Source organism: Myxocyprinus asiaticus, chromosome 4 (assembly GCF_019703515.2).
Source record: "Myxocyprinus asiaticus isolate MX2 ecotype Aquarium Trade chromosome 4, UBuf_Myxa_2, whole genome shotgun sequence".
In the NCBI taxonomy this organism is placed as follows: domain Eukaryota; kingdom Metazoa; phylum Chordata; class Actinopteri; order Cypriniformes; family Catostomidae; genus Myxocyprinus; species Myxocyprinus asiaticus.
Window position 1 is genome coordinate 59,345,127 of NC_059347.1, and position 144,179 is coordinate 59,489,305.

The 144,179-nt window shown below is 36.9% G+C and overlaps 2 protein-coding genes across 4 annotated transcripts; both read left to right on the top strand.

Annotated features, from left to right (window-relative positions):
• Window positions 1-7,659: 7,659 nt before the first annotated feature.
• Window positions 7,660-44,893, top strand: LOC127440040 (multivesicular body subunit 12B-like). 3 transcript variants are annotated; one of them, XR_007897057.1, is made up of 11 exons: window positions 7,902-8,090; window positions 18,839-18,961; window positions 27,971-28,078; window positions 28,587-28,683; window positions 28,958-29,087; window positions 30,924-31,085; window positions 33,549-33,640; window positions 34,141-34,196; window positions 36,466-36,525; window positions 40,563-41,580; window positions 42,918-44,893. XR_007897057.1 is itself a non-coding variant. In XM_051696419.1 (10 exons), the coding sequence occupies exons 2-10, from the start codon at window positions 18,848-18,850 to the stop codon at window positions 40,647-40,649; spliced, it is 906 nt and encodes a 301-aa protein (XP_051552379.1). In that variant the 5' UTR covers window positions 7,660-7,874; window positions 18,839-18,847; the 3' UTR covers window positions 40,650-44,893. The 3 variants fall into 3 exon arrangements, 2 of the variants coding, with proteins under 2 accessions (XP_051552379.1, XP_051552377.1); XM_051696419.1 differs by lacking the exon at window positions 7,902-8,090 and adding an exon at window positions 7,660-7,874 and having other exon boundaries at window positions 40,563-44,893; XM_051696417.1 differs by having other exon boundaries at window positions 40,563-44,893.
• A 14,159-nt stretch (window positions 44,894-59,052) lies between these two features.
• lmx1ba (LIM homeobox transcription factor 1, beta a) lies at window positions 59,053-119,668 on the top strand. Its single transcript, XM_051696411.1, has 8 exons — window positions 59,053-59,438; window positions 61,054-61,240; window positions 111,633-111,865; window positions 114,987-115,165; window positions 115,320-115,397; window positions 115,517-115,583; window positions 116,085-116,249; window positions 118,619-119,668. Exons 1-8 carry the CDS (start codon window positions 59,372-59,374, stop codon window positions 118,774-118,776), a joined length of 1,134 nt encoding a protein of 377 aa, XP_051552371.1. The 5' UTR covers window positions 59,053-59,371; the 3' UTR covers window positions 118,777-119,668.
• Window positions 119,669-144,179: the final 24,511 nt, after the last annotated feature.

Consider the following 144,179-nt stretch of genomic DNA (forward strand, 5'->3'; position numbering starts at 1 on the left):
CTCTTGAGCCGCTTAAATAATAATACATAAACATGTTTTGGCATACTTTTGACGTTCCGTGCTGAAAAAGAAATCATCAAAATAATTAATGACTACTCGCATCAACAACACAAAATTGGTGTCATTTTAAAGACTTTACAATGCAAACAGGCAATATAACCAACTCTTACCAGGTGCTTTTTAATTTGCTGACAAATTAGAAGTGTTCAGTTTCCATAACTTATGAAATTCGATTATTTACTCTACGCAAACTGTCAAACATACCATCAAACCATTGTGATCATCAGATATCTTCTGTCGTGTTTCGCTTGCAACTTCATGAAACACAAACAGAATAAAAAAACAGCTGATGCTCCGGGGCGAATTCAAAACAAAATTTTTGCTCCCTCAAAGGGCACTGCTGCGGGAGAGGACGCCACTCGAAAGCTCGTTCCAAAGGAAAGTGAGAAATTGAATGGGCCCTTCCACAAGATGAACGGCACATACAATAATTCCGTGTTCCTTTCAGAGGACCCACTTCAAGGGCTCTGCACCTCGGAGTGAGTAGGGCGTAGGGAGGATCAATTGCGATTAGAATCCGCCCCTGATCTGCTGTAGTGCACGCTGTTATATTTTTGGAATACCCCCATGATTAACAAAGAAACCTCATAATAACACATCATTACTCTTATTGTGAGATTATTATGAGATTTAATTGAATTATTAAAATGTCTACTTTTTTCTGGACCAGAAGGGCACCTTTAGATTTGTGAATGAAAGGAGCAGGGGCTCGTACCCCTTCTGCCCCCGTTCTGTGCATGTCACTGGCCCTACCAACCGTATAGCAATGCCCTTAGCATTATGGTGGAAAGTTTGGCACATGCATTGTTTTCATATAATGCAAAAATCTAGTTTTATTTAGGCTACAGCAGGATGCATATTTAAATGTTGTTATCTAGTGCAAAAGTGGTTGAAGTGAATGTGAATATGCTTACAATTACTTGATAAAACATGTTGAGCTGGCCTTTTGGGATAGTCAACTAAAACCAATGCCTCCCTCTTGTGGTCACATAGCAGTTGTACAACAGGCAAAGGAAGACAAAAATTGTAGGTCAAAAAAGCCAAGATTTAGGGTCAAGATTAATTTAATCCATGTTTACTGATGTCAGTTCATATCCCTATAAGTGGCTAAAAACTCAAACTGAAAACTAGAAATTATGCACAACCAAAGTGTTTCTAGAAATGCTTGCTCCTCAAAACACAGCATCTGTCTGCTGCTCCGATCAATCTCAATGAGATTACAACCTTCTAGCCAAAATAAGCATGCATTTGCAAGCATAATCAATTAATCAGAATTTCCCTAATCATTTTAATTTAAAAGTTCTGGAGAGACATGCACATCTGCCATGTGATTCAAAACAAAGATCTATAATTTGGGAGAACCATCCACTCCCTCAGTATCTGATGGCACTGCTAACATAAAAAACATGCACATGTAAATTCATATTTACACATGCTACCTATACAAACCCATGTGCTCAATATGCAAAATTACTATTTTTACATTTTATTTTTCATATTTCCATTTATACACAATTTCCTTTGCCCATGCCTACAGTATATATAACAACTCTACGCACATACTATTCATCTTATCCTATAATTCTGTCTAGCTCTTGTATTTCTGTATGTACTGGAAGCTTCTGTTCAGAGTCCAAATATCCTGTGTGTGCACACATGGCCATGGGCAATAATAACACTCCAAAATCTGATGGTATCAGAAGGTAAACCATAGTACATTGATATACAACTACATTTATGTACCATTTTGTATTTAGGTGGTTCTTTAAAGTACTTCAAAGAATACCATGGTACTTTGATATACAGTATGATTACCATTTCCATATACCATTGAACACTGGCAGCCAAAAGTCCTTTTTTTCACCAAAGTGGCATTCAACTGATCACAATGTATAGTCAGAACATTAAAAAACGTGAAAAACTACAATAAAAAAAAAAAACTTAAAAAAAACTCGTTAAACTACTTCAAAGAGTTCTCATCAAAAAATCCTCCATGTGCAGCAATGACAGCTTTGCAGATCCTTGTTATTCTAGCTGTCAGTTTGTCCAGATACTCAGGTGGCATTTCACCCCACACTTCCTGTAGCACTTGCCATAGATGTGGCTGTCTTGTCGGGCACTTCTCATGCACCTTACATTCTAGCTGATCCCACAAAAGCTCAATGGGGTTAAGATCCATAACACTCTTTTCCAATTATCTGTTGTCCAATGTCTGTTTCTTTGCCCACTCTAACCTTTTCTTTTTGTTTTTCTGTTTCAAAAGTGGCTTTTTCTTTGCAATTCTTCCCATAAGGCCTGCACCCCTGAGTCTTCTCTTTACTGTTGTTCATGAAACTGGTGTTGAGCGGGTAGAATTCAATGAAGCTGTCAGCTGAGGACATGTGAGGCGTCTATTTCTCAAACTAGAGACTCTGATGTACTTATCCTCTTGTTTAGTTGTACATCTGGCCTTCCACATCTCTTTCTGTCCTTGTTAGAGCCAGTTGTCCTTTGTCTTTGAAGACTGTAGTGTACACCTTTGTATGAAATCTTCAGCTTTTTGGCAATTTCAAGCATTGTATAGCCTTCATTCCTCAAAACAATGACTGACTGATGAGTTTCTAGAGAAAGCTGTTTCTTTTTTGCCATTTTTGACCTAATATTGACCTTAAGACATGCCAGTCTATTGCATACTGTGGCAACTCAAAAACAAACACAAAGACAATGTTAAGTTTCATTTAATGAACCAAATATCTTTCAGCTGTGTTTGATATAATGGCAAGTGATTTTCTAGTACCAAATTAGCAATTTAGCATGATTACTCAAGGATAAGGTGTTGGAGTGATGGCTGCTGTCTAGATTTGATCAAAAATGACTTTTTTCAAATAGTGATGGTGCTGTTTTTTACATCAGTAATGTCCTGACTATACTCTGTGATCAGTTGAATGCCACTTTGGTGAATTAAAGTACCAATGTCCTTCTGAAACAACAAAATCTGTACATTATTCCAAACTTTTGGGCACCAGTGTATGTGCTCCCAGGTACTGGCACATCCAAAAAAACATGGTAATGCCATGGCACTTTTTTATGTGTTGTAGTGTAGGCTACAAAGTGTTTATGATACTGTAACAGGTGAAGGTCGGGCAGGGAGGAGGCGAGAACTGGCTGAACAGTCAACATAAAATTTAATGAACAACATAAACTAACATAAAACTTAAGGACACACGCACACAACATGACCGCGTGCGTCTCTCTCTCTCTCTCAACCCGGCGCCTCCAGCTCTCCTTTATCTCGCTCTCCCGCTGATCAGCTGATTCAGCGGCGGTCGTGCTTCATCACTGCCCAGCCACGGCCTCCTAATCGTCACAGATACTCTTTTGGTTGGAAAACGTCTTTACCGGCAGAAGTCGTTCACAAGCTGCACAAGTGTTGGACTTGATAAAGATTTTATTTATCGATAGGACATATTTGCAGGTTTAGTTTCCATTTTCCATGTTTTAAAGTATTCCGCTGGCATGCTGATCACTGAGAAACCACTCTAAACGATTCAGCAGCGTGCACATGAGCATTCTGAGTCATTCAGATTGAATCGCGAACTGATTCAGACCACTTGACTTTCGTCAAGCCAACATAATAACAGTATACAGTATGTTTACAGAATATCACAATATATATCACAATAGGATGTGTATTACAATTTACACATAAAACGGAGTGCGACAAATGGACAAATGCAGGGTTCTCATGTCACATACTATGATACATTTGACCGTGCACACAAATAACACGACTACAATCTCTGAATATCAAATTAAACACCAGTATGTGATAAACTGGAATAGTTTGTACTGTGTTACACTTCTGCAACCAATAACAGTTATAACCAGCAACCCAGAAGAAAGTTGTATTACACAAAGATTGCTTTTGCATATCTCATCGGACTTATTTGAGCTCTATGTATCAATAAAGTATCAATTTTATATCAGATGTTTCTCCTGTATATATATATATATATATATTAGTAAGAGTATAGAGCTATAGAATGAACGTGGATTGCATAGCTCTGATAATTTGGTCTTGGAAGAATCTGATGAGAAATATTTGAGTTAATGGCTTTTGATTGCACACCTTCGTATCTTGACAAATCTGAGCACAGTTTAAGACATTTTGGAGATCTCTTCTGAAATTATAGAGGTGAAATGCGAGATTATTGGGGTCTTAGAAAACAATCTGAGAAGCAAAATACATAAGCAAAGGTCTTCTTTTGTTCTCATTGCTCTCAAGGATTGACAATTTAAATATTAAAGACATCTAGTTTCTGATTTTTCTTTCCTGAGAATTAAACTGATGCTTCAAATGTGACTGATTTTCCAGATACAAAGAGCCTAGATTTAATTTCAGATCCAGTGTCAAGGATACCTGTTTATAACTTTAATAACTATAATGAAAACTATACACTCTTATCGTTGAATTCCTATTATAACTGCTTCAAATAAATGCCATTATAAAAACATTAAACACACACAAATACAAGGAGACAGACATGGTTTGAAGGGTTCATTGATTAGTCATCACTTTCCAGTACAATGTAAAGCTTTGGGCTCAGTTCATCTGCCAATCCTGCTTAAGAATAAACTGTGGGCTTGAGTACACCAATCTCATTAGTTCAATATGAGATTTAAGGCATCAAGAGCTTTCAGTGCTTGGATTGAACTGAGGAAACCCATTCTGCAAATGAGATTGCATCCGACTATTCCTGTGTTGCCATGAAACACACACACACACACACACCATTAGCCAACATTCACTGCAACCCCTAAAGTTGTCTTAGCTTAACATTTTAAGTGTTAATAACTCAAACGATTGAGTACAAAATTGAGGCTATATGGGAAATATCCATAACAATCCCTTGCATTTTAAAATTATATAATTACTGTATGATTCCTTGGTCAGTGGAAAAATAGGACACTGTTTTGATCTGTGATACTGATATAAATTTGAGTCAATTAGACAAAGACTATTAAGTAGAATCAACGATATTTTAATAGAAAAGTCATATTTTTAATAGAGTTAAGTCTATTTGCATCTAGTTACCTTAACGTAAATAGTTAAGTTCATTCTATATGAACACCAGGTTAAGTGAACTTAATTACACAAGTTTTGGAGATGCCATTACTTTAATTGAGGGAACCAGTTTACTCAGTCAGTTGAGTTAAGTCAGCTTATTAGGGTTTTCAGTTCAGAACATCAATTAAAGAAACAGTACACTTCAAACTGAAAACTCTGTCATAATTTACTCACCTAAATGCCGTTCCAAAGCTGTATGACTAAAAAGTTCAAACGCTGAATTTTTTAAGAATATCCTGGCTACTCGCTTCCATATGAAAGTAAATAAAGACTGGGGCTGTTAAACTGCAAAAGGACAAAAAAATCACCACACTATATTTTAAACAATTGTCCATGTGACTCATGTATTATATTCCTAGAGCCATCTTTGTGAAAGAACAGAACAAAATTTGATAATACTACATGACACCATCACTGTACCATGATACTGTTTACATTACATTTTATGTTTCTCAAAGGAACAGTTTTAACTTTATTATTTCACATTGGTTGTTAATAAACCATGATTGCATCTAAGATGACGCCGCGGTTGGCCGCCTCAGTATGGAGCTCTCCAGTTCTTTTCTTGTTTTTGTTTGTTTGTCCTGTGTTTAGTCATTTATTTCCGACCAGTTTTACCAGAGATGAGCTGCTAAATATTCGGCAGCACATGTCAGACAATCTTTTACCGTTTTTTGATTATTCGGATGTTCTGTTGGACATTTTAGTCAGAGGAGCAGCGGTGCTGTACAAGCGCGTTAAAAGACGCAAAAGTGGGAATCAAGCCGGCGCGCTGGTCAAGCTCCAACAGCGCGGCATTCAAACCATGCTAACAAGCATCAGTCTAGCGAATCTCCGCTCTCTTCCTAAAAAAACGGACAAATTACTTTTCCTCTCTGGCAAAAATAAGGACTTTGCAAATTCTGCTGCATTGTGCTTTACGGAAACCTAGCTGAGTGAACCCATTCCGGACAGCGCGTTACATCTGCTGGGCTTCCAGCTGTTCAGAGCGGATCGCACCGGGGAGTTATTTGGGAAACCGAGAGGCGGTGGAACTGTTTTTACGTCAACGAATGTTGGTGTGCAAATGTAACAACGCTGAAGAAGATGTGCTGTCCTAATTTAGTGGTGCTCTTCATAAACTGTTAGCTTTTCTACTTGCCGTGGGAGTTTTCCTCCTGTATTCTTGTGAGTGTTTATATCCCTCCACACACGTATGTGAATGCAGCACTGCAACAGCTGACTGATCACATCACAGACACGGAGCAACAACACCCGGACTCACTTATTTTTCTTCTTGCCAATTTTAACAAGGCAAATCTCACACATGAACTGCCCAAATACAGACAGCACATTACATGTCCCACCAGAGACAGAATATACTGGATCACTGCTACACAACCATAAAGGATGCATATCACTCTGTCCAACGTGCAGCTTTAGGACTCTCTGATCACTGTCTGGTTCATCTTCTTCCAGCCTACAGACAGAAACTAAAATCAGCTAACCCTGTAGTAAAGACTGTAAATGGATTAGAGTTGCTAAAAGAAGCTATTCTGAAAAGCTAAATTCTGAAGTTTTCAGCTAAAGGACTTGCATCAGTGTGGAGAGGCCTGAAAGACTTTACCAACTAAAAGACACCATCCCCCATCTTCCTCTTCGAGTACTGAGCACCAGAACAGCCAGGCACAGGAACAGTTTTTTCCCTCAGGCCATCCACCTCATGAGCAGTTAAAACTGCCCCCAAATACATTCCTTTAGTCAATATCAACCATGTGCAATATTCAATCCATCCAATATCTATTTCATTTATATTCTTTAACATATCCTACCTTTTCTTCAATACATTACATCACCTGCACATCACTGTATATCTGTATATAAAATATTCTAACAACATTATTGCGCTATTGTATTTTTCTCTTTTTTTGTATCTGTTATATCGTATTTTTTTATGTCACTATATGTATATATGTTTAAATGTATATGTTTGTATGTATGTACATACGTTGCATTCCCTTGCACTGGATGCTTTTGTCACCATGACAAATTCCTTGTGTGTGTAAGCATACTTGGCAATAAAGCTGATTCTGATGACAGTAAATATGCAACATGAATGTTTTAATCCTTAAGATGTAATTTCTGCAGCAATTTGGGTATATCAGTTTGAAACTATACACAAACTTGTTTTTATATCATTGTGGGGACTCTCCATAGACTTCCATGCATTTTATGGATTTTATACATATCTAACGATAATTTCGATACCCTAACCCTCACAGAAACATTTTTGCATTTTCAAAAAAACATAATTTAGTATGTTTAATAAGCCATTTCCCTCGTTGGGACTGCTGGTTGGGCCCCACAATGTAAGTGGTTTTGCTATCCTTATGGGGACATTTGGTCCCCATACTGTAGTATAAACCTGTATAATATTAAATGGCAAAAACACTGAAACCACATCAACAACAAACCCACAGAACACACAGAACACGCACGCACGCACACACACACACACAGTCTCACAATAGCTTCTCAGGACACTCTCACAAATAAAGGAGAAAGGCGTCGATTAAAATGGATTAAATCGTTCACAGCTGAAGTGTAAGGGAGTAGTAACACTTCAGCTGTGAAATGTAATACAGACAGAAGAGGAACCATCGGCATTACATCTCTTCACAGCGTCAATCTGTGTGTGTTTTGAAGTGTGTTTGTTGACCGCACTGGGGTAAGACAGGCGTCCATTACCATATTCGCTTCTGCTGCTCTGCATTTCTTCCGCCACTGCCGAGCTTTCGCTCCCCCTCCCGCCGCATTCCCTCTCGCTCCGCTCCGCTCTGCTTACACGCACAGCCGAGGCTCCTGCGGCCTGCTGCTACCGCCTTGCGCTGCGGGCATGAAACGCTGCTTTTGTCCGAAAAGCAAGGACGCATTGCCGCATACAGTTAAGTCGACGCTCACTTTAATGTTTGACTTGTTTATTTGGAATTTTGGAAACTGTTTTAGCTTGTTAGCATGCTAGGCTAGGCTAAACACTGAATCTCTATGGAGTCTCCTAGCAACCAGGGAGCTAATGCTAATGTGCAAAACTGAATGTGTTATCGTGCGCTACAATGCGAATATTCAGGTTTTTAAATCGTATCATAATCGTAATGAAAAAAATAAATAATCGGAGATAAATATATATGTGTAAGTGGTTAAATGTTTTTAAAGGAGCTGTGAATTGTTTTGTATGGCAGTAAATGGGGTACCAGTCAGTGATGGGTAGATAATGTTATTGTAAAGGATTTTTGAAATATTATTTAAGTGCTTTGTTATCTCAAGCATATATTTGCCAATTTTTTTTAATGCAGAAACGTTTCAGTAGCACGGGGGGAATACTGACAGTTGTCTTATTTATTATGGAGAACAGTGCTCGTCTATATTGGGGAATATGACATCTGCTATGTTATAGTAGTTTTTTTGTGTTGATTCGGATTTTTTATATACATATGATTTATCAAAGAACCTGCACCATTGTACATGTACCATGGTAGAAGAGTGGTGTTCTTGGGGGTACCATGTATATTGGTACTAATCATTATGGGAATCTGCAGTCCAGTATTTATTTATTTATTTATTTGCACATTTACATTCCCTAATTTGCCTGTTGCATTAACTGTAAAATTATTAAACAGCCACTGTTGTCATTCGCAGAAAGAGGGTGGACCGTATAAACAGAGGTTATGCGTAGAGGTAGACCGATATTGGTTTTACCGATTAATCGGTGCCGATAGTTGCTTTTTGGTACTATCGGATATCGGCAAAAACTGTGTTGATAGTTGCAGATATTTCTTTTAGCATTTCAAAATAAGAGTCCCCAGTGTGTTTCAGACTTTATACTTTAAAGGTCCTGCATTATGCACCAAATCTTAATTTTTTTCTGGTTATAATTGGGATTTTGGTTGACCAAAAAACTGCATCTGGGATTTTAGTCAGTTTGTACTCTTATTCTTTGCCCGTCATAATAAAGAAATGTGTGTGTGTGTGTGTGTGTGTGTATATATATATATCTATCTCTCTCTCTCTCTCTCTCTCTATATATATATATAACTTCTTATAAATCATCTTTAAAAACTATCGGACGATTTATCGGTTATCTGCCTTTCCCACCACATTAGTTATCGATATTTGCAAATTCCACTATCGGTTGACCTCTAGTAATGCAGTAAGAATAATTAGATAATTAGAGTAGATGTGATTAAGGTGGCCCATGCAGTTCACAAAACTGTGCCAGTCTGCCAGTTAAAAGGCATGGTTTCATTTGTTTGTCTTGAGCATTTGCTTCTGCCACCTGTGCAAATAAACATGTTTTGTTAGAGAGGTGGAGTAAACTTGAACAAGCTACAAAACTAACAAATACAGTGCTCAATAATAAGGATTTTTAATGTTATTTTTTAGCAGTATGTTTTTAATTAATCCATGTTAAATTGAAATACGTGCAGCAGCTCTGATATGATGGCATAAATGAAGCAATGGCCTGATTGGGCTGGCATCCTTATTGTAGAAGACTGACATGTCTTTCTTTGTGGCTCCAGACTTTTCAGTTGGCAGTGAGTTGACAGTGCCAGCATCTGGGCCATCTGAGACGGTTCTGTCCTGTTGGCACATAAGTGATGTGATATGAGATCTGATGCTGATGTTTAAGCGGAAGCACAGAGTCTGTCCTGCTCAAGTTTCAGAAAGGGTGATGTGTCTGGTGTTTATAATTAATGCTTTGGTGTGCATTCATTTATTTACCTTAAAGATAATTTTATTTATTATGACAGAAGGCCGCGCATTAACAGTAATTTTACAGCAGGTTAAAATGTTTAGACTAGAGCCCGACCGATATGGTTTTTTTGAGACCGATACCTATTTTAGAGGGGGAAAATTCACTGATTACCGATATGGTGGCTGATATAGTTAATTTTTGAGCTGGAATGAAAACAGACCTTTTCTATGTGGATTGTGCACTGATTTTGCACTGATATGACTATGCAAAGGTACTCAAAAGGCTACTTTCTTAAATATTTTTATCAAAGAATATTTGACATTATTATTATTATACATTGTCAACAAATTCTAGAAATGAACACTGAGAAAATAAAGAATAAATAAAAATACAATAAATAGCTTAAAAAAACATCAATTCTGTATGTTCAATATCAGTCAGTTGCTGACCATTAAAATAAAGAATAAATAAAAATAAAATAAATAGCTAAATAAACATCAGTACTGTGTAATATCAGTCAAATGCTGACCATTAAAATAAAGATTAAATAAAAATAAAATATAGCTAAATACATCAGCCGTAGTACATAAATGCGACAGATAAACAGCGGCAGCGGTGTTGCACCATATTCTGCTATACAAGTTCAGGGGAAACTTTCAACGGTGGAAAACCAGACTTTTAAACATTACATTTTATATATGCAACGACTGGAATTGTTCGGTTGAAGGGGTACCAAACTGTGAATCCTGAACAAAACAGTTTGGTGAATACGTTTACAAATTAGCTTCCACTAAGCTGAAAAGCAATGAAATTAGCTACGTGGTTAGCTAGTTAGCTATAAGCTTGTTGTCACAGAGAGTAAAAGATAGACGTTGTTTATTTACTTTCCAGCATTGCGTCTCACCAACTAGGTAACAACATAGCTTGAAATCAACACTCAACAGACACAATCCACCACCGCACCGTTGTCTGCTGAGCTGCCAAAAAATGCTCTGATGTTTACCTTTCAATCTGCTACATTACTTTTATATAGGCTTTAATAAGGACGCGTCAGTGTACTTGCATCAGACGGACAGTTTTGGAGGGTCTCACTTTGGTTGCTTCGACTCATAAAAGCCGCATTTTTAGGTCGCTGTGCCAAGTTAAACATAGTTTGAAACTTTAAAAAAACATGTCTTGAGAACCCTGCATTCGGAATTGTGCTGTGTTTGAACTCGAGAACGCATACTCATCTTGTGCTGTCGCTAGTGTCAAGCAAGCCTGAGTTTTGTTTGTTCCCTGTACAGCTGCGTGTTGCCTATACAGCTGGAGATTCGCTTACTGCCCCCTGCTGAAAACATATGGTACTTCAAGCTTGAATTGTTCCAATGACAGGAATATTTCTTATTGCGATCCGGGAACATGATTAATCGTGTACATTTTTTTTTTTTACGCATTATTTTACAATCGGGCTGAATTAACGTGTTAAATCAACAACCCTAGTATGAATAGATTTTGGAAGTCTTCCACTCTGAAAACTCAGAATGTTTGTTCACCTAACTTGATTACATAAGATAAGAATAAAGTCTCGTTTACACCTGGTATTAAGTTGCATTTTGGCTGATTTTTTTTCTTTTTGTTTTCAAAAAGGATGGATGTAAATGGGGGCCAATTTTTTTTTAGATTTGTCCACTTCAACCACATTCAGAGGTGGTCAAATTGTGGTTTAAAACTTATAATCACTTTGGATTTGTAGTGTAAACACTAGGGCTGGGCAATATGTAGAATATTAACGATATAATCGTGATAATTTTGCTGACGATGTAAAATTGACCAATATTGTGAATATCGTGATGATTTTAATATGCTTTCATTTGGCCATTAAGTTTCATAAAGAGCGCATCAGTAGATTAATCTCATGATCCTTTAGGGCTGCGCAATTAATCGAAATAATATCAAAATGGCAGGTCAGTCATTTGTGATTATTAATCCACAAAAGGCTGCGATTTACAAACAGATAAACATGGTTTGTGAGCGCTTCAGAATACGTGCTGGTCTGTGTGCACGCACATGGTGGTGTTCTCAGATCAGTTCATGTGCATTGTGAAATCAAAGTAATGCAGGTTTAAGCATTTGACAATTCCAAACATTAGTAACCTCTACAAGTTATTATACAAATCTACAAACGTGGCACAGAATAACAGAAAAGGAGATTACAGCGTTTCAGGAAATGCGGAAGATTGTGAACTGTCAAATACACATTGCCTTTTCTATGTCAAAATAAAAGCTCATTGTGAAGAAATATATTGGACAGAAATATAGAAACTGGACAGAAATATATTACTTTTGTATAATGCGTATCTAATAATCAGAATAATAATGATAATTCAGCATTATATTATAATAATAAACCTGACGTGTCCCACAGTAATAATTTAGTATTATGCAATGTTCAACTGGGATGTCAAAAATAAGTCAGTGAAGATGCTTTGAACAGAAAAAACATTTGAAGGTAAATAATGCTTTTTATTAAGCTACTATGTATCATTGCGTATGAAATATAAAAGTAATTATAAATTATAAATTATTGAAATTCATTCTCCCTTGTGTTTATTTAGTCAAAAAGCATAATTTTAATGTCTTTAAAATATTGAATCTACTTGGCTACAATGGCTGTTTGGATGAAATGATGGCTCCTCTGATTATAAAAACAAACACTTTTGAGCCATTTTAGAGCAAATACATAATTATCGAGATATATATCGAATATTGTCAATAGGCTGAAAAAAAATTGAGATATAATTTAAGACATATCGCCCAGCCCTAGTAAACGCACATTCGTTTATAAGCATTTACAGCACCACCCACTGGCATATCGCACAATTTACGACAAGGTGTAAACAGTGATGTGTCTCGCCTGTTCACTTCTGATTGGATCTTCCAATACTAGGGCTGCTACGGTACATGTATCCGCGCCGACCCGAACGGATACAGGAATGGTACACGCAGTCACATGAATGATTACATCTTAACGAACAACACAAACGACTTGGAACTAAAATGAAAAAAAAATTGCGGAGCAACACGGGACCGCACGGAACCAAAACTTAACAGAAAAGAGCGCCACCCGGTACGCTAGAAACTGCGGATCAGATAAAAGCATGTGAAGTTTATACTAGCTAGCTCGCTATTTTTCCCAACTGTGATAGAACTAAACAAATTATAAATATGTTGGACTTAAATAAGCCAGAGATTGAAGACCCACCGTCATCTCTAAAATCTGTTGTTTGGGAGCATTATTGTTTCGCAGTAAACTACAGTAATACTGGGCAACGAGTTGTCAACAGGACGAAGGCTGTGTGTTGGCTCTGTTTCACCGAAGGCGGTATGTCTCTGGAAGCACATCTAACATGATAACTCATTTGTGTTGACATCATCACATGTGTCTCTTGAGCTTCGGGAGCAAATCATAAACAGACTGTGCAAGTTAGTCTCGCCACACCATTCAATCAGCCTCTCACTGCAACAGGACAGTTATTCCATCAACGTGAACATACACTACCCGGCGGCTTTCGCTGTTGTGCACTGTCTCCGTGTTTACAATCACATCTCCCGCTGACCGTTTTTCGATACGCTTTATTACCGAGGTACGTACCGAACCGTGAATTATGTGTACCGTTGCAGCCCTATCCAATACACATCTTAATACCAGGTGTAAACAGAGCCTGTGTGATTTCCCTTTAAGTAAGAACTGCATTCCTTCCCTGTTAACAAATGCAGTCTATTCATGTTTGGTTTTCGCACTGTTGACTCCATTGATGTCACACCATTTTTTAACACTCTCTTTGGGCTGTAGAGTTCTCACATGCTCTCAGTTTGGCCTCGCTCTCTCGCTCTGCCTCCCTTCACCCACTCTGTCTGTTTGTCTTGCTGCAAGCTGCTTCCTTGCGCTCAATGATTTGACAGCTTCTTTGTGGCTTGTTTTGGATAATACTGAGGGTCGGCCTGGTTGCCAAGGTTCCTCCAAAGCTTTTAACTCTATGCAAAGACTGTGTTTAATTTGTATGCGACTACATGACTCTTTAGACACCCAGGAACAATGAACCCTGACTCCAAATCAGTGCGGTATTGATTTGTGAGAAACTGATTTGTGATAAAGACAAACTCAACATGATGGAGACGATACCAAGATACCGCCACAAATGCAGCGTCAGTGTCATTTGTGGTTATCACAGCTGTGCCGAGCAGTTTTTCCCTTGAACTCTTTGCTTAATATGTTAATCTGTGGTAGTTTCCTGTTTTTACCACTCAAGACTTTTTACGTTTTTGCGGAACATGTATGCTCTTGTTCGGTATTGCCTCTCGGATGATTTGGAAGTGTGTTTACAGACTTCAAACAAGCAGACTTTGTTACCAGAATCCTGCTAAATGTAGCTTTTGGTCTGGGCATCAATATCTCCTACTCTTGATATTGTTAGTCCATTGTATTAATGGGATAGTTTACCCAATTATAAAAATTGTGTTTTTGTAACACTTGTTGTTCCAAACCTATATGAATTTCTTCTGTGCAACAAAGAGGAAAGCTGAGTTTGAAATCATGTTCTAGGGCTGTCAAATAAAAATGTGAAATTCGAATATTTGTCGAATGTAAAACAGAAATGCACATTCGAATGCTAAAATTGTGCATTCGAATTTTGGACGTGTGCCAAGCAGTGACGACAACGACACACAAACCATTGAACCAGTCGCATTCTAGGGCTAAAATCAGACTAAGCTCAGTGATTAAAACAGAATGCGTTGTCTTGAGATGAGCTTCAAAGGATGAATGTTCTTTTTACATGGACGCAGTGTCTAACAATGCAGCGCTCCTGCACGAGACGTCCATCTAGTGCATGCTTCCATGTAAAAACATGCATTCAGAGTGAACATCCCCTGAGGAGGAGGTCTTTCACTGTTGTGTCTTGCTCTCTTATCAGTGTCTCGCTGCATAAGCGTAAGGTATGCACATACAACTGTATTTAATGAGAAACAAAGTGGTATTATTGCCGGTTTTATGAAGCTCATATCTATGGTAATACTTAAGCACGAGTATGCGCTAAAGTGCAACACCATGGTAACACAGAAATGTCTATTGGATAGCGTTTCTTTTGTCAATTGACTTTTTAATTTAAGATTTCAGAAAGTAAACTGGCTAACCTTGTGTTCCAAATGGGATAAATCATCCTCCGAAGGGCACTTTAAGGGGAGAACATCATGATAGTCATGCTGTATGGTCGCTTCAAAGAGAATTTCCAAAAAATGTAACTTAAAAATTGAGTTCCGAATGACCATGGTTTTTGAACACCTTTTAGCTCTCCAAAGCTCTCATAGTGGAGGGTAAAGTCTTCAAAGGGATTAGACTGGAATTCGACCTAAATCTTTTGACTTCATAATTTTACACACTCTTGTTAACAGATTTGTTCTGAATTATTGCGCACTCTTGTAGATGTAGAAAAAAACAATTGTCTTGTAGCTTTTAACTCACCTTAAATAATGTCTTTCAAATTCAAATTTAATTTGAACTTTGGTAATATTTAAGTAACAAATTCGAATGTTCTTTCTTAGCTATATTGTCAGCCCTATCATGTACTGTCAGAGTATGTACTGTTTTTGATAGCGGTTGACCGATATATATATCCCAAGGCCGATAAATCGGCCGATGTTCAGAATTGTTTTAATTACCGGCATCAGCCGATAAATTTTCCCCTTTGCCCGATTTGTTTCTTGACAGCGCCGAGAATCGCCTGCTTGCACGTGAAGTGACAAAGACATGTAAACGACCAGTCATGGTTTGTTTTGTTGTTACGTGCCATCGTGTTACTAAATAATCGACCAGTGTGCAACACAGTGTCGTTTAAACTCTCCGCTTATCAGAGCCGTGGTAGACGCGTTCGAGCTCATAATAAAGTGCTCATCTGTTTCATTTTCCCTCTCTCTCCTCAACAGTTCCCTGTAACTTTTAACTGTCTTGTCTAATGATAAAAAGGCAAATATCAATAAAACTAATATCATACACCGATCAGCCACAACATTAAAACCACCTGCCTAATAATGTGTAGGTCCCCCTCGTGCCACCAAAACAGTGCCAACCCGCATCTCAGTATAGCATTCTGACATTATATTCTTCTCTCCACAATTGTACAGAGTGGTTATCTGAGTTACCATAGACTTTGTCAGTTCAAACCAGTCTGGCCATTCTCTGTTGACCTCTCTCATCAACAAGGTGTTTTCATCCACAGAACTGCCGCTCACTGGATGTTTTTTGTTTTTGGCACCATTCGGAGTAAATTCTAGAGACTGTTGTGCGTGAAAATCCCAGGAGATCAGCAGTTACAGAAATACTGTAACCAGCCCATCTGGCATCAACAATCATCCATGCGGTTATCTAATCAGTTAATCAAGTGGCAGCAGTTCAGTGCGTACAATCATGCAGATACGGGTCAGGAGCTTCAGTTAATGTTCACATCAAACATCAGAATGGGGAAAAAATGTGACGGGTTGGTTTGAGTATTTCTGTAACTGCTGATCAGTGAGCCGGATATAGTAAGTCATCCTGGTATTTCTCACCTGCTGTTTTATGAATACTGAGGATTCGGAAATACAACTCCAATTGGAATACTGTTTTTGCCATAATTTATAATAGGGAAGTATGGATATTCAGATGCAGAGGAAGTTTTGAAGAATGTTGATGCTGCTCTATTCCATTCAGTGAATTGTCATTAAGGAGCGTAACAGCCTGTGGTCACTGTTTGCTTTTTCATTGTATGAGAAAGGGCTTAATTTTAGCGTCAACATGAAATGGAATTCGCAATCGCAATATTTCCAAGTGAAACAGGATATTTATTGAGAAAAAGAATGTAGGCTGCGGCTTGATTTCATGAAGGAAAGTCAAATGGGTGTGGAATGACATTTTCATTTTTATGTGAACTATTCCTTATACTTATTCTTACTTAAAGGAAAAGTAACCATGAGAATGAGTTGCATGGAACCGTTGCTGGTATGGTTCAGTGCATCGTACCCACCCTCTAGACTATTGTTCTATTCTACAAACCAATAAATTCTGTTCAAACATGTCTCTTGCACTGTGACTTTGTTGCATTTGTCAGTTTGTCTTCATATTTTGGCAGTGTCATCATGGTTTATTCTGCTCTGTGTTGTCTCTCTCACTTGGAGATGTTTGGATATTGGCTTGCTTAAATGTGGGTATTGTAGTGAGTGTTGTGACATTCCAACGAACTACGGAGGCCATTTTAGCAGCACTTTACACTCAACCTTATAGATTTTAAGATGTCAGCAATGTTGTGAAACCTTACGAACCCATTGTAATTGAATGCTTTAGAAACTTCAGACTAAACAAACACTATTCAGGCAAATCTCCCAGCCTGAATGTTTGGTTGCATGTTCTGTCAAGAGTGTTTTGTAGGGATGCACTGATGTATCGACTGTCAAAATTTATTGGACAATTATTGACCAAATTAAAAGCATCGGCATATCAGTTATAAGCATGAAAATGCTGATATGAAAAACCGATGGTTTATTTATACAGTATTTCATTAGTAACACACTTTGTAAAAACTCTGTGAATTCAAATGCACAATCCAGAAATAAGAATCATAGCCACTATATATAGAAGGGTTGGCACTCCTAAGAACATTAATGCGGAAAAAATGCCATAGACTGACGTGACAGTTGTGAAAGCATCACTTACCAAAATGCATTAAAACCAGCAGACTTTGACTTCTGATACATCGGTATGATATCCATTAATGCTGCATGACTGATTGAATTAAGATTGAAATCACACGGGGGGCCTGGGTAGCTCAGCAAGTAAAGACGCTGACTATCACACATGGAGTCGCACGTTCGAATCCAGGGTGTGCTGAATGACTCCAGTCAGGCTTCCTAAGCAATCATTTGGCCCAGTTGCTAGGGTGGGTAGAGTCACGTTGGGTTTACCTCCTCGTGGTCGCTATAATGTGGTTCTCGCTCTCGGTGGGGCGCGTGGTGAGTTGTGCGTGGATGCCGCGGAGAATAGCATGAGCCTCCACGCGCCCTAGGTCTTCGCGGTAACGCGCTCAACAAGCCACGTGATAAGATGCGCGGATTGACGGTCTCAGATGCGGAGGCAACTGAGATTTGTCCACCGCCACCCAGATTGAGACGAGTCACTACGCCACCACGAGGACTTAGAGCGCATTGGGAATTGGGCATTCCAAATTGGGGAGAAAATCAAAAGAAAAAAGATTGAAATCACGCATGGCCTTGCACAATTGCTAAACCTTAAAAGGTGCCTTTTACAAGATATGCTGCATCCGAAAATGTATCCAGCTGCCTAATCAGTTAGCCTAACTGCTTAATTGACAGTGTTTTTGAATGAATGGAACTCTTAAGGAAATTGGTCTCTGAACAGTTTGAAAAGCACCTTATTTTCATCCTTCCTCTGTATACCTCCGAAGGCAGCATTTTTCAGTTTGGGATGCAGCCACAGTCTGCATTCAGTGATTCAGTCAGCGCTGTGTGAGCAAGCGGCGCCCTCTTGCGGTCTGGACGGCATTATCCATTATACCACTATAATACAGAATTTGAAAGGGATTTTGTTCCTTTGGTTAAAACTTTTCTTTTTCCATGATGTGGTTGACTTTCCATGGAATTACCCAACATATGCATAGTATGATTTCGTAATGTTCTATCATATACTGTACATACGTGTAAAATGTGAGTTCTGTTGTTTTGAACTGGAAAAACAGAAGTACAATATATTTTTTTTTACAATGTTTTGTTTTTTTTTCATATCATGTTATCTTTTTTTAATTTTTTTTTTATTTTTTAATCTTATTTTTCTTTTAATCTTCATATCGGTGCATGCGTAGTGTTTAATCTAAACTTTACTTGTAAATTTGACTATACTCTTGTTTCCTCAGAACTCCTCCATGATGCCTGAGGTACGGGACCTTTCAGATGCCCTGCCAGAGATGCCAATGGACCCAATCACTGGCGTAGGAGTTGTGGCCTCAAGAAACAGAGCTCCCACCGGCTATGATGTGGTAAGTGTCCTTTACTTTACTGTCAGTCAGATACAAGCAAGAAAAGCCTCCCAAAGTTCTTTCTTTGTAAAAAGTGCATATGGAATTAAAGCAGATTTCTCTTTATTCCTCTGAATCAAGAAATCATATCTGTAAGGGGCCATTCACACAAAACACGTTCTGTGTCCATATGCATTGCTTTTTTAGCGTCTCAGTTTTTAATAAGCCATGTCAAGTTGAAGCCATGTTGGGTGCGACATCGCATCTTAATACCAGGTGTAAACAGGTCTCTGAATAGCCCCTTAGAAAGTACCTCTAGTTCCTTTTTGGGTTAGGGTTAATTTTTAGAATGCATGAGACACTACGTGTGTGCTTTAAAACCTAGTGAGCTACCAACCTAGACATCTTTTCAAACACACACATGATGGCCAAAATGATAAACATTTAGAATTAATTGTAGCAAATAAGATGCACACCAAGATGCAAAAATGTACTCCTTTAGCACAATATTTACTCAACATGCACTCATTTATGGCTCTCAATCGATAATATTTTGTTTAAATCGAATTAAGTACATGATATGCTTATTAATTAATCGAATTAATAGCATATATAAATATTTGCTGAGTAAGGCTGTCACGAAACAATAATATTTATAAAAAGTATTGATGTGCATGGGTAACTGATTAATCGAGTATTTGACTAGTAAAAACACTACTTGAATATTGCAACTTGATTTTCCTTTGTGCCTTTGCCTGCCGTGGGTAACAATGAAACTGCTTCTCTCACTTAAATCTTGCCATTATAACTCAAAGCATTGGATTCACCCAAAAAAGTCAATTCTGTCATTATATAAAATGATTGTATTTCTCCGGAAGACTTGTAATGTATGTTTCTATGTGTGAGTGCAAATGTTTTTTGTCATTTTTGAGTCTAGATGTTTTTGTTATGCATATGGAGCTAATTTTTAAATAAGAAAAACCGGGTTGAAAGTTGAACATAAATTTCAATTAGTCAATTATTCGTTCTTTTTTTGTGTGTGTGTAAGAGCACTCGACTACAAAAATGATTTGTAATGCCCATCCCAAATAAATAGTTATTTTTAATATTAATTATTATTATATATAATATATCTATTATAAATATAATAATTCAGATAATTAAAATTCAGATAATTATGTAATTACTCAAATGTACAAAATATTATAATGCAGTTAATAAAGTGGTAGTTAATATAATTAATTATCAGTATTATTAATTAATTAAATAATTAATCAGCATAGGAAATTTTTTTGGTATCACTACCCTAAAAAAACCTTTACTTGGTTTTGTAACACATGCTTACTGTTTGTTTTTCACTTCATTAACTCGTGATCAATATGCAAAATAACCTGTTTCTATGTTTTCTTGTCACGTTTCAGTCTTATGAGGCACTTTGTCTAAATCGCTAGGTAAAACAGACTTGTTTGAGTGCTGAAACATGATGGGTCTTGTGTAATTGTTGATTATGTAATGGAAGAACAATGCTGGACGTACTCAGCTGTGGATTTACAGTTGATATTAACAAACACCACTGCAGATCTGAACACAAACTGTTCATCTCAGTTGCACCGTGGTAGCTGCAATTCAAAAGCATTCACAATTCAGGCTGAGGGAAATACGATCTGTGTGTGGTGGGGCTATTTTCCCAGCTCCTGACTTTTAAATGCACTCAGCTATGCGGGCAACATCTACGTAATAAAACCAGCAGGAGTTTCAAGGGGACCAAGGAGAGGTCTTTTAAAAAAAAAAAAGAGTTTGTTTACAATAATCAGTCTTGTGCTCTCATTTTACCTTCTATTTCAGTGCATGAGTTCTCCTTGAGAACCTTTTGGGAGAATGCCACATAGCTTATTATCATGAAAATTGATGTTTACATGATGCATCTTGTTAATTGCCTGACATTAATATCTCATTACGCCCAAGAAAGTACATTTCTGCTGCTCACTTGGTTGATCTTAAGCATTAACCTTCAGAAAAGAGTTCAGGCATAGGTTGCTGAAATTCTGTGGTTTTTAACATGTTTTTGCACCATTGTACAGTGGAGTTCAGAAGTCTGACACCACATTGAAAATCAACAATTTAAAATCTGTGTTTTGCACAAACTTGTGGAGTCCATGCCAGCGCGAGTGCATGCTGTGCATGTAAAGCAAAAGATGAAGCATGAATACTAAGAAATTCTTTAAATGTATTTTGTTTCAAGTAACTTTAACTTTTAACTCAAATTACATAATAACATTAAAATTACCTGATAATATTGATGACTTATGTTGATAATATAATTTCTAATGAGAAGATGTTTAAGAAATTAGAAGCCAGAAGAGAAGAATTTTCTCTAATGGTCTTAGATTTTTGGACCCCACTGTCTTCTTGGTAAGAGCCCACACATGATCTGGATCTACTTTGGCAATAAAACGTGCAGTGGGATTGTTGTGTTTCCTTTGGCTGTTCCAGTCGTTGTCGTCAACCAAGCACAGAGTTTTACAATGCTTTCTGTGTGGATTGCGACAGTTTGTGAAAGCAAGGTCTGTTGATAGCACGCATTCCCGCCCTTCATCTCCCACCCATCTCCATCTCAAAAGGCAGAATCACTGTACTCTACACGCAAACAGAGTAAATTTAACTGCCAGAGAGTGATCTGTTGTTTCAGGCTCTAACAGTGAACTACTTGGGTCGTTCTGTCTGTTCATCATCAAATTACAGAGGACCGAGGACTGACCCTTGGGGAACCCCTGAAGTCACAGCCCTATGCTATTTTTATACTTGGGTGTAGTTGACTCTTGTTGACTCGACAAACATGCTACCAAGGCAATTTAATGAGGTCATTGTCATTCATTTATTGTTCAGAGTGAAATACATTACCAGTAGATGAAGCAGTAGGGGTTTGAAAAAGTTCAAAGTAGTACAGTGTGACAGATCTAGGGCTGGATAAAAATATCAATTTTCTGATGCATCGCGATCTTTATTTGAACAATCTCTATATCAATTCTTAAATCCCAAGATCTCTGCCATGTGAGTAAATTACTCGCATATGCAACCAAAGTTTGTGTTGTGCGACTATAAATGTCTGTAATTAGCCACTGGCTGGTAAATGTTCAGATTTTACTCGCTAGTGTTTGAGTAGAGTAGTGGAGAAGTTCAGCACAGAGATCCTTTCACTGTTGAGAGTAAACGTTTGGTTTGACTCATTCCGCGTAATGTGTAGGTCCCCCCCGTGCCGCCAAAACGGCACCAACCTGCATTTCAAAATAGCATTCTGAGATGATATTCTTCTCATCACAATTGTACAGAGCGGTTATCTGAGTTACCGTAGACTTTGTCAGTTCAAACCAGTCTGGCCATTCTCCGTTGACCTCTCTCATCAACAAGGTGTTTCCATCCACAGAACTGACACTCACTGGATGTTTCTTGTTTTCGGCACTGTGGTCATGTGTCGGTCTGTGGGATAGAGAGAGCGGTAAGGCTCGTCACCTGTTTCATAATGATCTCTAACACTTGTCATTATAGTGATGGCGGAGGGAAACTTAAAAGGCACGCCAGACCATCAGAGAGGAGAGAGAGTAACCTAAAGCACCACAGCGTCTGAGAGTGTGCCACATTTATTAACATGTTTGTTTATTTATAAATTTATTAAACGTTTACCGTCATGTGTGTAGTCAAAGAAACTGCCAATTAAAGGGCTAACCTTGGACCTGCTTCGTTGTCTCCTGACTCCTCCATTGCCCCGAACTAAGAACGTTTGCACAGGCACCATTCGGAGTAAATTCTAGAAACTGTTGTGTGTGAAAATCCCAGGAGATCAGCAGTTACAGAAATACTCAAACCAGCCCATGAGCGGCAGTTCTGCGGATGGAAATGTCTTGTTGATGAGAGAGGTCAACAGAAAATGGCCAGGCGGGTTCGAACTGACAAAGTCTACGGTAACTCAGATAATCGCTCTGTATAATTGTGGTGAGAAGAATATCATCTCGGAATGCAAAACTGAGATGCGGGTCGGCGCTGTTTTGGCGGCACGAGGGGGACCTACATAATATTAGCCGGGTGGTTTTAATGTTGTGGCTGATTGGTGTATGTTTCCTCTTTCTTCATTAGTTTTGCATGATGTCGTGTGCTCTGACCTGAATAAAGTGGTCCAAAAGTTGTACCATAGAGCAGAGTGTATAGGGGACATGGGCAGGGAATAAACAGATCTTTAGTCTATTTGGAGACAGATGGGTAGTTGATGCAAAACTATTTTAAACAGCATTTTTTTTAATATTATTTATTTTATAATTACTATACATGCCACATTTATGACCTCATTTTAACTGAGAGACTGCATACAATATTTTTACTTTTAAAAATTCAGTCACACCAGAGGACCGTTTAAAATGAACCAGTTAAAGGAATGTTCCGGGTTCGGCAGCATTTGTGGCATAATATTGATTACTACAAACTTATTTCGACTCGTCTCTCCTTTTCTTTAAAAAAAGCAAAAATGGAGGTTACAGTGAGGCACTTAAAATGGAAGTGAATGGGGCCAAAAAAAAAATGTATGTTAAAATACTCACTGTTTCAAATGTATAGCCACAAGACATACACAATGTGTGTGTAAACATGATTTTAGTGTGATAAAATCACTCACTAACCTTTTCTGGGGAAAGTTGTAGCCAATTTTACATCTTCGTTGCCATGACGGTGTAATGTCAACAAAGCCTAAAATCCTAAAGTGACTAAAAATGACAATTTAAATAACTTTACAGCTCAAATAATAAATGAGATTTAACAGACCAATTAATGTAAGTGCTTTTATACAATTATAAGCTTCACATTTCTGTCTTTAAACCCTGCAAAACTGGCCCTCACTTCCATTGTAAGTGCCTCACTGGAACCTCGATTTTTGCTTTTTTTAAAGAAAAGGAGAGACAAGTCTAAATTAATTTTTGTGATGATCAACATTATGCCAAAAATGCTGTCGATTGAGCTTAACTTGTATTGAACCCGGAACTTTCCTTTAACTACAGCTGGGTATCGATACAGGTTTCCAGTTCGATTCGATGAACAAGCTCTTGATACGATTAGATTCTGATTTCGGTTCAGTTTGGGAATATTTCAGTTAAAATGACAATTTTGCTTACATATGAAAGCAATTTGATGATTCTCAATGCCAATTTACAATACTAACTAATCTGAGCAAACATAGTTATCAAGTAATTGTTTAAGACAAGTTAACAGTCAGTAATTAAGTAAAAACAAAGAACAAGTTAGAAGCAATAGACCAAATAAAAACAATAGAATAAAGATGTAATGAAGAAAACAGTGCTTTATGTTTTTTTTTTGCAGCAGTATCAAGCATTCAAAGTAACGTTCAGAAATGTAAAAAAGCTATGAGTTGTAACATATTACGACTTAAATGATTGTATTCACTGTTTTAAAGCTATTAAAGTTAAGAGTGGTTTTCAATCCTTCAAATTATGGATGCACCGATACCCCTTTTCTCTTCCGATACCGTGTGGTATCGCTGATACCGATACCAATCCTGATCCCGATCCGATAACAGTGTTTTTTTTCCTAATCAGTTTAGAATATCTATACTTCACTAAGTGATATTAATTGGGGGAAATTTTTATATGTAAAGAAACACAATCCTCTAACTACACATTATTTCAATATAAATGTATAGTCTATTAAGAAAAACATTATTGTTAACTAGTCTACTGGATAATGCAACAGCAAAATTAACAGTAATTCTAGTAAAAGTCTTCAGTAGAAAAGAAGCCAGTTTTCTTTGCGCATTTTTTTTTTAATTGTATCTGTACTTTAAATGATTCAGACCTCTATTTTGCTCACTTTAGTTGTAAGATATCAGTCCACTTTTCATCAAGTTATTTTTTCGAACCCAGCCAACTTAAATATTGTTGTAATTTTGTTTAATTTTTTTTTTTTTTTTTTATTAATATTGACTTTTAGAATTTTATCATACAAGAGCAATATATTTCAGTCGTGCACCTTGAATTTTTAAACCCTTGCGCTTTTATTTTGACGGTTGGAACACTCCAGGACGTCCTGTACGTGTCTGTATTTGGGCAAGTTCACAGTAATTTAATCTGTTTCTTATTCAATATTTGGTGAATTGCTCCTCCGGTGCTGTTCTAAATGCATGTTATAAGCGAACCGAACTATTGATTAATTAAATCGCTTTTTGTACTCAGCCCTTAAGCGAAGGTAAATTTTTGTTTAAAAAATTACGAAAGAGAATAGTGAAGTCACGCCACCTAAAATATACAATTGCTCTTATATTATGTTACATTTGATTAAAAAAATTAAAAAGACACATTAAGCATTAAGTACAAATTATATATTGCTTTTCGGATAAACCGCCGTTATGTTCCATAAGACCGAATGCTTTGTCTTTTCAGACAGCAGTCTTACCCAAACGCTCATGTGGAATTTAGCAGCTCAGTGTTTAGCTGTGTTTGCCAAATGGTTCACGGGAAGTGGGTTGCCATGGCGTGGCTGATGGACGGCTCTGTGTGTGGGCAGCTCAGGCTGTTAATGGAGCAATCATGCATGTTGGCTGCTCTTGAGATAGACATCAGGAACAGAGCTGCACTGTAAAGACTGCAGTGAGCTACACACAAATATCCGCTGGTGTGGTTCATCCGGCATTGTCTTAATCTGCAGGGCTAATAATGAGGGAGAATTTCCCACAGACCTCTTGAGAAGCTAATTAGAGTCTTATAAATGACTATTTGCAATCTGTTGAAAACTTTAAAATGTGGCCTCCAACTAAAAAAGGGCTGTTCTGGGGTGTAATTTCACTCATGCCATACTGCACATAAAGACATTTGTTAATTCTTTACAAGATTATTTCACTCAAAAACATTTTGACGTAATGTAACCTCATGTTGTTCCAGACTTTCGATCTTCTATGGAATACAAAAGGAGATGTTTAGCAGAATTTCAAGCTGCTTTTGTCTGTACAATAAAAGTGGATGGTGATCAAGCAGTGCCAGAAATTGTTATTTGAAATTATTTTTTCTAACAATTTAAAACAAACTGTCTCTCATCCATTGACTTCAGTTTAATCAATTCATTAATACACATTTTCAAGACTCAGAATTTATTACCTCTTAACCTAAAAATTTGATCAACATAAACTCAAGCCAAAATATTTATAAATAAGACTATAATAAAATATTAGGCATTATTATCAGATGTTACAAATAAGATAATTCATTACGAGAGTATTTTTTGCCCCTGCATTTTAAATTTGGGGGGTATTTTTTAGAGCCCGACTGATATGGTATTTTTGAGACCGATACCGATTTTAGAGAGGGAAAATTCACCGATTACCGATATGGTGGCTGATGTAGTTCATTTTTGAGCTGGAATGAAAACAGACCTTTTCTATGTGAATTGTTCACCGATTTTGCACCGATACGACTATGCAAAGGTACTCAGAAGGCTGCTTTCTTAAATATTTTTTATCAAAGAATATTTGACATTATTATTATATATTGTCAACAAATTCTGGAAATGAACACTGAGAAAATAAAGAATAAATAAAAATACAATAAAATAGCTAAATAAACATCAGTACTGTTTAGTATCAGTCACGTGCTAACTATTTTAATACTGCCAGTCTTTCAACGGTGGAAAACCAGACTTTTAAATATTACATTTTGTAAATGCAATGGCTGGAATTGTTCGCTTTAAGGGGTACCAAACTGTGAATCCTGAACAAAACAGTTTGGTGAATACGTTTACACATTAGCTTCCACTCAGCTGAAAAGCAATGAAAGTAGCTACGTGGTTAGCTAGTTAGCTATAAGCTCATTGTCACGGAGAGTAAAAGATGGACCAGCATTGCATCTCACCAACTAGGTAACAACGTAGCGTGAAATCAACAATCAACAGACACAATCCACCACCGCACCGTTGTATGCTGAGCTGCAAAAAGTTGCTCTGATATTTACCTTTCAATCTGTGACATTACTGACTGCACTGACAAACTATAACTGGCTAACAGCAAACAGACATGAGTGATGTGGTTGTCAGGGACAGGGTTAACATTATATTAGTTATATTGAAAAGGGAAAATGATGGGGTCATTTTTTCTTAACTTTCCAGTATGTATTTCACAAACTAGTTAGCAATTTATGGAGAACACACCGCTCAACTCCGCCCTGTCTGCAGAACCACCGTCAGCTCAGCTCTGTGAACAATGGAGTCGGAGCGCGCTCTGCTGGACAAACTACGTAATGACACCAATTTAAAGCATTGTTTTCTGCATTATATGTTCTGAAAAAAAAGTTTTCATATCTGAGCATATCGGTAAACATATACGCCGATACAGATATATCGGTGAAAGGCTATATCGGCCGATAATATCGGTCGGGCTCTAGTATTTTTATCATTTTGGCCGCATTTTTGCCCTGAGCCCCCCTTATTTTCTGACCCTGCCATCGAGCTCCAAAAGGACAAAAAATCAACATAAAATTAGTCCATATGGCTCGTGAGCCATTTCCAAGTCTTCTGAAGCCATACAACAGGGAACAGACAGAAATTTGTTATGCACTTAAAATCTTTCCCTCTGCTGTAGCTTTACAGTCTCATCTGAAATAACTTGGCATGTTGTGTCTGGCATTGTTAACATCAATTCTCGATTGAAGCATCTTGACTCGCCATATTTGAATATATGCAAACACGCATGAGATCTGAGAGCTACGGCGGAGGCAAAGATTTTCAGTGAATAACTATTAAAATGCCAGTCAGTTTCTCATATGAAGTTATTTTATGGCTTCAGAAGATTTGGAATACAGTCCATAAGTCTAATATTATGGAGCTTATTTTGACAACAGAATTCTCATTTTTGGATGAACTATTCCTGTAATCAATTCAGAGAAACAGAAAGCTGAAAACAAGTGACCTTCTCCAAATGGAAAAATAATCAAGCGATCAGTCACATAAACAGTCAAGTCAATTATCTTTGTTTCTCTGTTCTTTTAGGTTGCACAAACCACAGATGGGATTGATGCAGACTTGTGGAAAGACGGTCTGTTTAAATCCAAGGTGACCCGCTATCTGTGCTTCACCAGAGCGTTCTCCAAGGAGAATGTGAGTCATTCCTTCATTTCTTTATCAAGAACATCTATTAGGAGGCGACTTTTTGTTCTGTGTTCAGCCTGGAGTGCCTTTTTAATCTGAAAGCAGAAAAGGGGAAAACTTTTTAAATAACTAGAGCATGTTTAGATACTCCTTATACTGTATGGGCGGGGCCAAACACAAAGATAAGTTTACACTAAAGATGTAAAAGTCCCCGGATACATAGGACACTCATATTTTGGTACCATTTGAAAGCTTAGAATCTGAACTTTTCAGAGACTACCATCACTTTTTTATTTATGTTATGTTGCTCAACTGTGTTAGAGCGACACCTGCATTTCAGATCTGTATATTGTGATGGAAGGTGATAGAGGAAAAAAAAAATTTCCTAGTACTTGCTGCCACCTAGTGGAATCAAAATAAAAGTTTTTGCAGTTTGATAGAGCAAACAGAACCTGAATTACATGCTTACAACATTAGGACATCAAAGAGATGTCATGTACTGTATCTCTCTCCACAGAGTCATTTAGGAAACGTGCTTGTAGACATGAAGCTCATTGACATCAAGGACACGCTGCCTGTGGGATTCATTCCCATACAGGAAACAGTGGACACACGTAAGCACTCGTCTCATTCACTGTTTTTCACTTTACAGCTACATGTTCCTGCCAGATCACATACCGAAGCTTCTTATTCAGAGCTTTTAAACATGCAGCCTGATATCTTGCATTAATGAAATGGCCTCCCTTGTGGATTTAGTTCCTTTCTGGTCTTAAATAATTAATTTATTGTGTGAAATGATCTGCTTTCATTCTTTCAGTTCAAGCAGTGACCTCATTCTATTCTTTCCCTCCCTTTCACTTTCTTTAATGTGTTCCTCTCTCTTCGCAGAGGAACCAGCATTCAGGAAGAGGAGGTTATGTATTAAGTTCATCCCGCGAGACTCCACTGAAGCTGCCATATGTGATATCCGTATCTTAGGACGCTCCAAACAGGCGCCACCGCAGTATACATTCATAGGGTCAGTTATCTTGAACAAATGCAGTGTGTGTACTAGACTGTCTAGCTCATATTTAATGGACAGTAACTTGGTAATCAGTGGGACAATGAAAGAAATAGTTCACCCAAAAGTGAAAACTCTGTCATCATTTACTCACCCCCGTGTCATTCCAAACCAGTGTGACTTTCTTTCTTAAGGCCCCTGCACACCTCCTATGAAATCGAAAAATGAATGGATGTGACGTCATTTAGAATGAAATCGAGCCAAAAAAAAGGTGTTTTTGAGTTTGTTTTGGTGGTTCGTAACAGCTCGCCAGCACAAACTTTCAGGAGAACTTACCGGCTGCCAAACGCCTTTTTACTGCATTTGGTCCACGTCATCGTTAGGTGTGACCTGTAGCTCCACTTACTTTGAGGCGTCAGCTATTTCCTGTTCAGTCAGTTAAGATCAGTCATCATGAACACACCGCCGTGCAGAGTTATTAGCGAGCTGGTGCAAATTTACCTACATCTGTACGAGATTTTCCAAGAACGTCATGTGATTTTACTATCTACTCAGATACTCTTAAATTTGTAATGCTGCTTCACTCATGTGCAGCTGAAAGCCATTCACACATCTGCCCAAAGAAAGATATGCCTCTAATCATAATTGTTTTTGTCTGTATTCTACCCATTTACACTCTTTTATACACCCATCTTTGCAGTAGTATCAGTGTCATCATAAATTACAATAACAGACTGCAATCAGCGCATAAATACTGCGAATAGCGTGTTAGCGGATTAGTGCCGTAAATGCAAAAGGTAAACATTAAAAATGACACATTATCTATTGCATGTTTAATGAAGTAGAGTAGTTAAAACTGTTTCTTTTACTGATCTCGTGTGAATTCTACTCATAGAATGGTGCATGAAGTCATTGATAACACATTTTAATGTCAAACTAGTTGATATTTTACGTGTAGTCTTGAGCGTCCTCATATTTAAATGCTCCTCTAAACACCTCTCACAGCAGTGTGGCCGGTGTCTAAATGTGTGCAAACAACATGCCGTTGCTGAGCTGTTTTGAACACTTATGAAGAACTTCTCCGTAAATGTGCTGGGGCCTTTATTCGGATCAAGTCAAGTCATTATATCTGTTATGCAGATTACACATTGTTTTTTAAAGCAGCTTTACATAAAATCATGCCATAATGTCTTTAAGCAAAGGAGATGTTTTAATGAATATTTCTTTCTGTCTTTCTTAATAGTATGACAATGGATAGTGACTCACTTTAAAGCTTAAAAAGGACCCAAAATTATCATAATTTGTTATTCATGAGCGCTTTGAACGAAGCTCGTTTACAGAGGCATATTCTCATGTAAACAGGTGTGCTTGATTTTCAGTAAAAATGACTTAAAATTTGTGTTGTTTCTAACCAAAATGTATCATATGCCTTCAGAAGACTTGAAATATGACACAAGTTGCATGGACTGCTTTTATGATACTTTACTGGTCTTTTTTTTAACCATTCAAATGAGACACCATCTATCCACATTGTATTAGAAAAAACAGGCCGACATATTCATTAAAAGAACTCTGTTTGCATTCTGCATAAGAGAGTCATATGGTTTTGGATCGACACGAGGGTGAGTAAATTATGACAGAATTTTCACTTTAGGGTGTATATTTTCGTCAGAAAATGTAAAAATCGATCTTAATGTTGCTATTATTGGCTCAAAATTAATCATAAATCTATAAAGCTAGACTTACAATAAGCTTTCGTCTAAACTATTGTCTAAACTGTCTCTTTATGTTGGAATGGAGTCACATTATTGCTCTGGTTTCATGGACTAACTTTAATTCGGTTTGTCTTCACAGAGAGCTGAATAACATGGGCATCTGGTACCGTATGGGAAAAGTGCCACGGACCCAAGACTCTTCACCCGTACAGAACAACTCCACCACCACCACCACCAACACCAACAACATCCATACTGTCACCAACAACTCCAACTCCACTCCAGCGCCCGTCCTGCCTAAGTATGTATTTGTGTCTGAATGTCTGTGCTTTTTGCCAGAGGGGAAGTGTGAACTGTTTGTTGCCACAGCTGGAGAATAGAAAGAGAGAACCAGACATGCTTTTCTTGTGTAAAATGTGGGTTTCAGTGGCTACAGGTTTTTGGGTTTAGGACCGGGTGTACTGGCTTGCACGTCACTCAAGGGTGCCTGTGTCTTTCTCAGACAGAAATGGGAAGTTTATAGTTTTCCAGCTGTTTCCTCCTTATGGTTTCCTCTCTCTCTCTTTATGTCTCGATTCAGTCCTCTCCTGTAATGCAGTCTCTTTATATATAACAGAATACAAGTGTTCGTAACAGAAAATACTGGAGACCAAATCTCCAAACCGTTAAACGGTAAACTCATAGAAAACGGGATTGTTCTTGCTCTTTTAAAGAAGTGTTTGAATACTGTAACTTGCATAACTCAAAGTGTCGTCCCACACCAACTAAACGCAAAAACAATCAATTTTTTCTAAAACAATCACAGCAGAGGTCATTTATAAATAGATATCTTTAAGGTACAGTAGTAAAATTAGCCCGTTTCATTCTAACTCCATGTTGTAAACAGAAGTTTCCAGTGACTGGTAATTTATCTGTTTACACTGACAGCAATGCAACACAATCACAGCTAAACAGAACATATTAAACATGTAATATACAGTACTGTGGGGCATGATTTTGGACTAATGAGATTGCACAGTGACTGAAACCAAACAAGCAATGGTAAATGTCGCTTGCCACTTGAACACATTGCACCTGGTTGTGTCAGAGCATGGAAAATGGTAATGTAAAACTCAACCATTTTGGTGCAGGAAACCTTGACCAACATTTATAAGAGAACTTCAAGGAAAAACTACAATGTTACAAAGTGTAGAATGTAACCTTTTTAAACACTGATTCAGGCTAGCCATAGAAAGAGTAACAGCGTTGGAGTGTATAGGAGAACACAAAAAGTTACACACTTTAGCTTTAAGGTTGTCAGTCAGCTAAAGAAAGACAGTGACATTTGGTAACGTTTGAATTAAAGGTGCACTCAGTCAGTTTTTGCTAATTAAAAAAGTTTTACACATATAAACATGAATAGCATTTTTTGGAAATAATGAAAATTATGTACACTCAGATTAGATGAAGTCTCCAGGCATATCAGTAACCCAATAAAAGCTGTTTAAAGGGATAGTTCACCCTTTATACACTCCCCGGTGTATATGACTTTCTTTCATCAGCAGAACATAGCTGAAGACAAATAGAAAAAGATCTCAGCTCAGAAGGTCCTTAAAATGCAAGTGGATGGTGATCAGACCTATGAAGCTCCAAAAATCACAGACAGTCAACATAAACGTCATGCTTTATAGTTAAAAAGTACTCAAATATTGATCTTTTTCACACCAAAAGTGATCATATCGCTTTAGAAGACATTAATTTAACCGCTGGTGTCGTATGGATGACATCTGTGATTTTTGGAGCTGCAAAGGTCTGATCACCATCCGCTTGCATTTTAAGGACCTACTGAGCTGAGATCTTTTTCTGTTTTTCTTCTAATGTGTTCTGCTGACGAATGAAAGTCATACACACCTGGAATATTATGAGAGTGAGTACATGATGAGAAGTCTTTCATTTTTGGGTGAACTATCCCTTTAATTTTACATTGAGCGGGCCACCCCCTCATGGGAGCTGCAGTGTTTACAGCACATGACACTGTGTCATGCAATTGACCGAGTTACTGCGTCTAATAATGACAATAATGATAACGTGTACTTTATATAGTGCTTTCAGCCAAATGCTCAATCATAAAAGTACATGTAAACAAAACAGTATACTTACTACAGGCAACAACGAAGACCAAGTCAACGTTTAAGTCCAGAGTGATCGCATGGATCAGCAGGAGTGTGATCCACCAGACAGTCTGAACAGAATGAGTGAAAGTGGAAAGATATAATGTCCAAACAAGAGATCCACAGAGTGGATTACAGATAAATGGCACGACATCAAATGTCAAGCACGAGCACAAGGTGGTGTTCAGTCGCCAGAGAGCTCGCGAGTCGCGGCTGCGCGGTCAAAGTCCAGTGTGCAACAGTGCGCGAAAATCCGTTTGGATTGAATCCGAGAATGTCCTTTATTAGGATGTGTGTAGTATGAGACGGAAAAAACACAGACTAAAAGTAACAAAACGGAAAGATCTTCAATGTGAAGCGGCAGCATTTAGTAAACAAACTTCCAGTACACAGGACGATAGTTGTCAGTATAGAGTCCAAAACCACAAGTACTACTGGGTCCGACAGGACTAGAAAGAGCCAGCTAAAATCTTACTGAGTGCAGCTTTAAGCATTCTTGTTTTTTAGAGTTTACTGCTGAAACACGGCACTGAAAACACTTCATTATGTTCAGTCTGCTAATACTTCACCGTGTAAAGTGATAATAATTGAATAGTGTTTGTTTTTCTTCACAGGCACATATCCATGACCCTGCCGGCCTGTTTCAGGAAAAGCACCACCAGACCAGACTTTGAACACCAGAACTCCAACCTCTATGCCATCTCTGGTACATCACACAGGACACACCTGACCCAAACTGTTCATTTTTGCAACACCTTTAAATTCCCATGAATGTTATGTAAAATAATAATGTTGGCAAATACAGATATGATCACTGGTATATTGTGCATGACTAGATGCAGTAGAAACTTTTCAGACACACTGAAGTAGGACAGTGAGGAATGGCTCTGTTAGATTTGCATGTTATAATCGTCTCTCTGAAATCCCATCATCCCCTTCAGTGACGAGCAGAGCCTCAGTGAGGATTTATCACTCATGTCACTAGGGCTGTTATAATAAACCCACTTGAGAGTGGAATGTGTTTAATTGTTCCAGATGGTATTGACTCGAATATCTCTCTTTCTGTTCAGTTTTCATGACTTGCAGACTCGTGACAATCATTTCACATCACAATCAGCAATAGTTTCATTTAATTTTTGGTTATATGTTGACTTTTAGTAGCAAGTTCTCATTAACTGTAGTTCACTTTGCCTTTTGCCTGTGCAGCTATGGACGGAGTGCCTTTCATGATCTCTGAGAAGTTTGCATGTGCCTCCAGTGACGTGAGTACATAAATCATGTTTCCTTTGAGATTTTATTTTATTTTATCGCCTTTTCTCCCAAATTGGAATGCCCAATTCCCACTACTTAGTAGGTCCTCGTGGTGGCGCGGTTACTCACCTCAATCCGGGTGGCGGAGGACAAGTCTCAGTCGCCTCCGCTTCTGAGACCGTCAATCCGAGCATCTTATCACGTGGCTCGCTATGCATGACAACACGGAGACTCGCAGCATGTGGAGGCTCATGCTACTCTCCGCAATCCACGCACAACTTACCACGTGTCCCACTGAGAACGAGAACCCCTAATCGGGACCACGAGGAGGTCACCCCATGTGACTCTACCCTCCCTAGCAACCAGGCCAATTTGGTTGCTTAGGAGACCTGGCTGGAGTCACTCAGCACACCCTGGATTCGAACTCGTGACTCCAGGGGTGGTAGTCAGCGTCAATACTCGCTGAGCTACCCAGGCCCTCCTTTGAGCTTTTTAACAGTTTATAGATTCATAAAAAATCAACTTATTATTAGATATAGATCTGACCAATTAAATTTAAATCTAAGCCATTTTGCAGTCAAGATTAGTGTATTTCAGCTAGTTTTGTTTGTCCATGGTTTTCAGTGACATTTCTAGCACCAGAACTGTACTGCACATGTAGTAATTTGAACATTTTATATGTATAAATTAGAGATAGACCAATAGTGGATTTTGCCAACATGATTATTAAGGTGGTGGGAACGGCTGTTAACCGATTAATTGGCCGATAGTTTTTAAAATCAATTTATAGGAGGTCAAAGGGATAGTTCACCCAAAATTGAAAATGTTCTCATCATTTACTCTCTCATGCTATCCCGTGTGTTTGACTGACTTTCTTCTGCCGAACACAAATTAAGATTTTTAGAAGAATATCTCAACTCTGTAGTCCATACAATGCAAGTGAATGTCTACAGAAACCTTGAAGCTCCAAAAAGCACATAAAGGCAGCATAAAAATAATCTATATAACTCCAGTGGTTTAATCCATGTCTTCAGAAGTGATATGACAGGTGTGGGTGAAAAAAAGATCAATATTTAAGTCTTTTTTTACTGTAAATTCTCCTCCCTGCCTAGTAGGTGACAACATGCACAATGAATACGAATTGCCTAAAACAAACAAAAAAGAAAGTGAAAATGGAGATTTATAGTAAAAAGGACTTGTTTCTCACCCATACCCACACATCATATTGCTTGTGAGGACATGGATTTAACCACTGGAGTCTTATGAATTACTTTTATGCTCCCTTTATGTGCTTTTGGAGCTTCAAAGTTCTGGTCACCATTCACTTGCATTGTATGGACCTACAGAGCTGAAATATTCTTCTAAAAATCTTCATTTGTGTTATGCAGTAGAAAGAAAGTCATACACATCTGGTATGGCATGAGGGTGAGTAAATGATGAGTTAATTTATTATTTTTGGGTGAACTATCCCTTTAAAATATTTTGTTAGTCTTTCCTTACTATGACGGGCACAGACACAAAGGCTACAAAATCCCAGATGTAGTTTATTGTTCAACCAAAATACTAATAATAATCAGAAAAAAATGAAGATTTGGTGCATTTGACTTAACTATAAACAAGCCCAAAAAACACCGGGGACTCTTATTTTCAAGTGACTTGAGACTCTTATGCTCTATATTTACTATTAACCAAATTAAACTTTTTATAGCCTGTTTGCCTATATTCAGATGAAGGGTTTTGTGTGTATATTTTTTCTCCAGGTTTAATAAGGAATAAGATTTATTATTATTCACAAGATATGAAGTAGGAGACATGATGTATGTGCTGATGGGGGACGTTTCCACATAGTCGCATTTTTTTCTTTGCATTACCTCGCTTCAATTTTTTAAACACTTGATTGTCTAATCAAAATGACAGAATATGCATTGACAATATTCATCCATAATTTTATCCTCACTTCAGTGATGAAAAATGTAAATGCAGCAAATCCCCAGGAGGTGTCAGTGGTTGTTTTTATTTCAGCTCTAGAGGCCGCTGTTATACTGTAGAACTAAGCCGTTTTAACTGTTAACTTGTCCAGCGGCAACCACAGAGGGAACAAATCAGCAACTATTGGCATAGATTTTTGCCGATAACCGACAGTTCCAAAAAGCAACTATCGGCACCGATTAATCGGTAAAAACCGATATATCGGTCTACCTCTAGTATAAATTACATAGTCTGTTGAATTACAGTGTCGTGTTGTAAGTGGTGTAACAGTTATGTCGTTCTGTATTGCAGTTACAGCAGGTGGATCTAATGGGCATCAGAATCAAATCACTTGCAGAGATTGAGAAAGAGGTGAGGATCTTTTCAGTGTGAACCAAGACAGTGATGAATTTTGTTTTTTTCCTTTGTTGTTGCCAAACATATTTTTTTAGCCCTCTTAAATGCTAAAATATGTAAAAATGTGTTGGTGTTACTAAATATTTCTAGTTTAACTTTATAAAACCGGTCCAGCTTCTGTATAAAGTCTGAAATCTGAAATCTAAGCCATGTTCAAAATCGGTCAACAGATAACAGCTTAAAAAATAGCAAGATTTCATAAAATAGAATTCAGCTACGTTGAATTTTACAGTATACTGTATGTTAATGCACCAAGTCTCACCATATCTTTAAAATAGCCACAGTTTTGGCAAATGAACTATATTGGCGGAAGAACTGTTTATTGCGAATGTTATCAAAATACACACTGGCGGCCAAAAGTTTGGAATAATGTACAGATTTTGCTCTTATGGAAAGAAATTAGTACTTTTATTCACCAAAGTGGCATTCAACTGATCACAAAGTATAGTCAGGACATTAATAACATGAAAAATTACTATCACAATTTGAAAAAAATGTCAGAACTTCTTAAACTAGTTCAAAGAGTTCTCATCAAAAAAATCCTCCACGTGCAGCAATGACAGCTTTGCAGATCCTTGTTATTCTAGCTGTCAGTTTGTCCAGATACTCAGGTGACATTTCACCCCACACTTCCTGTAGCACTTGCCATAGATGTGGCTGTCTTGTCGGGCACTTCTCATGCACCATACAGTCTAGCTGATCCCACAAAAGCTCAATGGGGTTAAGATCCATAACACTCTTTTCCAATTATCTGTTGTCCAATGTCTGTGTTTCTTTGCCCACTCTAACCTTTTCTTTTTGTTTTTCTGTTTCAAAAGTGGCTTTTTCTTTGCAATTCTTCCCATAAGGCCTGCACCCCTGAGTCTTCTCTTTACTGTTGTACATGAAACTGGTGTTGAGCGGGTAGAATTCAATGAAGCTGTCAGCTGAGGACATGTGAGGCGTCTATTTCTCAAACTAGAGACTCTGATGTACTTATCCTCTTGTTTAGTTGTACATCTGGCCTTCCACATCTCTTTCTGTCCTTGTTAGAGCCAGTTGTCCTTTGTCTTTGAAGACTGTAGTGTACACCTTTGAATGAAATCTTCAGTTTTTTGGCAATTTCAAGCATTGTATAGCCTTCATTCCTCAAAACAATGATTGACTGACGAGTTTCTAGAGAAAGCTGTTTCTTTTTTGCCATTTTTGACCTAATATTGACCTTAAGACATGCCAGTCTATTGCACATTGTGGCAACTCAAAAACAAACACAATGTTAAACTTCATTTAACGAACCAAATAGCTTTCAGCAGTGTTTGATATAATGGCAAGTGATTTTCTAGTACCAAATGATCAATTTATCATGATTACTCAAGGATAAGGTGTTGGAGTGATGGCTGCTGTCTAGATTTGATCAAAAATGACTTTTTTCAAAATAATGATGGTGTTGTTTTTTACATCAGTAATGTCCTGACTATACTTTGTGATCAGCTGAATGTCACTTTGGTGAATTAAAGTACCAATGTCCTTCTGAAACAGCAAAATCTGTACATTATTCCAAACTTTTGGCCGCCAGTGTATATATATATATATATATATATATATTTATTATCAGGTGTCTTATATTGCTGTCAAAATCAATAAGCTACACAAGGCTATGTATTGCAGTATTTATATTTTTTTTACCACAGTTAAGGGGGTTTTAGATGTATTGCACACTTAATCACGGTAAAATCTAATCCTGTGTTGTTAATAGTTTCCTGAAATGTTGAATTAAGCCAATTTATTTTTGTACACTTCAGAGGCAAAATATGTGGCTTTTTCTGGAGTATTTTCTTAATTTTGGATTGAGCCACTAGATGTCAGTGTTTGCTAAGAAAAACACGTGTTTGTTTTCTATTATAGTGGGGACTTTTTGCACTGAACAAAATTTGGAGGGGGGTTTACTTAAAAAAAAAAATACAAATATGAAACAGTTTTCACATAAATTGCTAGTACATTTAACAGGCCATATTTTTAACTTAAGTAAAGGCTACGTACAGTTCTTGGGGGCTTTAATTAGAAACCCTTTGTTTAGATGTTTTACTCAAGCACTGAATTAAGCCATGCTTTTAAAAGTGTACAGTGGTGTCAGAAACTAACTATTACATTAAAGGGCAAAATTTGCCCCCTGGATTTGATTTTCAGGGGCATTATTTTAGCTTTATAATGTTTTATTTATTTATTTATTTTATCCATTTAAAACAAACTGTGTCTCATGCGTTTCTGTCATATACATCAATTTAATCAATTTAATCCATTTGTTAATACAAATTTTCAAGATTGAGAATTTATTACCTCTTACCCTAAGAATTTAATCATTATCACCTCTAAATTTACAGCATAATATGTATAGCAAGGACCAAAACAAAATATTTAGAACTATATGAGATGTTACAAAAAAAAAAAAAAAACACAATTCAGTGCAAATGCATTTTTTGCTCCCACATTTTGAATTTCAGGGACATTTTTGGAGGCATTTGACCCAAAAATATAAATTATCTCATCATTTACTCACCCTCATGCCATCCCAGATGTGAATGACTTTCTTTCTTCTGCAGAACACAAGTGAAGATTTTTAGTAGAATATCTCAGCTCTGCAGGTCCATACAATATAAGTGAATGGGTGCCAAAATTTTGAAGCTCCAAAAAGCACATAATGCAGCATAAAAGTAATCCATACGACTCCAGTGTTTTAATCCATGTGTTCAGACATGATGTGATAGGTGTGGGTGAGAAACAGATCAATATTTAAGTCATTTTTATTCATAATTTCTCCTCCCTGACCAGTAGGGGGCGATATGCATGAAGACTGTGAATCACAAAAATGAATAAGAATGTGAAAGTTAAAGTGGAGATTGACTGAGCAGGGAGGGGAATTTATATGAAAGAAAAAGGACTTAAATATTGATCTGTTTCTCATATTGCTACTGAAGATATATCCACCGGAGTCGTCTGGAGTACTTTTATGCTGCCTTTATGTGCTTTTTGGAGCTTCAAAGTTTTGGTCACCATTCACTTGCATTGTATGGACCTACAGAGCTGAGATATTCTTCTAAAAATCTTCATTTGTGTTCTGCAGAAGAAAGAAAGTCATACATATCTGGGTTGGCATGAGGGTGAGTAAATGATGAGAGAATTTTCATTTTTGGGTGAACTATCCCTTTAATGCATGCTGTTTATCCCTTGCTTTAATGGCGATAGAAACCAGATCCAGAGCTGTGCACACAGACCTCAACACTTGGTGCACAAAACACAATGACATGTACAATCAACAGATAATGTTTTTTTGATCATGAACGAGGAATTTTGAGTAGAAAATGAACTTAAGACTTCACAAAACAAGAAGTCACCAAACGAAGCCACAAAATCAACAATAAAAACTGTAAATCAACTTGTAAACAGTGAAACCATGCAAGCTCATTAATTATCATCATGCTGCGAACACCAGCTTCGAAAAGTTAAGTGTACTGATTTAATTTACCTGTGAAATTTACTCAAAAAAGCAAGTACATATGACAAGGTTTTCTACTTTAAGATCGATACATGATGACGCATTGTGAAGTTGACAAACAATCATAAATAATATTCACTTAAAAACTAGAACATTCATTTTTACATGTTTGAATTGAAGGACGAATGTAGAATGTACTTAATATTTTCAAGTTTACGCTTAAACCTACTTGTACAATTTAGAAAGTACTTAATCTTTTCTGCTATATTTACTTCACCACAAAATCAGTTTTTATTTCAAGCTAGTGATATTTTAATAAAATATAAACCTTACACTAACAGAAACATTTTTAGATTTTTATTAAGACATTATTTAATAGTTTTATCAAGCCGTTGTCCTCAACGGTCCCCACAGTGTAGGTTATTTCAGCTCTGCTTGTCACCACACTGATAACAAAACATGACCCAAGCACACGGTGTGTTCAACTCTCCGTGTCTGTCTTTGTTTGTCTTTATGCCAGTATGAATATAGTTTCCGGACGGAGCACAGCGCTGCGGCCCGCCTGCCGCCCAGTCCCACCAGAACTTCACTGGGCTCGGAAGCCTAAACGCTCACGTGGTGGAGGAAACGGAGAGAGAGTTGTTTTCTGAAGACATGACCTGAGCAGAGACTAGGGAGACTGCTGCTTTCCTTCTCATTCAACTCTCTGAATTGAAATCAGAGATCCACAAAACACAAAATAAGGAAAATTGTTCACTTTGTGTCCAAAAATACCAGAAATATCATTTCCTGTAGTCTAGTTTAGTTCTTCTCCAGTTAATGCTGCTTTTTCACAAAGATCATATGAGGCAGAGCGGATCTTCATCATTATTGCGATCAAATCAAAACCACTACAGTGTCGTAAAGGGATGTCCAGTGCTGAATGGAGTGGACTCGTCTTCTTTAATTGTTGCGTTCTGACTTATTCTGGGATGCTGTTACTATGGTGACTTCACGAGGGTCGAACTTTGATGCACTCTCAAGAATTCAAACTTGAGCCCTTTTTGGATTCCCAGAGCCTGCGTCAACAGGTCAAGTTCATGGAATTGGAACATTGTATTTTATTTTACTCCATTTGTCTCTCTTTTGCTTTGCTCTGAGGTTTTGTTTAGATCACAGCAACTGCATGACTTCTTTGTTTCTGGGATTTTAGTCGTTTGGAATTGGAGCCCAGTCCACTGCACTGTTACAGGAGACATTTGAATATTTTTGTGTGTTTGTCTAGAAAACAAAAAGAGATTTGAGCAAAAACTGTGACACTGCAACTGTGCACGAAACCTTGTGTATATATAGACAGGCGATGAATCAGGAATGCGATGTTTTAGAATTGTGTGCTATTTGTTTTACCTTTTTATCTTTGTAACTTCCTTCCTGAAATGAGCAATTATTCTGATCACCAGTGACATTTTACTCATTTTCTTCCTCTTGTCATGTTTGATGGTGCTCCAGCTCTTTGGATATCGCCTTTGCCAGTCCAGTTGTGGCTTCTACAGTCCATGGTGAATTGTTTTATTTTTTATGAATATGAATATTTGCTTATTCTTATTTCACCTCAAAATCAAAAGAAAAAAATTATATTTTGTATTTTGCATAAATAAAATGGAGTCTATTTTTAGGACCATTAAGATTTGTTTGCATTGTAACATTGTTTTAATGACGACTAAGCAAATTTCCCCACAATTTAATGTAATGCAAAATATTCTCATCATTATGTAACACTTTACAATAAGGTTCCATTTGTTACCATTAGTTAACAACATTAGTTAACATAAACTAACAATGAACAATACTTTTACAGCATTTATTAATCTTAGTTAATGTTAATTTCAACATATACATTTTTTAAATCAAAAGTTGTATTTGTTAACATCAGTTAATTCACTATGAACTAACAATGAACTAACAATGAACAACTGTATTTTATTAACCAACATTAACAAAGATGAATAAATGCTGTAAATTGTTAATTGTTTGTTCATGATATCTTACACATTAACTAATGTTATTGTAAACCTTATTAACCTTATTGTAAAGCGTTACCGAAACAATTTTAATCACAAAAAACTGTAGTGCAAAATAATAATAATAGTAATAATAATAATGTCATTATTTTTAACGTAATACAGAAAATCATACTGGACATATAACAGAAGCAGTATAACAAATATTTCCATGATATATAAAAATACTTTTACCAATTAAAGGGATAGTTCACCCAAAATTGAAAATTCTCTCATCATTTACTCGCCCTCATGCCATCCCAGATGTGAATGACTTTCTTTCTTCTGCAGAACACAAATGAAGATTTTTAGAAAACATATTTCAGCTCTGGAGGTCTATACAATGCAAGCGAATGGTGGCCAGAACATTGAAGCTCCAAAAAGCACATAAGGGCAGCATAAAATTAATCCATCTGACTCCAGTGGTATAATCCATGTCTTCAGAAGTTATATGATAGGTGTGGGTGAAAAACAGATCAATATTTAAGTATCTTTTTTTACTGTAAATCTTTACTTTCACTTTCAAAATGTAAAAGAATGTGCATTGTATGTACATTCACTTGCATTGTATGGACCTACAGAGCTGAGATATTCTTCTAAAAATCTTCATTTATGTTCTGCAGAAGAAAGAAAGTCATACACATCTGGGATGGCATGAGGGTGAGTAAATGGTGAGAGAATTTTAATTTTTGGGTGAATTATTCCTTTAATCATTTCTTTAGCATAACAGTAATGAGCAGTTGAGGGAAAATGAGCTTAACTGTCATGAAAATAATGTCACGAAAAGTATAATTTGCAATTTAAAAAAAATGATCACTTCTTATTTATTTCTTTAGATTTTTCGGTGTACTATGACCCAGACATTTCTTGAAAGTTTTCAAAGCTGTTCATTCTTCAGTTGTTATAAACCATACGCAGTCCAGAAGCAGCTCACACAGTGAAGTTTTGAGTCGCCGTTGCTCACGTTATTTGCGCCTTGTACCTGTGGCACCGCTCTTTATATATGATGGAAGTACAGTGTTATTTTTTCAGGCATTTCCTCAGAATGCCCCACGGAAATGGCCATCTCAGGGGAAAGTGTTCAGCTTGGAAACACCAAGTGACTTTATATGCCAGTCCTTTCAGATGGTTAGACACCTTCACTGTGAGACTTTATTCAAACCCTCAGATGGATTAAAGCTTTCTTAAGTCGCTGTTGGTTATGATATTCAAACAGCTACAGTTGTTATGCATTCTAACCACTAAATTGACACGGAGAAGATAGATAACATGCTCTCCATATGCGAAACTAACCTTAAATCTAACTCTTTATACATTTTACATGTCTGGCAGTAGATACGTTGAGACCTTTAAAAACAATTTCTCAGATATCAGTCAAGCCGGTTCTTGGATTACAATATGCAAGCAGGTTTTTCTTCCTATCGAATATCACGTTGATTTGAATAATAGTTTTAATCCATTTGGGAAAACCCATCCCAGGTTTATAGATCTAAATAAGCTGAAAACTTATTTCTGTTGAATTTAATGTCCAAATGATGTAATCCATTCACAAACTCCACTTTGCAAACAAATTTGAGAAAGCGAACAAGGAACTATCTAGATCACAGTCGGTTTTTATTTGTTACAGTAATCTTTCTATGTTAATATAGACTGATTTCTTCATGGCCATTTCAGTCCTTTTTATTATTATTATTATTATTATTAAATACTCAGTACTTCAAAGGCCCAATAAGAATGCATGCAGCGTTATGTGTTTTTGTTTTTTCAATATTACAATTTGAAGTGTTATTCCATAGTACTCTTTCATTTAATTATTTAATGATTTTATATAAAGACTAATTTAAATGTTTAGGAGTGTAGCTAGTTTGTTGCCCCCAGATTTTTTACATTTTACATTTTACATTTAACATTCGATACAGTTTTGAGTGTTTTCCATGTTGGTCACACAAACAATGTGGTTAAAGCTGTTTATTTACTGCACTATGTAAATGAATAAACTCCTTCGCAATTTTATAAACTGTAAATGTGTATCATCCAGTTAGGTGAACCTGCTGTGTGTTTGTCATTGCAATGTCAACTGAATTTCTTTCTTGTATAAATGTGAATGCCAGTGTTGACTGCTGGAGTTTTGTGCTCTGTTATTCTATACAATCACTATAAACTCTTCATGCATTTCCACTCAATAGAGAAACAAGGGAGGTTTGCTGTACACTGGCATATGTTAATATTTGCTGAAATTATCAAAAGATTCTCCAAAACAGATATACAACAAACAGTTTGACTTTGCTGTGAACAATAGGGTTGAGTAGGGTCAAATGTGCCTCTTTTTGCTTAATTGGTCATCTAGGCAACACAAATTGAGATAGATCTAATATGCCAAATTGTATTTTAGAATGTCTTATATCAACTACAATTGTAAGCAAGCATCTACAATTCAGGGCCATAGAAATATGGCTTTTTTTCAAATGTAGATGCCAATATTAAGCATATGATGGGCACTTCCAAAATATAGTGTTTCATGAGCACAAACGATGAACAAAAGAATGTTTCCTAAATTTAAGAGCTAGCAAAACTTGCCCACTGGCACATCTTACCCCCACTCTCCCCTGTAATGCATATTTACTGGATCTTTGCTTCTGTTTTGGGTTCATAAGCTCTTTGAGTTTCCTGTGGCCCTTTATTTAGATGCAGCATGCGCACAAAACCACAGAGACACTTTTAAGACATCAGGCATAAAACCCCCTCAGTGCTGCAGATGGTTCAGAACTTTTTAAAGGATTGAGAAATTGAACAATAAACACAGCAAAGCATGTTTATAGACAATGTTTGCATTTAAGAAACCACTCAAAGGTTATTTAATTTTCTCTTAAGCCTTGTGTGTCAATTTAAAAAGGTTACTCATAGGTCCTAAGCACAAAAATGCCTGTGTCAATAAACTGCCATAATATATATATATATATATATATATATATATATATATATATATATATGCCATTATATATTAATATTTTGAGTAAATGTTTTTAACCAGCATCAGTCCTGATCATAACTACCAAATATTCCTTCATTTTCAGGATTTTAACACTTTAAATGCCAGTTTGTTTACATAATGCCACTGTTGTTTTTTTACACACAAACACACACACACACTTCTCAATACACACATACAAACACACACACTCTGACATCCATACCAACACACACACACATTTTTAGCTGCATCATTTATTCAGTTGTCCTGCAGTGCTCTATAATACAGCAAACAGAAAATAGGGAAAAAGCATGTATTTGCTCCATAGGCTAAACATGAGCAAAATGGCGCCATCTGGTGGAAAATATTACAAATGTAAATTTTGAAGCCAGGGCTCCGGAATGAAAGCATAATATCATAGAATTCATGACTTTATGCTTTAATGGCACTGGGATCAAATATTGCAGTTTTAATGGGTTTCAATGGGAACATTTTTGTCCTGAAGGTCCTGAGTGTAACTATTTTGTGTACACAGTTTATTGTATCAAAATTCCCCCCAAAATACACACCTTTGGCAAAATTTATGCCATTGGCATTAACACAGCCAAAATGATCGAAAAGACAAAAATGTCCCGAAGGTTGCACAAGGGTTAATCATGACATCTTGGTCCTGGTTTTATACATTGTTTTTAGTAGCAAGATGCACTGAATTTACGAGGTACATAAATTTTATTTTGTGCAATCATTTCCAGGAAAACGTCTGGTATGACAGAACCGGTTTTTAGGCCTGCTTGTTTGTTGAGTGTCTTATCGCTGAACAATATCATGTACTATGTACAGTAAATATCTGACCAGCATGCTGGAAGAAACCGTAGTTAACAGAAAATACCTGACCAGCTAAGACTCCCAAAAAACCAAGACCAATAGCAGAAAGCCTGAGACCGGAACCAGGCCAGTAGCAGAGCCCCTAAGACCCAGACCAAGACTAGACCGCTTAAGACGCAGACCAGAGGCCTTTTGGTCTTTGTCTGGGTCTTGTTTTGGGTCTTAAAGGGGCCAGGACAGGATTATTTTATAATTTTAATATGTCCCTTGATGTTTAGTTATAATATAAGTAAAGGTTTTATTCATATATTTGTAAAACGTGATCATTTTCCACCCTCATTCTGAAAATGCACAATAAATATACAATAATAAATTAGAATGTCGTGGAAAAGTTCATTTATTTCAGTAATTCAACTCAAATTGTGAAACTCCTGTATTAAATAAATTCAATGCACACAGACTGAAGTAGTTTAAGTCTTTGGTTCTTTTAATTGTGATGATTTTGGCTCACATTTAACAAAAACCCACCAATTCACTATCTCAAAAAATTAAGGGAAGTTTTGAGTTCTGAAACTTACAGTATGTTTTTATAGTACAATGAACTCTTATATGTTAAAAGATCATGGAAAGTTTGATACCTCATGTCATGACCCCTTTAAGGGATCTGGTTTTTTTGGTTCTTGGAGTGTCTGGTTCTGGGTCTATGGGGTTCTGTTATTGATATGGTTTTGGGTCTTCATATGACTAGAAACCTCGAGGTCCAGATCAGGACACAGACCAAGACCTGGCGGTCCAAGGACTAACTGCAATAGAGGAAATTTTGAATTTATTGCGAAATTATTTCAAAATTTGAAGCATATTGTTTATAGCAGTGGTTACACAGTAACAGCCTGAAATGTTAAAATGTTATTCACTGATAATCTTACCCTCTGCTGCATCTCTCAAATTATGTATTTTTGAAATGCTGCGTCATGTTTGCTTACGACACATGTGGGAACAAATTTGACAATGACATTAAACCTAGGGCGCTATTTTAAAATCCAATTGTGACATTTTGGCGAAGGGGAATATTATCAGTGAATAAAAACTAAAATAGGGTTCGTGCGGTCATGGAAATCTTGGAAAAATTATGAAATGTATAAATTGTTTTTACCAGGCCAAGAGATGCCTTGGAAATTTTTTGTACACATAATTGGCCTTATTCGTGAAACATGAGCAGAACAAATGTATGTGTAAATGCATTCTTTTGTAAATTGTCCCATCGAATTGAATTGGACAATTTACGTAAGAATTGTTTTACTAATGATTGACACACACATTTGTTCTGCTCGTGTTTCATGAATAAGGCCTAATGTTTTGAAGAAGTCATTGAATTTTCTACTTAATTTTTGCAATACAAGTGCATCAGAATATAATCGTACCCCACCAAAATCAGGTGAATCATCAACAAATCCCTGTTGTCGACGCATGTATCATACTTAACATTGGTTACGATTGTAACTACTACTAGGTTATAGCTAGAAAATCTCATTAACTGAACATCGGGGTATGAAATTAACTGACAAATGGGAACATCGGGTATGAAAAAACTGACAGACTTTTCCACAGTGGCGGGTAACTTTATTCATCTGTCCGCCTCTGTGGTGGCCGGGCAACCTGTACGTCTCGGAGTGACATTTTAGATGCCGTTGCTTAGACACTTCGATGTGCGTTTGAATAAACACTTTATTATATTTTGAAGAACAGATGACAGAAAAGCTGCTTTTTCGATTCACATTGTACTGTACATATATTGAGAATGTAAAACTGCAGGTTCACTTAAAGGAATGTTCCAGGTTCAATACAAGTTAAGCTCAATTGACAGCATTTGTGGCATAATGCTGATTACCACAAAAATGTATTTCGACTCGGCCCTCCTTTTCTTTAAAAAAAGCAAAAATCGGGGTCCTGGGTAGCTTAGCGAGTACTGACGCTGACTACCACCTCTGGAGTCGCGAGTTCGAATCCAGGGTGTGCTGAGTGACTCCAGCCAGGTCTCCTAAGCAACCAAATTGGCCCGGTTGCAAGGGTGGGTAGAGTCTCGTTGGGTTAACCTCCTCGTGGTCGCTATAATGTGGTTCTTGCTCTCGGTGGGGCATGTGGTGAGTTGTGCGTTGATGCCGCGGAGAATAGCATGAAGCCTCCACACACGTTATGTCTCCGCGGTAACGCACTCAACAAGCCACGTGATAAGATGCACGGATTGACGTCTCAGACGCGGAGGCAACTGAGATTCATCCTCCGCCACCCGGATTGAGGAGAGTCACTATGCCACCATGAGGACTTAAGAGCACATTGGGAATTGGGCATTCCAAATTAGGGAGAAAAAAATAAAAGCAAAAATTGAGGTTCCAGTGAGGCACTTACAATGGAAGTGAATGGGACCAATTTTTGGAGGGTTTAAACACAGAAATGTGAAGCTTATAATTTTATAAAAGCAATTACAATTATTATTCTGTTAAAACTTGTGTGTTATTTGAGCTGTAATGTTGTTTAAATGGTCATTTTTACAGTCATTTTAGGTTTTGATGACATCGTCATGGCAACAAAGTTGTAAAATTGGCTGTAACTTTACACAGTAAAGGTTAGTAAGTGATTTTATCACACTAAAATGTAAGTACTTTAACATTCAAAAATGGGCTCCATTCACTTCCATTGTAAGTGCCTCACTGGAACCTTGATTTATGCTTTTTTAAAGAAAAGGAGGGACGAATCGAAATTAATTTTTGTGGTAATCAACATTATGCCACAAATGCTGTCGATTGAGCTTAACATGTATTGAACACGGAATATTTCTTTAATATTGACATTGCCAAAATATTTGTGACTGTATAAAGCTAGAACAATCACTAAAGTATTTGACTCCGAAATTTGAAATTCTAGACATGTGACTTAAAAAAACTGAATAATTTTGTGGCATGTTTTATACAAACATTGCAGATTTTTTGGTTTTTAATTTTTTAGAAGTAGAATGTGATGAAGAAAATTCAGATTATACAATTGCATGTCCAAATTTTCAGATAAAGAAGAAATTCAGAACTGCACATACACATTCCTCACATTCAGTTCACAGAAATTCAGATCGTAAACAAAAGTTGAAGGAGAGTTGGGTTATTTACTTGCAAATTTTAACACAAAATCAAAACAAAAAAATCTGCTTTTAAAAATACATGTATAAAATATGCTGCAAAATATTTCTGTCTAGAATTCAAATTAACAAATTTCAGATTCAAAAACTTTGGTCATTGTTCTAGCTCCATAATATATCGTTTTATATTTTTATATTTTTTTTTCACTATAAAAACAAAGTTATAAGGTATCTGTGTTGCTTATATGAAGGCTACTGCTTTGATCCCAGACATAGATGATACACGTTTAAGGAGATTGTCAGTTGTTTTGATTTCCAATAGTAGCTTGAGTTTAAGACAAAAGAAAGCAGACCATTGTACTATGATGTGACATATGACAATATATAAGCACTGTAGGTAACAATGTCTTAGACTCAATTAACTAATGGTTTGCCTCCAAAATCTTCTGATGTCTAGCTCTGTCGTCATGGAAAGAAAGTTGGGCTTCCTACCAGACATTTACAACGCACCCCAAAGACCTCCCAGTCAAAGTCACTCTCTGAAGCTTGTGTCATTTGAAGCCTGTGTTTTTCCATTAGCCTCAGAGGAACCTTTACCACAGTGTAATAAAAATAAGCAAGGATGTAAATGATGAAGAAACACATACTTTAAAAACAATTACAACAATACCACTCAGGCAATAGATGCAGGTCAGATTCATTATATTGCAGTTGTCTAATCAGAAGTGTTTAAGAATATCACAATTCTAAAACATATTAAAAATTACTAGGCTACATTTAGTTTAAAGGTAATTTTTTTTTTTTTTTTTTCCACAGTGAATTTTATGTGCACTCTAAGAATGACTAGTATGGAGGTAAAACAGTATCAAAACATCCCACAAATGCAATCGGCAAATCCACAAATATCCATATCTCCATATGCTTGTACCTAAAATGAATTATCATTATAAGACTACTATATTCATAACATTTTGAGTTCTATTTTTCTGATTTATCTGATAAATTGATCAATTAAATCTGCATCTCATTCATATGAACAATAACCAAATGTAGTCCCTGTGATAATTTAAGACAACGTTTAGGAATGGCGTACTGGCGTACTGCATACTACACATACTTAAAAAAAACAACAAAAAAAAAAAACAATGTGAAATGGTGTGCATCTTTAATTCTTGAAATGAATTAAAGTAAATCGGACAATATTTGGTATTTTTAAATTATCAGCATTGATTGATGCATTTTCCCATTTAGCCGATTAGTTTGCTTGCAAGTGAAGAAGCCGTCTGAGACATGTAAATGGCCAATCACAGTTTTGTTGTTAGCTGCCATTGGTCCCACAAATCAGAGCCGCAGTTAACTTTTTGGAGATAAAAACTGCTATTTTGCATTTTGTGTATAAATGTGTTAGCATTTAGCATTCTGATCAAATCATTACTGTTCGGAGTAGAATACTGTACAAACATACTATTCTTTCTATTTCTGCAGTATCTGTAAGCAACATCCACACTACTCTGTTTCTTTAGTTTTCTAACGTTGTTGTTTTACAAAGTGTGCGGTAATAGAGAGCATTTTCTAATTGCTCTGTTTTTGGTGACGGCAAACACCATTCTAGACAAAAACGAAAGCATACTAGTGTGGGCATGACCATAGTTTGTATACTGTGCACAGTTTGTCAATTTTCTGCATAGAATATTGGCAGTCCTACAAGATAAACCGGAAGTAATTACTGCCACAATTTTTTTGCATCTCTGTTTAACTCATTATTTGCTCAAACTACCAAGCGTAAAGACAAATTTACACAAAATTGAATTAAAACTGTTATTTCAAAGTTAAAAAACTGCATGCCACTCACATGCAACATGATGGGGTAATGTGACAACAATGTAGCATACTACTGAAATAACAGGTCACATTCACTTACTATTATTTAAAATTAGTAGGCAGTAGGATTGACAATTGTACTGATATTATGTCCTCCGCTTCATTCAGCACATGGGTTATTTTGCATACTATGCTTAGTATACTGTATTCAGAAGAAATAATAAGATTGTTCTGGACATAGCCAATTACTTTTAAATACCATTTGATATTTATAGCAAACATATTCATATAAATAAACAAGGGGAGTTTTGTTATTCTATTCTGTATCTTTCTGACAAACATCCAACACTAATTTGTTGTCGCTCTCAGTGTTGAAGGTTTACTGCAAAAATCAGGCTAATGTGAATTAGCTGCAGATCCTGTCGCCGTACGGGAAGCATTCTCAGAGCTTATTAAATCTAACCACAATAAACGGTTTAAGAGCCTGGTTTGTTTTTCCCCACTTGTTAAATGCATTTATATGCAATATTTTCCATTTGGAAGAAAACATGCGTCACATAAATGGAGATTACATGAATTAGCTTTAATAATGTAAAAGTCATTTGATCAGTGCTTTGATGACAAAAAAAGCTCTCTTTCAGTAAAGATTTTAATGGAACTCATTGTGGGAGGTATTCCTGAATTAACATTCATACCAAACATCCACAATTTAATATTGAGCTTCCACCAGTTTCCTCTCGTAACAGATCAGATAGAATAGATAAAGTCTCAAAAAAACGTGTTAGACATTAAACTGATAATCGCTGTAAGAACTCCACAAATGTGTTGTGATCTACTTGTTTGCTGTTTGTTGAAAAGCTCCTTCCTATATTGAACATTATTTTGATACTTATAAACTTGATACATTTACACTCTTGCATGTAAGATTTTGAATATAGTCCTTTGATACAGAACTTTGAATTCTCAGTTAGGTTGAATTTCAATGTGAATTTTGTTTCTCCTAATACCACTTAAATAAAAAGAAAAGCAACAATTAAATGTTTGCCTAGAGTAGAAAGATTAAAAATGAATGTAGATAGCAACATTTTGTATTTGAAGAATTTGTTGAGAAATGTCTCATTTGTGCTTTTCTTGAGAATTAAGTTATAATGTATATGACATATGTTATTATTTTTAAAGAAAGATTGCTCAAACACAGGGACAGTGATAATGGGAGAGTTTGCTTGTGAATTTACAGTTTAGCATTAGTCATTGTGCATGTTAATCAGACTATAATGACACTCTTCTAAAGAAAACGTAAAGAAAGATCTCCGGCTACTGGGGTAGTATTTTTTTTTTTCTAACAGCCATGTATCATATATTGACATATTTTGTGGTCACAGGGTGTTTACCTGTTCTTGTCCATATAAGTTTATTTTTGCTGCACATTTCAAGCTTTTTCCTGAACACGGAAGTGTTCCACGACACATAACGGAATTTCTGGTCTCTAGTGTTTTTAATCGCATCAACCTATGTTTTTAGCCAGCCTGGTCTCATGACAATTACGTGACCATGGCAACATTTTTGCAAAACAAAATTACATGCCTTATTACATGTTTGGCTGCAGTTTCCCAGTGAAATGTCCAGCGGGGGGCGCCAGAAGCGAGTGAAAGGATGTTGTAATCAGACAAGGTTTTAAGGTGAATATTAGATGGAGGTTTTAGTGAGTAAAATGTACCTCCCTAACCTAAAACTTTAACTTAAACCTAACCAATAATGATCTAAAAACAAAATGCGAAATGAAAAGCACATTTCTGAAGCAAGCGCGTCATCTTGTGTTGCTTCTATGACACTTTCGTCTCACATGTCAGCTTGCGTGCTTGAGCTCGAACCGCATGCTTCCGAGTTCTAAGTCCAACACTCTATCAGGTCAGCTATTGCACATAATCGTATTGGAATAATATACAAGTGTTAAAATGCATCGTTGCCCCCCTAGATTGTCTTCATGCCCCCCCCCCCAATATAAAAAAGGAGGGACTAGTCGAAAACAACTTGCCCACCCTAAAGACCAAAATGCCTCAAAGTGCCTCACCCGAATGACATGAAGCGATGGCCCGAGGTTAGTTATGTTGATTTTATTACCTACTTTGAATTGATTCTGAACTCATTTTTACTCCAACTAACACTTAAAATGCTTGTTGTTCTCCATCTGGATCACTTGTTTCGATAGTTTTAACATTTCAGTAGTTTTTACATAGCACAAGTGCTTCACAACACTAGAAGACAACACTAATATGGGAGTTGATAAGTCCTTATTACTATCAATCTCCAATTTTCACTCTCACATTCTTCTTTTGTTTTTGCCGATTCACATTCTTTGTGCATATCGACACCTACTGGGCAGGGAGGAGAATTTATAGTAAAAAAGATTCTTAAATATTGCTCTTTTTCTCACCCACACCTGTCATATTTCTTCAGAAGAAATGGATTAAACCACTAAAGTCACATGGATTATTTTTATGCTGCCTTTATGTGCTTTTTGGAGCTTCAAAGTTCCTGCCACCATTCACTTGCATTGTATGGGCCAACAGAGCTGAGAAATTCTTCTAAAAATCTTTGTTAGTGTTCAGCAGAAGTCGTCACACATCTGGGATGGCATGAAGGTGAGTCAATTATGAGAGAATTTTCATTTCAGGGTGAAATATTTTTAAGTTATAAAAAAGTGTGAATGTGTGTCCTTAGCATGTTTAGCATGTAGTTAACAATTTTAAAGTATTGTATTAAGACCTGGCAGTATATAGGGGGTTATATACACTGAACATCATGTCAGCAGCAACACTGCACTGCTCTTCTATAATTAGGTAACTCTTTAAAATAAGGTTACATCTGTTAATATTAGTTAACAACACTGGTTAACATTAATAACAATGAACAATACTTTTATTGCATTTATTAATCTTAATGTTAATTTCAACATATATGCATACGTTTAAATCAAATGTTGTATACTGTATGTTAACATTAGTTAATAGACTATGAACTTTGTATCATTGCTAGTTAATGATACCTAATGCATTTACTAATGTTAACAAATGTAACCTTATAAAGTGCTTTCAATAATTAAATATTAATAGTTATTTAATAGACAGAACGCTGGTCTTTTTCATTCTGTTATGGTCAGTTGTAGTGATAACTATTTAGACACTATATTTTATCGACAAAAAATGAAATCATATTCGATAATACGATAATTATGACTAATTGTTTCCTATATATAATAATAATATCTACAATATTATTTTGTTGCTGTGGGAGACATGCAGTTGCTTGATCAATGATCCAACCTGCAATTAATCGCATAAAGTGTAAGACATCTTGACATACAAATATAAAAGTATGACATTTTTGTATTTAGAATTTTTTTTTACATTATTTTATATAGTATATTTTATATGCACTCTTCTCGGCTGTTACTAACACTGCACATCATGTCAAGGCTACATCCTCTCCAATTATAAGTAGTTATTTAACACTAGACAAAATGCATTTTTTTTTCTTTCTGTCTCATATGGTCAGCTGTAGTTACACTGTAAAAAACAAATCCTGTTAAATTTACAGTAAAAAAACTGGCAGCTGTGGTTGCCAGAAATTCACCGTAAAAAATACGGTAAGCACGTTTCAGGCTTCACCGGATGTCATTTTGATGCCTGTATGTTTTACGGTGCATTACCGTCGTTTATATTATTAAATAATAAACTTGATATATTAACCTTCTGAAACTGTAAAAATCTGCTTTTCACTTTATAATGTATTTATTAATCTCCATAGTAAATACAGAAGGGTGCATGATGACATGAAGTTCATCAATAGTGGCCCTTCCAGGAGCAATGATCAATAAACATGTAAAGACAGTGCTTAGTGTTACACACAAACACTAAACACAATCAGGGTAACACATGTGAAATTAATATAATGCACTAAACATGAACTAAACTACATCAAATATAACACAGAACACCCAAAGTACATAACTGATATTAAAAATGAAGAAGCATAACTATTCCCATAAAATATAACGAAATGAACTGGGTCAGCAGGGAATTCTGGGAACACCCGATTATTGTTTTTTACCGTAACAGTAATTTACCGTAAAAAGTACACGTACTGTCTTGTTAAATATAATATAATTTTTTTTACTGTAACTATACAGAAAAGCATACTTTTTACATAAAATATGTATATGGTTATGTCCTACACTGTAAAAATGTTCGTAATTTTAACGGTAAAAGACTGTAAAAATGCTACAGTAAAAAACTTTAATTGGTTAACCGGTGGTTACCTTAAAATATACAGTAAAAAATGTTAATATATTTAAAAAGACAATACGTGTAGTTTTACAGTACATTTTTAAAATATTTACTGTAAAACTACACCTATTGTCTTTATATTAACATTTTTTACTGTATATTTTAAAGTAACCACCGGTTAAACAATTAAAGTTTTTTACTGTAGCATTTTTACAGTCTTTTACCGTTAAAATTACGAACATTTTTACAGTGTAGGACATAACCATGAAGGCACTCTATATTTTATTGACACTCAAAAATCTCTTGTAAAGTTCAATAGCAGGAACCTGGATGCTAGAGGGCGCAATAATCCAATATGACAGAGATCAACCCAACGCATGTGTGCTCTCAAAACTGCTGCGAAAGAGCTGAGAATCTTTCAAAACTCCCGCTGCATGGTTATGCACGGATTATTGATGATAAAACGATTAGATGATAATGCACTATTATTATTATTATTATTATTATTATTATTATTATTATGTTTTTGTCTTTTTCATGTTTTACTAAATGAGAAGCATTTGGTTTACATCTTATTTGTGTGCCTGTAGGAACGTAGGTATACAAAAGCTTCTTTCTTAAGCGGAATGCCAGAACAAATGGAATAATGCTGGGTTTCATTTTTTTAAATTTTTTTAAAAAATTTTTTTATTTTTTATTTTTTTATTTTTTTGGGGGGTTAATTAAATAAAAACCAATTCAAATACAGTTAATTTTGGTTTACGTTTTCAATATCATATGGCAATAATTTATTTATTTATTTTTACGATTTCCTCTTATGCATATAAGCTCAGAGTTGTTGATTCTAACTTTTGTGTACATTCTTTTGTACACTTTTATTAAGTTTAATTAAGCTTCAAAACCTAACTGGGACATAGACTGTCTAAACTTTATCATAACAGTAGTTTATCTCCACAGAAAATAACTATTTCTCGTTCAACATAGTGCTTAGAATTCATTTAGACTTGCGTATACTGCTAATTAATGATGTTAAAATTCAAATAATAGTGAATACATTATAAATAATTAATAAATAAGGCTACAATGCGATGCTCCTTGCTATGAAAATGAATATGATGTTAAAAAATTATTAGTGAATATTCCAGTATTCCATGTTCACGTCGAAATTAAGTTGTCGGGTTTAAAACATGTATAGGCATACATATATATTTCTAATCTTTATAGTGGCCATTCAACTGTCTATTTCTCAGCGTTTCAAATCTTCTATAGGCGATTCGCTCCGTTTTATGATAAAAAAATAAATAATTAAAAAAAAAAAAAAAAAAAAAAAGAAATAGGCTAATTTAAATGATAATAATAACAAACATAAATAAATAAATAAATCGTATTCGATCCCAAATCATTTTTACATGAAATATACAAACTGACAAGAAAAGCGCGGCATATATAATTTTTTTTTTTTTTAGATAGTAAAAATGATTCACATGAAAACGATTGCGTAAAACGTCATACAAAATATTTTAATAAATTATTATTCAATTAAATAATTTTGTAGCTATGCTCAAAGGTCGCGAGACATCCAAATGTTCAGGAGAAACGCACATTTCACATACAGCAGAGTGCGTAAATCAGTCTGTCATAATTAAAACAGAGAAGAATACTAATGAGGAAAGTAATAAAGATACAAACTCCCCCTTTTTTCCTTTCCTTTCCCCGCTCGGTATTATTACCCCGAGATATCTATCTGTGAAATGAATTTGCGCAGATCTGAAACACAAAAGAAAGAATCGTCTCCTTATGAATTTTACATGCACGCTGGATATTAGGCGCAGGGGGAGATTAGACTCCTCATTTGAAGGCCGGTCGTAAATCTGGTTTTATCTTAGTCTTTATTAATCATGCTGATAATGTCATTTCATAAAGATAAAAGCAGCGGGCAGTTATTATCGCAGGTGCGCATGAAAAATGAAATGATTCTTTGGTGACTGTGTGACTCGAGATTATAGCCCTTCTTTAAAAGTGAAGTTGAATGATTTGAAAAGAAGAAGAAGAAGAAGAAGAAGAAAAAAAACTACTCTTAATAGCCTAGATAGAGTACAATATAGATAGTAAGTTTCATAGTTATTAACTATTCATAGATATATCATTTATCAATTATTGTAAAAATAGAATAGATATGTTACATGCTGTTTACATGCAATTGTGTTACAATTTATAATTTAAAGGAAAATCCACAGCATTTTTGGCACACAGTAAAATTAACTTCGACTAGTCCCTCCTTTATATATATATATATATATATATATATATATATATATATATATATATATATATATATATATATATATATATATGTGTGTGTTTTATTTATTTTTTCAATGTTCAGTGTACAGTGAGGCACTTAATAGAAGTGAATGGGGGCAAATCCGTAAATGTTAAAATACAAACATGTGTTAACATGATTTAAGAGCGTTGAAATCACTTACCAACCTTTTCTGTGTAAAGTTAAAGCCAGTTTTACAACTTTGTTGCCATGACGAGGTAAATTAAATACGTAAACCCTAAAACGACTATTTAAACTTTACAGCTCAAATAATACATGAGTTTTAACAGAAGAATTAATGTAAGTGCTTTTATAAATTTATAAGCCTCAAATGTCTGCCTTTAAACCCTCCAAAAATTGGCTCCATGCACTTCCATTGTAATTCCATTGCCTCATAACTCGATTTTTTTTTTTTTTTTTTAAGAAAAGGAGGGAGGAGTAAAAATTATGTTAGTGGTAATCAACATTATGCCACTAATGCACTATTGAACTTAACTTGTATGAACCTGGAATATTCCTTTAAAAGATAAAATAGTAAGACGATTTTCTTTTTAATGTTATTTATTATTTATGATTTTATATATATATATATATATATATATATATATATATATATATATATATATATATATATAATTTATGATTTATATCATATTTATAAATCATAAATATTTATTATATATATATAATTTATGATTTATATCATATTTAAAAATAATAAATATTATATTATATATATATATATATATATATATATATATATATATATATATATATATATATATATATATACTGTATATGCATATAACATTTTTGTTTTTCAGTATAGACGTGAGTCATCCTAAAATCATTAGTATATTAAACCTTATTAAAATATTGTATACAAAAAATATTGTCAGTGTCATATTTTTAATCTTAAAAAATATATAAATGATCATTTATAATATAGCCTATTATTCTGTATAACAGAATATATTTTTATATATTCAGTTAGAAACCTATGTACTAATTGTAGAATAATTTTATAATCACTGACAGATCTATACAACAAAACAAAAATGAAATAATAATATTAATAATAATACTAATAATAATCACACTTGACATTTGAACATTTGACATATATTTATTATGTTTATTAGCATTAGCCTAATTATTTATTATGTATTGTTGTTGTTGATTTTCTTGTTGATGTTGGGATACTGAACTCTGGATAGCCCAAATAGGGTCTCACACTACCAAAGGTGAAAATGAGCCATTTAAACCTGACCTGACTCTTAAACTGTAACCTACAATATCCTCAAGCTGATTTAATATTTTGCATGGAATAAAACCAGTTCATTTAGATGATACCACATTGTAACAGTGCATGTCCTTCCAAATACTTTTTATACAAATAAATGCCAATATTTTTCCTTTGATGTATTTATGTTTGAATCGCTGTCCATTTGTCGCCATCAAATCTGGTGCACGGCAGGTGTGATGTTGTAGGCGGTTCTTCTCCTCTGATCCAGCACCAATAGCATCACATTGAGCTCTGGAGAGTGACGCGATCAGAGGGGGGAGTTCAGAGTCGATCACGGACTCCTCAAGAGGGGCACTGGACTCATGACACACTCACAGAGGAGTCACAGCTGACCCGCACCTCCCGTCGCTCTTGGATGTACTAGAGTTGTCTGTTCCGGACATTTCGTCATATTTGGTTTCGTGTTCTTTCTTTCCTAAGATTCAGTTCAAAGATTCAGAATCAAGCTTAAATATCCTTGCGATTTAAATACACGATGTTTTCGTCGCACAGACTCCTAGAATAGGCAAAGCAAAACAAGAAAGGTTATTTGTCTCGACACGGTGCATGTGAAGACTGAATCGGTGCATTCTCTTAAAATCTTAAAATCATTCTGGACATTGCGACAGGTCAGGAATCCACCTGAATCAAGATGCTGGACGGAATCAAAATAGAAGATCAGTTAAGAACAGGGTCAGACTCTCTGGGAGTGATGTTTGGTAAGTTTTATAACCTCACAGGGTGACACTGTCAAAATGTTTTGTCATTACCTAAAAATTTGTTTTTAATAAATTAAGGTTTTATGTAAAAATCAAGCCAAAATATCATTGGATACAGTATAACTGAATGGACCTGACAACGTTAAGGTTACACCAACAACAACAACAATACCAACAACAACAACAAAACATTTGAATGGGCATTTCAGATAAAAGTAGACTCTTTCTTAATGTTAGAATTTGTATATATTCTTATATAAAGTATAAGAGTATCAAAATCAAGTCAGAAATGTTATTTAATATGATTGAATCAACCTGACAGCATTAAGGTCACACACACACACATACACACACACACACACACACACACTCATGTTGGTTGCTATCCTTATGAGGACTCTCCATAGACATAATGATTTTTATATTGTATGAACTATAGATTCGATCCCCTAACCCTAACCCTAAACCTAACCCTCACAAAAAACTTTCTGCATTTTTACATTTTCAATAAAACATAGTTTAGTATGTTTATTAAGAGATTTAAAATATGGAGACACTAGAAATGTCCTCATAAACCACATTTATAGCAGAATACCCTTGTAATTACCAGTTTGTAATCTAAAATGTCCTCGTAAACCACTTAAACCTGCCCACACACACACACACACACACACACACACACACACACACACACACATATATAATAATAATAATAATAATAATAATAATAATAATAATGGTCAGTTAAGAAATAGATTGTTATAAGGAAACTATTATGCAGTATAAGGTAAAAAGGTATGACGTATAATATTCGTATATATTTTTTACAGTGTAGGTATGTTACACCTACTACATGCCACTATAATTATAGCAATTACAGTACAATAGTGCAAAATATTTACATATACATTACAAGATGGTAATACGAGTTTTTACTAATTTACGCATTTAACATGAACACTGTAGTGTAAAATGTGACCAAATTACATATAATATAATATCTGTGTACTGTCCTGGCAATTCTAAAGCAAATATTAAATGATATTGAATATTAAAATATTATATATATATATATATATATATATATATATATATATATATATATATATATATATATATATATATATATATATTATAACTGGTTGTGGTGCAAATATTTCATGGTGAACATTTTGAAAATGTGATTTTTCTTTATTATTATTATTATTATTATTATTATTATTATTATTATTAACTAATGTAATAATGTGTAGTCCTAACAGGTTTTATTACAAATAATGTATGTTAATGGACGTATTGCAATGGCAGAACAGGCAATATCATATATAGAAAGGAGGCCTGCATTGTTAGACATCAAGACTACACGTCATAGTTTGTTCTGATATGTCAAATTATGATACCTGTAAATAAACGCTATTGTCAGTCTAATTTTGAAATATAATTTGGAGTTTATTAAGTTGAATTTACTGCGTATAATCGATTAGAAAAGATTGTTATTCAATTTCGTTTATTATTATTATTATTATTATTCTAAACCCTATGATGTAAAAGTTGATCCACACCTTTTGTTTAAAAGTTGTACTCTAAATGACAATATATTGATTGTGTTCTTCAGGTTCAGAATGTGCTCATCAGAATGTGTGTGAAGGATGCCAGAGACCCATTTCTGATCGATTCCTCATGCGGGTGAACGAGTCTTCATGGCACGAGGAGTGTTTGCAGTGCGCGGTGTGTCAGCAGCCTCTCACTATGAGCTGTTACTCCAGAGATCGGAAACTTTACTGTAAACACGACTACCAACAGTAAGACTCGAGTTCTTCATCTTATGTGTGTCTCAGTCACTGCGACCTGTCGCTTCTTTCACGCGTAATTCCAGTCAGTTAAGACCTGGCGGGTCACAGTCACCTCTAAAGGCTAATATTTTGATACCCAATCAGATCTCGTGTGTGTGTGTGTGTGTGTGTGTGCGTGAATAATGTATTTCAAAGGGAATATTTATGGTTGTGTTTTTACCAAGCATCCCCTTTTTTTCTTTTCACGAAATCTTAAGGATATAATAGTCCTATTTGCCGCTTGTTATATTTGAAATTCACGATAACATTATTATTATTATTATTATTATTATTATTATTATTATTATTATTATTAGCCTATATATGTTTGGGAGTAGTGAGAAAGCAAATAAACTGCATAAAGCAAAAATAAAAAATAAATAAAATAAAAATAAAAATAAAAAATATAATAATAATAATAATAATAATAATAATAATAATACAAATAATTGAATGCGACTTTTACGTAGTTTATTTTAAAGCACAATGAACCTCGAAATCATATGTGATAAATATTATAATACGATAATTCTGACAAAATTAATTAACTTAATAATTAATAAATTTATTATTGATAATTAAATGCATGATCTATAAAGCTTAGTCTAAAAAAAGGGCAATTAATAAACAGTGAATATAACAATAAAATAGTGCTATTATATAATGATACAGCATAGTAGTAGTTGTAGTAATAATTTGTGAAACTGAAACTTTAATGGCCTAATATAGCCTATACGTCACGCTCGCGTATGTAAATTGTGTGATGATGAAAAGTGTGTGTAGAGTGTGTAATAGACTATTGCACATATACAGTTGTTTATTTGTTTATTTATTTTAATTGTAATTTTTGAATTTTTTTATTTTGGTCAGCTGCACTGTATGCACATTGAGGTGTTCACAAGCGGCTGCTCTTCATGCATGTCAACAGTTGTTTTTTGTTTTTTTTAATCTTTGTCCAGATCCTTTAATCTGCTTCACACAGTAGCATGTACTGCATATATAGAGATAAATATTGCCCGATTATGAAAATATATAATTTAAGATTTACGCATTACAATTTCATAACGAAATGTCATCACATAGAAATGAACCAAATACCAAAATGTCAAAAACGAAATATTTGTTTTTATTCATTTAATTAGTTAAAAATTACACAATTAAATCTGATGGTTTTTGTTTTATGAAACTGAAATGCTAGCTAAACCTTAAAAATAGGCATATATATATATATATATATATATATATATATATATATATATATATATATATATATATATATATATATATAAAGGTGTAGAATAGCCTATTGAAGCCTGCATTGGTTTATCCCATTCGTACATGATCTTGCGCACATTAAATTTGACACCACTGTAAAATTGAACCCTTTTAATAACTTTACACTCCACCTGAAGCTCGAGTCACTACACTACACATCCATTCACCCAACTGTAGCCTATAAGTGGCTTTAACGGCTTGTTATTTGTAAATCCCTTTTAAAGTAGCATTTATTTGCAATGATGAGGTACTTAGTGCGCTTAATTCACACCCGGCCTGCTTTTTATGACTCTCATTTAAGTGAGATTAACAAGCCCCCCAGAAAGCCGCAGGACGCGCGCACACACCGCGTTTAAATCGCGCGCGTCATCTGCTCACTTTATCATCATTAGACCTTGCATGCTCATAGTTGATGTGAAGAACTACAAATTGTCTGTGCTTGTGCTGTCTATTGTCTGAGAGGTTTTGTGTGTGTTGAACTGTTTACATCACGGCAGGCTCATTTTCCCTGTCTTGAGTGAACAGACAGTGATGTAATGATTTTCAAAACAGAAGAACAGAAACATCCTCCAGTCTTCTGAATATTGTTGTAGTAACCACAACACCATGCTTGGAATGTTATGAAAGTTGGAGAGAATGATTAGAAATAGCATTTGAGCTGCCTTGTGTTATTGTGAGAAAGAGATCACATAGGCCTGTACAACTACAATCATCGATTTGTATAATTCGTGGCTGATTATCTTTGATTTACTGAATGCCAGAAATCTTCTCAAGTGATTCCTTGAAAAAGTGTGCAAAGTTTTGTGTTGATTTCACTTTCAGTTCAAGACACGACGCGCTCAAACTCTATATAGTTAAAAATGCCTATATTGTTCTATAATAACCAATATCATAGTCATTCTGGACATTTAGGTTGCACAGTAGTTGTCAGAAAAGGGATCTATTCAGTGCTGCTAATTCGACTGTATTACATGACATCTCCTTATTCAGTATACTATTGCAATTTTGTCAAATATTATGCATTTTCAGCACTATAGCATGCAAATTCTGGATAGCCTGTGCACACATAAAAAATACCAATTAGGGTGACAAAATGGAATATTTTATAGTAATTTAAATAATTGTAATAAACTGCATAAACTATGGTGGCTATATTGCTTAAAAAGTACAAAAAAAAAAAAAAAAAAAAAATTGATGTTGGGAAATATTATCCATGCACAAGAACAAGTTTTCCATAAGTTCTGACATGGCAGGAAACCAATCCCAAAGGGATACTTAGCAGTGCTATAGTCCTCTAGATATGAGAGAGAGAGAAAAAAAATAGTTGCCACTTTACAACCATTAGTGGACCTATTCACACACAACGTTCCTTTAAAATCCAATCAATGCATTGAACTGTTTTGGGCCTTTCAATGTCAGATTAAAAGGTTTAGATTTTGCATGCATTGGCTGGATGTTTTAGTCAATCCTAGCTGTCGCATTTAGCTATAAGTTATTGAGAAAAGTAATTCCTCAACCCTGCTGACATGAGTCTGAACTGTGATCTTCATGATAGGGTTCTCTGGTCTTTCTGTGTTTAGATTCTGATTCAGTTCAGTTTACAGAAACAACAAACATGTTTATTAGCTCTTCAGAAACGATGTGGGAATCAGACATTTTCTCTTATGGCCCATTCCTGGCTCTTATTTGAACAGAATAGTTTTGATGGTTTTGATGTCTCAGTTCTATTGATTTAGTTGGTCAGTGCAGAATGATACTGTATGTGGTCATATACTGTTGCATAGTCACAATGAAAAATGTCTGAATGTCATTGCTTGAGATAACAAAATATCAAACCGAGTGGCTTCTGCAGACAAATGTAGTGAGAAGGTTTCTATATTTTTAAGCATCTTAATACATAGAACATAATTATGGCTATTGCATGCATATTACTGTAATAAAAATGCTAAATAATTTTTTTTTTTTGTTTTTTTTTTTGAGTGTGCTAACAAGACATGACAAATATTTATGTCAGCTCTCCAATGGAAAGCTATACTTTTAAATATGGGGAGAAAGACCGTGCATATTGTTCATGGGTAACAGTATAAGTATAATGTAAATGTGCAATGTATTGTATATAGATTAGAAACATACAAACAGTTGTAAAAGCTTTTTACTAATTTATAATATTGAATCAAGGTATGACATGAAGCAATGTCCTGTATGCTACAGTACAGAGTTACACTTTCCAGTTTTAGACTAGGTAAGTATGAAACCCATTTGGCTCTTTTTATGAGGTTTTTCTTTTGAGGTCTTGTGAAGAAAACACTAGCAAATTCTGACCTCATGTCAAGTCAGTATAGTTGCTTTATTGACTTGTTGTTATTTCACTCACTGTGCTGCCCTCCAGCTCTCGATGTGGATCAGTGTTAGTGTGCCGTTGTTGTTTTGGGATGTTTCAAAATTCAGGTTTATACTTGCACTCCACTGAGCTCAATTACCTGAAGAAGCAATATAAAAAAATAAAAATAAAAAATATTCAAAATACCTTTAATGAAAAGGATCTTGAATGAACAAGTATTTAAAGAAACGTACAGTAACAATGCATTTATGATAATGCGCAGTCATCGCTACATTCTTTGGATAGTAACTGCTCTACTTATTAGAGCAAAACACCCATGTTGTCTCATTTTCATCTATAGTATCAGATTAACAAAGCAGAGGAGTGGAATTTTAGGAATGTATGGATACTATGCCATAATTGTAATCCTTCTCTGTATTATTTACAATATGTGGCTACTGCAGGTGAGATATATAGCCTGTGAATTGAGTTTGAGCGTGTGTCTGTGTGTGTTTTCTCCTTTGGTTGCATAACATGTGTGTGTGATCGTTCTTTCGGCACACTGTGGGCTCCTTTGAGAGGGAGTGTGAAATACACTGAATTACACACACTAAAACGGCTGTTTGTAATTTTAAAAGGAAAAGAATAGAAAAGCAGTTAATTGGTTACTGGTGATGACCTTACCATATACGGTAAAAATTCTGTTTTTAATTTAACAAGACAAAACATATCATTTTACGGTAAAATATTGTTTAAAAAATAGGTTTTTAGGAGTACAATTGATAATTTACCTGTTTGTTAATGGTGAAAATTTATAGTATGTTTAACAAGACAATGCATGTACTTTTACGGTAAACTACTGTTATTGGGCATTCCCAGAAGTCCCTGCGTGACCCATTATATTTGATTATATTTTACTGAAATGTTTATGTTTCCTTTAATATTTCACTTACAATGGAAGTGAATGGGGTAAATTTTTGGAGGGTTTTAATGCAAAAATTTAAAGCTTATAATATCATAAAAGCACTTACATTAATTCATCTGTTAAAACTCATGTATCATTTGAGTTGTGAAGTTGTTTTATGGATTTGCAGTTTATGGCATTACTTCATCATGGCAACAAAGTTGTAAAATTGGATTTTATATTACTTAGATTATTTTGTGTTTTTTCATTGGTTGTTTTGTTTTTTCAGAATTCAGTTTTAGTGCTATTGGTGTGGCTTTCCACATCTCTCTATCTCTCTCTGTGTTTCTGGGTTGGAATGTTTGTTCAAACATCACCTCTTGCTGCTGCTGCCACCCAGCTGTGAAAAGAGGTTGGCATGACTCTGTCAAGTGCTTCCACCCAGGTGCTGTGTACCTGCAGACCTGCTCTCGCACCCTTGTCACACATTCTACCCCTACATGTGGAGTAGGGCGCAGCCCAGCACGCGGTCGTCCTCACTTTGCTGCGTACGGATCATTTAAGGAGAGAAAGTTTGTCGTGAATATGTGAGAGTCTACAGACATGCAGACACACATGCCATCTCACCAGCAGGTCAAGCTAGCACATTTTTCATGATGCGACCAAAACCCTAACAATCTCACACGTGTCTCCTCTAGAGTTTCAGTAGGGATCTCAATGATGTCTCAAACTGTGCTCAGGTTTGCCAAGATATCACAGTCTGCCATCACCAAACATTTATATATTATTATTTTATTTATAGTCATGCAATGTCAATGTGTTTTGGGAGGTTACTTGGGTGTTGCCAGGTGGTTGCTAGGCCATTACTAAATGGTTACTTGGTGGTTGCTAACTTGTCCTAGTAAAAAGAGACCATCCCTATCTCTATAGCATCCTAATTATTTTTCACCTGCCGGTTTGATATAAAAATCTTTTAGAAAACAAACTATGATTCTGTATTTGTTTCAAACAAATACAACATGTAAGTATTCCAATTACTAACTTTTTTCACTATAATTGAAGGGTTTATTTCAGCCTGGTCTCATGACAAGTACGTGACCGTGGCAACATTTTTGCAAAATGAAATTACATGCCTTATTACACATTTGGTTGCAGTTTCCCAGTGAAATGTTCAGTAGGGGGCGCCAAAAGCGAGTGAAATGATGTCATAATCAGATGAGGTTTTAAGAGTAAAACGTACCTCCCAAACCTAAAACTTTAACCTAAACCTAACCAATAGTGTCCTAAAAGCAAATGAGAGGTGAACAAAACAGACATCCTTACACTAAACCAACACCTAAACCTAACCGATAGTGTCCAAAAACAAAATGAGAAATGAAAAGCACATTTTCTGAAGCAACTACGTCATTTTGTGTCACTTCAATGACACTTTCGTGTCACGTGCCAGCTTGTGTGCTTGACTGGTCTCCGCTTACTTCCAAGTCCAAAGTCCAACACAATATCAGGTGAGTTACCGCACAAGCTAATCACATTGGAATAAGTGTGTAAATGTTGGTGAGTCCGTAACACAAGTGTCAAATGTGTCACTTTTTAAATGATACATTAAAGTAAAAGTGTTTCAATATCATAACATAACAGTGTGTGAGTAATAGAGCAAAAAAGAAATGTTTATAAAGTCATAATCAGCTGTTGTAGCTGTGATAGTGAATAAAACTCACAGTTGTTGTAGCGCCTCTAGTGTTCATTTCAACAGGAAACTGCGACGAAACATAGAATTTGCATTGTAAAAGTCAGTTTGCAAAACATTTATTTATAGTACTGTTCATTCTATTAGACCATGTTAGTTTATATCTACTGTAAAATATAGTATCACCATTGACATATAGGTGGCACTCTTTCCAGATGAAATTCAGTGTGAGTTTATCAAAATGGGAGGTGTGTTGAATATCTACTGTACTCAGCTGGGTCTTTTTTGACCCGAACAGAACGGTTGTTAGGAATTATCTCCAAAACAGAAGGGTTAAAAGAAACATTTCACACAAAGTTGATGCTTCAATGAAATATAACTGAGAGCTCCATAAAATCTCTTGAGCTCTGGAAGAGCAACCTCTGAGCAATAACATTCTCCTTTTAGGCCCCCTGAACAGCTTAAGAGGTCTCTGCACCACCCATATTCTTTCGGTCTTTCTTGTGGTCTGTTCTGTCTATAATGGGATTAGCGGTATGACCCCCGTGTTTCCGCCCCGGCTGTAGAGTTGATCCCCACACTTTTATCATTCACTGTGACACGGAGCTCCCCTGTCGCTTTGTGCCCACCGGAAGCCCGTTGCTCTAATCCACTTATTTGTGTGGAGAATGAGCACTAAGAAAGAGATGATGGAACAATATGGAATAGAAGGGGAGGGACTCTATAAAAGACCCCCGGCAACTCTGTTTCTCAAAAAATAAGAGAACATGAGGTTGATATTATGAGGCTAAAGACACACTATTCTTTTGTGTATTTAATTTGTGATGCCTTTTGACTCCTACTCAGAGCACAGTTGGTTATATTCAGGTTTAGGTACCTGTATATATTTGATATATATATATATATATATATATATATATATATATATATATATATATATATATATTAAAGTTATTCTGCAGATCAGGCAGCAGGGCAAATGCACACACAAAATCGCTGCTGAAAGCAATTTGCATGCGCAATTGCGATCTTGCGGGCCAATTCTGAGCGCTCAATAGTGGAGGATCCAGCAGACCATCGTGATCTAACACACTCTGCCAGGACTGAACAGCATTAATCCACTATTGAGATCCAGACACCTGAATCATCTGTTTAACAAGCTGAAAGTGCGCTTGACTGCACAGTGCTTCTGGATAAAAGACAGGTTATAACTTTCTTCTCCTTCATTTGATCATAAATCAATTGATGAATTACTGCTGTCATTATGACCAATGGAAAATGTACACAAGCATCTCTTTTATACAAAATATTCTTTTCTGCCTGGTTGCAACAGGTGAATTGCACCGAGTTTTGTGAAGATGCAGGTTTTCGCTCTGAAATACCACACGCAAAAGCAGCGCAACTTTTTAGTGAATTCACCCCTTAGTGTTCATAATTTGAGAATGTTTTACTCTCTGTGGTCTATAAAGAGAAATTTTTATTCAGTCATACATTTCAATCAAACTGGACCTACAGACCTATTTTGTTATCCATTGTTGGTGTTCAGATGCATTCAGCGGCGGGATCTTGCCGTTTTTCTGTCCTTCTTTCTTGTGTAGAAAACTGATCTTGGAGCAAGTGGATTCCAGCATCCACAGGTCTTTATTTACTCAGCCAAACAGCAGTTTTGGAAGTGTGTTAAACAGATGGACTGAGACGAAGCTCATTATCTCAAGCTCAGGTGCATAACAGACTCCCCCCGTATTGACCTCCAGTGGGTCAGATCTAATGTGGGGATGGCAGGTGGTCTGCAGGAGACCCCCCTCCCCATCTCTTCCACATTCCATTAGATCTCTGATCTATCAGCATGATTTGAGGTTTCATTAATGTAGGACAAACCCAGTTTGTCGGGTTTAATTCATAGGGTAAGGAGTTTGCTAACCCTAACTCTGAGCAATGATAATAGTAATGCTAACCTTAGAAAGCACAACAATTTACACCTCACTTTACTTAGTTTTGTCCAATAAAACAATTGTACTTCTCACCCTATGTCCGGATATAATTTAATTGCTGTAAATGTGTTTCTTTTAACTCGTTACTTTACTTTTGACCCAGCATTACTCATCTAGCTTTTCAAACGTTACATTTTGGATGTGGGAATGTGAAAATGGCCAGTTTTATTAACCTGAGTACCGCATTATTTAGGTTAGCATAGCATATCTGAAAACATTGTGAAATGTGTCCATGTGTCCATGACTTTTCAAATCATTCTCACACCCCATAAATTGGAGATATGGATTGCTAGAGATGCTCCGCATTACTCTGATCTTAGCAATCTGATGGCAAGAAAAGTTCAGTTAAAGAGGTCTGCCTCAAATCAGTGGGAAAATCTTGAGCCTTTTAAATCTTCATCGTTTTTTGCCCACTCTTCAAATCCCCCATTACTCTTCTGCAAATGAGAAGGCAAGCAGGGGCGTCACATTCTAAAAAGCAAGCGCTCGGTTTTATTAGAAACCACAAGATCTACTGTGCTCGCTGTCTGTCAAAGGATCAGCCCATCCAGGGACATGTATCCGGGTGTAAATCCAGGATGCCGGTCACAGCGGGCTGCCAGGATCTCTAAACACGCTTCAACTCCTTCAGTTAGTGGAGATGGGGGAGGAGGTGTAAATCAACTCTAGAGAAACTGTGTGGCAGTGTGTGGCGGGTGCAGCTTTCCCCAGAGGAAAATTTTATTGCTCAGAGGTTGCTCTTTCATAGTTCAGGAGTTATATTTCTGAACATTCCTTTAGCCAAACTCACCATTTAATCCCATTGCTGCCTAGGCGAAACAACTGAGACATTAATGACATCTAATTTTGGATTTTTCTTTCAAATGTGTCTCAATGATCATCCACCTTTCTCGCTCCGCGGGTAAAAAACCCCCAACTCTCTTTGAAAACTGTTTTGTGGATTGAGTTTCAAGCCTCTCATGCCCAGACCCACGCAATGTTCTCCTCTCCTCCCTCGCTGCTACACTCTTTTAGCATAAGATGATTTGCCAACTGGGCTCTCTGACCCTTGCGGAGCTTCAAACAGAAGAACTTGATGTAGGCGGGATGGTTTTGGATGATTTTCTCCAGGGTTGTAGGAGTGCATGTGAGTGCTGTTTGGATTACAGAGCGGTAGGTGATGACAACCGGGAGTATGCCGTTAAGAGCGTGCAGCATGCCAACAGGCCCAGAAGAGAACCGCCGCTCCACACTTTTCCATCCAAATTTACTTTAAAGTTTACAAATTTGTATCTATCTCTTTATATCTACTTTATTTCAGTTGTTTCTCAAAATAATTCTCCTGCACAAATTAGGTATTTAATGTTAATGCTCTGTTGAGTTTGAAATAAACCAAACTGACCTCCCTATCCTAAACTTTAAACCTAACCGATAGTCTTAATCAATCAGTTAAAATAGTCTATCAGTTGAGTTACCGCACGATTTGATCAAACTCGAGCAAGCTTGTAAATGTAGCTGGTTATGTAATGCAAATGTGAAAATGTTTCGCCTGAAAAGTCATGCGCTATAGTAAATTAATTTAGATATCATAAGATAGCATTGTGTGAAAAACAGAGTGAAAAGTAAATGTTTATGAGCTGCTAATCTGTTTTACTCATGAATTGTGTAAAAGAGTTGTTTTATCGTCTCTAGTGTTTATTTCACCAGCATGAGATGACATTAAAAACCCATTTTAATTCCATAATGTGGCATATTTCCATGTGTATAAATGCAAAGGGAAGAAATGTAGGACAAGACTTGATTTTATCCATTGGGAATTGATTAGATTGTGAAAACCAGTTCTCCTTTAATTAACCTATCCGAGCTTGTGCTAAGACTTCGTAGTCTTAGACAGATCTGTTGATTTTTCTGCACTTTCTATTGTCTGTGATTCATAGTCATACTCCGCAATTCCTGTTGCACTAGAAGGGGGGTTACACATGTGGGGAAAATCTTGTTGATTTAGGGGCATTTGGCACACACGACTCCCTGTTCTCCATGAGCTTAACACACCTTAGAGTGTGTGTGTGTGAGGGATTGCCTGGTACCAGTCACCAGTTCAAAATAGGCCATGTCTTCCTCCTTATCAGGCCAGAAATAGCCTATAACTTCCCTCTGCTAAATTTGAAGGTTGTGCGTCAAAACTGATACAAACAATTGAAAGTTAGTGGACGCTGTTTTTTTCTTTTCTGACACCAACCCACCTCTGAGTATACCTCTTTTCCCAATTGCTAAAGAACAGTTTGAACACATGATGACATGACTTCACTGAGGCACTTCACTAGCTTCTAAGTGCTAGCAAGTGGATAAGCTATTGAGTTTGTTAGCTACACAAGGCTAACTGTGTTGACTCAGCAACACTGACTAAAACTCTACATAATGAAGAAACATTACATACTGTTGTAACTGAATTCATTGTGAATTTGTTTGTTTGGATGGTTTGTTTCAAAGGAGCCACTAATCACCCCAAATAGTTTTAATGTGCAGTAGCTTGGTGTGTAGCTAACTATTTTTCAAAAGTTAGCTTGACTGTAGTTGAATTATTAAATTATTAATAATGTCCCCGATGAAAAAAAAAACACCTTTTAAACCAGCCTAAGCTGGATTGCTTGTCATCGCTTGTTTTAGCTGGTCAGGCTGGTCTGGTTTGTTGGCTTTAAGGGGGTTTTGGACACTTGTCAGCTTGTAAGGCTAGGAGACCTGCTAGTCAATCAGCTGAAGTCCAACTTATCCAGCAGGCTAGTTTAGCTTTTTTTCAGTGGGGTTGCAGCTTGACAAGTTAGTGTCAAAGTAGCTTCCCCAACATTGTTCCTGTTGTTTTATTAGCGACACTTAAAGATAAATAATTGATCAACAACAACAAATGAACCAATTCAAAGAATGATTCACTGATTAATTTATATCCCTGTGTGACATGTTACCCCCTAACTATATTGAATATTACCAACAATATTTTGATTTTCGCAGGATTGTATCTTGACAAGTTGTAGTATCAAAGTAGCTTCCACAACATCAGCCACGTTTCCACTATCAGGCCAAATGAGGGTGTGCTAGTTGCGTTCCCACTATCACTTCCGGGGCTTCATCGGGCCTCCTCTGTGCTTCCCCTGAGCCAACAGCCAAGTGCCTTTGGCCCACCAATTACCCTTGGGCTAAAGAAGGCTAACTGGGAATTGAGGCGGGGTCAGTGTTAAAGGCGGAGTTTTGCTAAGTCAGTTTAGAGTTTTCAGCACAAAGGTACTAATTTCCCAATTTTTCATATCTAGCTACCAACTTTCCTTAACAGATCAATGGAGAATGGAGAATCGTCAGTACTAGTCAGTAGACAAAATCATGACTCTTCTGAATATTTGGTTTGATGAAATTGTTCAACGTCAAATTGACGGCATCTGCCGAATAAAGAAGTGATTAAGTATATTGTCACCAACTTGCCAAGTTGTGTATCCAGCCTATAACGGTACAGGTTCGAAAACAAAAAGTTGCAGGCACAGTACAAATATGTGTTCATTTCCAGGGCTAGCTAGTCTCCAGAGTCTCAATTTCTGATGTAGGCTTAACCAGGGTGGGTTTTAGGGCAACTCTGTGGGGCTAATGGCCCTATGGTGGGAATACAGATTGATTTTGGTCTTGCGGCTCGAGGTCTGAGGCAATTGGCCCCGGCTGACCAGCTGACAGCCCTGGCTTGCACTGGCCCGATGGTGCTATTGTTTCTGTTGTTTGATTAGCTAAGAATCTAGAAGAGAACTGCTTGAACTACAACAACAAAACTTAGCATTTATCTTAGGTTTTTCTCTTGGTCTATGACTCATAAAATCATCATTCCCAATGGCTGAAGTATAGCTTGGCCAGGCTGGTTTAGCTAAGACCAGCAAATCAGCTTTGTCTGATTTAAGCTTTTTTTTTTTTTTCAGCAGGGTTCTAGGTTTACAATTTATAGTTTTAAAGTAGCTTCTCCAACAGCTGTACTTGTTGTTTGATTAGCTAAGAAGCTAAAAAAGAAATGATTGAACAACAACAATCTTTGGCTTGGCTTTATTGCTTGGTCTTTACCTCACAGCTCATAAAATCCCCATTCCCTAAGGCTGTAGGCACTTTGCTCCTCAGAGAAAGCTGTTGGAGGCCAGTCATAGCTCCATCCTTCTCCAGCTGTGGTGCTTGCTGCTTGTCACCACGCCCTGCTGGCAGAGGTCACCCAGGCTCTCCATCGACCATGGGCCCTGGATGGGTTTGTCTCGACTCCGCAGTGGGTCCATGCTGGAGGTATAATAGAAGAAAGTAATACAGGCTTTAGTCTGTAACCTGAGCCCCGCTCTAACCTTCTACTCCTAGCGGGGGCTTCAGCACTGAGCTTTGACGGAGGAGGATAGAGGTGCTTTGGGGGAGATGTGCGGAGACATGCCACTGTGCATGGCGCCTGTATGATGCTTAAGGGCTGATCTCGGGCCTGTGCACCGGAGTCTTCGTGCGAGGGGCAAGCTTGCACATGGTTTGGGTCAGTTGCTTCTTACTAACCATACCAGCAGCATCCACATCAAAGCATCAGCTTTAGCTGGGTAAGAAATAAGAAATTATATTCTATATTGTAATTATAAATTATATTATGAGGATTTTTAGAAATTGTGAATTAAGAACATTTTAACCCAAGATTTTCTTTACTTTAATACAATATATATATATAATTGTATATATGTATATACTGTAGATATATAGATAGATAGATAGATTTCTTAATCAACTAATTAGATTTAATTGTTTATTATCCAAGGCTTAATTAATTTGTTCAGTAATCATTTTATTTAGTTGATTCACTTGGACAAATGCCCTTTTTTTTCTTTTTTGACTGAATAAACAGCACAGTTTTGACAGTGCTGTGGAACTTTGCTCCCCAAGACGAATAATTCAATTTCCTTTTGTTATTGTTTTTATGCTGATACAGTATCCAGTTGCTTCCTTGTCTTGTGTCTCCCAAAAAATATTTTCTTTTGACCTCGCTGTAGTTTATAGCCTCTGCCCCTTGCGGTGGTCACGTTGGTCTTGTTCATTCCCTGATTTATGCTGTTTTTCTTACAGAGAAACAGAAAAACAAAGTTGAATGAAGAAAGTGAATGCATCAGGACGTTTTACTTTTGAGTTTTTTTTCTTCATATTTTCACCATCATTCCTATTATTTTCAAGGTTCTTTTTAATAAGATTCTTATTACTGTAATACATTTTTTTTTGTTTTTACTGCACTACAGGAAATAAAACTATTAAGCAATGGCATTTTTGTTAAAATCAGCATAGTCCAGCAAATCAGCACAATTCAGTAAAACACATATCACCATAATATATAATAGTTTAAAATATAATAATTATAAATATTACTACCTTTTTTATTACAGTACTGTGAATTTAAAGGTAAAACTTTATTGCATGAAAATAATGTCATAATGCAAAAAAGGCTTAATTTTCTTTCTGCAAAAAAATGATTTCTGATTTCTTTCTTTTCATTTGGTGAAATGTGACCCTTGAAAGGTTTTGTGACATCCACCTAAATACTGCGTGTGTGTGTGTGTGTGTGTGTGTGTGTGTGTGTGTGTAGGTTATCGAGTAGTAGTGTGACCACATGATATTTTCTTGCCATGCCACATACAACCACAATGTGTGAGACACTGAGTGCGAGTGTGTTTGCTGACTCACAATTTCAGTCAAACTCTCTCATGCTTAGTTAAACACACAGTAAGTGAGAGTATATTCCCTGGAAACCAGGGTGTAGGAATGTTGTTTGTATTTTTAGGGTGTGCATTTAGGCATTGGGTTTTAGAAAGTGTGTCATGTCTTGCAATTTCATATATGCTTAAATATGACCATTATAATGCAACTCAAAACTTTCTTGTGACAGTAGTTATACACAGTTGTCCTGGGGAAGTTTATTCTACCCATTTGTTTTGAGTTTATGAAGTCTAATCAACTGTAAGCGTGTTTGTTCACTAAGGCTTCTGCTCGGTCATAAAGTCTTTATTTTTTGTCTTTGGAAATTTCTGAAGACACATCCCGCCCAGTTTTGATGACTGTTTCGCCCATGCCTAGTGGAGATGACCAGATGACCAGTTGTCCTGGTTTATCCGGGACAGTCCCGGTTACACAAGGTGTGTCCTGGTGTCCCGACAGTTCCCTAAAAAGTTTAAACATGTCCCAGTTTCAGCTGTTGGACTCACTGACTTTTTCTTTGAAATTTAATATGCGAGTGTCTTTCTAACTATCGACTCGCTGCAAATTTCCCAATCAATATGTTCACATGCAAATGAGCTTGCAATTCGCCGCAAATGTTTGCCAGAAGTTTGCAGCTTTTCTCCAGTAGTGGTGAACCTGCAGCAAACCAATGAAGAGTTTGCATCAAAGCTCGTTTGCATGTAAAAATATTGATTGGCAAATTTGCGGTAAGTTTGCCAGAACTCTCAATTTTTGTAAGGGATTACACGATGATTTTGACGATACCTTTTATTTACAGTCTTTCAGCAAATCAGCCCTTAACAAAAATCTAGAGTTCTGGCAAACTAGCCGCAAACTTGCCACAAATTTGCTGCAATTCTGCCACTCATTATTTTCACATGCAAATGAGCATGTGATTTGCCGCAAATGTTTGCCAGACATTTGAAGCTCTTCATCGATAGTGGTGAACCTCCAGCAAACCTTTGGCGACAATGGACAATTTACCACAAGTTTGCCGCAAAGCTCATTTGCATGTGAATTTGTGGCAAGTTTGCGGTAAATTTGCCACGAACTCTCGATTTTTGTAAGAGAACTTATCTGCTCCTGTTTGCCATGAAAATGACATAACACGCTTGCTAGTAGTGTCTTAAGCCCAAACAAAAATGCGCTTTTAAATGACAAGCTGAAAGAAGCTGATTCATTTGTTTGCACAAATTTGCTCGACGTATGAAAATGCAAGCGAGGTGCTTTGCTGTCATTGTAAATTTTATTTTTCCGACACCCCCGGAGGTAAGTCATGCATTCAAACACACTGCACTTTTTATATAGTACAATCATTTAAAGAAACAGTTCACCCAAAAATGTAAATTCTGTCATTATTCACTTACCCTGATGCCATCCCAGGTGTGTATGACTGTCTTCTTCAGCAGAACACAAATGAAGATTTTTAGAAGAATGTTGAAGCTCTGTAAGTCCTTATAATGGAAGTAAACAGTTGCCATCAGGCTGCTGGCTGTTCGACGTTCCAAAAGGCATATTTAGGCAGCATAAAAGTCATCCACATGACTCCTGTTGATCAGTTAATGTCTTCTGAAGCAAATCAATAGGTTGGTGTAAGAAACAAATCAATAATTAAAACTTTGCTAACTTTACAAAATCACTTCCTGCCAGCAGTTGACGTATCAGTGACGTAAGCGCTATGGTGTGTTCACGCAAGAAGTCGGAAGCGTGTGCTTTGTATACAACAGAGGAACGAACGTCACACAAAAGTTATTTTCATTTCAAACAGCATCCCAGCGCTGGCTGGAAGCAACGATTTAAAGTTAAATACATTTTAATTATCTAATCGTTTCTTACACCAACCTATAGATTTTCTTCAGAAGACATTAATTGAGTCGTGTGGATTACGTTTATGCTCCCTAAATATGCCTTTGGACCGTCAAATAGCCAGCAGCCTGATGGCACCCATTTACTTCAATTACAAGGACCTACAGAGCTTCAACATTTTTCTATGTTTTCTATATCATGTGTTCTGCTAAAGAAAGACAGTCATACACATCTGGGATTGGAATAATGTGAGACTTTTCATTTTTTGGGTGAACTATTCCTTTAAATGTTTGATGTGGAATTCGATCTTTAATTTTTAGGTTCAAGTGTTGTGTATATTTTATGTAAAAATGTGTAGTTGACCAGAGAAACTGACCATAGAAGCCGTTTATGCTAAAGCTATGCTAATTGCGCCAAGAGATCCACGCTGCGGAGTGTAGCACGATGACGTAGTGGATTTCATCTACTATGTCATGGACCTCCATTACATAGTGGATTAAATCTATGTTTTAAACGTTCAGAGCCGTGATGTTGGATGTTTTAATGCAAAAATTTTATTCAGCGTGCAAGGTATGTAGCATTATTTATATTATATTAGTCTCAATTGCAGCATCGTATCACTGACTACTTGGGTTGTGTTATTAATTGTGCAACAACCTGTGAGATCGAACTTGAGTAGCTGAAGTGTTTGCACTCGCTTATTTGCATACTACACATTCACAGCAAACTCACATTAAAATATAAGACAAAAATAGCATTGTTTTGATTAGTACATTTTTGGGGGACTCTGTAGAGACCCTGGATCCAGTGATCACTGACAGACAGCTAAACCTTCACATTTTCCTACTCTTCCCCCCAAATGGGACTTCTGGCTACATAGTGCAGGGCAGAGTGGCACTTAAAGTGTCCGGGGAAAAACAGCCATTTATGTGTTAGATTCATAACAGCTTTAAGGTTCAAAGTCTCATCATAGAGAGTGTGAAAGAGACACAAACGACCGTTGGTCTGACATTACAGCATAGATTTACGAGGCATCTTGGGGTGGGAAAGCATGTCGCGGAGAAAAAAAAGTCTGTTAAATAAATTGTGTTTATCACCAAGCGAGCAAATGAGAAACAGACATCAGGCAACTGGAAACCGAGACAGTGCAGAGAAAGAGACATGTCAAGCGAAAAATTTTCTGGAAGAGATTTTGTCTATACTTGCATATAGAAATAAGGATTATGGAATATGACAATAAAACCTCAAATCTTCAAACCAATACAGCCACTAAGTGCCATGTTATTTTTTGGATATGTACCATGATAATAGCATGCTTTTGGACACGCACCATGGCATTGCCATTTTGCGGACATGGTTTTGCCATGGTAATATCATTATTTTTTTGGCATGTACTATGGTAACATCATGCTTTTGGACACCTACCATGGCCAGAGGCGCAAAAACCATATATGCAAATTATGCAAAATTGAGTTATGCAAAAAATGTAGTTTTGCATACCCGTTCGGAATGTGTAGTTGCGCCCCTGACCATGGCAATAACATTTTTGGACATGTACCATGGTAAAACCATACTTCTGGACACCTACCATGGAAATGATATTACTGGACATGTTCTATGGTAATACCATGTTTTTTTGTTGTTGTTGTTTTTTTTTTACATGTACCATGATAATACCATTTTTATGTATTTATTAGTATTTGTTTACATGTACCATGGTAATACCCTTTTTATTTTTGTATTTATTTATTATAATTTATTTTACATGTAACATGGTTTTTTTAGGACATTTTTGGACATGTACTATGGTATTAGCATGCTTTTGCATATTTATCATGGCAATATCGTTTTTGGATATTTTACCCTGGTAATACCATATTTTGTTGACATGCTTCCTGGCAATACCATTTTTTTTTTTTTTAACATGGTACGATGGTAATGCCATTTATTTATTTATTTATTTTTTTTATACCATAGAATAGTATTGCTTAAAATACTTCAGAGTACTATGTTAATACCATGGTATGGTAATCATTCAGTGCATATGTAGTACATATGGAAGTACCATGGTACCACCAGAATATTTTATTGTAAGGGGCATTATAATCAGATTAATTGCTTGATATATGAACAAAATGAACATTTGACAATGAACAGTTAAGACAAATGTCTAGTACAGTGTATCTTTACATGACCAAACAGTAACTCTGACAGTGTTAAATTTGAATTTAACCATATGTGTGTTTGGGTTAGTTTGTGTTTGTGTGTGTGTGTGTGTATGTGTGTGTGTGTTATTGTATGTTCCCTGCTCTGAGTTAGATTAATGTTTAGCTGCAGAGCGCCTTGATTTGACAAGGAAAATTAGTCACCAAGGGCACAAGGAAGACAAGACGCTTTATTTCCAACAGCTAATATTGTGGAACATTGTAAGTGTGTGTGTGTGTGTGTGTGTGTGTACACTACGATACAGCAGCTGTGGGTAATATCAGCTGTTGGGTTTGCAGTCAGTACCCAGGGGGGACATCATATCTCTGTCAGTTACATCTTCAGGGAGGGTTGCACACACACAGACACACACACACACACACACACACACACACACACACACACACACACACACACACACACAGACATGTTGGTGCGGCTATCCTTATGAGGAATCTCCATAGACATAATGATTTTTATACTGTATGAACTATAGATTCTATCCCTTAACCCTAACCCTACCCCTAAACCTAACCCTCACAAAAAACTTTCTGCATTATTACATTTTCAATAAAACATTGTGTGGTATGTTTTTTAAGAGATTTAAAATATGGAGACACTAGAAATGTCCTCATAAACCACATTTATAGCATAATACTCTTGTAATTACCAGTTTGTAACCTAAAAAAAATTCCTCGTAAACCACCCAACCCCCCCCCCCCACACACACACACACACACTCACTCACACTCACTCACACTCACAGACACACACACACACACACACACACACATAAAGGCATAAAAATGGCGATAAACAGACATGGAGTGCTTACTGTTACAAACATATCAGCTCTGTTCCAAACCCTAGTGAGCTGCCTTGCTGCAACTTCCTTCTAAGACAACATCCTAACTGAAATGGCACCTAATAAGTGACTGATTGGGAACACTCTACATAGGCAGCAACTCCACAAATAGCACTCCTTATGCAACATGCACAGGAGACTCAACACACATTGATTCAAATAGAATTTGACGTTACAAGGTTGTCATGTCATGCAACCCTATCGACATGATCCTCTAAAAAGCATAAACATAAACATAGCACATAGCACATAGCTTCTTTCTTTCTTTCTTTCTTTCATGCAGCCATTTAGCACTTTTCAGATGCCTTTGGCCTTGAGGGAAGCTCTACCTCCCAGACACTCTCTTTATTAACTGTCTCCCTCTCTATGTGTGTGTGTGAGAGAGAGACAGTGATCTGAGGAAAGACAGCAGGCCGTCATGTAATGGTAATTACTCCATTGATGTTCCTCTTGCAATAACCCAGCGGAGGCTCATTTGCATTAACTCAGCTCACTAGCATAAGAGACGAATGCTCGTAATCCATCATGGTTTCATGACAAGTCGTAATAATAGTACTAGATGGGAAAATTGTGAGATTACGTATGTGTTGGCAACTTTTACTCCCACAGATAAAAATAAAAGAAACCAATTATTTTTCTTAAGTTTAACCCCTAATCCATAGGGGTTCATCCATTTATGAGTGGGTCAGGCAGGACATGTCCCCACCACTTTTTGAAATAGCCTTTGTTAGGTAACTGTCTAATGCAGAAGAAACATTGCCAGTTCTTGAACAGCTTGTGTGTGTTATAAAAAGTGACGATCCGGCGCTGGAATGTGCTATTTTATGATGGTGCTCCATTCAAGTCGGAATTTCTTCGAGTCCCTACTGTCCAAGTTGGGGGCGTGTCGATTTAAGAATCACGGTGGAAGCAAATTTTTATTGGTAATACTTCAGTATTACATAAGGATTGTGACTGTGCCAGAAAATAAGACTCATTTAGCTGGTTTATGCAGCAACAAGCATGAGAAACTAAACTAAATTTCCTATCATTATATATGACTGCACTAGAATGATAAAATAGATATATAAACTGTACTGTATAATTTGCTTGTTGTGATTTCTATGCTGATAATTCCCCCACATGGGGGAAAAAAAGTCCTTTATTTTGAGCTTGTTTTTCCAGACTAGGTCCCTTTTTTCCTTGAGAGATCTGGAAATAATGCAGCTGGTATATCATGCACCCCAGGGGCGGACTGGGAAGAGAAACCGGCCCGAGGAGGGGTGGGGAGTATAAAGGTAGCTCTCCTTTTCTGCATATCGCGGTGGCATTTTGCGGCCCTCTTCAGCCTGTCGCGGCACGTTCGGCATAATGCGGCAGCCCATTTCAGCTTATCGACACCCGTTTGGCTCCGTTTCGCGGCGGCCAACCGGGAAAAGTCGTTCTCCCTATGGCCAGTCTGCCCCTGATGCACCCTTAGCACAGAGTATTGTGCTCAATTGCTTTATTGAGACCGACATCATGCAGAAACGGTTGTAAAAAAAAAACAACAGCAGCAAAATAGCGGCCTCATCTGACAACTGTTATGAACAACATGGCATAAAAATGCAATATGCCTCAACAGTTCGTTACAACTACGATAATATGACAATGCGCAAAATGATTGACTGGTCAAATGTGTCATAGTCCGTGGTCCGCGGACACATTTTTGTTTGCTGTTTTCAGAGTCTAAAGCTGTTACAGAGACCGGTGAAATTTTTTTGCATACCTTATACATTTTGCATAAAAGAATCACTTATAGCACCTTTAATGTCATTCTAACTGGTTACCAATTGGAAAGGAGGCAGCAGAATGCCGGAACTGGACCGAATAAATACAGTTTTAGCTCAGAACGAACCAAATGATAAACATTAATTTTTTAGTCCTGAGTGTAACGATTTGAAATTTCATTTTTTTTATTGCTTGTTCTCTGTGGGAATAAAAGTCAAGTCGTACGATATCTTACAATTTCATCTCGTACAAATTATTGCGCATTGTCATGGAAATATGTTCTTGTAATCTCATCCATGTCTCCTTCTGTCTCTCTTACCTCATGCACTATATATACTGAGACCATATGGCATGATACGACAAAACTAGAACTCTCCCTTTATAATCGATGAAGCTCTCTCTTCTGCAAGCGCACAACTTTACTTTATTGTTTGTAACTGGAGCATTCTAGTTCTCAATATGAGCTCAAACATTTCTCATCAAATTCTCCTAAAACCACAATATCTAAGCTATGCTATGAGCATTCATTTGATAGCACTATACCCTTATTGTAAGTCAACTGCATGAGTTTTCAGTTAGGGTTCATTGGAATATCTATTAAATAGACACAAGAGAATTTAAATCGACACAAATGAGGCATTTATTGACATACAGTAAAAGTATAGATATATACAATTTCATGTGAATAGCTCAGATTATTTGGTCTGGGAAGAAGTTGAAATGAAATGTTTGAGTTCATACTGAGATCTCAGACTTTCTGAGCACAATGTGAGACATTTTTTAGATTTCTTCTGAAACACTAGAGGAGCCACAAGTGAGATTACTGAGAGGCAGGAGTCTTAATCTGCTATCCATTTCATTTAATTGCTGTCTTAGAGAAACAACATAGAGATGTTGAAAATATCTCATTTAATTTTTCTTTTCTATTAAGAGTTGTGCTTGTTTGACATCAAAATATTGTAGAATTTAAATGGCACATCTGTAAAAAAAACATACAGCACGTGTGTCATCACACTTGTTAGTATAGCTTCAAATTTGTTCCCAAAATAATATGAAATAGCTCATATTTTAATGGTCATATACACTGGGAAGATGTTGCAGTTTAAGCTCCATTGGAGGAACGTGGTGCCTGGCATCCATGTTGTATCATTCACACCTGTGGATTTTTTAAAAGCCAACAACTTTTTTTTTTTTTGTTGCAATACTTCAAAGTTCTGAGAGCACAAAGGGGCTGTTCTCTCTCCCGTTAGACAGTTTAACCTGTTAGCACCTGACGTGGCAGGGAATAGCACGCATAGCTCTGAGGATTAGATTCTTTAGGGCTCGGATTTAGTCCTCATGCAGGCTGAGGAGAATTGTGAGGTTCGTCTCTTGGGTTCATTACAGTCATGACTGGCATTTTCTAATCTGGACCTAGCGTGAGGCCGCTGTCCCTGAGGCATCACACACACACACACAGACACACACACACACACACACACACACACACACACACACACACACTGTTGAGTAATAGCAGCTCCAAGAATTTCAAAATTACAAAGAAAGATAAGAAAAACACTCTTTAAAATACACGTGTGTTTCTTCATCTTCGGGCATTTTTAGGCACCGTGAATTTAAGGAAAGTAAAATCTCATTAAAAGATACTTTGTACTTTGTCTTCTAACAATGACAACAGTATATGTAGATGCCATAGTTACTTTTCTAGCACATCCCAAATTCTGTGGACCCTTCTCACAGACTGTGATGACACGTTTTTGCCTTATTTAGCAGTGTAAATATAGCCAACTTTTTTATATTTGCAATTTTTCAATTATTTAATTATATATACGTTGTATTTGAATAACATGGGATTAGTAAAAAAAAAAAAAAAAACACGTTTCCACATCTGCTATGAGGTTTATAATATAGCTGCTGAGAGAAATTTGCTATCTATTCTCTTCTGTCTGTCGTAACCCAACGCTCTATTTTTTTCCTTCATTTGGAAAGTTGTGGAACTGTAATAGTGCTGTTTTTCTTTTTATGCTGGAGCAAATGGGTGAGCACAAATTCGTTTTGGCGTAGTCTCCCATTGACTCCCATTCACAGCTATCGAAGTTTAGCATGCAATCGTTTACTTCCACGTTCCAAAACCCAGAAGTGTGAAAATGGGCCATTGTGTTTAATAGAATTCTGTGCTTGAAATTATGCTGATAGAAATTACATTTTTAATGTTTTTGAAAGAAAACGGGCGACTCCTTTGTTTTGCTGGGGCTAATTCCATAGCTATCATTTTATGTGTCCTAAATACACACAAATAATCATACTTTCACCCTTTTTTGCGTGATTTGACAAAATTATAGCTTGATTGGAAATGCCGCCTGATGAAAATATTTGGTCACAGTTTATATTAGGTGTCTTTAACTACTATGCACTAAAATTAAAATAAATACAATACAATGTATTTACTGTGTAACTACATTGTTCTTCAAAATTCTGAGAAAAAGCATGAGATACGGGTAGGTTTAGGAGTAGGGGTAGGGGTAGGTTTGTGTTAGGGTTAGGTGTAAGGTTAACAGTGTAACTACAAATGTAATTAAATGCAGTTACTTTAAATGTAAGTGCAATGCAACATCACGTATGTACATAATAAGTACATTGTATCAAATGCTTAAGTACATAGTAGTTAATGACACCTAATATAAAGTGGGACCAAATATTCTGCTCACAGTTGCTACAGTAGGTGGTTGCTGGGGTGTTCTTGGTTGTTTCTAGGTGGTTGCTTACTGGCCCAAATCAAAAGAGCCCATCGTCAAGTCTCAGTGATATTCTGCTCTCTAGATATGGCTCGGGTTCCTCCTTCTATGTGAGTCTACAGTATTTTTCGCCTATTTTATGGTCCATCAGTATTTAGAAACGTATTGTGACACTTTCTGGTTGTCATATGTTAGCAGAACATGTCCACAATTAACATGTAGAACTAAAAATGACTTTGAAACCAGTTGATTATAAGTCATTGAACAAAAATGGCTCAGACAAGTGCCACTGAGAAAGGCTTGAGCTGTGAGAGTGCAAATGACCATTATTTTGATAATGCATTTTTAAATGTGACTTAAGTGTCCAAATACTTTTTGAGGTCACTGTTGTGCTTATATGATTGTTGGAGTATGCATTTGTGGGTACGAGTGTGTGCAAGCCATTTCTCTACCACAGTATTAGCCAGGTATTTGATTTGGTAAGTGTGCATGAAACCTGCTTATCAGATTTGACTTGGTGAGGCGAACGCTATCGCCTGTGTCTACGGCGCTTAGTGCCGTTCAGCGTTATAATATCTTTCATCTCTCCTAATTTACTTCTTCCATGCCAATAATACTATTACAGTCAGCCAGGCCTTATTAGATTGGGCCGTATCATTTCAACAGACCATGAGAAAAACATCCATTCTTCTATGACAGGACTGCACTTATGGTTTTTCATTCCTATATGAAAATGTTTCTCTGTGAAAGGGAGAGAATAAAACTAGTTCAAGCTGTTTCCCTTGTCGGCATGTTTTAGAGCCACATGCAGTTGTGGATTTGCTTGTGTTGGACTTATGTGAGTTTCCATTTATTAATGTTACTGTCAAACATATTGTAGAGCTGTTAAGGGCTATAGGGCTTCAATTATGTCAGATGTGACAGTTACTGACAGCTGTGTGATTTTTGATTTTTTTGTTTGTTTCATGATTGAAGGAAATAGAGTTTGATGCATTATGAAGACTTTTTTAAAACATTGACAACGCAGAAGTTTTATCAGATCGTTAATGGAAACTATTCTGCAAAAATGCCTCATTCAGAAATCGTCATGATTATTATTATCATGTCGCTATCATGACATTAACATAAACATATGACCGCCCACGTTTACATATAGATTTTTCATTATTCAGCAACTATGTTTGTGAATGTTTATGTATATACATATTTAACATTTATGTACAGTACGTGTAAGTATTTTATAGAAGACATACAGTATCTACAATTTCTGTATAGACGTCCATACAATTTTTATTTGAAATATACATCCTATAAAATTATTTATTTGCAAGATTCTATACTTTTACTATACTTTAAGCTACTTACTATACATTGTATAGACTATTATATACTGATATTATACTGTATACTATACTATACTTATAGACAGATAGGCAGAAGTCCTTTTATAAAGAACATATATATGATTTCTATACAGACTTGTATATTATTTCTATAAGATTTATACTGTACATACTTTTGTTTTTTTACTATATATATTTCATATATCTGCTATACTATAGGCTAATTACTATACAAGGTAAAGACTATATATTATATGCTAATATTATATACTAAGACAGATACAAGTATGCCCTTTATTGAAGACTTATATAGTATTTCTGTACAGATTTCTATTAGATTTCTATATGATATATCCATCCTACCTTTACTATACTATAGGCTACTTACTTACTGTATATATATATATATATATATATATATATATATATATATATATATATATATATATATATATATACAAATAAACTATACTTATAGACAGTCAGATAGACAGATACATGTAAGTCCTTTGTAGAAGACATATGATTTCTATACAGACTTCTATATTATTTCTATTTGATATAAACATACTAGATAATTATTTATTTACTAAATACATTCTTTTATACATTTACTATACTATAGGCTACTCTCTACTCTCTCTCTCTCTCTCTCTCTCTCTCTCTCTCTCTCTCTATATATATATATATATACACACACACACATGAACATACTATTTATTAAATAATTAAAATTATTTATTTGCTAATTATTTTATGCCTTTTCTGTATAGGCTACTTACTATACATTGGATATACTATTATACAGTACTATACTGTATAATGGATGGATAGATAGATAGATAGATAGATAGATATTGTGTAAGCTGTACTTATAAACCTCTTATGAATAGCTGTCTAACTTTTTCATTATTGCTGGTGGTAGTGAAAGCTGCATGGATTTGAGTAGTTATGACAACTGGAGTGAGTCAAGTGAACAAAAGTATCAAAGAGCCTGATGCTTTTCAGGGCCGGGCACTGCTCACATCCCCAAATCCTTAACAGATGTGCATGTGTGTGCCAGGTAAATTTCTCCCCCAGAACTGCTCAAATGAAACACCACTCTCTTTTAATACCAAACACATGTAATTTTATATATAAAACTAGATCCTTTACATTTTTTGATGAAACTGTGAGTTGTGCTTGTCTGTGCAAAACTCGCAGCCATGATGCCATGGTGTTGTGGGTGGTTACTTTGGTTTGGCAAGTTGGTTACAAGGGTGTTCTGAGTGGTTGCTTAGCTGCTTCTTACTGGCCCAAGTCAAAAGAGTCCACCCTCAAGTCTCTGGGTCTGTTCCAAAACTTAGTGAGCTGCCTCACTGTCTCCTGCCTACATAGGCAGCTGTCTTCTATGGCAGCATCCTTACTGAAATGTTGCCTCATAAGAAGGAGATTTGGAACACTCTACAAAGCAATAACAATCTCTCCCTGAATGTCACCAAGACCAAGGAGATGGTTATTGATTATGGGAGGAAGCAGGTGAGGAACTACAGCCCCCTGATGATCAACGGAGCCTCAGTCGAGAGCAGCTTCAAATACCTTGGGGTCCACCTCACAGGAGACCTCTCCTGGACAACACACACAAACAGCTTGGTGACAAGGGCGCACCAGCGTTTCTACCACCTACGACACCTGGCCATGTTCAAGGTCTCTCATGGGGTGCTGAGGGCTTTCTGCACTGGAGCTATGGAGACACTTCTCACAGGGAGCATCACTGCCTGGTTCAGAGGCACCGTGGCTCAGGATTGAAAGGCGCTGTCCAGAGTGGTGAGGACAGCGGAGAAGGCCATCAGGACTTCTCTCCCCTGCATCACAGACACCTACACCCAGCAATGCAGGACAAGGGCCAGGAGAATTATCAAAGACTTTTACCACCCTGGATACAGACTCTTATTAGTGTTCCCATCAGGGAAGCGCTACCGGATCCTGAGGATCAACACAGGGAGACTCAGGAGGAGTTTTTATCCTCATGCAATCCGGCTACTGAACGAGGACACTTGAGAGAGTCTGTATACACAAAGAACGGTACATTCTGGGATCGCCTACCCAGGGAAGGATACATGCAATGCTACCTTAGAATTTGTCCAAAAACAAGATATCTTAAGAGGCAGCATAATTAAGATACCTAAGTTTTGGAACAGCCTTTGCGTTGAGAGCGCGCCTATGATGTCTTAAAGTGCTGCCTCTGAAGGACGCTCACTAGGCTTTGGAACAGACTCTCTATGATATTTTGGTCTCTAGATAAAAAACAAACAAACAAAAAACAGTTGTCGGCACTTGAATGTTCACTCCAGGTGTGAATAGCTTCATAGGAATCCATAGTTTCTATTCAAAATGTTAATCATGGTGAAAATTTGCATTTGGTGTGCAAAGGCCTTTAGCAGTGTTCAAAATTACACACTTTTGCAAGAAGTGCAAAAAAGGCACTTGAGGCCAAGAAAAAGAGCCAGATCAAGAAAGCAGAGCAGGGTTGTGAGGGAGAGACAAACAGTCATCTTTTATTAGACTTGTGGGTGTTAAGAATACAGTGAAACACAGTGTGGTTTATGGCCCAGGCCGAGCTGTGTGAGAGCCCATATTGTTCAGAGGCTGCGCGACTGAGGTTCTGTCTGGCCCTGTCGCGTGTTTTCTTTCCCGGCTTTTCATCGTGCGGATTATGACCCCCACCACAATTTTACTCACTTCCAATCTGTTCAAAATGACAGCGTTTGGAAACAGTGGTGCGAGTGTGCTCTGCTGTCTTGCTATGTAAAGGCCCGATGTGTGTGTGGTTGTGTAATCTCAGTGTATTTTCAATGCAATTTATGTACCTTAAAGAGAGATTTTTCTGTAATTTATTTGCAGCGACTTTATGTTTTTATTATCACTCAGCGCTCTAGAATGCTTGATTCTGATTGGTCATTCGCAGCATTCTCTAGTTAAATATAATCGTCCGTTTTCCCAGCAAATCGACTTCCTGCATGTGTGGTGTTAAAGTGTACACCATATTTTTCTTTTTTTTTTTAAATTAAATTTATGAATACAAATCACATAAAATGAAACAGTATTTTTAGTTATGAGGACTTAATTCATAATATGTATGATTTGCATGTTTAATATTTAATGATTATTATATTACATTTGAAATGCATACATTAAATATTGATTCATGTTGATTTTTTTCATTTTGTGTGAAGAAAGAGAGTGAGTGTAAAGTGAAATGAGACATGAAACTGGCACAGCTACACTCCAAAAAATATTTAAGCTTTTGTATTTATTTATTTATTTATTTGCTGAGTTGGCAAGTAATAAATTGGATAATGTACAACCAGCTGGTTATTATCTCAGAATTAACCCCCTTAAGAGTGTCCTTCTTTCTTTCTTTCTTTCTTTCTTTCTTTCTTATCAACATTAAATGTCTACATTATGATTGACCTTTCCTTATTATATAATACCAGAATAATTTTCTCCTCAGGGCGAAGAACAGTTTAAGGTCACAGGTTCACAGCGGTCTAATAAAGCCCATAACCTGCCGGTCACCACAGATTATCTGTTGGAGATCACTGTCAATAATTAGATAACAAAGAAATATGGAGAGAAAGAGAGATATTTTCATCTGTGAGTGACTCCCCATGGGAAATAATGTTTATTGCTTCTCTGTCAGTCAACCCATTGTGACATTTTCAAATACGTTTCAAGAACACATTCACAAAGAATTGTGAATTATATAAAAAATACATTAAAAATACTAGATTTGTACATTTTATTTAGGAAATGTGAGTGGTGCTTGTCTGTGCAAAACGTACCACCACAATGATAGTGGATGCTGTGCCGTTGCTGTTCAGTTTCTGTTTGGTTGCTGTGCGGTTGCCAGGGCGTTGCTGTGCGTTTTCCATTCGGTTGCGGTACGGTTTCGGAGCGGTTGCTATTCGGTTGCTGTGCGGTTGCTATGAGGTTGCTGTGTGGATGCTCTGCGGTTGCAAGATATTAGTGTGGTTCTTATTTGCTATCACTTGCTTTGTTATTACTTCATGTGTGAGTTTAATGTCAATGTGTCATATTTATGGCAGCGGATTGTTCATATGCCAATCAATAGTATCAGTGATGCTTGGCCTACCAAACACCACAAACTACAATATTTACTAATTTTGAAAGAGTCAGAATTTATGGTATTGTTTATTCAAATGCTTTAAATACATTTTAAGAACACATTCACAAAGAATTGTGATGTGATATACTGTATATATATATATATATAAAGGAAATGCAAGTGGTGCTTTTCCATGCAGAACTTACGAACACAATGATAGGGTGTAGTGGGTGGTAGCCATGGCGTTGCTGCTTGGTTGCTATGCAGTTGCTATGTGGTTGCTGTGCAAATGCTATGCGGTTCCAATGCAGTTGTATGATCGATGGCAGTGGCGAATTCTCAGGGCCAGCAAAGCCTTCTCTGCTGGCCTAATACATTTGTTTTTTTCATCTTTTAATTCTCATTCACCTTTTTGCCTTCTATGTATTTTCAATCGCTTTCCACTTCTAATTCACCTACAAACGAGTAGGGTAAAATTAAAAGTTTATCCAATCAAAATGTATTCCTTGATGCTTACAAGCAGAGTGTGATGGCTGTTTCACAAATCGCATGCCCGAAGCCAAGCTCGTTAGCCGAAGCAGTGCGTGAGTTTGCCTTCAGAATTTCAATAGAATCCCTCAACAGTGCAAGTGAATCGGCATCTAATGTCAGATTGTCAGAATCAACAGCCAATCAGATTTATTTATTTGATCTTGGTGGTGTGGTCTTTAGGATATGTCCCGGTCGAGGCCTTCAAGCTAGTCTTGAGTGACGCAATCATGCATTTAAGTAATGTACGTAATTCAAAAGCGAAGAGCATGAGGTCAAGCTGACCAGTCGGCTGTCATCACTGCCGCTATCACCACTGAGAAAGAGATCCTTATGGATTTAAAAATCCGAGATGTTCTGCATGACCGTGTAATTATTTAATTTATTAAACAAGGAAGGAGGGATGATTTTCACTTCAAGTAAATTGGTAAGTGCTTTTTGCATTGTTTTTTCACCTAAGTGTAAATTAGGCTGTCTTGAGCATTCAGTGTATTTTCAAGTTTTGAAAAATAATCGTGTACCCTGACGAAATTTTTGTTTTTGTTTTTTTGCAAGCAATATTTAAATCACAAGTATTATTAGACTGATTATATAAAAAAATTGTTTTTTGAATGTCAGTTCAGGAGACATTCATTCCACAAAACAGTTATGCTCAGAAAAAATTAAGCTTGCTTGAGCATTCAGTGTCGTTTCAAGTTTTTGCTTTCGTGTGTGGACGTGCTTTAAAAATGTCAATTGGTATTATTAGTTGGCTACCATGTAGTGTAATGTATGATGTCCAGAGGCATAGGGTGTCTTATTCATTGTGAAACTGCATTTTCTTAATGGCATAAATTGCATTGAAGTCCTAGACTTAAAATGCACGGGCCGCCACTGATCGATAGCAATAGTGATGCTTGGCCTACCAAACACAATTAAACAATCCACTAATGTTAAAAGTGTCAAAAGCATTAATGGTATGTTTTTTTTTTTATTAATTTTTTTTATAAATGTGAACTTTAATGCAAATCCCCCAAATTCCTCATTTAAGCATGGGTGACAATTTGCGTGCCTGTGTCTATGTATCCATACCTATGTTTTTTTTTTTTAATAGATTTGTTTCAGTGACATGTTTTTATAGAGTTGTTTTTAGGTTGAAAAGTCTATTTTTAATGTTCTTATGAGCCTTTCGCATGATTGGTCAAATTGCATGAAATCTTAACGAAGCTCTTGGAATCTGTAACATGTGTAACGTTTGACATGATAAAATATGTTCATCTGTTGTCTGATAACATGGAAAATTATGGGCCAGATGCCAAAAATGGCATGTTATTTAGAGTATGCTGAACACGAACAGCAAAACACTTTTGTTTCCCAAGAGAGTTTAAATATTGGACAATTTTGTTGCCAGTCAAAATGATGCAATCTTTTTGAAATGTCAGTCAAAACATTGCAATATGAGCACCACCTCTCCACTATTTTAAACCTATCCTGCCCTAAGTTACAACAGGATCTGATTGGATAAGTTGCAGCATTGCTTGACAACCATAAAGACCCAACAGTTAGGCTAATGAACTCTATTGCGCCCAATATTTTCACAAATCTCCTTTAGAGTTTCAAAAGAGATCAAACTGGGTACAGATTTGCCAAGATACTGTTATCAAAAGTCAGAGATTCTCATCAGATTCTTGCAAGACTAAATGATTTGAGCTATGGCATCCTTATTAATTTCATGACTCTTTACTCTTACTGTATGTCGACAATAGTCTCATTTGTTTCTATTTTATTTAAGGAATTTCAGAAAACATTTTACAAACATATGAGAAAATGTTCAAACTTCAATAAAATATAAAGTCTGCAGAGTCTCTTCATTTATGAAAGAGTGACCTCTGAGCAATGAAATTTTCCTCTGGGTTTGGTCCCATCCCCTCCGCTCCAACAGTGTTGAAAGCGTTGAGTTTGGATGTGTTTTGTTAAGCGAAAGGGCTTTCGCGTGGCTGTGCTCAGTACTGATTGAATTAGACACCCGCCTGTCATCACCCTCTCAGCCACAGCTGCGAGCACGCTCCTCTGAAACCGCTCTTTTGTCCCACCCACACAAAAGAACTCATGGCAGAGAGAACAGACATGGATAAAGATGCAATAAAGCTCCTGCCACTCAATTGCTAATAGTTAATAGAGGAATAAATGTGTGAGTGAGTGTAAGTTTGGCAAAAAACAAAACAAAACAAAACAAAACAAAACAAAAAAAATCAGAAAATGTCCTCTCCAGAATGCCAAAACCTGTGGGTACATCTCCACAAGTGACAAAGGTTCATTAAGGGACTGGATAATAAAGGGCTTTATTTAAAACTTATAATTGGCAAAACTTGTATTTTAAAATTTAATGATTAAATTTTGATTCAATGAGCCACATTTAAAGCAATTGTAAACTGTCTATGACCATATCTATCTATCTATCTATCTATGTATGTCTGTCTGTCTATCTGTCTGTCAATAAATCAGTCAATCCATCCATCCATCTACTAGTTTGTCCATCTGTGCGTCTATCCATCCATCCATCCATCCATCCACTAGTTTGTCTGTCCATCCATCCGTCTGTCAGTCCGTCCGTCCGTCCATCTATCCGTCCGCCTGCCCATCCATCCATCCATCCATCCACCCATCCATCTACTAGTTTGTCCATCTGTGTGTCAATCCATCCATCCATCCATCCATCCACTAGTTTGTCTGTCCATCCATCCGTCTGTCAGTCCGTCCGTCCGTCCATCTATCCGTCCGCCTGCCCATCCATCCATCCATCCATCCACCCATCCATCTACTAGTTTGTCCATCTGTGTGTCAATCCATCCATCCATCCATCCATCAATCCATCCATCCACTAGTTCGTTCATCCATCCATCCATCCGTCCGTCCGTCCGTCCGTCCTTCCATCTATCCGTCCACCCACCCATCCATCCATCCATCATCCATCCATCCATCTACTAGATCATCCATACTGCCGTTCGTCCATCCATCCATCCATCCACTAGTCCATCCGCCAATCCATCCATCCATCCATCCATCTACTATTTCATCCATCCATCCATCCATCCATCTACTATTTCATCCGTCCAACCATCCATCCATCCATCCATCCATCCATCCATCCATCCATCCATCCATCTAACCACTGGTCCGTTCATCCCTCTCCCCATCCATCCATCCATCCATCCAATAATCCATTCATCTACTAGTCCATCCATCCATCCATCCAGCCATTCACTAGTCCGTTCGTCCTTCTGCCCATCCATCCATCTGCCCATCCACCCGTCCATCCATCCGTCCATCCATCTATCCGTCCACTTGTCCATCCATCCATCCATCCATCCAATATATATATTTCCCTCTTTTAGTCTTGACCCAGACTTTCAATATTAAACTATGAAACAAAGAGTGAATTAAACATTAACCATTTCAATATTCATTGTGTGAAAATTATTTCTATATATTTTTCAAAAATTACAACTGTTCCACAGTTGTGGTGTCATTTCCACCACAGCAAACAATTTTGCCCCAAAAAAGTCGACAAAAGTGTCAGTGAAGAGCAAGCTTGAAATGAAATATGAGATGATAATTGATTTTTGAAGAAAACAGACAAATCAAGGTAAATATCACTTGTGAAATTTCCAATCAAGCTGTAATTTAGCCAAATTAACCTTAGCAAGACAAAGGGGAGTGACATTTAATTTCAAAAAGGTTAAAAATGTTATTTCGATCATGGTATTCACTGGGGAGGGATTTTTTATGATTTTTAGAAAAAATGACAAATCTCATGTGATGCAATTGTAACAGAAGCCAGCTGGTACTTAATTATTGTGCAGTATGTGTAAACCTCACTCCCCTGGCCTCAAGAGGCGCACTAGCGACTGATGCTAGAGGCTGTAGCCTTTAGCCTCCTCATTAGCGCGCCTGACTCCCATGCCGGTGACGCCGGTTCAAATCCCGCTCGGAGCAGGTTGAGCAGGACCGGTTACACAAGTATATACACTGTTGAACATTGTTAGTAGACAAATAAAAAATTAAAATTAGTGAAAGTGTGAAACATGTTTTAACAAGACCTCACTTTCTAGAAATCCACAGTGCTAAAAGTGGCAGAAGTTTAACACCCAATTTTAATTAGCATATTTAGCTTAATTATCTTTAGATTATGTCCATGCATGTGTGTAGTGTTTTTTGTTGTGTAAATGAGTGCTCATGGGAGGCATTTAAATATTAATCTTTATACAAAAAAAAACAGTTGTAAATATTATGGTGGGGAAGCAGTTGCCAGAGGGAGAGAGAGAGACACTGGGTGTCAGACACCTTCAACCAGTTCTGCCTGTTAGCCCGAGGCCAGTGGGAGACGGGAATGATTTGAGGATGTCACTGCCTGAAGGAGGGATCTATTCACAGTGCCAGAGTGTTTTGATGAATCTTTACCATGGTGTGAACTCATCGCTTTGAGGACAAGATAATGTCAAACATTATAAATGGGTCTGTGTTTTTTGGCTTTGTGCTGGAAATCTGCATACGGCTGGTGTTTGCTGACATAAATGTGTTTCCATTTGTTCCACCACTTAAATATGAGACAAGAAGCATCCCAACGTCTTAATTTCAGCCAAGATACGGGACCACCTGGCTAATGTGGGACAGTTGGCAACCAGCTGTACAGTATGTTGGTTTGACACACGCCGCACTAAAGTGTTGATCGTAGTACTCATAAACCGCGTGGGATTCAGTTCAACCCGTTCCATGATATACATTGCCCTCATTAGAAAATAGACTGAAAATATGAAGGAAGATGGTGTAGTGAAATCCTTGTTTCAACAGGCAGGGCAAGCTTTTTTGTTTTTCCTTTATGGCTATTTTTTAGGTCTTAATAGTGTCTAGCCAGGTTATATGTGTGGGTACGTGTCTGTGTGCGTGAGTGAGACAGAACGAGTGCATGTTTTATTCGTTTGTCTACAATACGTCATTCAAGCCCACAAGTCTGTTCCAGATCTAAAGTTTCAAAGTCTCTGCAAGTTATTTTCTTTAGTTAAAGTCTGTTGTCACAGAAACCATATTTATACTTTTTCTGTTTGTGAGCTTTTAAACTTTGTATGCGTGAAATGAAAACTATTTTAATGAGGAGGCTGCGAATGATTATGTTTAAAGACAAAGTTTGCAAATAACAGTGTTAGGGAAGCTACTCTGAATGTGTAACTTGACAGGCAACAAACAACTCATCGTTTAAAATAGTACAGCCAAGGAGTGTGCTTGGTAGGTAGGTTTGCTGGTCTTAACTGGTTTAAGATGGTTTTGCTGGTCTCTCAGTATGGCCAAGCTGGTGTTCATCTAGTTTAACTGGTCTCCTCGTCTAACCAGCTGACAAATGCCAAAACCCATCTAATACCATTAAACTGCACCAGCCCGACCAGATTGGTGGCCTGCTGAATCCAGCAAACCACCTTAGGCTGGTTTAAGCAGTACTTTCAAGAAGGTAAACAACCTGCTCTGTAAAATAGCTTGTTGCTGGAAAAGCTACTCAGTCCCTCCAGGAATTTGCGATCTTGCGATCACAAACATTTATGCAAATTCAACCAATCTCCGCATTATTTGCGGTAACTTGCAATTTTGTGTAATTTCCACAATCGTTCTGCATAAACTATGAATCGGAGGTAATCTGATCAGTGGCAAAACAAGTGCTCGATAAGCTTGAAGAAGTTTACTGCACAGCCAGCTTTTCAGGAGCTGCTCTAAATGGTCCGAGGTGTGGGTTGGTGACGGCCTCAGTTCATTTGGAGTGCTCACATAACATTACAGTTGCACTGTAAAATGAGGCTCAACATTCATGAAACTTGTTTGGCATTTCTACATTCACTTGAAAACCCCTCATTTGGATAGTACAATTTAAATAGAATTTAAAGTGCTCAATAATCACAGTTCTCACAGATAATCGAGGTTAAAACAAATGATCGCGATCAGGTGATGTAATAATCGCGACAGGCCTCATTTGTGTTTTTAGTTTACAGTTTTATTGTAGGTCTACTTTTTTTTTAACCTTAACAAAGTTTAATAGCATTGTCTGAGGCAGAAAATGTAAATATAAAACTAATTAAGGGTCTTCCATTACATTTATATTGGCCATATCTTGGGTTTCACATCTTTAATGTATTTTCTTTTTGTGTGTGTATTTATTATTTTTTGCTTGCTAGATGCATATTCAGTTGTTATGCACTAAGATAATTACAGGCAATTGCTCTTCTACCATCAATGACACAATTTACTCAAGTATACTATGATTATTTGTGGTTTTCACTGCAAAATAGCAACAAAAAATGCGCAAATGGCATCGCAATTTTTTAGAAAAGACTTCTGTCATTTTGGGCCGCAATAATCAGGAAAAAGTGCCGTGAAATCCTGATGGGACTGACTACTGTATTTTGAAACAAGGCTACTAAAAAAAATAGGTGCATAGCAACTTTTAATTAGTCACTGCTCATCATTGTTAAATAAAGTGGCATTTTCAGCCTGGTCTCATAGAATCACATTACTATACATTTTCCCAAAATAATTTTTTGGTTACTCGTTGTACGTATCGCAGCAGTTTTGTGAACACTAGAGGCGCTACAACAACAATGACTTTTATTCCCTTTCACACAAATCATGAACAGCAGATTATCAGTTCACAGACACCTGTTCCTCACACAGTTCTATTTTATGACATCAGTATAGTGCATTAGTGCAAACTATAGTGCATTAATTGTAGGGCGACAAATTTTAGCATTTGCACTACATAACTAACTTTCATGGTAGCTCAACTGATAGGCCCCGGTTTACTAAGATCTCAAATAACGGGTGTTAATTTTTTCAGGGAAACATGGAAAAATTGCCAAGACATGCTATTTTGCACATCTGAAAGGCACAATCTTGAAAAGACTATGTTTGTAAATAAGCTAGGACCTTTTTTAGCATGCTATCACATTTACACATTTTTATACACGCAAACCTTCAGTAAATCGGGGCCATAGAGCGTTACACTTGCAATGCAAAGGACCGAGGTACGAGTCCTGAAGAGCATGCGAGTCAACATGTGAGCCGAAAGTGTCTTAGAAGCACCACAAAATGACATGGTTGCTTCAACAATTGCGTTTTCATGTCACATTTGTTTTTATGACGTTTAAGGTTTAGGGTAGTTAGGATTTGTTGATTTAAAACTCGATAAAGCATTAACCTTAAAAAAAAAAAATCATCTGTCTGGAATAACATTTAATTCGAATTTAACGCCACACTGTGGACATTTCACCCTGGAACTTGGGCGATACGTGTGAGGAACCACGTAATTTTATTTTGCAAAAGATGTCGCCTCAGTAATGTCATTTTCATGAGATCAGGCTCACCATGATAATTAAACTGAACTAATGGAATAGTGCTTGCAGTAACATTATTTTGAGAAAATTATTAAACATTTGCTGGAGATATTCTTTGAAATATCAGGACAGCAAGATACCCATCATCATAGCTGTGATCTGATTTTGCATCTTTGTGGGTTTCTGCTTGTGTTCGTGTAGTTTCTCTTGTACTACGGCTGATCTTTTCGCATGGTTTCTACAGTAATGTTCACATTTACCATCAGAGCGTCTGCTCTTCACAACTCTGTTTGCTTTGTAAGTTGATTCACCTCATTCCGAAGGGACTTGTTTTCAGAAAAGCACCTGCTTACCCTTTACCTTAGATCACGTTACTCAAAGTATTTCCTTTCAGAATTTTTTTTTTTTACAACTGTGTCAGTTATAGGCTCTGTTACAGGTAGCTACATATTTTGTAAATATGTAGTTTCTAAAGAATTTTTGGCTATTATTTTATGCAACAAAGAAAAATATTTTGTTTGATAGACACCATAGTTCCATTAATCTGACCATAGTGAGGAGCCATTCTTGGTTACCACTGACGTTCTCCAAAAACCACAGTTAAACTATGTTAGAACTATGGTAAATTTTCGCCTATGGCATATACACCTTTACATTTACTTTCTACATAAAGTTATTGATATATAAAGTGTCTTCATTTAAGCTGTACAGATATACGTAAATGTTTCTGAGTTTGCTGTTTGGTTGAATTAGCATCTGCCATAAGTGTCTCCACAAACCACAAAAGTTCTGGTAAGTAATTATTTATTCCCCCCCAAGAACTTCTCTCAGTCTACAGGATTCAACTTCTTAGGTTCTTATCCTTCATCAGGCTCCAACATCTCAACAATCTGCCAGTACTGCCATGGAAACGTGTCGCTCTGACAATGGCCCAAGCACAGTTTGGCTCTTTTGTTGTCCTGTCCGCCTGTAGAGTCAGGGTTAGTGTTAGTTTAGTTCCAATATTTACCCTTAAAGCTAAGAGAGAGTTGTCTTTCGGTTTTTACTGCTCAAATGTTCCAGGTTAAAGAGTCTTTATGGTAAAAACAAGTAGAATAGATTTATTCAGTGATTATGACCAGCTGACTGTATATAATTCCATTTATTACATGGCTATGGCTATATTACATATAAAGAAGTAAATAAATGGACATGAAATATGGATTTCAGTTTAAATTATTTCATTATGTGAGAAGAAAGAGACTGTGAGTGGTGCTTGTTGTGACAAAACGCCCGCCTCAATATCCCACTATGGGCCTCAGTACACAGCCCGAAATGTCAAACTCACTTTTCAATGTTTAGTCTATTGGCTTTTTTTTTTTTTGCCTGGTTGGGGAACATCGTACACCCAATTGCTTATACAATTAGGAGCAAACCTGTCCTCTTTAAGCTGGTTGATTTGACACGTCATTCATGGGTGTACGATAAGCGTGGTGGGACGAGTTGTGCACCAAAAATTTGGCGGAAGAAGAATTGGGTTAGGGTTAGGGATTGTGGAAAATCCCTTAACAGAGGTTGGAGCAAGCACCACTAACTAGCATAGCTATCTAGGAAATCAGTTGCCCAAAATAACGGTCAATGTTACAGTCTAGTGGTCATTGTACAAAAATATTTGACCCCACAAAATACGATTGACAAATCAGAGTCAAATATTCCAGAAAGCTGAGTACTAACCACTGTTGAATTTTTTGCTTTATGATGAGAGATGTTTGGAAACAAGAATTTCATTTTCAGGTGAATTTGCAACACAACTTTTAAACCTGCTGAATAAAGATGCCTTTTTAGGCATCAGAACCGTAATTATTTAGCCGGATATTTTGCAGACTTTCGCAGCGTAAACATTCCAGACCTAAAGTCTAATAATCTAAGGATTACCACTGCTAATTAAAACTCAAACAAATGTCCAGTTTGCACACCCAAAAGTCTATAAAATGGTGGGAAAACACACACACGCTAATCCACCATCGCTCTCAGATGTGGCTAAAGCCTTCTCCAAGAGCGACTGATCGGGGTCGAGGTGAGGCACTTGAGTCTTGCCATAATCTTACAACTGGGTCACCGGCGTAAACTCCCAACCACAGATTAAGGAGCCCTTGATAAATAGTCTCCAAAGCAGAACTCCTTTACACACACTTTTCACACGCTCAAGGGCCTGCTCTTTAAAATGCCTCATATTACTGTTTGTTTAGTCTCACTGGGGCAGAGTGCGAGGGTCAGGGGTAATTCAAAACCTGACTATGAGCCTTATCCGGGCTCACAGATTCACCCCTACTTAGTGTTTGGGTGTCGATGCGGTAACCACATGGTGGGTTAACTAAGGCTCTGTTCCAAGGTATCATACTGTAGGTGCGCTCCAGATGCAAAAGCTGTGTCAAAAAGTGTAATTATTCTGCCTTACACTAACCCCTCTTTATATTCATCTTGCACAAAAACACGTGAAGTAACATTTAATTTTTTACATGTCGAGTCCCATGCAAAGCATGCTGGAAACTAGAAATTCCCTGCCCAGTTTAAGTTAACCAAAAAAAAAATATTTATGTTGTCCCAACACAAATGTATTTAAATAAACTTTTATTTATTGAAAAAAGGAATTAAGTTACATTTGAATTAAGTAAGCAGTTTTTTTAGTAATATGAACAAGGTAAGATTCAGTAGATCTAACGATAGTGAAAGTAAATATTTTTGTGTGTAGCAACATGCTAACGTTAAATGTATTAATTACTTGTGAGTTGAATCTCCGGGTTGCCAACTGTCCCACATAAACTGTGACATGATGCTTTTTGATCTCAATGAAGGCGCCCCATTTTTTAAGCGCTGAAATGGATGGACGAAACACTCGTAACATCCCGTGGCGAAACATTCTGTACTGAAGGCATCATGTCTCGCATTAAAGCAACAAATTGCTCAAGTAGATATGGGACGGATGCTCCGTAAATCAAGTCTCCTGTGCGCTTAAGGTTGCCAACTGTCCTGTATGAACTGGGACATCCTGTATTTTGATGGGAACGATACATCCCGTATTTAAGCCGTGAAGAATCCCCTGAAAGCAAAACAGTTAAGGGGGAACAAGGGGGACCCAAACATCACCCCCATGTGCACTATTTTTAGCTAAATGAAGAAATCCCGTATTTAAGCAGAGAAATCGATGGGGAAACGTTCGTAAGGTCCCGTGGCGAAACGTTCTGTATTGAAGGCATCATGTCCCGTCTTGATGCGACAAAATGCTCAAGGGGATATTGGATGGACACTCCGTGAGTCGAGTCTCCTGTGGGCTTAAGGTTGCCAACTGTCCCATATGAGCTAGGACATCCTGTATTTTGACCGAAATGATATGTCCAGAATTTCAGCCTTGAAATGTCAAGGTGGGCCCACTTCCCACCCCCCTATCCATTACAACAGCGAATTGTTTGAGGGAAAATATTGCATATTTAAGCACTCTGAATGCTTAAGTTTCTTGTATTCACATGGCAAGAATTCGGCAATCCTACATGCGATTTGCGTGAGGAGTGCTATTTGTATGACAGGATTAGTTGCTGCCTAAATAGAGCATTCTAAAATCTGTCACCTATGAGACTCCATTTGTGTTAGGATTCTGATTTAGCTGCCTACGCAGGCAGTAGACAGCAAGGTAGTTTGCTAGGTTTTGGAACGAGGATTTAGAAAAGCTCTTCACTCGTAGTGTCCACTTAATTAACTCTCTGTATTGAGCTCTTCACTTTGATTCTCTCCAGAACTAGTTCATATGCTGTATACTGGACAACAATGCACAGCACATCTGCTCGGGAGACCACATTGGCCATTTGACATCTCTGTTAAGCCAGAGATTAACCAACTCTATAGATCTTGAGAAAGATCTGGCTTGCCACACATGTGGTTATTCTAGTCTTTATTGGTTTGCACAGATGTCCCACATGCTAAATAAACCTGGTGTTCTTTGTGTCAGCCAATGGGATGCTTCAGAAGTTGAGGGGTTTTAGCAATATCCTCCTGTCAATTGGTCTTCAAGCCAAGCATTTGCAACCCCTAGACACCAATTACAAGCCCCCTAACTGCAGCTCTGGGTAATGTTGTGGAATAGCACACTTTAGCAGCAACTAGACCTCTGCTGAGCCGCACTAAACAGCAATGTCTGCTTTACATCAGCTAAAGCAACATGGAAATGGGCCAGATGAGGAGACAGGGTCATTTAAGTGCTACTGATTTTGTTGTCATGGTTTTTACATTTCAATTGTGCATGCCCACGCAAATCTCACAGCCACTGTCATGCTAAGGTGTTCTGAGTGGTTTTTATTGCATCACTATGTGGTTGCTAGGTTGTTGTAGCCGTGTACTACGTGGTTGCTTTATAGCATCTTTGTGAAATCTTGGTCTCTAGATACAGCTTGTGATCCTCTTCAACCCTGTTAATCCTTAGTCATATTTCTGACCATATCTTCAACTATTGGTCATTTTTTCGATCATCGGTCACCCTGTTAATCAGTCTATGGGATTTTCGCCCGTTTTATCGCCCCATTTTATTTTAAAGTTTGCTTACACTTGCCTTAACAAACACCACTGTTAATGAAAAAAAAAAAAAAAAGGTAAAACCCAGTGACCTGCCCACCCAGACAGCATTTCTTTTAAATTAATATGCTCATAATGCCCAAAACTGCTGTCTTCTTTCTATGTTTTAAAACCCATCCAATAAGAAGCCAAGAAAATTGATCCATTGAAGCCTGTGGTGAGATCTGGCTTTGATAATACAGCCCCATACTGCACAGATTATGTGGCCATGGTTTCATCTACTACCTACTGTACACAAACCTGGACTTCTGAGGGACTATTTTTAGACCATGAGCTAAGATCTGTTCTGGTCTGTAAGAAATTACCCTCTAATCAGCTTCTAGGAGCTTCTGTTTCCTAATAGATGGAACACACACTAAAAATAAAGGTTAGGCTACTATTTGAGTTTTACAGCCATATTTTACGTTTTTAGGAGCCCATCTACATACTAGTACTTGAAAAAACCCATAAGGGCTTCACTTTTCCTGTTAATTGTTTATACCTAGAATCCAATACACACTGATGAACCTATACTTTAACATCAATAACTTCTTTAATCGCCAAAGCACCATATAGCATCTCAACAATTCTATACAGACAAAAATGGTTCTTCATAAGACGTTTTGTTCCTAAGTTGCTACCTTTATTTTTTAAGAGCTTGTAAAGTAAGTGTAGCACAGTGTGTGTGGTGTAGTGTGTATGTGTGTGTGTTGTCTTTTGTGTCTCTGATCCATTATTCGCTCATACTCTGTTTGCTGCTGTGGAAGAGCTGAGTAAACTCTATCCTGAATGGAGCTGCCAAACTCAGGAAAAAAAGCAGCTGTCCAAACACACACACTTACACGCGTGCACGCACGCACACACACACACACACATACACACTATGTACCTGCTGTATTAACTTTCTCTCCCATACACTCACACAAACACACATTCAGAATTCTCTTTCCCATCTTTGATTACATCAGTGTTCCCTCACTCTCCTTTGCTAACATTTATTTTAAAGGGATCATATTCTACACTTTTGGAGCTTGTTGTTAGCCAACCCTTGCACCCAAAACTATTTTAATAATTTTACAATTTAGTAAAAAGAGAGAGAATTATATTTTGAATACAGTCATTAAAGGAACACATGTTTGCAGTGACATAATTTTAATGACAGTGAAACACAATTTCCCCTGTAATGCGAAAACAAAAACTTTCATTTGAATTATTGTATACAATATATTTGTATTCAAATCAGCATAAATTAAATTCAGTAGCCTAAAAAAAATACTACTTTGATGTAAACATACAATTGTACTTTACAGTCTAGTTCCTTAGTAAAAATGTGCTTAATTGTAATGGAAATAATGCAAAAAACATGTTCCTAAAATAAAAATAAATAAATAATGGTTTTAATCTTAATGGTTTAATCCTAAACCTAATGGTTTTAATGGAATTTTCTTTAAGCTATATATAATTCAATAATACATTTTCACGAGATTCACTCAAAGTGGCTTTTTTGGTTTTGTACCATTTGAATGACCTCTGTTAGCATATTAGCCAAAGATAGCATGCGAACATCACCATCGCCCAGACGTCGATTTGATGTGTGTGTGAGTGTGTGTGTGTGTTTACATGTTTATACTACATGGTCCCCACAAGGATAGTAAAACCTGAGATCACCTACCTTGTGGGGCCCAACCAGCGGTCCCAACGAGGGAAATGGCTTATTAAACATACTAAATTATGTTTTTTTTTAAATTTTAAAATGCAAAAAGGTTTCTGTGAGGGTTAGGTTTAGGGGTAGGGTTAGGGGATAGAAATTATCGTTACACCTGTATAAAATCCTTAAAATGCATGGAAGTCTATGGAGAGTCCCCACAACGATATAAAAACAAGTTTGTGTGTGTGTGCGCATTATGTCTGTACCTTTTCCTTGCAGATGTTAAAAAAAAACATGCTTTTTAAAAGATGTTTATCAGATGTTTATCAGAATGTGATGCTTTCAGTATGAAACACAATTAAATCTCGACGTGTGCTATCTGGTACCATAGCATGTTGAACTCTTTTATTTAAAAAAAAACACCAGGAAAATCCATTTTTTTTCATAATATGTAACCTTCTCACCAGAAGTAAATATGTTCGATGGATTTGGACAGGAATAGAACTGAAAGACAAAGAGATATCTCGACTTAATTCCTTTCCACTTCTCTCCATTTATGTTTTGATCTTAATCAGGATTTTAGCATCACTGTGGGTGATTAGCATGCTAATATCTCTTGAGCAGTGAGTGAGGTGTTGTATTCGGGCAGGAGTTTAGTTTACTCTGGGGCCCTGCGCAAACACGCGCTCCATATACTGCAGCGAATAGCCACCCGCAATGACCATGACAATGTCGTGCAGTACACAATTCCTTACGTGTTTGACCTCAGTCTAATTAGCCATATTTAGTGCTAATTTGCACAGACTCTGTAGTAAAATGAAAGTATAATAACTAACCTTTGAGGTTAATTCTGTTCAGGATGGCTTCTGAGATATTTAATAAACCATCAGTCTATCATAACACATACAAGAACTTGTAAGTGATGTAATTTAACATTGTTGTCATGAAACTAATATTTGATCACTTAATAGATTTGAACCATATGAAGAATAGTATGCTAAATATGAAGAATAGACCACTTCCTCAAGTATTATAAAGGTCACATTTCCGATGTTCAACATATCCGAGACCTTTAAGTTCCTATGAATTTTATAGTGGAGAATGGAAGTGACTTTTTCCCTTTGATAGAGTCAGAATGCAGTTAAGTGTGGTGAAATCTGTTGTGTGCGGACTACAGGGTATTTTCCACACAGTGCCCTCAGAAGAAAGCAGCTAAGTTTAATGCCATCTTTAACTCTTTTGTAGTGCACATGGGTCTATATGGATGTGGAAGGGGCAGTCGTAAAAATTTAACAGTCACGCACACACACACACACACACACACATACACACACTCATGTTGGTGCAGCTATCATTATGAGGACTCTCCATAGACATAATGATTTTAATGTTGTATGAACTATAGATTCGATCCCCTAACCCTACCCCTAAACCTAACCCTCACAAAAAACTTTCTGCATTGTTACATTTTCAGTAAAGCATCATTTAGTATGTTTTTTTAAGCTATTTGAATAATGGGGACAATAGAAATGTCCTCATAAACCACATTTATAGCAGAATACCCTTGTAATTACCAGTTTGTAACCTAAAAAAATGTCCTCGTAAACCACTTAAACCTGCCCCCCCACACACACACACACACACACACACACACACACACAGACACCAAGATGTCTCATCTTTTTCAGATGTTTATCCTGAGAAAAGTGATCTCTCATATGTCTCATCTAGAGTTTCAGAAGAAATCTCAACAGTTTCTGACTAAACTGTGCTCAGATTTGCCTAGATAAGAAATTTTAGGAGGAACATCTGAGACAAATTTAAAACTTGCATGAAACACAACTCCATAAACTCCATAAATCATTCCCAAACTATGAAAGAGCAACACTGCAAAAATCAATCAATCAATCAATCATTTTCTTCTAATTTTTGTCTTGTTTTCCAGTAAAAATATATAAACATCCTTAAAATAAGATACATTAACGTGAGAATCAAAATGGCATAAGATATTATTTCTTGTTTTAAGAGAATTTAACAAAATTTTGTGAGGTTTATGTAAAAAAAAAAAATAAAAAAACAAAAAAACAAAAAAAAAAAAAAAAATATATATATATATATATATATTTGCCAGTGGGATAAGAAAAATAAACTTAAAATTTATAAGCATAAATGTCACAAAATTTTGTTTGATTTCTCTGAGAAGAATATCTTATGCCATTTTGCTTCTCATCTTGTTTTAAGGACATTTAGATATATTTACTGGGCAAAAAAAGATAATATATAATTATTATTTTTATTTTTTTGCTGGATATATTTGTCTTTTTTTGACTATATATATATATATGCCAATACAAAGCCATTAAAAATGTTCCTTATATAATAATTAATTATTATCATTATTATTTATTTATTTTTATTTTTTGCAGTGAACTACCAAGTAAAATGTTCCTTTGGGCTCAAAGAAAAAAACAAAAACAAAAAAAAAAACATGAAATGCTTTATGTCTTAAATGTTTCTCCTAGACAACAATGGAGAACACATTGAAACTTACCACTGTAATTATCCTGCTTCCCAGATATTTGTCCTAAGAAATCAATTTCACACACATTTCCCAACAATTTCTAAAACTGTACCCAGTTTTGCCAAGATAACAATGTCTGTATTTAAATATAACTTCAAACATTTCTCATCAAACTCTCCCAACACAAAACTATCCTTCCTCTAGGGTCTATATAAATTACAAAGAATTAATCCTTTCTGTCACGCCTCTCTTCTACAACGCATCACTCTTTCCTTTTCCCCACATTTTCTTCCTCTTTCTTTTGATGATTCTTCATAATCTCATGCGTTGAGAATTCTGTTTCCTCTCTATGTCACTCTGCATTATTCTAGTGTCTGTAATTCCTATAATCCTTTCGGAGATCTTCCTTTCTTCTGTTGTGCAAAAGATCTAATCTCGTCTTTTTCATTCACTATTTGTTGACAGGACCACAGCGGCATCTTTGTTCTCTGTCAGAACGGCAACGCGTGACACTTGCATTGGCACAGTCTTGTGTTAGGTGTGAGTTTATGCATTTACTTGCATTTTGGAGTAGTGCTGCATCAGGGTTTTCCTTTTCTTTGATGTCTAAATGTGTGTGAGAGTGTGAAAGTAGCTAAAAAAGAACTTGTTTTGAGTGACGCTTGCACAGTGCAATGGTTGAAACTAATCCTTCTTTAATACCATTGAGAGGATCTTAAAGCAAAGAAAGTCTTCATGCTCAGTCAGTCATGCTTAAAACCTTCAAATCTGTGATCTTCTTTGTGTGTATGAGATCAATTGATGTTAGTATGTGTCTGTGTGGGATATTATATATCCTTCTATCTGTATTTGTTTGCTATAGATCTGATATACAACAAACACACAAAAATTTATCCAGCATTTGTCACCACCAAAGCTGTTCCTTGCAGCCACATCTGAATGGGCTTATGAAGAACCACCAAACATCTCCAAACACTAAACACCCAGCCCGACTGTGAGAGAGCTTAAGACGAGAGATTACTTCTCAAAACATCTCTTTATATCCTCTTAAGTGTTCACGAGTTTGCCTGCCCATATAATAAAGGGTAAATGTATGTGGCTTGCTGTCCGCAAAGGAGGGGCTCGAGGAAGAGGCTTGAATCTAGCTCTAAATTTACCCCGCTTATGGGACTACTTTATATATAGAGGAAGCTATGGGCAGGAACTCTTAGAAGATTGAGGAAGGAGATGGGGAGGTGGAGGGATGCCGGAAAGACTGTCGCTATAGTGAGGTAGGCAGCGGTTTATATACTCAGCAGCCTGCAGGTTGATTGGCAGATTAGATGAGCCAGCTCCTCCCAAACTTTAGTTTATTAACTCCATTTTAAGAAACATGAAGACAACTTGATTTTCAGTACAGGGTGAGAACATGAATGTTTATTCCTTCTGGAAAGTTTTATTGCGCAGAAGTTGCTCTTTCATGACTCGTGAGGCTCTCAGTTGTCTTTCATTTAAGGATCAACTTTGTCACTGTTGTTTCTAATAAAATTCCTAAGGAGGAATCAAAATAGACACAAATGAGTTGACATAAAGTAAGAGTATAGAGCTACTACAATGAATGTGGATCGCATAGTTTTGATGGTTTGGTCTTGGACGAATTTGATGAGAAATGTTTGTTTACATTTAAATCTCAGACTTTTGATTGCTGATTTTTGGGACTTCTTGGCAAATCTGAGCCCGATTTGAGACATAGTTGAGATCTGTTCTGAAACTCAACATGTGAGATCAGATAGGGTCAATGAGAAGCAGGTGATGTAAAGCAAGTCTCCATCTGATCTCCATTAAATCGCATTGCCATCTAGGAGAAACAATTGAGCTATTATAGAAATCTCATTTGTGATCTTTTGTCCTAGGGGGATATTTTATTGCTTAGAGGCTGCTCTTTAATAGCTCAGGAGACTAGATGAAGTCCTCACTTGGATATCCTTTAAGTATCAACTTAAAGTATCTTTGCAAATCCAAGCACATTTTGAGATATTGTTGAGATTTCTTCTGAAACTTTAGCGGAGACACATGAGACTACTGGTGTATTTTTCTTAAAAAAAAAAAAAAATCTGAGGAGCATCAATCTTGAACAAAGTTCTCCTTTGAATCTCATTTCTGTCAAAGCGAACCAAGTGAGCTATTAAAGAGATCTAATTTGTGAATTGTACTGTCCTCTGGGCCCAGAGGAATATTTTAATGCTCAGGAGACCTAATGGAGTTTTCTTCAAGTATCAGTTTAAACGTTTTTGGCAAATCTGAGCACAGTTTAAGACATTAATTTAGCAAAACGTCTCCATTGTCCTCCGTTCAACATCATTGCTGCCTAGGAGAAACAACTAAGCTATTAATGTAATGTCATTTGTGATCTTGTCTTTTCCAATGGGCCCAGTATTTTACTGCTTAGTTGTTGCTCTTTTATAGCTCAGGAGACTTAATAGAGTCCTCACTTAAGTGTCTTTAAAGTATCAATAGTAAAGTATCTATGAATCATTGTTGAGATCTTATCTAAACTCTAGAGGAGACATGAATGAGATCATTGGGGTCTTTTTCTGAGGAAATAGCAATAGGAGAAACAATAAAGCTATTAAAGAGATCTCATTTCTGATCTTTCCTATGGGCCCAGAGGAATATTTTACTGCTCAGAAGTTGCTCTTTGATTGCCCAGGAGACTTAATGGAGTCCTTCCTTCTAGTATCAACTTAAAGTATCTTGGCAAATCTGAGCAAGGTTTGTTGAGATCTCTTCTGAAACACTAGAGGAGACACATGTGAGATTACTGAATTGTTTTTCTTAAGGTAAAGTCTCCATTTGGCCTCCAATGAATATAATTGCTGTCTTAGAGAACCATTTGAGCTATCAAAGATATCTCATGCGTGATTTTTTCCTGTGGGTCTGTCATTTTTGAATATTGATTTCTCTGTCTAGTACTCAGGTGTGCTCTATCACCTCATGATACCTTCATATCTTGAGGCTTATTAAAAATCTCTTTCAAAGTCATTGTCAGGAGAACATGGCACGACGGGGGGATCCAGTGTCAGTTGGCATTGACCTGTGCAGCTGTGATATTTATGGATGAACGTTATTGGTGTGGGAGATGGCACCGCTCTAAGGGAAGATCTACACAGTGCTGTGGAATTGCTGAGATTTGCATTGTAGCTCACATCAAGGGGTTTGTGTATTAAGCAAAGACATTAGCCACTCTTTCACTGTGCCATTTCACATTGTATTTTAAGTAATTAACATATAGGACCCTGCAGTGCATGTTAAGTAGACATCAATTTTTGCTGTTTATGTCATTTTCACACAGATCGAGATAATTGCTAATTAAAATAATTGTATATTTGTAATCTGCATATGAAGATCCTTGCACCCTAATTCGCTTGATGCCATACTGAATGGAGTATGGAGTACTTGCTCATCTACCTTTTAACTGCAATGTCTGTTTTAGGGGTGGGCGATATACCGATAGACACGATAAACCAGTAGAAATTTGGCAACATTTTTGATTATCGTCTATATATCGCGGTTAATCAAAACCACCACTGCGTGCAAGAAATTTGCACTTCATTCTATTCACATAACATGCATGCGGTACACATTCAGTTGGAAAAATGGAGGAGAAAGGCAGAGCGGCTTTATGTAAGACTGAGAGAATTGAAGAAACAGGGTTTTTCAAATACTAAGCCTATTTTGTCAGCCGCCCAAGCCAAATTTCAGGCCGCCGAAGCAAATTCAATAACATTAATCTCGCATATGCTCTGAATATGCTTCTCATCACACACATGCAGGTGTGTTTCATGTGATTTTCGCATGCGCTATCTCTGAAGCATGAAAGTGCGCACGAGTCCAGCAGGCTTCCAGATTGGGCTCCACAGACACTTGCACTACTCAACCCAGTTTCTCTCTATCACGGCACAAACTTCAAAACATGCGTGACCCATTTGAATTCTACTGAGTTTTGAATTTTGAGTTATTTACCTTAAAGCGCTATGGAGGAAGTCAAATATCTCAAACGCCGAGAAAGCCTGACATTCTAACCAACATTGACTATGTGTCATGCGCCTACAATTATGTCATCTGTCATGCGGATTTTTTAAACTACACATCATCACCCTAAATATGATTCAGTTTGAATGATGTTACATATTAGAAAACAAACTGGCTTTGCTTTCAGATATTCAAATATTGTCTACAGAGATGACTTAAACCAGTAAGAGCCTAGTGAAGTGTTTTATAATAATAATGCTAGTCAACAACACCAGACTGAAATGTGAAATTGTGGTAAGGTTGATTACCACTTTTTGAATACCACCAATGTTTTTTTTTTTTTTTTTAACTCTAACTATGTTTGTCAAGTTCCAAATAAAGAGAAAATTATATAAGAGGAAGTAGTTTTCATTTATAAAGTATTTAATTCAATGACTGGATAAAAAAAATAAAAAAATAAATAGGCATTACAGTATGTTATTTAATATATAAACCAATTTGTATTTATTTATTTATTTATTGAAAAATGTAACTATTTCGTGATATATATCGTTATCGTGATATAACATTTGTGATATCGTGATATACGATTTTAGTCATTTCGCCCAACTCTAGTCTGTTTTGTGGCTAAACTTCAATTCGAATATATTATTGTAAGTATTTGAAACTTCAAATACTCCCAATACTCCCAATAATTCCCAATAATTCCATGTTATTTGGGTGGGAAACAATGTAGGACAAGAATGAACTTTATCCATTGCGATTTGATTTCCCGTGATATTTTCGGTTAAGGTTAGATTAGCAGAAAAGTAATGTCATTTTTGAGGGGGAAAAAGTTTGTTAATTGTGATGAAAGATTATAAAAGCACACGTTTTTCTGTAAAATAACTTGCACAGATGAATCGTGCATAATAAAATTAGATACCTTTTAGTAGGACAGTAAAAAGGATCAATTTTGAGTTCATTTTCATATTATCTTATTTTTGTTTCCGCTTCTCCTCAGGTTGTTTGCCACCAAATGCAGCGGCTGTCTGGACAAGATCGCTCCCACAGAGTTTGTGATGCGTGCGCTGGAGAGTGTGTATCATCTGGGCTGTTTCTGCTGCTGTGTGTGTGAGCGGAAGCTGTGTAAAGGAGATGAGTTTGTGCTGAAGGAGGGACAACTGCTGTGCAAGAACGACTATGAGAAGGAAAAAGACTTGCTGCATTCTCTCAGTCCAGACATGTCTGACTCCGGTGAGAACAAAACTCTCCTCTTATTCTCTTCTCTCATCTCTTTTTGTTTCTGGTCTCCTTTTCTCTTCCCTTTTGTTCTCTTCTCTTCTTGTCTAGTCTATTCTCATCTGTTTTTGTCTCTTCTCGTGAGTTCTGTTCTTGTCTCTTCTCATCTCTTCTCATCTTTTTCGTCTCTTCTTGTTTTGTCTTGTCTCTTCTCTTCTGTTCTCTCATCTTGTCTTATCTCCTGTCATCTAGCCTGTTCTTGTCTTTCCTCATCTAATTTAATTTATTCTCTTCTCAGCTGTTTTTTTCTTTTCTTTTCTGTTCTTGTTTTTTCTTGTCTTGTCTCTTTTTGTCGTCTCTACTCGTTTCATCGTCTCTTCTTTTCTTGTCTCATCATTCCTCTCATTTCCTCTCCTCTCTTTTCATCACTTCCCATCTGTTCTCTTCTCATCTCATCTGTTTTCTTCTCTCATGTTCTTGTCTTTTCTTGTCTTGTCTCTTTTTGTCTCGTCTCTACTCATTTCATTTCATTTCATTTCATTTAATCTCGTCTCTTCTCTTCTCTTCTTGTCTTATCTCATTTCCTCTCCTTTCTTCTCATTACCTCCCATCTGTTCTCTTCTGTTCTTGTCTTTTCTCATCTCATCTTTTTCGTCTCTTCTTGTTTCATCTAGTCTCTTCTTGTCTAGTCTCTTCTCGTCGTTTGTCTCTTCTCCTCTATTCTGTTCTGTTCTCGTCCGTCTTTTCTCATCTCTTCTCTGTTCTTGTCTTTAGTCGTCTCGTCTCCTTTTCTTGTCTCTTCTTATCCCATCTCTTTTGTTCTATTCTCATCAGTTTTCTTCCCTTATGTTCTTGTCTTTTCATGTCTTGTCTCTTTTTGTCTAGTCTTTTTTTGTCCCGTCTCTTCTCATTTCGTCTCGTCTTATCTCCTCTCTTCTAACCTTTTCTTGTCTCTTCTCATCTTTTTTGTTCTCTTCTCATCTCATCTGTTTTCCTCTCTCATGTTCTTGTCTTTTCTTGTCTTGTCTCATTTCCTCTCCTTTCTTCTCATCACTTCCCATCATTCTCTTCTGTTCTTTTCTTTTCTCGTCTCACCTCTTCTCATCTCATCTTTTTCATCTCTTCTTGTTTCATCTTGTCTCTTCTTTTCTTGTCTCTTCTCATCTCTTCTTGTCATTTCTCATCTTGTTTCTTTTGTTTCTCTTTTGGTCTTGTCTCTTCTTTTTTCTGGTCTCCTCTCCTGTCTCGTATCTTTTCTTCTCGTCTCCTGTTCTCTTCTCTTCTCTTCTTGTCTAGTCTCTTCTCATCTGTTTTTGTCTCAAATCATCTCTTCTGTTCTGTTCTCGTCTCTTCTTGTCTATTTTTGTTTCTTCTCATCTGTTCTCATCTTGTCATGAATATCAGTAGACTAATTTCACAATCCTTCAGGGCTGCACAGTTAATCAAAATAACATCAAAATGGCAAGTTGGTCATATGTGATTATTAATCCACAAAAGGCTGCGATTTAAAGACAGATAAACATAGTCTGTGTGCAATTCAGAACAAACCGGTGACGCGCTGATCTGTGTGCACGCAGCGTTTCAGGAAATGCAGAACATTGTAAACTGTCAAATACACATTGCCTTTTCTGTGTCAAAATAAAAGCCCTCAGATGAAGATGAAGTAAACAGAACAGAAATGTATGACTTTTGTATAATAATCAGAATAATAATGATAATTCAGCATTATATTATAATAATAAACCTGACGTGTCCCACAGTAATAATTCAGCATTATGCAATGTTCAACTGGGATGTCAAAAATAAGTCAGTGAAGTAGCTTTACACACCTTGACAAAAATGTATTAGTAAAACGTATGAAGGTAAATAATGCTTTTTATTAAGCTACTATGTATCATTGTGTATGACATATAAATATAAAGTGCATATCAATACAAATTGATTGAATTTCATTCTCCCTTGTGTTTATTTAATGAAAAACTAATTATTAGATTTTAATTTAATGTCTTTAAAATATTTAATCTACTTGGCTACAGTGGCTGTTTGGATGAAATGATGGTTCTTCTGATTTAAAAAAAAAACAAAAAAAAACATTTTTGATCCATTTTAGAGCAAATACATAATTATCGCGATATATATTGAATATTGTCAATAGGCTAAAACATACTGAGATATACTTTTTAAGACATATCGCCCAGCCCTAGTTTCATCTTGTCTCTTCTCTTCTTGTCTCATTTCCTCTCCTTTCTTCTCATCACTTCCCATCTGCTCTCTTCTTTTCTAGTCTTTTCTCGTCTCACCTCTTCTTGTCTCATCTAAATTTCATCTCTTGTTTAATCTCATCTCTTCTCTTCTTGTCTCTTCACGTCTTTCCTCATTTCATCTATTCTATGCTTGTCTCTTCTCTTCTTTTTTCTCGTCTCATCTATTTTCTTCTCTTGTCTCATCTCTTGTCTTCTTGTCTAGTCTCTTCTCACCTTTTATTACTCTTCTCGTCTCATCTGTTCTGTTCTGTTCTGTTCTCGTCTTTTCTCATCTCTCATCTTCTCTTCACATCTATTCTGTTTTCCTCTGTTCTTGGCTTTTCTTGTCTCATCTCATTTCGTCGTGTTTCTTCTCTTCAGTTCTCTTGTCCCATCTCATCTCCTCTCTTCCAGCATTTTCTTGTCTCTTCTTGTCTCATCTCTTCTCATCCCATCTGTTTTCTTTTCTTCTGTTCATAGCTTTTCTCCTCTAGTCTCTTCTTGTCTTTTCTTGTCTCATCTCTACTCATGTCATTTTGTCTCATCTCCTCTTTTCTAGATGTTTTTGTCTCTTCTCTTCTCGTCACTTCCCATCGCTTCTCTTCTGTTCTTGTCTTTTCTCGTCTTAGCTGTTCTCGTCTCATCATTTTACATCTCTGCTTGTTTCATCTAATTTCTTTTCTCTTTTGTCTTATCTTGTCTTGTCTCTTTTGTCTTATCTTGTCTTTTTGTATTTTCTTGTCACATCTGTTCTTATATCATCTCCACTTTTCTAGTCTTTCCTAGTCTCTTTTTATCTCGTTTCTTCTGTTTTCTTTGTCTCATCTTGTCTCCTTTTGTGTCTTCTCTTCTGAATAAAGAGGTAATATAATCAGGCTTGTTTGTTTCTGTAGATAAAAGTGAGGATGAAGATCTGGATGTGAAGCCAGATAAAGGATCAGGAGGTCAGGGAAAAGGCAGTGATGATGGTAAAGACCCCCGCAGACCCAAAAGACCTCGCACTATTCTCACCACTCAGCAACGGCGAGCATTCAAAGCTTCCTTTGAAGTCTCCTCTAAACCCTGCCGAAAGGTAAGACCCTCATTTAGAAGAAAATAAAGTAAACCCAAACCCAAACAAATAAACTGTGAAGTGGACCAGACTTTACATTGAGTCGAATATCTGAGTATGCAAGAATACTTCAGATCAAACAGGATATTAGGTGCTGACTTTTCTGTTTTTTCAGGTCAGGGAGACACTGGCTGCTGAGACCGGTCTGAGTGTAAGAGTCGTCCAAGTTTGGTTTCAGAACCAACGAGCAAAGGTGAGGACCTCCAGTGAGATTAACTGGAAAACTCAGCCTTAGTAACTCTATGATATTATTCAATATCTTGGGTAAGTAATTTATACATTTTTGTCCCTTACCCCTTTTTTCTCGGTCAGATGAAGAAGTTGGCACGTCGACAGCAGCAACAACAAGAGCAGCAGAACTCACAGAGACTCGGACAAGGCAAGAGACTTCAAAACTCACACATACAGTCAATCACCTGTTCAAAAAACAGCTTAAACCTGCTGGTCTTCACTGGCTTAAGCTGGACTCCCAACTTGGCCAGCTGAAATTTTCCTGAAAACATGGCTTGGCCAGGCTGGGAGACCAATAAACCACATTAGACTGGCTTAAGTGATTTTCAACAGGATCACTTGTTTAATAACACATGATTTTCAACCGATTATGAATCTCATACTTCTAAGATCCAAAAGTGCAGATGAGTCTGTGGATGTACCTAGCCCATGTTCCATCAAATGTTTTAGATCTGTATTTGTAGCTTCTAAAAAGACCAGCCTACAATAACATGGATTCCCATGCTGATCCAAGCTGGTTGATGCTGATTTGGCACTTGTCTGGCCAAGAAACACAATGAGGTCGAAGCCACAAGTGTGCCAATGTTCTAGTTCAAATCTGAGGATGACGTCTATATAACTCCATATTTATCTTGATTATTTGCTACAGACGTGATCTCCAGCCGAATGGAGAATCTGATGAACTCCTACACGCCGTTGGCTCAGCCTCCACAACATCATTTGGTCTCCATGGATACAAACGGATACAGCACAGACCCGTTCCAGCAGGGCCTCACTCCTCCACAGATGCCCGGAGACCACATGAATCCATACGGTGAGTGCCGTATGAACAGTTAATACATACAGCAACATTTAAACACGTAATCCCACGTATGTGATCTTAACCATTCGCTGCACAAGTCTGTGAAGTGATGCTATGAAACACATTTCTTCGGAGTTATATTGAACAGATGTGGCTGCTAATACCACGTATGGGCCCAATAAAAATGAATGTGCCATTAAACTACCTTCACCCTTATGTAACAGTGTCAGTTCATTTCTGAGAAGCCTATAAAATTACACTATAAAATTACATATAGCACTCCCGAGAAGGTTAGTGTCAATTTGTTGCCTGAGACAGGAGCGATTTCACAATGATTGTATTGTGTCCTGCTGAGAGTTAACCCAAATGAGTAGTATATATGTTCTTTTATATAACATTTGAAGGCAATAACAGCTTTGAAAGCAGTTGAGATGGTCAGTTAGATGGTAGTGAGAAATCATATTTCTATGGCTTACTGTAACCTGTGTCCTTTAGGTTTAAAGGGATAGTTCACCCAAAATGGAAAATGATGTCATAATTAACTCATGTTCATATCGTTCCAAGCCCATATGACTTTCTGTGTTATGCGGAACACAAGAGGAGATGTTTTAATGAATATAAAATACACTACTTTTATCATGGGTCATATTCCGAGTCTTCTGAAGGCATATGATAGGTTTTGATGAGAAAAATAACTTTATTTTAAGGTTAGAACTTGCGACACTTTTAGCAATGAGTGAGCAGTGTGAAATTAGAAAAATCTGGATAAACTACGAGGGCAATAAAGTAATGACATTTCTGGGTCAACTATTTAATTAGACAAACACTTTGTACACGGCATAAATATAGTTTTTTTGAACCTTGTATTGTACACATTATGTTCTAATGATATTTTTTTCCGATTTGAATTTCTGACATAAAATAGCTCTAATAACAAAAATTAAATATACATTTCTGCCAAAAAATAAATAAATAAATAAATAAATAACAAAAAACAAATTATTTTTAAATAAAATAAAATAAAATGATAATAATTAAAAAAATAAACGATGCCATATGGCAACTCCACAAAGAAAAATAGTCCAAAAACTTGTTTCAATTTCCTTTTAATAATTTTTTTTCTCTAATTTAATTAATATTTATTGAATTAATTTTTGTATTTATACACTTCAAATTTACAAATTTATTTACAGTTAATCTTTATCATGCGTCCTTCAATATTGTCAATTATCACTGTAATTTTCACTGAAACTAAATCTTAGCTAATTCTTACTGTTGTTATTGGAAAAAAAACTCACTGTGCACTCTTCTTGCACTTTCCATAAAACATTGCCATGTTAATTATTGTCTAAAAAGAAGAAATACAAATCACAATTGTGTATTTTATGCATAAATGCAAATATATTATGGTAAACACTTCAAAATAAATTAATGAATGCAATAACATAATAAATGCCACTATCAAAAAAAAAAAAAAAAAAAAAAAATCAATAAAATAAAATCAATAAAAAAATCCCATTGAGAAAATGTATTAGTGCAATTCCATTGTGGTACAGAGTTGCAATATGGCAATGTTCATATTTTCTCAATTTTCTATAAAACTATGTTAGATCAAATTAAACAGTTGATCAGAGATGCAGCAAAAATAAATAAATAAATGTGTTTAATAGAGAAATTCTGTTTTGGAAATGCACTGAATGTCATGTGGCATAAAAACAATATATTATTGGTTACTTTAAACATTCCCCTTTAATTTTCAACACTGCTTTATATTTTAGCTTTTTCTGAAAGGTAAAAAAGTGAAAGAAAATAAATTGTTGTCATATGGTTACACTGTACCATCAGTATTTTTTGCCATTTTCCAGTAAATATATCTAGACATCCTTAAAACAATATATATTTACTTGAGAGGTGAAATTGTGAGATAACAAGACTTGTTTTAAATTTTTTGTGTGTGTTTTTTAAGAATAAGTCTCATAATTCTGTCACATTCATGCTTAAAACAAGAAAATGGGGTCAGTTATAACCAAGATATTCTCTGAAAAACAGACAATATCTCATGCACTTTTGCTTATCCAGTAAAGTAGTCTTGTTTTAAGGATGCTTAGATATTATTCCTGGAAAACACAACAGAAATACTGATTGAGAAATGTATTTTCACAGTCAGTGTACCAGATATTAAACCAAAAACATTTGTTCGTTCAACGGGTTCACCATAGAATGCCACTGACACTTCTCAGAAAACATTGGCAAACAACTCCAACATTGTGGTACCGAGTTTTGCATGGGCACTTCTCACATTTATTTAAAATAAATAAAATCTAACTGATGCATATTACTTATACTGTGACATCATTGGGTTTATTTTTGTTCCTCTGTAGGAAACGACTCGATTTTCCACGACATTGACAGCGACACGTCTCTTACCAGCTTGAGCGATTGCTTCATGGCAGCGTCGGAAGCCGGCTCCCTTCAGACTTGCATCGGAAACCCCATCGACCGCCTGTATTCCATGCAGAGCTCATACTTTGCCTCTTGAAACCAAATCTAGACCGAGACTACACACTCACGAAAACTTCTGAGCAGCCAAGCCCAGGCCTGCAACACCAGTCTTGTGTACGCCAACGAACCTCAGCTACAAGTCCAACTAGAGACTCAAGGTAGTAAGGACAAGAAAACAAAAAGACTTGTGCTGAAAACAAAACCAGAGCTTGGTTTTGCGCTGTAGGAGTGCTTGAGTCGAACCAGGTTCAAAGCTGTGCTGGCCAAATGTATGTGCGACACGGAACATGTTTTCATCTAGGTTTTGTAGGAAAAGAAAAAATGTGGACATAGACACTCAAACAAATACTTTCAGTGGAGGCAAAGTACTTTTACAGCAGTACACCGAGCTACTGGGTAAACAAGACATGTTAAGACATTAAATAGTCCAACGGCTTCTCTTGCAAAACTCTTCATTTCAAGATTAAGATTTTGTGCTGTGTGCAAACACTACAATATGTTTTTACCAACAACAGCTGACAAAAATGTCTTATCAGAGGCAAAATGAAAAAATGCGGACATGAATGTGGAACTCTTTCAAATGCTTTGGGAAAATAACAGTCGATGTCAAGCCGAAACAGCTGTGTGTTTATAAAGACGACTAGCTATTTATTACGTACATGTGCCAAGTTAACCTACAGAGCTTTATTTAAAACAAATTGTGTTATAGTGAGTATCTTAAACATTTTTATGTGCATCCATGGAAAAAGAAAGTGTAGTATTACTGTAGATGTTTTAAAGGCTGTATATGTTTATTTCACTGTGCTATTTATTTGTCATTTGCATTCTTGGACATTGTAGAGGATGCAGTTTTATGGCCAAATTTGCTGAAATTACCAAAGTTTGGTGTTACTAAAAATAAAGAAATGAAGGAAAAAAGAAAAAAAAAATGTTTTTTTTGTTTGTTTTTTTGTTTTTAGAGTATCAGAAATTTAAATTACAAATATTTTACATGTATTTTTAAGCTGTGGAGTAAATTCTTACATCAAATGTGTGAAAATAAATAAATGAAAAATTACCAAAAGGAATATTTATTGAGCATGTCATGTTTCAGCATGGGAAGTGGGAAACTATTTGCATATTCTCTATTTTCAGCCAGAAATTTTGTAAACTGTAATTTTGGCGGGAAAATTAGGAATCATTCTAATTTGAATCTTTTTTCTTGCCGCTAAAAAATGAGCATTCTGGAGTGGAAAGCATTCCTAGAATGCAGTACATTTTTTATGTTCCCATTATATGTGTTTTAATAAATTGGATATAAAAATAAAAATAAGGATGTAAATCATATTAGTTAATTTTCCTTTCTGACAGTAATGCAATTAAGTGAGCATTGGGTTCAATTTGAAAAACAGCAAATGTTTTAGGAAATATTGCAGGTGTTTATTCAATTATTACATTTCTTTAGTCAAAATTTTCATTGGTAATCTATGTGTCAGGTGTGTCAGTCTTTTGTACTATCCCTTTAACAAAAGCCAGTTCCTTATGACATCATCCTTCAGGAAGTAACATCATTTTAGTGGGAAAACAACAGCACAAATATCAGTAAGTATTAGCAATGGATTTTGTCACAAGTCTGTGATGTTTTGAGGTATTGGTCGGTTTATCTAAATCTAAAACATTCCATCCGGTAAAAAAAATAAATAAAATACAGAAATCAGGGGCGTAGGAATGATCTGAAAACTGGGGGGGTGAAAACTGAAGCATTTCAACTGAACTTTTAAAGTCGCCATGAAATGGAAGTTATGACCAACTTTATTACTGTATTGTGACGTATTTCCGAGTGAAACGGCTTTTCGAACGAGAAAACAAATGGAGGGCGGGGACTTTGTTGACGTTAGGACAAGGCTGGAGCCGTTGTGCAAATACAGATGAACGTGAAACGAGCGAATAGAAGCTAATTTGTCCACGTTTTGAATCACAATACACTGAGCATAAAGAATAAAGAACACTTACTCGAGCGGTATATCCAAGAAACCTCCATCTGCAGAAAAATAGAAATAAACTCCATCGAGTTTCTTTTCGTCCAGCTTTGGCGTCAGCGTGTCTTATTTAGAAGTCATCATTCCTATGCCCTATTCCATATGAAGACATGTGCCTCAGAGCTTCAGAAGGCTGAAAGGTGATAATGGTAAGTCACAACTCATTTTTAAGGAATTGACCCTACAGCATGGATTGTGCTCCTTTCGAAATTACCCTGCGAAGGCATGATCAGCACCAGTTAGAACACAGTCAGACACGCTAGGGGAGGGAGTGTTCTCGTTCTAGAAAGCATTTGATTGGACAACATTTCTCATGCCATTTGTGTCATCATGTCTGTGCCTCGGTCTGTCAAGCCGGAAGAGAGAGACTGCTGATTTTAAATGCTTATATCTTCTGAAAACGAATTTTGTCAGCATTTGGAAGTACACTAGCATATTGATGACCTTAAAGGGAATAAATATAGATTGATTTCATGGCAACTGATAGATAGAACTTAAATAATTAGAGCTAAAATGAAGAAGTCATGTATGAATTTTTTTTTTTTATGACATAAAATTTTATGACTGCTGTCAACCACTCCAAACATTGGTCCCCTCAGCCAGAACCATACAATAAAAGCGTTAAAAAAAATGTCCTTAATACAGGTGTCAAATATGATCTTACATAACAAAATTTCAGAAGCTTGTGTCACCTCTCTGTCTACACTGTAGATCAATTTATTTATTATAATTTTTTATTTTTTCTAAAAATAGATATGCCATAAACATCACCATTACCATTAATCTAAACTCAATATAATGGCCAAACACATGGACACACATGACCCTGATGAAAGAAATCCAGAATGTCTGTCCCCTTCAGTTTTTGGCTGGTGGTTGTACACGAGACATTATAGATCATTCAGTTTTTCAGTGAAAAAATACTAACGATAAAGAGATCCGAGATTAAAAACTCGCTAAAAGTTACCAAAATGTGAAATGTTTTCATCTGTTTAACAACATTAACTTACAATAGTCAATGATGACTTTCTGTTTTTGTAGGTAGTTTACATATATTGTCAACAGCTCAGTGTCTGTCGTGCTAAAGGTAGCAGGCTGCTGAGCATGGGCGGCTCCAGGGCTGGGCTACCGGGGCTTAAGCCACGAATGTTTTCCATAATGCCCTGATTGTTTTGATCATCTTTTTATAGCGACGCTGATTGTGTGTGCATGCAAGAGAGTTTGAGGCATGCGATTGTGGCTGTGTCTTGGAAATTGTGTTGAGTTGGTCCATCCAGATGCAGTAAGTACCAAATATTTAAACGTATAACCCTGAAAACAAGGAGTAATATATACAGATGAATTCGAGGAATTTGCTAACTTTAAAGTCAAGAGCCAGGACATTTGCTTGTTTAGCAAAACTCTTTATTAAGACACGATGCAATAAACTTAGCAAACTTTAGGCGCTCTAGCTATTACTTTTTAACTCTAGTACCAACTTAGCTTGTTTACAACCTGCTTTCTTGTAAATAAACGTAAACACCTGACGAATCAATAAACAATCAATGTTTGTCAAACTACAGTAAGCCGAAAGGGACAAAATAGTGTTGTTGTTTTTTAAATCGCGTTTTAAAGTATAGATGTTAATAGCATGCAATTTCTGATCTTCGAGCATATCTGAGACAAAAGTGAGTGAGACTTGTTTAGTTTACTATATAAATGACACATCATAGATGTATTCAGATTTTTATTATAAAGTGTATTATATTCTGATATTTCATCAAAGGATGGCCCCATATACAAAGAGGTCTGGGCTAAGCCCCGAATGTCCACTGACCCTAGTACCGCCCCTGCTGCTGAGCTCATTAATATTAATCACATTGTTTGCGTTCTCCCGAGCTGATTTGCTGAATCAAAACAGGGACTGTAACGTGAAAACTAGCCAATGGGATTACCACATTTGAGTTAGTTCCATGCACTGCCGAAGCAACCAGCTGGCAGAGGATTCTGCTGGGTCTTAAAGGCTTCGTTTTAGGCAGAATGACTGCACTTTTCCCCTTGCACCACAATTAAGCAAAATACATGTATTAAAATGTAATGATTATTTCTCAAAAAGTGGTGGTGGTGGGTGGGATTGAATTATTTCTAAAAGTGAGGGGGACATGTCACCCCAGTTATAATGCTTGCTACGCCCATGCCATAAATTGCTATGTTATTATTAAAATGTCAATTTCTGGTTAAATAAATATAAAAATGAACTTCAGGTTGACAGCCTCATGTAACCTAATTGTGTCAATCCCTCACTGAGCAATGGCTAACTTTAGCTTTCCATTCATTTTATATTAACTTTTAGTCATTTAGCAGACGCTTTTATTCAAAGCATAAATAATTGTGTAAATAATCAAGTTCTAATGAAACCAGCTGAAGTGCCTGAGCTTGACCAGAGCATATTTCTGAAAGTCTGGGATACCCCTGAAAATAAAATACCTACATATAGATTTTTTTTTAAAAGTGACAACGTTAAGGGGCCTTGGTAGCTCAGCGAGTAAAGACACTGACTACCACCCCTGGAGTTGTGAGATCGAATCCAGGGCGTGCTGAGTGACTCCAGCCAGGTCTCCTTAGCAACCAAATTGTCCCGGTTGCTAGGGTGGGTAGAGTCACATGGGGTAACCTCCTCGTGGTCGCTATAATGTGGTTCTCGCTCTCGGTGGGGCGTGTGGTGAGTTGTGTGTGTATGCCGTGGAGAATAGCATGAAGCCTCCACACGCACTAGGTCTCTGTGGTAATGTGCTCAACAAGCCACATAATAAGATGCGCGGATTGACATCTTAGACGTGGAGGCAACTGAGATTCGTCCTCCGCCACCCGGATTGAGGCGAGTCACTACGCCACCACGAGGACTTAGAGCGCATTAGAAATTGGGCATTCCAAATTGGGGAGAAAAGGGGAGAAAAAAAAAAGTTACAATGTTAAAAAGATACATCATAACAGGATTGTCCTTAATACATTTCAGCAGTGTATAATGCATCATATCACAAATAAAATGAAAGATTTTTAGTGCATGAATCAACTCACTTAAAATGGCAACTGTTTAATGAAACTCCTGTTTGTCATTGCATTGTATACAGTGTCCTCTGCTTATTTTCATAAAGCTAAAATTTCTCAAACTTTGCTGCAGCATTGAATGTCACTTAAAATAACTTACACTCATTGAAAATAACTTTTGGTCTCTTTGTCACTGCCAGTCGCTGTTACACCACCTAAAGGGATAGGTCAAGAAAGTCACATGGGTTTTCAACAACATACTGCAATGGTGAGTAAATTATGCCAGAATTTTAATTTTAGGGTGAACTTAATTTTAGGGTGAACTTACCCCTTAAGGGCGGTCTTGATTTTTGACTGAGACATCCAGTGCCTGTTCGTACCTACACCAAAATCTGTTCATCAGAGCTTTAGCAGGTTTACACGTCTCAAGGGATCCACTTTACAAAGAGACCTTAATAAACAACACTGGTGACCTTTGACCCCTGAGTGCCCCATGAGGTCCTTTAGCACCATGGTTGTCTCGTTCACTTTTGAAGCTTTAAGATGTCTTGTACAGGGAGAGTGTAGCTTGGGACCTTTGGGATTTTCTTTCTTAAAGGGACAGTTCACCCACAAATTAAAATGATGTCATCGTTTACTCAGCCTCATGTCGTTTCAAACACATATGACTTTCTCTCTTACCTGGAACACAAAAGAAGATGTTAGGCAGTTTTAGATGTTAAAACACTTTCTCCTATCCCAGTGTAGCAGGATGGGTTAAACCGATCTGCTTCATTAGGCTGTGTCACATGAATTCTCTGAGCTTATCAGCGCCCTTTCTTTGAGGCACCTCAGCAATATGCTGATTTGTTTAGATAAAGATTTAATGTATTTATTGTTCTCTTGTGTAATTTTAAAAAATTTTGCCGTTCATCTGGCACCCTTTAGACTGTCCTTGTTAGACAGCATAGACCGCTTCGCCACATCTTGGCATAGTCGGCAGGATTTTGCCGTTCATCTGGCACCCCTTAGACTGTACTTGTTAGACAGCATAGACCACTTCGCCACATCTTGGCATAGTCGGCAGGATTTTGCTGTTCATCTGGCGCCCCTTAGGCTGTCCTTGTTAGACAGCATAGACCGCTTCGCCACATCTTGGCATAGTCGGCAGGATTTTGCCGTTCATCTGGCACCCCTTAGACTGTACTTGTTAGACAGCATAGACCACTTCGCCACATCTTGGCATAGTCGGCAGGATTTTGCCGTTCATCTGGCACCCCTTAGACTGTCCTTGTTAGACAGCATTGACCGCTTTGCCACACCAGCTTAATATACAGAAACATTTGTAGTTCACATTGCAAGTAATCCAACCAACATTCTGATTTATATTTTCCTGAAATTCAAAAAGTTAAAGTTTGGCCTTTATTTTTATGGTAACACTTTACAATTAGGTTTCATTCGTTAAAATTAGTTAATCCATTAGGTATCATGAACAAACAATGAACAGTATGTTTTTTTACAGCATATGTTAGTTAATAAAAACACAATTGTTCATTGTTAGTTCACATTAGTTCATAGTGCATTAACTAATGTTAACAAATACAACTTTTGATATGAAAAAAGTAGTAGTATATGATGACATCACCATTAAGCAAGATTAACAAATGCTGTAAAAGTATTGTTCATTGGTATTTCATGTTAACTAATGTAAATGGAAACTTTTTAAAGTATTACCATTTTTATTGTGTGTGCATAAATGACAACAAGCTTTTGTATAAAGGTCTAATTGGGCAAATGTTACCAGCATTACAGTGACTCACCACTTTTTTCTTTGTGCTTAATTACTGTAAATTATATAAGGAAATATTTACCCATCACCCAAGCAATATCTTTCTCATTGTTTTTGTCCCAGCATGACGGGAATAACACAATTTGTCACGCTTGGTTTGAGGCAAACAAGCATGTCATTGACTAACGAACTATCATTTACAGACTGCCTCGTTTTTCGCCCTTTAAACAAAGAGTGTACACAATCACGCCGAGCTTTACATGCATTCAGCTGGAAATTACGGTGCAAGACAGATGTCAATGTGCTTTACGCCTCACAACACAAGCACAACCCTGCAGGTCATACACAGGCCAGACTGTGATCTGTGAATGTGAAGATTCCTGATATAGGCAGTATTCCAGTGTCATTTCATACATTTTGTTTTTTGTTGTATTTTTCCGCCTACTAATAATGTTAATCAAGGTGGGGGTGTTTTTAGATGAAAAAATAACAGTCAGAAATTACAGGATAAAAAAACTAGACAAACTTTGATGTTATTTTGAAAAAAGCCAAGGCAAGACTGTAAGACAGACCATCAGACTGATAGTCAGAATTGGCTTTGTGAAGGTTTGTTTAATTTTACATTTTTAACAGTTGTATTTTGAATGGTTTTGGTCCGTTTGAACATTCCGTCAGTGTAAGTGTAAAGGGACGACATGGCGCGTTCTAAAATTCGAAACAACTGTTTTCTATGAAGGTACGCACACTGTTACCGCCGCTTGCCGTCTGTCGCAGCACTCAGCTACGACTCCGGAGGCTGCTCAAATTCCTGCCGCGCCACGGAATGCAACTCGCATAATTTTCTTTAAATTCAACCCAAATCATTTTCAAAGGACAAATATTTATTTATTCTAGTGTTGTTCATTGTTGAAGTAGGGAAAAATCTTAACTTTTGTGTATACTGTCTACAACCTGAACTGCATCGATGTACCCCATGTTTGATACCTGTGCCGTATCCTATCCACGACACGACGTGGTGTGGCACTTCTCGTCCGGTGTGCGACCACCTTAACGGGAGGCAGCTGGTACGTGATAGCTGTGCGGTATGTGTAAACCTCACTCACCTGGCCTCAACGGGTGCACTAGCGTCTGATGCAACAGGCTGTAGCCTTTAGCCTCCTTATTAGCGCTCCTGCCTCCCATGTCGGCTGATGCCGGTTCAAATCCTGCTCAGAGTGGTTCAAGCAGAACCGATAAGTATACAGGTTTTTTCAGATATTTGATTGCCTGCTATGGGAAAACTGAAAGTCTTTTCAGTTAGAAAAGACATAGCACACTAAGTCAGAACAGTCTGAAGGTCTGTGCCAAGTTTGGCAGATGTAGCTTGAAAGCTCAAGGACGAGTTACATTTAACAATTTTGTTCTTTGTTTAGGGATTTTGGAAAAACCCTAGTAGTAAGTAGTCCAACAAAACAGAATTAACAGTCACAATTTAGTTTTTCATGACCACAACCAGGTGCAGTAGCCAAGCGTGCTGATGAAATGTTTTTTTTTTTTAAAGCAAAATCAAAAATCTGCTTATTCAAAACAACTGACATCATTTACATGATATTGTGACAACGTTTCAGATTATTCTCTGCTTTCAACGTCAAAACATAAACAGGCATGTTCACAACACATGCATATTGGGTAAACGGTGAAAAATGGTAAAGGCATTTACATGCACCGTTAAATTGCGTTAATGGGCAAAAATCCATGTGTGCCAATCAGTTTATGCTTTAACCATTTATAACCTTTCCCAGATAAAAAATAAAATTTAAGGCATTTACACAGCCTGGTCTCATGAACATTATGTGACCATGGCAACATTTTCTCAAAATGAAATTACTTGCCTTATTACACCTTTCGCAGTAGGGGGCACCAAAAGCGAGTGAAATGGTATCGTAAATGGAGGTTTTAATGAGCAAAACGCACTGTACATCCCTAACATAAAACTTTAACCTCAACCTAGCCGAAAGTGTCCAAAAAGCAAATAATAGGTGAAAAAAGCAGATATCCTAAACCTAAACGATAGTGTCCAAAAATGCGAAAAGCAATCACATTTCATGTTGCTTCTATGACACTTTCGTCTCACGTGTCAGTTTGTGTGTTTGGCTGGGCTTGAACTGCGGACTTCTGAGTCCCCGGGGGCTCACGTATCCAGCCAAATAACTGAATGTGTTATTATTCTGATTGCTAGCTTGCGTTATGAATCACGGTCTGACAGCATTTCTTTCAGAACATAACAACGCATAAAACTGAACTTGCATCGAGTATGTTTGCCTTACAGGTGTGGGGAAAACACATTCTCTCTGTTTCATTCTTTCATTTATAAGTTCATCACTGCGAGGACATTGACACTTTAAGCTAATTAGCTGCTGGTTGTGCTAAGCAATGGAAACTTCACTCTGGCATGAGACCCCTGAGGGCAACACTGCTGACATCGCCACAACAGGGTGAGCTCTGATTGGCTGAGCCAAGTTTGTCAGTCTTTGAGAATGACTGAAAGCTCACCCAGCTAACCCTTGGAGCTGTTTAGTTGTCATTCTCACTTCAGTTGAATTACTGCCATAGTTCTTCTCACCTCTGAGCTTCACTCCCCTCCCTTGAACTATGGGAGGTGTCTAGGCATGAAAATAAATGGCAGCTTAAGGAGTGTTAGCGCACACTAGCTTGACCTTTTTGTACTCTGAACTTTGATGCTGATGGTCCATTAACTGATCAAAATAAAAGCACTGGCTGTTTGAAAATAAGAAATATAATAAGACAGTGAGGTCTATGCTTAAGTTTATGTTTAAAACATCCATCCATCCATCCACTTTTCGTTTTAAATCATCCATCCATCCATCTATCTTTTATTTAATATAGTCTATCTATCTATCTATCTATCTATCTATCTATCTATCTATCTATCAAATTTTCATTTAATATAATCCATCATCCATCCATCCATCCACATTTCATTTTATATCATCAATTCATCCATCTACCTTTTATTTAATATAGTCCATCCATCCATCCATCCAACCATCCATCATCCATCCATCCATCCATCCACTTTCATTTTAAATCATCCATCCATCAATCCATCCATTTATCTACTTTTCATTCAATATAGTCCGTCCATCCATCCATCCATCCATCCATACTCTTTTCATTTTATATCATCCATCCATCTACTTTTCATTTAATATAGTTTGTCTATCTATCTATCTATCTATCTATCTATCTATCTATCTATCTATCTATCTACTTTTCATTTTATATAATCCATTCATCAACCCACCCATCCATCCATCCATCCATCCATCCATCCATCCATCTATCTCCATCCATCCGTCTGTCCGTCTCTGTCTAAATAATTTAAAATAACATTAAAAGACTAAACTGTATGTTTAGTCTTTTAAACTGGTATATTTTAGGAGTTAGGCCTGTCTATTTAAAAGGTTATCATAAATGTATTACTTTTAAGATGGACAATATAGGTCTGGCTGGTTAGAATCACCTAAATCCACCCCAGGCAATTAATAAACCAAAATAATCACTGACAATGTCAATGACCCCATATAAATTTCATTGAGATATCTAAAGTAACTCATCATAATTTATAGCTATAGCTAGGCTCCACTATTACATCCATAGAGTGATGCCTCCTCCTCAATTGTGTCCATACATCACAACCTATCCATTAAGGTGTGATTATGAGAAAAGCTTGTGGCAGGGGACTCTGTGCTGGTTAGGAGGAGTTCAGTGAACTAACTGTTGCAGGAGAGGAGATAACAGGCCTAAGGGCAAGTGACATGCTAATGGTGAGAGTCTTGACCTCTTTGACCCCAAACACCCTTAGACCGGCTTAGACCAACGACACCCGCTGCTTTAATCAAACACACTCATATCTCCGTTCCCACGAGACATAGATTACTGCAAAAAGACAAAGGATTGATATTATCGATTGTCAGATTTTCATAATTTTTTTTAAATCTATGCAGTTAACATATAGATTGTGTTGATTTTCTCAGGTGCAGTTAACATTATTGATAGGCAAGAACGTAGAACACCAAACACTCCTTTTTATTTTTTCATATGAGTAAATTAATTTTATTTATGATATTTGGTGACTCACAAAAATGCATTTCAACCCAAAATAAATGGGTAGAAAAATAAATAATGTTTTGCAAAAAGAAAACAAAGCACATTTCAAAAGATTTCTGCATTGCTACAAACAAGCATTGCATTTTCCTCCCAAATTCTCATTACTGTAATGTGTCCAGACATTTTACTTTTGAGTACATTTGTAATTCTCATTATATTCTCATTATTGTAAAACAGTAATTATTTATTCTTATCGCAGTAAAGAATACTCTAATAGAATGGTTTTAAAATGAAAGTCAGCATCAGTTAAAGAGCACCTATTATGGTTTTTCAAATATTACCTTTCATGTAGTGTGTTATATAGCTGTTTATGAATGTAAAAAAGTCTGCAAAGTTTCAAAAATCAAAGTGCACGACAAATGGCATTATTGACTCCCAAAAGAAAGAACCGATTCTGAACACCTGAAACGAGTCGTTAGTAATTCAAGACTTACTTCCTGTACTAACCTACATAATTTGGTAACAAAAAACCCGCCTCTGGTCTTCACTGGCTGCTCGAACAGCTTTGACCCGCCCTCAAACACTACACTAAGTGGTAGACCAATCACAACAGACTGGGACATCTGACCAATCAGAGCAGAGTATTCTCTCTGAAAGGAGGAGTTTAGAATGAATCCTTTAGAACGAATCATTGAACGAGTTGTTTTTGACACTGGGAAAAAAAGGTAATGCTGCAATTTAAATTATGAGCATATTAAAGTGTTTTTTGACCTTGGATGCATGTAAATCTATTGTATGAGACCTTTAAAACAAAATTAGGCACGTTTAAAAACCATAATAGGTGGTCTTTAAAGGCAGTAAAACAAAAACAACCATGGTGTATAAATTCTTCACAATTCAAATAATACATAATAAATATATGATATAAATGAATGAAAATTTGTTTTTTATTCCCTTTATGGTAATGAGAATGGGGTAACTAATCAATGCTGGCAAGTGACCATGGTATAAGCGAGATAATCCCTGGTTAGGTGTGCGTTAAACAATTTGAATGCACTTTGTGGAGGCAACCACCCTCCGCTTCGTGTCTGTGGTTCTTTGCCTCCACGTCGTGCAAAAATCATTTAACGCACACCTAGCTGTGGATTATCCCACTTATACAATGGTCACTTGCCAGCATTGATTAGTGACAGCTGTCATTTATTTTTACAGTGCAAATTCTGACTGGAAAAATACCAATTTATCTACGGGTCATTAGGTCTACAGTTCTGCCCGTTCTAAATCAGACACAGAGATAAAGTAGTGCAATAATATTGCAGTTTTTTGGAGACCAAAAAAGGCAAGTTTATTGTATAAACAGCCACAGTTATCAGCTGATGATCATCTCAAAACGGCCAGTATACAGTATTGTTCTACCTAGCTTGATGTTGATGCAGAAATTATATAGACTGAATATTTTTCCGCTTCTCACCTTCAAACGAAAAACACATTCATGAACTGGCACAAGACATCCCAATGAGCTAACTGATCTATTCAAATTGTCAGTTGCTATTGGAGTGTGTTTTGGTGTTCACATTTTATTATTGTGGAGCTTACTGGTTCACGTCTCTGGAATGCAGGGAGGGGTTAGTGTGTTTAAAGCCGGACTTGGATGTCGAGGACCTGAGGCGCCGTACGCCTTGCTGATGACCCCTGTGGGTTAACTCAGGCCTCTAGCTAGTCGTGCCCTTATGTTGCTCCTAGCAACAGCCACTTTCCCATGGAGCTGAGTATAGGAATTGGCCAGTCAGTGACCTAAGGAACCAAACAATTGCTAAAAGTGAATCCATTGAAAGTCTTTTATGAACTCGGTATTTCCTAAAAAGCTTTCTTTCGGTCGTTGTGATACCCTGTGTGTTAACCATGTTAATAAATGATTTCTTCAAGTTCACTTTGGGCAGATATACAGTATTTTGCTTGAGAGTTAGTTTCAAAAATAGCCTTTCCTCAAGTTTCCTCATTGATTTTTTTCCTCGGCTTGCTTAACAAATGATGATGTGTTGTTCTAACTGTGGTTAAGTGATTTACAATCGCTTTGCCACCCCTGACAAAAAGCATCGATATCTTAAGACAGTTTGTTTTTTGGAGCAGTTGGTGTATTTCACTACAGATACATTCTTGAAAAAAATACATGGCAGCTCTAATTTGGTTTGTGCTTTTATATATATATATATATATATATATATATATATATATATATATATATATATATATATATATATATATATATATATATATAAATAGTATATATATTTTTTGTATGACAAAAAAAGTTTTCCCCTTTTTTTTAACTACTACAGCGCCACTTCTGAATGCAATGAGATGAAAAGACCTTGCATTGTAAAATAATGGCTAGAAAACTCTATTGAGTTGTCCTCAGGAACTACACGCAAAAACAGCGCGACCAGGGTAGTCCAATTCAAAACCGTTCTTTTGATGAGTATTTTTAATTAGTGGTACCCCAGAGGGTCGCCAAGAGGTGCAAGGGGGAAAATTAAAAAAATGTAAGTGTAAAAATAAAAATAATTTAAAAGAGAGAGAGAGAGGGAGAGAGAGAGAGAGAGATTTTTAAAACACATTTATTACAATGTATTTCCACTTATTAAAAAAAAACCATTAAAAAACACCTAAATAAATAAGAAAAAGAAAGAAATACAATGTAAAATTCTCCATTGCCATTCACTTCTTCAAAGTCCATGTCTATTAATTTTTCTGATTCCAGAAGAATTCCACCATGCTCCTCTAAATTAGGTGAAATCAACAACTTTGGAAAAAGATCTTTTTCACTAGGAGTAATTTCTCCATCACAATATTTCCTGAGTAAATCAGTCTCTTCTACTGTAAGGAGAGTCTGTATCTTTTGTAGTAATTTTTTAATCATTCGAGTGGATCTAACTCCCAATTGCATTGACATCCCATCCACCTCAATAAGATTACCAAGCTCTGATGATGCGGCCCGGAATGCCGTCTGGACCCGCGGCTTTACGTATATTCACCCGTCGGAAGGATCGGGTTACATCCGCTACAGAGACGGAGAGTGAACTAACCTCTGTAGCTTCGGCCGTGTGAGCTCTCTCCGCGAGGGCGGTGTTATTTCCCTCAAAACGAGCATAAAAAGTATTTAGCTCATCCGGGAGAGAGGCAGCAGTGTTCACGGCGGAGTTTTTATTCCCTTTAAAGTCCGTGATGATATTGATTCCCTGCCACATGCTTCTAGAGTTGGTGGTGTTGAACTGTCCTTCAATCTTGTTCCTGTACTGACGTTTTGCTATTTCGGAGGGCATAGCTGGCTTGTTTATACTCCTCCGCATTCCCGGAATTAAAAGTGGAGGTCCGCGCATCAAGTGCCGTGCAAACATCGCTATTGATCCAAGGTTTCTGGTGTGGGTAGATCCGTATTGTTCTGGTCGGAACAACGTCCTCTACGCACTTTCTGATGAAACACTTTATGCTATCAGCGTAAAGCTCGATGTTGTCATCAGAGGCGGACCGGAACATCTCCCAGTCCACGTGAGTAGCGTAGAATCTGACTGGTCCAACCAGCACTGGATCGTTCTGAGAGTGGGTGCTTCCTGTTTCAGTTTCTACCTGTAAGCGGGCAGAAGCAGAATGGAAGATTGGTCCGATTTGCCAAATGGTGGGTGGTGGAGGGATTTGTAGCCGTCCCGGAAGGGAGAGTAGCAATGGTCCAAAACCCGGTCCCCTCGTGTGTTAAAACTGATGTGTTGGTGGTATTTTGGTGCGACTGATTTGAAGCTGGCTTTATTAAAGTCCCCGATCACAATGAACGCGCCTCAGGGTGCGCGGTTTCCTGCTTGCTTATAATCCCATACAGTTCCTTGAGTGCCTGGTCTGTGTCGGCTTGTGGCGGGATGTATACAGCAGTGATAATGACAGCTGTGAATTCCCTGGGTAGCCAGAATGGTCGACACAGAAGCATGAGAAATTCCAGATCAGGAGAGCTGAAAGACTTGATAGAATGTACGTTCCTCTGATCACACCAGGGTTTGTTGATCATAAAACATATACCACCTCCTCTAGTTTTACCTGAGAGGTCTTTCGCTCTATACGATCAGTGCACGGAGAACCCCGCGGGTTCAATGGCTGAGTCTGGAATCTCAGCAGACATCCAAGTTCTGTAAGGCAGATAATGCAGCAGTCCCTCGTCTCTCATTGGAAAGAGATCCGCGCTCTCAGCTTGCAGAGTTTGTTGTCCAGAGACTGAACATTTGCCAGTAGAATACTGGGTAGCGGGGGTTGATTTGCATGACGCCTTACTCTGATGAGAACGCCGGCTCTGTTTCCCCTTTTCCTTTTGCATTTCCATGGCCGGGCAGCCCAAACAAAGGGCTCCACTGGTGTGTTTGTAAACAGCGGGTCGGCATTGAGGAATTTGAAGTCCGGTTTACGGTGTGTAATTGCAGAACCAATGTCCAAAAGTGTTTGTCGTAGACAATAAGGAAGACAACATCCAAGACAAAAAAAAACATAAGAATTGTAAACAAAACAAACAAAACACTACAATTTTGTGTCGGAGCTCGCAACGCAGCAGCCATACTCGGCGCCATCTTGAGTCCACTGTGGTGAGCGATGTTTTCCAGGCACCTGCATATCAAATGACCAGACTTTCCACAACCAAAACACTTCATCGTGTCTGTAGTAACAAAAACTGTGTAATCAAAATCATCCACTCTGAACTTAAGATTTAAGTCAAGATCAGCTCTGTTTCCATTCAATATCATATACGTGAATCGCCTGAACGACACGTTTCACCAACTCCGATTTATTCCCTATAGTGATCTTTTTCATGGGAGCAATCAGTTTGCCAAAGCGTGACAATTCTTTAGTCAACATCTCATCTTTAATGAAAGGGGGAGCATTTGAAATGGTAACTTTTTTAGCGGGGGTAGAAAGAGGTAGTACTTGGGTAAATAAACCATGTACGTTTATTCCCTTTCCAACCACTTCATTCGCTTTCTCTACTGTACTCAGGAACAGCACAAAGGAGTTATTCATTCTGGACTCCGCTAACACACACTCATGACCCACTACATCACCAACCGCCACACTACACTCCTCCACACTCCCCGCAGCCACCACCTTCACTCCGTGGCACCGCGTGAGTGAATCTAGAGCCTTAGCTCCCTGAGTCGCCATGCTTTCCAGTACGAAGACTGGTTTAGGCGCTCAGTTAATAATTAGACTTATCTTCAAATTTCACAACAAAATAAAACTAACCCAACAACAAAAAACTAAAAAAAAAAAGGAGAAAAAAAAATTCTTTTAAAGCCACAGCGGGCGCAAAAGACCACACAATCACCACACCACTCACTCTGCTCACTCAACAAACGCCCGCACATGCACACAGAGAGAGAGATTTATTTTTTATTTTATCCCCTTTTTCTCCCAATTTGGAATGCCCAATTCCCACTACTTAGCAGGTCCTCGTGGTGGCGCGGTTACTCACCTCAATCCGGGTGGTGGAGGACAAGTCTCAGTTGCCTCCACTTCTAATCCGCACATCTTATCACGTGGCTCGTTGTGTTTTAAATATATATGTTGTATTGGTTTTTTTAAAATTTAAATATTTATTTATTTATTTTTTAAATTAATATGGCTCAGCAGAGGCTCTTGCATCTGTAGGAAACACAGTTCTTCTTTGTCTCCACGAAGGTATATGCAATTGCTATGATCCTTTAAAATTGAGCCATAATGAGGCATCTTAAAAAGCAGCATGTTTTTGTTGCTTCCTACCATTTTCACTGGGAGCATGCCTTAAAACAGTATAATGCCTTATTATGTTGTCTAGGTCTCTATTTTACCTATTCATCTTTAATTCATTTCTTTAATTTCGGTCTTTGCACTGAATCTGGCCGCCTGAAAGACATTCAGATGTCATGTCTCTTCGTGCAGCTTTCACTTGCTATCAGACACAGCCACGTGTGAGTAATCGTGTTTCAGGCCAATATAACACTGAGCAAAGTAAGAGCGCTTGGCACACATAGCTGTAGTTCATAAAGCTTTACCGCAGATCTGTAAACTGTGTTGTGACAGATCTATCCGTTTATTTGCCCGCTTGTTATGAAACTCCGGTTGGAAGCGTTAACCTTACGTCTATAAACTTATAAAGCTATAAACAGAGATTACACGCCAAGCTGCTCATTGGGTTTCCCCTGTGAGCTGTTTGCTTTAGCACGATATAGGGCTGTACTAACTTTAACAACTTGTTTATATATATAATTTTTAATTTTGCTTATCTGCCTGATCTACAGAATACACAAAGAATAAGAGTGTTATATATAGCACCGTTAATATAGCAAGTGAGATAGCACTGATTGTTTTGCCATGTAGCTGTGCATGGAAAATTATATGTTATGGATTTAATTAAATGCAAACAATAAGATTTTTACATTTCTGAAGAAAAAGTGAGTTGTACTTGCCCGTGCAAAACATGTGTGTGATTGGGTGGTTGTCAGTGAGTTGCTATGTGTTAGCTAATATGTTCTCAGTCTTGTTAGTGCATTTTTTGTGGCTGCTAGGGTGTTCTGGATGGTTGGTTTTGTTGCTTACCCGCATCAAAATAGTCAACCCTGATATTCTGGTCTCTACGTAGATTATGGCTTGTGTCCCTCTTTCAATATATGTCTATGGGACTGTTTTCTTGCCTCTCAGGCGAGAATCTACTAATCATACTGCTTAGAAAAGTAACACGTGTAACAAATGTCCACAATGCAAAGTTTAATACTTTTGTTTAATTCCAATTTTTCTCATATGAGTAACCATAAGTATGAGCAACCATAAGTGCCTTTGCATGCACCGTTCTTTAGTTATGCATTCAAACTGATCAAATGTGTGACCCAAGCCCTAACCTTAACCTCTTTTACCAATGCATTCACTCTCAATCTTAAAACCCGGAGGGCACTATGCCTTCACATCAACATTCAAATGAAATGTGAAAAATGCTATTAGGGTGAGGAAAAAATATATATATTCAAATGGGCTTGACCTGCACGGCAGTGAAAAGAGCTTTTCCAGTAACAAGCTACATTTTCCAACGAGTAGCACTGTAGCATCACAAAAACCTACATTTGTCTCATTATATTGCGAATGTAGCAATGGAGTCGAGCTCAAAAGTACTGGGTCAAAATCCAGCTCGCCCTCATTTTTATGGCAGCCTTAGGTTATGTGTCCTTACTCATTTTTAGGTGGGCATACGCAAAATCCTTAGATAATATACGGTGTTTGTTTGTGAATGCCCTCGACTACACTACAGCAACTGTTAGTTTCTCTGAACATTCACATCCATATCTTGTCATGTAAAGTATGACTGTGTTAAATTAATAAACATTTCTTTGTCAATTTTACGTTTCGTGATTGCATGCGAGGGCATTTTGGCTGCAGTTCCACCAATTGTAAAACTACAGCATATGATTTGGATGTAATGTTTCTGGTTGGTTACTGGGATATATTTTCCAAGGCTATAATAATACAAGTCTGGCACGATTCATTAACCAGTCCAGTAAGAGCGGTCAAACGGTCAGTGTTCCTCACGCTAATCTGAAGCAGTCTGGATTTTTTTTTTTTTTACCTCAAACCACAAAAGCAATAATGCTGCATTTGGCTAAAATGTTTTTTTTTTTTTTTTTTATGATATGACCTCAACGAAATAATCAGTTGATAAACAGCTAGCTATGCAAGCTAGAAGGCCAAAAAATATGAACCTACAGAATTTACACTTTCAAAAATGAAAATTCTGTCATCATTTACTCACCTTCATTTATTTGATCTTCTCCATAAAATCTGAGATAAAATGATTTCCAATTTTGCCTATTTTTTGTTTTTGTTTTACTCAACTAAACATGTTTTCGTGATTATTAGCCAACTTTATTTATCCTCTAGCTCTTGCGTAACGACGTAATGTAAATTTAGTTATGTGTCGTCTATTATAGCCTAAATATTTCAATGAGTCATCAATTATTGTGTCATGACTTAACCTATGAACTTGGCCTATGAAAACCATATTTAAATTAAGAATCAGAATTAGAATGAGATTTATTGCCAAGTATGCTACACATACAAGGAATTTGTCTCGGTGACAGAAGACAAACAATACAACAACAAGACAGAGATAATAAAAATAAAAAATAGAATAAAAATAAAAAGCGAAATACACAATAAGGTGACTCCAGCCAGGTCTCCTAAGCAACCAAATTGGCCCGGTTGCTAGGGAGGGTAGAATCACATGGGGTAACCTCCTCGTGGTCTCTCTAATGTGTGGTTCTCGCTCTCGGTAGGGCTCTCAGTGAGTTGTGTGTGGATGCCGTGGAGAATAGCGTGGGCCTCCACATGCACTACGTCTCCGCGGTAACACGCTCAACAAGCCACGTGATTAGATGCGCAGATTGACCGTCTCAGACACTGAGGCAACTGAGATTCATCCTCTGCCACCCGGATTGAGGCGAGTCACTACGCCACCATGAGGACTTAGAGCGCATTGGTAATTGGGCATTCCAAATTGGGGAGAAAAGGGGGAGAGAAAAAAAAAAGAAATACACAATAAGACAAAAAATATATATACTGTATGTATGTATGTACAAATACAAATCTGTTATATACAGATAATGCAAGGGAATGTAATGACAGAAGAGGCAGTATATGTTGGATAAATAGAAATAGACTAAGCTGTGTATTGCACATAATTATTCCTCAATGGAGCGGTTTTAACTGTTCATGAGATGGACAGCCTGAGGGAAAAAACTGTTCTTGTGCCTGACGGATCTGGTGCTCAGTGCTCTGTAGCGCCGGTCAGAAGGCAACAGTTCAAAGAGGTAGTGGGCTGGCTGAATGGGGTCAAGAGTGATTTTTCCAGCCCTTTTCCTCTTTTCCTTTACCATAATAATAATATAGTTAATAGGTATCTATGAAACCTTTGTCCAGTGGGCTGCAAGAATCCTGAAATTGCCTGTAAAATGTAGTCTCCCAATTCAACCCTAACTACTTTTTATGATGCTTTCATGGTGCTTTTTTGTCCTTTATGCATATACAGTGGATATAAAAAGTCTATACACCCCTGTTTAAACAAAGATAAAGCATATCAGAATTTTTGCACTTTTAATGTAAAAATTACAACCTATGCAGTGCCATTGAAAACAAAAGTGACACATTTCAGGAAAAAATAAAATACAATTTGAATAACCTAACTGCATAAGTGTGCACATCCCTGAACTAATACTTAGTTGAAGCACCCTTTGATTTTATTACAGCACTCAGTCTTTTTGGATAAGAGTCTTTTAGCTTGGCTCATCTTGACTTGGGAATATTTTTCCACTCTTCTTTGCAAAAACGTTCCAGATCTGTCAGATTGCAAGGGCATCTCCTGTGTACGGCCCTTTTCATGTCCCCCCACAGATTTTCTATTGGATTCAGGTCTGGCTGGCTGGGCCATTCCAAAACATTCATATTTTTTTTTGCTGAAGCCATTCTTTTGTTGGATGTGAGCTTTGGATCATTGTCATGCTGAAAGGTGAAAGATCTCTTCATTTTCAGCTTTCTAGCAGATGCCAGAAGGTTCTGTGCCAAAATTGGCTGGTACTTTGAGCTATTCGTGATTCCCTCCACCTTCACTAAAGCCCCAGTTCCAGCTGTAGAAAAGCAGCCCCAAAGCATGATGCTGCCACCACCATGCTTCACCGTGGGTATGGTGTTCTTTTGCTGATGTGCTGTGTTATTTTTGCACCAGTCATACATTTTGGGCAAGAAGTTCAATCTTGGTCTCATCAGACCATAAAACATTTTTCCACATGGTTTTGGGAGACTGGATATAGGTTTTTGCGGTCTTGGATGTTTTTTTTTTTTCATCAGAAAAGGCTTGCGTCTTGCCACCCTGCCCCATAGCCCAGACAGATGAAGAATACAGGAGATAATTGTCACATGTAGGGAGCAACCAGTACTTGCCAGAAAGAGCTGCAGCTTCATTAATGTTGCTGTAGGCCTCTTGACAGCCTCCCTGACCAGTTTTCTCTTTGTCTTCTCATCAATTTTGGAGGGACGTCCTGTTCTTGATAATGTCACTGTTGTGCCATACTTTCTCCACTTGTTGATGACTGTCTTCACTGTCTCCATGGTATATTGGAAAAAATTTTGTAGCCCTCACCTGAGTGATACCTTTCAACAATGAGATCCTGTTAATGCTTTGTAAGCTCTTTGTGGCCCATGGCTCTTGTAGTAGCACGCAACCAAGAAAATGTCAGAAAAATCCTACAAGAACAGCTGAGATTTGTTTGGAGTTAATCAGAGTCACTTCAGGTGAAGACAGGTGTGTACTGTTTCACATGAACTTGATGATTGGTTGATTCTGAACACAGCCACATACCCATTTATAAAAGAGTGTGCACACTTATGCAGTTAAGTTATTCTAAGTTTTTTATTTTTATTTTTTTTCTCTGAAATGTGTCACTTTTGTCTTCAGTGGCATTGCATAGGTTGTAATTTTTACATTAAAGGTGCAAAAAGTCTGATATGATTTATCTTTAATTTTTTACATAAAAAAACCTGCTGTTTTAACAGGGGTGTGTAGACTTTTTATATCCACTGTATGTATATATATATATATATATATATATACCTGTATATACCTGTTTGTCATGTGACCCTCATGTTTCAGGTGTTTTGTTCTCATTGGTTTATAGTCATTGTCTTGTTACCCATGTCTGTGTATTTAAGCCGTCATGTTAGCCATTGTCCTTGGTTGAATGTTTTTTTTTGGTGGCGGTGGTGGTTTGGCAGGTTAGTGACAATTGTGCTGTGATTGAAGAGGATGGAGATGGGAAGTTTGAATGGAGAAGATGCATCTTCAAACATAGATGGAGAGGGTACCAGGTTCAAACTGCACATAAAAGTAAAATAGGGAATCCGATTCGGATGACAACATAACAGAAGCAGGAGGAAGGGATGATAAGACAAGGAGGATGGAAGTTGAGTACAAGGCTATGGTAACGTTTTCTGCTGTAGTTGAAAACAACAATAACCAAATGAGATTGACCAAACTAATAAAAAAAAATCCAAAATGTGCACGATACTTTTTTCTGTGGATAAGAAACCAAAAGATGCCACACTGAACATAAAGGAGATAGGAAGGGTTGCTGTAAAAGTCCATATACCGGGAGAAACATTAAGGGAGTGATCACATTTCTTTGGCTGATGAAGTGTTAAAAACACAGATAAGGAGTGAAATGGTGACAGAGGTGCAACGTTTATCTACAAACAGGAATGGTAGAAGAGAAGCAAGTACCACAGTGTTAATAACACTTAACTGCAAAAGCCTACCAGAATGTGTACAAATAGGATATGTCTGCTATATGGTACGCCCATATGTACATCCTCCACTTGGAGCAGTGTGTGAAGGGAAGAGGAGATGCTGCAAATGTGGTGGAGATCATGATTATGGGCAATGTGGGGAAGGTGTTAAACCAAAGTGCTGTAAATGTGCTGGGTTGGTTTTGTTGACACTAATAAGCCATTAGACTAATCACTTTCAGAAAAATACCATGAGGCTACCACAGTACCACAGCTCCCTCTACACAGATTATGCAGTCTGTGTAGGGAACCAACTCCCTAGGGGGGCACCATCATACTCTAGGGGGAATCAGAAACTCAGCCGGCTGCCCTTACTCGCATGCTATATGTTATTCACAGTCGATCGCCTCGTGCTCATACATTCTCATTGCGCCTTCGCACTGTGCACCACGTTACCAGGGTAATGCCATGGTACTGAATGATTGATCATTATACTGTCATGGTACTCCAAGGTACTTTAAAAAATACCATGGTTTTATTAAGACACATATCATAAACATGGAGTTATCACAGACCATGTCTGAAAATAAATAAATAAACAAGTGTGTTACCATGGTGATTTTTGTGAGAAATATAACAGAATAGGCTATTATTTGTGATAAAGCAGAATTTTTTTTTTTTTTTTTTTTTTACAGTATATATATATATACAAGAAAATGGTTAAATACTCAAAAATTAGTTACATATTTTTAATTACTACTCATTCAAAAAAATACAAATAAAAAATTCGCCCCTGTCCCTGCTAAGGTCTGTGCAAGTCACTGCTTCAGTTGATCAAATTCAGGCACGTCTTGGACAGTCTGTGGGTTCTTCTACATCCCAAGAGCCTTTAGGCTGTCAGAGAGGTAAAACTAAAATATTACATTTCTGATTTTACAATGGAATGCCCAAAGTGTAATTGCTAATGGTCAAGAATGTAAAAAAAAATTATAAATGAATTAACAAATATGCCTGATATTATTTGTGTACAAGAAACTTGGTTTACACCGCCCTTAGATTTCGTTATTCCAGGATACAGATCGGTGAGGAAGGATAGGGTTGAAACGGGTGTTGATGGGTGTGCAGCTGTAACCTGTCCTGCTCGACCCACTCTGATTGGGAGTTGAATTGGCGTTTCCGGCATAGGAGGCGGGCGCACTAATGAAGAGGCTAAAGGATACAGCCTTTAATGTCAGTCACTAGTGCACCTCTTGAAGTCAGGGGAGTGAGGTTTACATACTGCACAGCTAGCTACCAGCCGGCTCCTGTTACACTCACCCCCCTAAACCTCACTCCCATATGGGTCACGGCACCTCTGTAACCGGCCCTGCTCGACCCTCTCCGAATGAGATTTGAACCGGCATAGGAGGCACAGGAGGCGGGCGCGCTAACGAAGAAGATAAATGCTACAGCCTCTAACATCAGTCACTAGTGCACCTCTTGAAGTCAGGGGAGTGAGGTTTACATACTGCACATCTACCTACCAGCTGGCTCCTGTTACACAACTTTTGTAAAGGATGGGGTAGCATATAGAGAGATAGTAGTAGAAACACAAAATTTATGTATTGTGGTTGAGGTGTGGATGTTAGTTGGGAAAGTAAGAGTATTTGATTTTTTATAATCCTTGTAAGTAATTAATAATTGAAAGTTCAAATACAGTTGGGGTGATAGTAATAGAAATGTAATATGGCGTGGGGATTTTAATTCTCATAATATTCTTTAGGGGAGCTCTAGCACTGCTAGAAATGGTGTAGTAGTGGAAGAATACATAAATTAACATTCACTGGTATGTTTAAATTATGGAAGAGGAACCAGAATTAACATTAGAGACTCAGCAATGTCCTGTATAGATTTAATATTAGTATCAGGAACAGTTGCATTAAAATGTCAATGGGATGTATTAGAAAACACTATGATTGGAAGTGATCACTTTCCCATAATATGTAGAGTAGGTATAGATATGATTAAGAGAACAATGAAAAAAAAAAAAAAAAAAAATTCGGAAATGCTGACTGGGTGAAATTTAATAAAATATGTATTGAGGGATTGATACATTTTAATATGGATGGAAATATAGATATGTGCACTGACAAATTAACATCAGTAATAATGAGAGCAGCAGAGGAGTCCATTCCTATGTCAAAGGGCAGTGGAAGGAGGAAGATTGTTCCATGGTGGAATGATGACTGTACTGAAGCTGATAAAAGCAGAAATTAAGCGTTTAGGGTGCTGAGAAGAACATTAGTACCAGAATCCCTTAGCTACCAGAGGAAAAGGTCACAGGCAAGGAGAGTTATTAAACAGGGTAAAAAGACATACTGGAAAACATTTTGCTCTTCAATAGGAAGAGAAACGCAGCTAGGAGATGTATGGAGTGTGTTAAAAAAGATAACTCTTACCTGTTGTACGGCCAAGAATAAATCTCATAAATCTTGTTCATTAATAGTGATTGTTACAGTAATATAGTAGCCTATGTTATATTACAAGGTGACATTATGCATGTGTAATAAAGATTATAGTGTTTTTATCTTCTACAAAGTGCCCTAAAAATAACCCAAGTAAAGGTGGCCCACTGCGAATTGACATTCTGTGAATTTGTGCTGTCTGTGAGCATTTTATTGTTTCTGAAGTTCTCTGTGTCTAAAATCATTGGTCAAAGACTCCAGAAAATGAAAAGATGCGCTTCGCATCCTCAAATAAACGCTTAAGAAAAACATGCATCAACCCATATACGCATGAGGTTAGCTATTTAACGAGGAAGAATGTATCATATTTTCTTTTGGTTAGGAAAAGTGTAGCCCTGCATTTTGGGATATATTTTTCAGAAGTAGGCTACAAATAACTTGCATAACTTGAATGTATTGTTCATCTTTTTTAATTCAAGAGAGTAATAGAGCATTGCAATCTGTTGTAATTTGTCAAATATTCCAATACATTTCTTCTAATAATCCAATTATGCACAAGTTAATATTTTCTCCATAATTAATCAGCACAGCTAAATACATTTTCTCATAGATCTATAATGTGATACAACAGTGTAAAAGCAGTATACACACTTATAGAATTTGTTTAAACCCGTGCGAACTGACGATAAGAGACGTCCACTGTAAAATGCCATGAAAACTAATCTAAACTAATAATTGT

Excerpts from the sequence above, each read along its gene's own strand:
- lmx1ba (XM_051696411.1), top strand. The coding sequence starts at position 59,372 with ATGCTGGACGGAATCAAAATAGAAGATCAGTTAAGAACAGGGTCAGAC. Across the intron at positions 115,166-115,319 it reads CCTCTAAACCCTGCCGAAAG|GTCAGGGAGACACTGGCTGC; the intron begins GTAAGACCCTCA and ends CTGTTTTTTCAG. Across the intron at positions 115,584-116,084 it reads CTCACAGAGACTCGGACAAG|ACGTGATCTCCAGCCGAATG; the intron begins GCAAGAGACTTC and ends TATTTGCTACAG.
- LOC127440040 (XM_051696417.1), top strand. The coding sequence starts at position 8,043 with ATGAAACGCTGCTTTTGTCCGAAAAGCAAGGACGCATTGCCGCATACA. Across the intron at positions 8,091-18,838 it reads AGGACGCATTGCCGCATACA|AACTCCTCCATGATGCCTGA; the intron begins GTTAAGTCGACG and ends TTGTTTCCTCAG. Across the intron at positions 28,079-28,586 it reads GAGCGTTCTCCAAGGAGAAT|AGTCATTTAGGAAACGTGCT; the intron begins GTGAGTCATTCC and ends CTCTCTCCACAG.